The 127,262-nt window shown below is 43.0% G+C and overlaps 3 protein-coding genes, 1 long non-coding RNA gene and 3 pseudogenes across 9 annotated transcripts; 5 read left to right on the top strand and 2 right to left on the bottom strand.

Moving 5' to 3' along the window:
* Positions 1 to 11,915: 11,915 nt before the first annotated feature.
* Positions 11,916 to 27,429, bottom strand: LOC132646314 (uncharacterized). The gene is made up of 2 exons (XR_009584470.1): positions 27,300 to 27,429; positions 11,916 to 12,322 (listed from the first exon to the last, which is right to left on the bottom strand). It is a non-coding gene; the product is annotated as an uncharacterized LOC132646314 (long non-coding RNA).
* Positions 27,223 to 42,972, top strand: Mgat1 (alpha-1,3-mannosyl-glycoprotein 2-beta-N-acetylglucosaminyltransferase). 4 transcript variants are annotated; one of them, XM_021641354.2, is made up of 3 exons: positions 27,223 to 27,375; positions 28,406 to 28,829; positions 40,430 to 42,972. In XM_021641354.2, the coding sequence occupies exon 3, from the start codon at positions 40,554 to 40,556 to the stop codon at positions 41,895 to 41,897; it is 1,344 nt and encodes a 447-aa protein (XP_021497029.1). In that variant the 5' UTR covers positions 27,223 to 27,375; positions 28,406 to 28,829; positions 40,430 to 40,553; the 3' UTR covers positions 41,898 to 42,972. The 4 variants fall into 4 exon arrangements, with proteins under 4 accessions (XP_021497029.1, XP_021497027.1, XP_021497028.1 ...); XM_021641352.2 differs by lacking the exon at positions 27,223 to 27,375 and adding an exon at positions 27,440 to 27,575; XM_021641353.2 differs by lacking the exons at positions 27,223 to 27,375; positions 28,406 to 28,829 and adding an exon at positions 33,872 to 34,024.
* A 5,310-nt stretch (positions 42,973 to 48,282) lies between these two features.
* On the top strand, positions 48,283 to 87,714 carry LOC110551045 (olfactory receptor 2Y1B-like). 3 transcript variants are annotated; one of them, XR_009584469.1, is made up of 3 exons: positions 48,283 to 49,056; positions 50,345 to 50,515; positions 51,399 to 52,580. XR_009584469.1 is itself a non-coding variant. In XM_060363791.1 (2 exons), the coding sequence occupies exon 2, from the start codon at positions 85,727 to 85,729 to the stop codon at positions 86,660 to 86,662; it is 936 nt and encodes a 311-aa protein (XP_060219774.1). In that variant the 5' UTR covers positions 48,283 to 49,056; positions 84,981 to 85,726; the 3' UTR covers positions 86,663 to 87,714. The 3 variants fall into 3 exon arrangements, 1 of the variants encoding a protein (XP_060219774.1); XR_009584468.1 differs by lacking the exon at positions 50,345 to 50,515; XM_060363791.1 differs by lacking the exons at positions 50,345 to 50,515; positions 51,399 to 52,580 and adding an exon at positions 84,981 to 87,714.
* On the top strand, positions 72,370 to 74,605 carry LOC110551044 (olfactory receptor 2Y1B). The gene has a single exon (XM_021641378.2). The coding sequence runs from the start codon at positions 72,751 to 72,753 to the stop codon at positions 73,690 to 73,692; it is 942 nt and encodes a 313-aa protein (XP_021497053.2). The 5' UTR covers positions 72,370 to 72,750; the 3' UTR covers positions 73,693 to 74,605.
* Positions 87,715 to 100,415: 12,701 nt separating the features above from the next.
* On the top strand, positions 100,416 to 101,361 carry LOC110551048 (olfactory receptor 2Y1B-like; annotated as a pseudogene).
* Positions 101,362 to 105,324: 3,963 nt separating this feature from the next.
* On the top strand, positions 105,325 to 106,365 carry LOC110551026 (eukaryotic translation initiation factor 3 subunit I-like; annotated as a pseudogene).
* A 7,008-nt stretch (positions 106,366 to 113,373) lies between these two features.
* LOC110551025 (U2 small nuclear ribonucleoprotein A'-like) lies at positions 113,374 to 114,134 on the bottom strand (annotated as a pseudogene).
* Between the last annotated feature and the right edge of the window lie 13,128 nt (positions 114,135 to 127,262).

The following is a 127,262-nucleotide window of genomic DNA, read 5'->3' as shown; positions in this document are numbered from 1 at the left end:
GAGAGATAGTTCAGCATTAGGCCAGGCATGGGGCAGAGATGACCGATGGGAACATTTCAGGGAGATAATTCAACCTTAATCCTGGAGAACAAAGGCTATATACCTTTTGGGGAGGGAGGCCTCCTAGGATATGTGTGCATAATTGGTTAGAGCTAGGCTCTTCAAGGATGCTTAATCTGCATTAAAAAGCATGCTCCTGTGATGAACAGCATAGTACCTAATTACCCTCTAGGCTCAGGAAGGAGAGAGCTAGCAGGGAACTGTCAAAGGCCATATATCAAGATGTGGTTAGAGGCACCTATGCCTAAAGACACTCCAGATGAGGTCAGGCAGAGAGTAGGAGGCCCTTCTGGGGAGAGGGAGTCCTCCATCTAGCTCAGAATGGCTATCTGGACTGGGAGGACTGCAACCTCAAACAGCAGGGTTCTTCCAACAATCTCTGAGAAGAAGCCTCCTCAGCAGAGGCGAAGCAGCCCTGGGGAGGATATCCCTGAGCTGTAGTGCTACAGTATAACAGTTCTGTTTTCCTCTTCAGTGCTGTAGTTTCCAGGGAAGGGTGTCCCCACCTGAGCCAAGCTCAGGATCCTCAGCCCTGGTCCACGTGTTCACTTTCTTACCTTCTTCCAATGAGAGAGTCATACCAGGCAGCAAATCTCATAAAAGATTTATTGGAAGGGATGAATCCAGGGGTGGCTGCCTGATTTTTTATTTTATTTTTTAGGAGGTGGAGCTCTCCAGGACGGGGCTTCCCAGGGTGAGGATTTGTGGGTTTTCCTGTCAGGAGTTGATGGAGTTTTTCTTGTAGGATGGGGTCTGGGCACTCCCCTGCCTCAGGGCTGGGAGTGAGTTAACAGTAGAAAATGACAGGGAACCAGGACCTGGTCAATTTCTTGCCTTGAGGGTTTAAAAAGGGAATTCACAGTAGGCGCTTGAGTAGGTATGAACAGCCAACAGGCTGTTTAAGTTATCAGTCACCATATAGGAACAGAATTTAATACCAAATATTTGTGCCCAGCAGCAAAGACAAGGTATCTGAACAGTAAAAGATTCTTCCAAGTTGAGCTCCACCCATAGCATTGTGATAGGATTCCTATCTCAATAAGTAATTCCCATGTCTCCCTCTGGGAGTACTAGAGAGTACTGTGTCTCTGTCTCCAAATTCCTACAAGTAGGTTTGACTGGGGCGGGGGGGATGACGGACAGACAAAGGGAAACCATTCTTGGAACTCATTGTGCAGTCTAATGCCCACACTTGAGACACTGGCGAATTTGACCCTTATCCACGGATTTAGTTTACTCAGCAAATACTGGAGAATTTGCTAGGTACAACCAACTGTCCTAGGCACTAAGAGAAAGGTGGGAGCAGGAATTTAGACTGAACAAAAGCATTCTAACACGCACACAAGCTAAGTGTTCAGAGAACATTGATCATAGCCAACCAGGAAGACAGATATGAATATTGGGTTTTTCTGGGGTGTGCGAAATAGAACATCCTGAATAAAGACAGAACACGTGTCCATTGTCCAGGAATCCTCCAAGTGTCTATTTTATGATGGGCAAAGAGACCACAGACAATCCATTTCTAGTAGCCATTGAAGAAAGGAGTTGCATTTGCTAAAGAAAAGCCCACTTGTGGCATATTAGACACTCCTGTTACTTGAGGTTTTCATGTGCCTTAGGGACAAAGCAGCTGGTATACCTGTGGCTTGACTCATTCTTCTCACACTCCTGTGAAACTGGTTCCAAGACACTACCTAGTTTCAGGGATGATACAGGTTAAGTGAAAATGTTGAGGCTGGCTGCCTTTTAGAAAAGATTGTTAAGTTTTTTGGTGCTGTGGATCAAATTTATGCATACTATGCAAGTTCTACCAGTGAGGTAACATCTCTGGCTCTGCAGCCACTTATTACAAGTTTTAATATTTACTATGTGTATATATGGGGATATGTGCTTGTGGGTGCTTGTGTCTGAGGAAGCTGGAAGCATCAGATTGCACATTACCTAATGTGGATACTGGGGACTGAATTTGGGTCCACTGTGAGAGCAGTACAAATTTGTGACTACCAAGCCATCTCCCTAGCATCCCGACAACCCCAGTGTACTGAAGGCTAAGGACAACTACTGCAGCCCTCATGTATTCAGAGACAGAACATAAATAGGCTAGTGGCTTCTTGTGGCCTTACGTGTTTTTTTAATTTATTTTTTATAATTTATTCACTTTACATCCTGATTGTAGGCCCCTCCCTTGTTTCCTCCAAGTCCCACCCTCTCTCCCTAGTCCACCTATTCCCTACCCCTATTTCTTAGAAACAGGGAGCCCGCCTCCCTATCATCTGACCCCAGCCTATCAAGTCTCATTAGGACTGCTTGCATTCTCCTCCTCTGTGGCCTGACAATACCCCTGCCCCAACACACACACATACACACACCAGAGGGAAGTGATCAAAGAGCAGGCATCAGAGTCCATCTTAGTGACAGCCCCTGATCCCCTTATTAGGGAATCCACGTGAAGACTGAGCTACCTATCGGCTACACCTGAGCAGAGGATTTATGTCCTCTTCATGCATGGTCCTTGGTTGGTGTGGTCTTGAGTATTATATCTAGGACTAGACAAATGATACTCAGCTGAACTCAGAGGTGTGTGGGTTTCCTGGTTTCTAATTGTCCCACAGGGATACCATGCTGCATATTCAATGAGTTTATTGTAGCTAAGCCTGCTTGGACCAGTCTCTGGATATGAGACTGGTGATCATCCTTGCCTTTTCTAGTAAATGATACTCAAGAAGAAAACAAAAAGTGAAAATGTTAACTTGCAAGGGAGTCAAAATACATTTTTAAAGTTAGCAAGGTTAAAAAAGAATTGGTATGGTGAAAAGTAAATTGGAGACTGGAAGATCTGAGATCTAAAGTGCTTTTATCTAGGAACAGGGTCAAGATGTTTAACTCTAGGTTTTAGTCAAGTGTGCATGGAAGATACCATAGACAAGTGTTAACAGGATAAGGTTTAAAAATCAGGGATGAAAAACCTCAATGTAATAAACTAACACATTCTGTTTCTGGTAAAGGTCAGCTAAGATATTTGGGTCAATTTCCCACTAAAAATGAAAAATAATGTATTTTTAAGGCACATAATATCCTGTCTTTAGTATATTTGGCTGTTATAACAAATTGTAAATTTAATAGTTTTTTTTAAAAAACTTTATTTCTCATAATTCTGGAGGCTGACAAGTGTAATAATGGGGCACCCTCAGGTGGCATGTATGGTTAGAATCCAACATGTATGTGCATGATCGTGCATGCATGTGTGTGCACACATTATAATATAGATCCTTTTAAAAATGGGATCCTCAAAAGTAAGGTAAAATAAAAATGCACTCTGTCGTAGACTGCTGATGCTCTCTGGCTAAGAGAAATTCAGAGCCAGTCCACTGTTGTGATGAATGGGAGACCTTTGAAAAGTTGGATTTTCAAACTGCTTATGGCAAAACAATAGGCAGAGTGGTAGATGAAAGAGTGAAAATATCCCTGTTTTACTCCGGTCTAGGTAACAGCAGCCTGAGATGCATGGCAGGCACAAATATGAGAGACCTAGCTTGATGTAATCTCAGGTAACACATGAACCACACACCCCCTTCTTTTCTTTTTTCCTTTTGTGGCAAAGCTACTTTATCCCAGGTTAGCCTCAAAATTACAATCCTGATTCTGCCTTCCAAAGTTCAGAGGTATGTGCCTCTGCACCCGGCCCTCATAAATAATTTTTATGGGCAGTACTCTGCAAGCAAAGACAATCAGATATATTGGGAAAAGACGATAAAAGTGAAACCCAACAGAAGGAAACCTACTTCATAGGCTTGCTATACTGAATGTGGTGTATGTATAAAAGTACTTAAAGATGACTATATTACTTAAAGACGACCCTGGCAACAGAACAGATCGCATGAGAGAACAGCTATTCAACGGAAAGATGTGTGAAGAAGTTTCCTGGAATGTAGCTTAAGAATGAGGGAAGTTGCACTCAGATTTGTTTTTCAGTGAAGGTAGACATTTTTAACATTTATCATAGTACAGCAGGAGGAAGATGGAGAAGTGAAGGGAAATGAGCTTGGGATTTTCTGGAATTCATGAAGTCTACAGATACAAAGTCCCAAAGAATGTAAAGCGGGGTAAATTTTTTAAATTGCATCTAGCCACACTGAGGAGGTGGAAGCACATGGAAGTGAATGAAAAGAAATAAGCTTCAGGTGGGCGATACAACTGACCCCCAGTAGCTTCTGGGACTACACTAGGGTAGGAATTCTAGAAAGTGAGCTCACCTTCCTAGAGGTGGCTGGTCCTCTATCTAGCCAGGCCGCTGCCACCGTCCCCACTGGATTAACCGCTAAGAGAAGAGCACGTCTCTACCTCACAGATTCCACCCTTTACGTGCCCACAGAGAAACTTCCCATTTCAATTCAACATTTCTTTTCAAGCCTTGACCAGTGAGTGTTTGAGTCCAGCCCGGTCTACAAACTAAGTTCTAGGACATCTAGGACTACACAGAGAAACTCTGTCTCAAAAAAACAAACAAGCAAGCAAACGAACATACATAAATAAAAATAAACAAAGGACTTTTACTTAGTACCAGATGGCATGGCCCAGACCAATGGCTAAGCCACTTACATTATTGTCCTGTCTTGTCAGGATAATAGTGAGCTCAAAGGTTGTAATGAGATTTAAAAAGTCAGTATAATTGCTGACCCAGGAAGAGTGCCTGAAGTGAGACTAATGTAAACGAGGATGTATCAAGTAAGGTTGGCCAAGTAGTGGTTCTTATCCAAGCACTGTGGAACTCCAAGAAGCTGAGGCAATAAAAGACAATTCTTAACTGAAACTCAAAGAAAAAAAAAAATCCCCCAAGGTCCATGCCATATATAGATAAAATGAGAAAAGATGTAAGAAAACCAAGCTCCTGGATCTGTTTCCTCAGTGGTAGTCTTGCTCTAAATAAGCAATTGATTGTTCTGAGCAAACATGCTTTGAGGCAGGCAGCCTTAGGCAACCTAGACACCTAGGCTTCTCCTGCCCCCACCACCTCTCCCATGCTCCCTTCTAGTTTTTGTTGTAGTTACCTGTGGTGTTTTTTTTTTTGTTTGTTTTTTTACTTGCTTATTCTCAGATAGGGTAGAGATTATACAAAAATAGTCAGTGAGTGCTAACCCCCTGCTATCTTAACTACAGCTGCTCTTAAGGTGCCCATTAAGATCTAAAAAGATAAGGGGAGATCCTGAGGCTGAAGGCTCTGAAGAGGGCAGGCAACGTTCCTCTAGTCTCAGATATAAACTTAGGGCCAATATTCCAGTCAATGCAATGATTATGGATTTGTTTCCTGTCCTGTCTGCAGTTTTCTCATCCGTAAAATGGGGATGGAGGACCCACTAACACGGTTCTTAAAAAAAAAATAATAATAATGAAAAGGGGGCAGCAAAATTGTTCAGTGAGTACAGTTTTGTCTTTTGACTCCACCCCCTTACACACACACATGCACACAACAAATGTGGATGCCCTTAATTTGGACTCAGGTCATCAGGCTTGGTGGCAAGCACTTTTACACACTGACCTAGCTCAGTCTCTTGTTTTATTTTTGTTCTTTAGAAACAGCTCTCACTATGTATGTTTGGCTGTTTTGGAACATACTCTTTAGATGAGATGTTATAACTTGCAATCCTGCCTCTGCTTTCTAAGTGCTGGGGGATTTTAGGTAGCTATCACCACTCCCAATGAAGCCTACCTTTACTGTTAAAAATACCATACAGACAGCTGCTTCCAGGGTTTCTGTTACACAGAACTACCTGCTCACTCCCCTGAGCTCTAAGTCAACAACTCTTGTTTTCTCTCTCCCTCTCATTACTATTATTATTATTATTATTATTATTGACACTGGTCAAAGCCCAAGCATGCTCCCCAACTTCTGCCATGGAGCTAGCTGCCTTTTGACATCCATTACTAAACTTGCCTGCTTTTTTGGACTCAAAAGGCATGACTAGCCCTCTTCCTCTGCTCTTATCTCCCAGCCCTTTCAGCTGCCAAGACTTTTAGCTTGCCTTTGCTGTTGTTTTTCCTTTTTAACTAATAATACTGCCTTGGAACTTCAAAAAACCTACTAAATAGACACTACTGTTAAATTGTCTAATGTTCTGTCTTATTTCCAAAAGCTGAAAGCTATGAAGAGGAAAGTAAGCATTAATGGAAAAGAAAACAACATAATAGAGATCAACAAAGTTAAAGCTGGTACTGCAAGTGTAGGAAAATTGATACTTTTGGTGTGACTGAACAAGGAAAACCAGAAAATCACAAATAATCTAAGTTAGAAATTAAAAGGAGAGATTATAGTGGATATCCCATAAGGGGGTAGGAGTTTATTTTTATAGTCCCTAACATATGGGTGTCCTAGTTATTTCATTGTGTTAAAAAAACATGCTCTGTATTTGTTGTCCTTAAAAATGTGCTGAGACTTGATTTAGGCCCAGCATGTACTGGCTTTAATGAAGTTTACATCACTGGAAAAGAACGTGTCCTGCGGATGCTAGGTGTGGTCATGAAGTCATTAGGTTAACTTTGTAATATACCACACAAATTCACGGTTACTAATGAGTGGTAGTTTGCTGAGCTATCACTTTACTGTGGATTTGGCTTTACTGTGGCTACATGGACATAGAACTGGGTCAATGAAACTTTATGAAGGGAAACTTGATTCTAATGATGCTTTCTGCTTATTTTGTCTCTTTTCTCTGACGGTAATAGTGCAGCTTCTTTCTGATTATTGCTGTGTGGCTTATCTCTTTCCATCCTTTTACTTACAATGTTTTTTGTGAATTTTTACATGTTGGATGTGCCACTTGGAAATAGTATGTTGTTGTTTTTAAAAAAATAAAAATACCAGCAGTTCTATTTTACCAATAAAGACCCAGGAGCCAGATGCTGGGGTGAAAACCTGCTAGCTCAGAGAGGCAGAGAAAGTACTCAACTGACCTTCCTTGTCAGCTCAGGTCCGGATGGAAAAAACCCAAAGGGCTCACTAGCTCAACTGACAGCCTAGGAGGAAAAGGCCAAATAAACCCAAGGCGGAAGGATTGCTAATTCGAAAGCCCCAAAAGCCAGGGAACTGAGGATCTGAAACCAAAGCTAACGCCAAAGCGTAAGCTAAAAGCTTCTTTCTTATTTTCCACTCTGTTTTAAATACCCCTCAACTCAAAGTCCCTTCTACTCTTAAATCCTGTCAGCTGGTTTCTGGCTCTGCCTCCTGACCTAGGGTTAACTTTATTAAATCCTGTGTACAGAAAGTTTCTGGATTAAAGGTGTGTGCTAGGGCTGAGCAAACCACATCATAATCACCTATTTACAAGAAAAAGTTGTTGGATTAAAGGTGTGTGATAGGGCTCAACCACACTAAACAAAAAACAAGAGTTTTACACTTCACAATTTTGGGGTTCACAATGGGGTCAAATATCCTGCAACAGTATGTAGTATTGTTTAATTCAGTCTAACAATTCATTTTAACAGGAATACTTTTAATGCATAATTGCTTTAGATTTAACATGTTTTTATCTGATTTCAGTTATTTCCTGTCTTGTCTTCTGCTTATATAAAAATTATTCTATTAAAATTCCATTAGAATTCTATCTTCCATCTAATTTGAAAATTATATTCTTTGACTGCATTAAAATCTGTATTTTGAACTTGTTTTTTGCTACATAGATTAGATTAGCTTCTAACTTGCTGTTTTCCTGCCTCAGCCTTTTAGCTGCTGAGATTACAAGTATTTGCCAACACATCAAAGGTCAAAGATATTTTTGTTAATAATACATTTCTTGGATGAGTCCCATATTTTTTTCTCACAACAAACCACCTGTTCACATATTTGTTTAATGTATTTTTAAAGGCTTCCTTTAAGGTTTGTTTCTCTCTCTTTGGTTTACCTGAGTTTTATTACAACGTATCTTATTGTGAACAGTTTTAGTAATCCTATCTGGTTTCTTTGAGCTCCTGCGGTTGTGGCTTTACTTCTTAGTAAACGAGTGCTGAGATATCAGATCTTAATCCTTCTCTTCCAAAATTTAAATAAAGGTATATTTGACCACATCACTGTATTTCCTGTGTCTTCTTGGCCTTTTATTCCCATCTAACAGTCCCCCACCTTGCCCCAAGTTTTATTCTGGATCTGATTTGTCTTCCAGGCCATTATTTTATCTTCAGCTATGTATATATACATATATGTGTGTACATATATCTATCTATATCTATCTATATATATATATATATATATATACAGAGAGAGAGAGAGAGAGAGAACATTCTATTATGAATTTTATGTTTCAGTTGCAGACTTTTAACTTGCTTCCTTTTTATAGTAAACAAAGTCTCACACACTTTTTTTTCTTGAAAGCTGTATGTCTTTTCCCCTGTAATTTTTCTTTTTGTTGTTGTTTGTTTTAGGAGGATGGCAATCTTGGGTATCATCCTTAGATGTTGTCCATCTTTGACTGAGACAACTAGCTTGGAACAAACTAAATAAGTTAGGTTAGTTGGTCAGCAAGTACTAGAGATCTGCCATGCCTTTGCTTGCTCAGAATTGAGACTGCAGCGCCCACCAACATTGTCTGTCTTGTTTTTGTTTATTTTTAATGTGGAAATCAAACCCAGGTTCTCCTGCCTGCAAGGCAGTTTACCCTGAGACATCTTCCGGGCCCCTAACATTTGTTACTTTATTTTCTCTGATGCTGATTTCTGGGTACTCACTGATGCAGGTCATTAGATTTCCTCTGTCCAAATACTTGAATGGCTCTCCCCTCCCCTTTGTTGACACTCTGGAAGTTTGTGACCTTTAGCCTTCCTACAGAATTCTTTCACAGCTCACAGCTCTTCTTGATACATTGTTATTTTCCAGGAATAAGGGAGTTGGCTCAAGACCTAAGTTTTGTTCTAAAATCAAGATTCTAAAATGAATTCAACTGGACAGAAATTACCTTTCTAAAAGTCTGCTGTCACTGCCATTCTCCCCATTCTGTTTCTGTTTGTCCTCTTACACCGCAATTTTACTTCCACTTTTTACAAAATAATATGTGGGATAGAAGAAATTTACTATCTATTAACTATCTATAGTTGTGGCATCTTAAGGTCATTTAAATTGTGACACATGCTTTTAATCCCAGCACTCAGGAGGCAGAAGCAGGTAGTCTCTATGAGTTTAAGTCCTGCCTGGTCTACACAGTCAGTTCCAAGATAGCCAGGGCTATAAAGTGAGACCCTGCATCAAGGAAATAATAATAATAATAATAATAATAATAATAATATCAGTGTCTTTCATTTCTATTTTCTAAGTTACTTGAATAATTTACTGAGAAGTTTTTTTCCTAGGCTATTTTCTGAATATGCCAAACAGACAGCTAAAACCCAACCAACTAACCAGCCACAGCACCCCCAAGGCATGAAATGTCCTGCATTCCTGCTTTATCAGGAGGCTGCTTCTTTTAAATCAAAAATAAGGCCAAGCCTGTTATTACAACAAAAGTACTGTAACAGCAACACTATTTTTTTTTCTTTCTTCCTATAATTTTACCATTTCCCTTACACTAACGAGAACTTTAAAACTACTCTTATGGGAAAAGTTGCATCGTGACTGAGCTCTGTCTTCACATCCTCCCACATCTAGAACCCGGAAAGCTATCTAGTCTGTCTGTTTTTTCCTGGGAACTAGCTGTTATGACTTGGATATAATTTAAGAGCCCCCCCCAACCTCCATTCCCAGTGTGGTGGTGCTGAGGTGATGGAAACTTGGGAGAGATAGGGTCTAGTAAAAACCAGTTAAGTTGCAACAGCCATCACCCCTGCAAAAGGCCCAATGCTGCTCTCCTCAAGCTTGTGAGCTCTTAAAACATTAGGTTGTTAGAAAGTCAGTGCCCACCTCAATTCCTAAAACACTTTATTCCTTCTACACATGGCTGATTTCCTCTCAGGTTCTCTGCTGTGCTGTAATGCAGCCAAATAATCCTCAGTAGGACCCAGGCATCATGCTGTCTAGAAACCTTCAGCTCTAAAATTATGAGCCAAATAATTTGCATTATAATGTATACAACATCCTGTACCTTGTTGTAGCAACAGAAAACAGACTAATACATTGTGTCCTGAGTCTTTCTTGTCCCACAGATCTTCAACTTAACCTGAAGCTGACTGACTCATCATGACTGGTGCAGATAGAAGAAACTAGGATGTGCACTGGAGTTCACTGCTAATTCCAGGCTCTGTTGTGTCTCATCAGTCAGGAGCACAGGACAGTGGACAAATATGTCTGAACTTTTTCACAGCGCAAGGTCTCAATGATGAAGCAGCCTCATGCCACTTACTATGGGCCTCCATGGAGATCCTTAGCTCACTGCTCTCACCCTCCTGACACTATTCCTTCAGACAGTCCCATAACTATTGTAGCATAGGGAGCTTGGGGATGGGAGGGAAGGGACCACATGCTGATTATATGGTTAGGCCAAGATCTTTGTTGATTGGCCAGGGATTGAATGGGTTAACAAAAGGAAGATGGTCACTATGGTAGAGAAGAAACAAGATTCAGCCCACCATAGTGAAGCTCTGCTCTGTGGCCTGAGATCCCTAAGAGGGTAGGAGCCAACCAGAGCTGGAACATTTCCTTTCTTTCTTGTTAGAATACAACCATTTTAAGCTCAAGTATTGTGTAAATTTTGGAAGCAGCTAAATTAATAATCTTCCCATTTATACTTCTAGGAATTTGTTCAAACAACAACCTCTCTTAGTTCCTGAAACAGCCATTGCATCACTAGGGCAACATGTGGGGGAAGTCAAAGCAGTGGCCTGGCACTGTTCTTAACTGCACCACGCCTCCAAATGGACACTTTCTTCTCCAAACATATGGTTTTTATTTTCTCACAAAAGGAATCTTAGCATACATGACATTACCACATTTGCATTTATATAGTGACTCACTTTCTTGTGAAAACACACATCTTTTTGCATTCTAAGGGCTTCCTAGTAACTAACTCATTGTCAGTTACAGTGCAGCTGATTTAACCAGCCTTCTCATTGGGTCCTTCAATACTTAATGTGTAGGAAATTAGTGGTTGCACTAGCCCCTACTAACTGCTTCTGGAAATAACAGTCTACATGTTTACATCTTATTTTTGCTTCACTATCCTGTCCTTCGCAACACTGAAACCTTTCCAAGGTAGCCTGGCCCTTAGCTCAGTTTATAGTCTCATGAAAAGAAACAGGTCTGTTCACACAGAATTTCATTACTAATTCTAGTTGGTAATTTCAAGAAATTGCCACAGGTCTGTGACCTAAAATATCATAAATTTAGTATTGTAGAGTTCTGGAGATCAGAAATTGAAAATGGGTATCACTAAATTGTGGATGCCGTAGACTGCTGAGGAAAAACCAACATTGGTGTTCAGATAACCTCATGAGACACTTCAACTGTTGCTCTGGACCACCCACTTGCTCACCCATGAACTGTTACCTGAAGGAGAACAAGATGAAGGCCTCTCATGTTGAAGCCAGTGAACTGACCCGTAAAATCATGTCCCCTTTTCAGTTTTCTTTTCCGGTTTCTAACAACCCAGTAGATTATAATGAAAATGAGTTGGATAGAAGACAAACACCATATTATCTTTTGCAAGAGCAAGAAATAAACATTTGGGTACATTTAAGTCGCTGAAGTTTGGGAATTATTTGTTACCCACACTTGTATATCCCACCTCGGCTTATAAAACATCTCTGACTTCCGTACAAGTCAGAAGAGAATAGGTTGCCACAACAAAGAGCAACACAATGAACTAAAGGTAGAGTGATCAACAAATTTACAATACACGTTGCTCCAGTGTGATTATTTTAAAGTGCCTCTGGCTATGTAATATATTATATAGATGTTTATTTAAAGAGAAAACTACTTTTTATCATCCCTGTGTCATGGTTCAGGCATGCCTGGCATGCCTCTGCTTAAGTCATTTAAATAATTGCTCTGCTATGTCAGCACACTGTTGTCATGTGGATGGTCGAAGTTGTTACACTCTAAGTTATCACTAATGACATTTTTTATCTTTTATTTTTTAGTCTTATGGCTTAATTCTAGGCCATAAGCATGGAACCAAGGACTTAAGCTTTTGTTTTCACTTAAGCTTATATAGATTCACATACAGGTAGATGTGAGACTACATTTCACACGAGATGAGAGATCCTGTGGACCTTTCACCTATTTCTCTTCGGCAACATCTTGTAAAGTCACAGGATACCAGGATCCAGTCCCAGGTGATGTCAGGACCTGAAGAAAGGTGGATACAAGAGCAGTGAAGGAGAAATGAGTCAGGCACAGATATCGGGAGTTTTACATCCTGACTGATTGGCAGTCTGAGTGCTTCTTTATACAGAACCAAGTAGGCAGAGATAGATGCACGTTGTTCCAAAACATAGATCATATCATTTTTGTCCCCAGATTCGTGTTTTAACTTCTGCTTGGTCATAAGTTTAGTCATCGTTGACAAAGCATGACAGAACAAAGTTATCTTTTACAATCATTTTCCTTCATCAACTCCACAACCCAACTTTTAACAATATTTCAGTTTCTTCTTTTTAATTTTAATTTTTTCTTCACAATTTATTCATTATATATCCTGATTGAAGCCCCCTCCCTCAACTTCCCCAGTCCCACCCTACCTCCCTCTTTCCCTCATCCCCTTTCCTTAGTCCAGTGAAAGGGGGAGTTCTCCTCTGCCATCTGCCCATAGCTTGTTAAGTCTCATCAGGACTGCTTGGATCCTCTTCCTCTGTGGCCTGGCAAGGCTGCATCATCAGGGGCCAGTGTTCAGAGAGCAGTCAACTGAGCTCATGATTGAGGCAGGCCTTGCTCCCCTCACTCAGAGATCCACATGGAGACTGAGCTGCCAGTTGGCCACATCTGAGCAGGGGGACAAAGATGCCAAAACCATACAATGGAAAAAAGATAGCATCTTCAACAAATGGTGCTGTTCTAATTGGATGTCTACATGTAGAAAAATGCAAACAGCCATATCTATCACCCTACACAAAATTAAAGTCCATGTGGTTCAAAGAGCTCAACATAAAACCAGACACACTAAATCTGCTGGAAGAAAAAGTGGGGAAGAGCCTCGAACTCATTGGCACAGGAGACAACTTCCTGAACAGAACACCAACAGATCAAGCTCTAAGATCAACAATTAATAAATGGGACCTCGTGAAACTGAAAAGCTTCTGTAAAGCAAAGGACACTGTCAGCAGAGCAAAACAATAGCCCACAGACTGGGAAAAGATCTTTACCAACCCTATATCCGATAGAGGATTAATATCCAGAATAAAAAAAGAACTCAAGAAATTAGACACCAACAAACCAAATAATCCAATTAAAAAATGGGGTACAAAGCTAAACAGAGAATTCTTAACAGAGGACTATAGAATGGCAGAGAAACACTTAAAGTGTTCAACATCCTTAGTCATCGGGGTAATGCAAATCAAAACAACTCTGAGATTCCATCTTAGCCTATCAGATTAGCTAAGATAAAAAACTCAACTGACAACACATGCTAGAGAGGATGTGGAGAAAGGGGAACCCTCCTCCATTGCTGGTGGGAGTGCAAACTTGTACAACTACTTTGGAAATCAATCTGGCGCTTCCTCAGAAAATTGGGAATAGCGCTACCTCAAGATCCAGCTATATTTCCTGGGCATAAACCCAAAAAATGCCCCCCCCCTTCAATAAGGACATTTGCTCAACTATATTCATAGCAGCTTTATTTGTAATGTCCAGAATCTGGAAACAACCTATATGTCCCTCAACAGAGGATACAGAAATTGTGATACATCTACACAGTGTAATAAATACTACTCCACTACTAAAAACAAGGAAATCATAAAATTTGCACGCAAATGGATGGAACTAGAAGAGATAATCCTGAGTGAGGTAACCCAGAAACAGAAAGACAGGCATGGTATACACTCACTTATAAGTGGATACTAGCCGTATAATATAGGACAGCCATCTATAGACCTAAAGAAGCCAAACACTAAGGAGGACCCTAAGGAGAATGCTTAAATCTCATTCAGAATGGTGAACAGGATAGACACCAGAAGAAGCGGAAGAGAGGAAACAGGTTGGGAGTCTACTATAGAGGGTCCTCTGAAAGGATTCACCCAACAGTTGATCGAAGCAGATGCTGAGACTCGGGGCCAAACTTTGGGCAGAGTGCAGGGAGTCTTATGGAGGAAGAGAGGGGTGGAAACAGAGGGACATGGAGGGGACAGGAGCCCCACAAGGAGGCCAACAAAACTAAAATATCTGAGCCCGGGGGGTCCTGCAGAGAATGATGTACCAACGGAGGACCATGCATGGAAAGGACCTAACAATACTGCAATTTCAAGTGCACATTTTGCCAAAGCATGACAGCCTGTTCTCAGGCTGATAGCGCTTTTGGTTTTAAACAAGCCAGCCTGTATATTATCAACTTTTAATATTCAAAGTGAAAATTGTCATTAGTCCTGGGGAAAGTCCTCAGGCCAAAGCTTTTACAGTTATTTACTTTCTGTCATACTATAATGTTTACATTTTGTATATTTTTATAATTTATTTATATGTCTAATCTTTTTTTTTTTTGTTCCTTGGTCATACTACACCATAGTTGCCCTGTATGATTTCACTTTTTTCTAAGAAAGGGAGGTTTTAATACTTCATTATTTTATCATTTTATCATTTATCATACCATTCTTTGTCCATCAGTATTATGAAGAGGCTTTTAATTTGATCTGCTGCCAACTTCTCTTGCCTAACAAATACTGTTTACCTTTTACAGTTTACTTTGTTCTGGTTACCTTGTTCCTGAGTAAGTTCAGGGGCAGATGTGCCAAGAGTATCTTTTGAGTCATAGCCCCATAAGGAGGTGTCTGGCATATTTACTTGAGTCAACTTTTGATATTAAAAGTGCGAACTGTCATTAGACCAAAGCTCCAAGACATGAGAAAGACCTTCAAGTAGGGGCAGATAAGGATATCTCCCCAAATGCAGGGAGGAGTAGGACCTTCCTGGGGAAGCTTAGAAGCAGTACTCCTGGGAGAACATAAATGATTGATGAGAACATTTCCATCAATATAATATCCCGAAGTTGTACAAATAATAACCCCCCCAAGCATGTGACATGTAGAGATCAAGGCCAAAAGAATGGGAGACTGCACCACAGCAATTGCATCACAAGGCTCAGCTTTGCTGGATCTTTGTCAAACAGCTGGGCTGGCTTTACGACTTTTGCTGTTCCCATTAGACATGGCTAGGAAGTAAAAATTGTTATAGCCCAAAGTTCTTGTACATTGTCTGTCTAGTTTTCTTTGCATTACTATAGATTTCATTCTATACAACTTTTAAAGTTCTACATAATTTATTCATATCAATATTTGTGTGTTATTCAAGATAGAAAATATCCAAGTATGGTTTTGCCTATTGTTACTTCTCTAAGGCCAAGCATGACTCATGGTACAAAGAAGATTCCAAGTGAACAGTTGCTGAATCAATAAACCATATATTGATGATGATTCTAAGGCACTGTTAACTGAAATGCAAAACTCTAGTGGTATGAATAAGAGGTAGAGTTTGCAGGATAGCAGCACCATCAGAATCTGTAGCTCTACCACTGTCTCCGTCTGGTATGTAGGGGAAAGGCAGGTCGTAGACCAGCAAGGGCAGGAGGTGGTAAATCAGATTTCAAATTCTCTTAGCCAGAATACACCAAGCTCAAGAGAAGCTAAGGTATATTTTCCTGTAGTTCTGTTTCCTTGCCCTTTGTAAGATTCACAAAGATGGAGAATATTCCCTCATCTCAGTGATGCTGGGCTCTGGCCAATGGAATGTGAGCAGAGGTGTGTCAGGTTTGAGCTGAGACCTAGAGGTGATCCAAGGATTTTGTTTCTACTTGCCAATGGCACTGCTACCATCCTTTATGAGTGCAGTATCAATTGGGTAGCCATCAGTGAAGAGAATCACAAGTAAATGACACAACTCTAAATTGCTCTATAGCCTGAATTAAGTGCTGCCTCTGCTAATGTGGGAAAACTAAGCGTCTATTTTCTTTATAAGCCACTAAGATTTGGGGGCTGCTTGCCATGAGCTCAGCCTTTGATTACAAAGTTACTTTTAGCATACATGGGAAGAATGAACATTTGTGAACTATAAACACTTTACAGACATGAGAGGACAAAACAGAAACAGCTCTACTTGGAGAACAGCCTTTAGGAGTTCAGAGCATAGGTAGCCAGATTGGTAACGTAACTGTAATGTAAACACGTTTTCCATGTGTAACTGGGAAAGGGTACAGATTGGTCAGTCAAATATCCAGTGACACAGCAGGAGCATATTTGCCTAGAGGAATCTTAAGGATCAAAGCCAGGTAAATGATGGAAAACTAGGTCAAAACAAAACATTTATAAACTAGGTTGGGGAAGTTTTCACATTGAGTAAAAACGTAGTGGTAACATCAGAAGCCTGAAATAAGCTCATTTAAAAATATTACTTAATCCATGTCTGTCACTAAGAGGCCTGTACCATCAATTGAAACTTACTTCTAAAAGATAATTTCAATAAAGAGATTCACTGCCTCCAACTTCTGCCAACAGAATGCACCTTCTTATGGGAAGCAACTCTCTGAATCACTTGATTATTCTGCCAACAAGAATTTGGACATGTAGAAATGACGCTTTTCCCCCTACCTGGCTAACTGCTAGAGACAGGAAAAGTAAAAGGCTCTTGAGAGCATAGCAATATTTGGGTGTGAATACCCACTTTGAGGTGCATAAATTAGTCTCTGATCATATACTGGCTGCTAATATGAAACTGGCTGAAGAAAATAAGATAACTAACATATTTCTTCAAACAGGGATATATTCTAACTTTGACCCAGTTTCCCCTTGGCATTTGTCTTCTTTTTGGTATGAAAAGTTTTAAGCACTTAAGTGTAAACAGACTGGAACTATAAATGCCTTCAACTTACATTAAATAGTGCCAATATTTTACAAAATTTGAATTTTTTTTCCACAAACACGTGGATATACATATTTCTTGAAAATATATTGTAGTGGGACATGGTGGTGCATGCCTGCAATCCCAGCACTCGAGGAGGCACAGGAAAGTAGACCTCTGTGAGTTTGAAGCCAGCCTGGTCTACAAAGCAAGTCCAGGATAGCCAAGGCTACACAGAGAAACCCTGCCTCAAAAAAATAAAATAAACAAAAGAAAATATCTACTAAACACAACACAATGATTGCTAAAACCTTTCAGTATGACCCACCTAATAAAGATTTTTTTTTGTAGAATTATATACCACTATCACATCAAAGAAAGTTAGCAATTATTCTATTAGTAGCCAAGTTAATATACAAGTCATTAAAAACTACACTTATGTGCCTATGTGCATGGCACTTATGCCATGGCGCATGTGAGGATGTTAAAGGACAGCCTAAGGAAGTCAGTTCTTTCTTCACACTATGTAGGTTTCAGGAATCCAACTAAGGTTCTCAGGCATGGTGACAATCTCCACTACCTTCTGAGCCATCTCAACATCTCAAGTAATTTTTTAAAATGTCTAATTGTTTTCTAAAGATTTTTATGGAAATGTCATCTATGATGCAGCCCAAGTCTAAGGATTCCATTGGAAGTTAACCTGGAAAATGGCTTTGACATATGGTACAGACTTGAAGAATTTGGGTGACTACCTTAAGCAAGGCTGCATATTCCTAGTTTATTTATTGCTTTCCAGTGTTATGTTTAAGTAGTATCATCCTTCAAATGAAGTCTAAAGATTTGACTAGATTTGGGTTTAACAGTTCATTTGACACCATGCAAGAAAGCCAATAATTTGGAATCTTCCATGAGGGATGTGTAATGATTTAGTTGGCAAAGTAACTCCTATGTTTCCATGGAAAAGTGCCTTTGCCTAGAAACAGAGACTGAACAAACTAGTTTATATGCTAATAACATTGTTAGTGGCACAATCTTATGAAAGGAAGTAAGGAGAAGGAAAAGGGGGGGGGCAGGTTAAAAAAGGGGGAAAATACAACAAAGTCCCCTGCAAAGCTCTCCATTGCTTCATAGACAGCGTGGCTTAAGAATAGAAATATTCAAATCCTACGTAGCAGTCTCATCATGGATAAGCCTTTCCACGTAACACATGTTAACACACCGGGACATCTGAACTATGTTACTGTTTCTGGCAAACCCCCAGAGAAGCCAGGACAGCTATGCTTCCTATGACATTGATCTGCTACTGCAGATTCCACTCTGGTAGAGGTGTAATGATAACCTTGCCAAAGGCCTATCATCTCAAGAGGTAAGATGGAAGCTGGTAATGACCATCATGTTTATCCAGGAGTCCGGAGCATTCATTTCTCTGGGCTCTTCCTGCTGGCCCTCTTCCCTGCACTTTGTAACTCAGTCCTCCTGCCACTACAACTGTTCTAGTCTGCTTCTTATTGCTGTGATAAACACCATGACCGAAAGAACCGTGTAAAGAGTTTATTTCAGCTTACAGTGGTAGTCCATCATGAAAGGAGACTACAGACGGGAACTGCAACAGAAGCCACGGAGAAACACTACTTACTGACTTGCTCAGCCTGCTTTCTAATACAGCCCAGAAGCACCTGCTCAGGGGTGGCACCACCCTAGTGGACTGGGTCCTCCCACATCAATCACTGTAATCAAGAAAATGTCCACAGGCTTGTCTACAGACAAACGTGATGGGGGCATTATCTCAACTGAGGTCTCTTTTTCCCAGACGCCCCTAGGTTGTGTTTGACAAACAAACAAACTAAAAACCCTCATCAAAAGAGTTGCCATGCAACAAATTTGAGAAAACTAATACAAGGAATGATTATGTATGTTTTTTTGTTTGCTTTTTTCCAGGGAAGAATGTAGTTAACTTTTTTTTTTTAAACCCAGTTATGTTTTGTGAATTTTATTTTTTTTAAATCCCAAGTGTGGGATATGGGCTGCTTCAGTTTGTCCATAACCATTAACCATGATTGTCTTGTGCTCTAGTAGGGATGTGATTTGTGCCAGCTGCAGACAGTTTAATTCTGACAACTTGTGAGAAGGTATAAATGCCAGAACCTCAGGCGAGCCTGTGGCGGTTGGTACGTCCTGCTGCTCCATTTGCTTTTGCTGTTTGCTGGACTGTTGAATATCCTGACTAGGAAGATTAGACTTGCCTTAAGGAACTACATCCCTAAACAGGAGAAAGTAGTCTAAAGAAATAAATGCTGCCCCTTCCCCTCTAACATTCTTTCTCTCTTACCTAGTGTTGGGGGAGGGGGTTGGAAGGGAGGTAGAGTTACTAGAACCCCAATAAAATAGATAAAAAAAATAAATGCCTACAAGTCGTAGGACTTGGATAATGGAAAATCTGGTTTCTAAGGTATGGATATACTGGTTCAGGGTGTCAACAAAAGGTTTACTGCGGCTGCTGGTGCTGGGTTCTCTCCTCCTTTGCTCCCAGGGGAGATTTTCTGTTTTTTGCTTCATCGTCTTCCTGCATTCCATTTCAAAACAGGTTAGGAAAATGGCTGAAAAAATGGAAAAGTTGCATGTGGATATAGAGGGGTTTGAGAAACAAACAAAAAAGGATGAAATAGGAAAATCAGGATCTTCCTATTCTCAATTCTCTCATTTTTGAAAGGAGTGCAGAGCTGGCTGTGCAACTAGAGAGTTTGTTGGAGATGGAAGCGCTTGGGAATAAAATAGCACTGCTGGGAAAAGGAGAACAAAAGGGTTCGGACCTGGGAACTGAGAGCCGGAGTTTACCCGAAATTCCATCCATGCCCTGCTCCACAAACTTTCAGTGTCAAGTTTCCACAGCCCATGGGTGGGCTAGGGAACCAGGAGGGACAGAAGACCTTACAGGGTAAAAGGGTTAAAGAGAAACAGCCCTTTTTGAGAGAAAGGGTTAATCTTGAGCAAACTGACCTGCCATAAGAGTAGCCTCAGGTTATGAGATTACCACTATTTGCTTTGCCAAGTAGCCACCAAAAGCCTTAGATATCAAAGTACTTCGTGCTTCAATTGCAGTAAATTCGGTTATTTGAAAAGAAATTGTGACCAAGCCTCAGATTTCAAAACAGCCAGTGTATTACCTCTGAGAAATACAGTAGTTTCTATCAGATAAGTAAACTAGCCATTTCTGGCAGCAAGGAGTTCTCCAAAAGAATGCCTAAGCTTTATGGGGTTTGTAAATGCTGTGGTAAAAGGGTTTGTAGATGCTGTCATTGATGCAGGTCCAAGGTAACAGGGACATTCAAGGTAACCTCTTGCCAATAGGAAGCAACTTTGGGGCCTTAGCCAGGCTCAGCAGCAAAAAGTACAAGCTATTCCAGACAAGAGCAGCCAAAGTTAGCAGGTTATAGAAGAATGCAAATAAACAAAAACCCTAAACAAAAACAATTAAAAACCAACCCACTGATTTGAAAAGCGTTTGGTTCATTGATAATCTCCTTTTAAGAAAGCAACAAGTCTCACTCATTTTTTTTCTCGGACTACATGCAGTCTTTAAAAACTCAGTTGTGTTATGTAAACATGTTTTTGTTTTAATACCAGTTGTGGAATATAGGGCTGCTTCAGATTGTCCACAGCAGCAGACTATTTGGGCTCTGAGAAGGCATCTTTGGCAGCTGCAGATAGTTTAATTTTGAGGACTCTGGGGAGAGAATGTTGGGATCAGTAAGCAGGCACCTCTACGGCCAGCCCCAAAGGACCTGACAAACCCGTTATCAGGCATTTGTGAAGATGCCTTGCTGACCACCTGGAACTACCTGCGCATGCCCTGGGTCACCCTATAAGAGAACTCCTGGAGCACTCTCTCTCTTTCTTTCTCTATTTCTCTTTCTCTTTCACCTCGTCTCTCTGCAACCCCCCTTCCCCTAATAAACCTCCCACGTGGAACGGATCTCATGGTGTGATTTGTGAACCCGCCATGTAATCTTCACAGGCACACGTTTCCTAACAGAGAATAAATGCCAGATCCCAGAGAGGGACAGGGGGCCTAAGGAAGGATGCTGCTCCCTCCTGCCACTCCTGTTGCTATTGTAGTTTGATGCAAAGAACTTGGAGATATCCTGAAACGAAGACTGGACTTGCCCCAAGGAACCAACCTGCAGGAAGTTGCCAAAAAAGCTAAGACCCCTCTCCTCACTAACCTTCTTTCTCTCCTACCTGGAGTTGGGGTGTTGGAATGGATTGGGGTGAAGGGAGGTAGAGACATAAGAAACCCAAACAAAATGGATTTAAACACACACATATAAACACATACTCCAACAGAAGATTTCTGACTCCACAGGCTATGGCTAGGGTAGAATTTCATAAATTTGGTCCTAAAATTTTGTTCTTTCAAATAAATGACTAACTAGAGCTTTCATTTTGTATAACACATTATCATTCCTGGCAACTCCTGTCATTTTCATAGAATTATGCACTGGCTACTTCCCTACTTGCCAAGTGGGGAAACCTGGGCACAGAGAGGGGTAAGAGTCTGCCCATGGATACAAAGCTTTGTACTGTGGCAGAATTTGATTCAAGTAAGACTGCTGGGGCTAGAATGTTCTCTTCTCTGTTACAGCTCCTCCTGTACAGGATAGTCTCTTGTTCTATTTCCTTCTAAATGGGAGGACAAAGTATAATGTTTTGTTCTTGGAATACTTATTTCCTGTTTTCCATTAATTCACAAATTTGGCCCTCTTGTTCAGGTTTCTACGATGTACAACCAATTTTCCAACTGTTTTTTTTTTTTTTTTTTTTGCCTGCATTCTATTCTCTAGTAAATGTTTTTTTTTTTTTTTTTCCTTTTTTACTGGAGGCAGTAAAACTCATTTTAGCCTCAAGTGCTGTTTTCTCTTTCTTAGTTTGGATTCCATAGTCTCTTCCTGGGAAGATTTCTACACAGTGAATCTCTAGAACCCACTTTCTTCCATGAGTGTTCCAGTCTTCTATGTACCCAGGGCTCCTCACTTCTCAAAGTCTTCGTTAGGTATTACTGTGGGTATTGTGGATCTTAGAAATGCAGACAGGGATAAGACCAGGGACTGCTTTTCAGAGTGAATTTCAATACAGGCCAAACAACAATAAAAAAGTATCAACCATACAGTGAAGTTTCAAAGAAAATGGCATTTATGTTGGTAATAGAGTCTGATAACTTCAGGAAATGAAGGAGAGACAGCATCAAAGGCTGAAAGTAGCTGGGCCTAAAGTCTTTGAGTGCCTCAAGCCAACAGTCTCTTTTCTGAGATGAAGCTATGTTTAGGCATGTTATTGTGTACTATGTAAAGATTCCTGTCTCAATGTTGTATAAACACTGCTCTCCAACTGTCCCCTGATATGCCAATAAAGCAGATTATAGCCAGTCACTGAGCAGAAGAAAGAACAGGGCTGGACTTTCTGCCAGCCAGGGGAGGAGAAGGAGATAGAAAGAAGGAGGAGGGGATTCAGCCATGGGCAGAGATACAGGAGACATAAGGAGAGAGCATCTGAGCAGAGAAAGCCATAAAATGCAAGCATTGCAGAGATTTTGGCAAAGAGGAAGCCAGACTAGCATAGAGAGTTAAGAATAGATGAATACTGCTCAATTCTTGTGCTGTTCAACTTATTAAACAAATATAATTCAGTCTCAATTATTTAGGAGCTAGTCTGGATAAGAGAGAAACACACACAATTCTGAAACAGCCACAAAGAGCTATGTAGTTCCCAGTATTAACAAATTTAAGAAAAGGTAAGCCATATCCCCCAGCCTCCAGGAATATTCCCCTCCTGTTATAGCTGAGAAGTCTGACCCATTTTATCTGTTATCCAATTCTCTACTGAAATCCCAAATGTTTTCTAACCACTCAAAAGGCATGTCAGAATGCAAGCAAGCAAGAAAGCTTAAGAAGGCCAATCATGACCTCAAATGGTTTGACTTTTTTTTTTCTTCTTTTTTTTTCTTTTTAAAGTAGGGTCAATCACCTGAAAAAAATCATCTCTTTAAGAGTTTCTAGGAATAAATCAGTGGTCACACACACTGACTGTCACACATCAGCACAACCTCTGTGAGGTGGCATGCACTGTGGTAGATTAGACTGTTATGAAGCCTGTGTTCTCCCTACCCCACAAACTGGACTACTGAGCCACTTTTACCTTATGTTTTCCCATTGTTCTGAGGAGCTTAGTGTTGTTCTGGGAGGGGCGATATGATTAACAACATTTTTGTCTCAGAGTAGAGATAGAAAACAATGTATCAGACACCTAGTAAAGATCAGAGACTGTCCTGGGGAGGATTAACAGAAATATTTCTTTATATGCTTAACAAACACTAACTTAAAACAATAACCACTTAAATACTTTCAGCAATCAAAAATGGTTATTCTGGCTTTAAAAAAGACTTCAAAATAGATGAAGGAATTACAAGGTTATAAGTTGCTATTGTTTTCTCCACATTTCGGATGTTTTAGATAGGCAGAGAGAGGTGATTTAGTCAGGGCATATGACACACTGGTCACTGGAATTAGGATCAGAACCAAGCTCTTGAATTGAAGACTCAGAACCAGTTTAGAATTTAAGACAACTATCCCCAAATCTGAATTTGGTTGTATTTGAAGTAAAGGGTATATTTCTCTACAACCTGAGATATTTTCCTTCAAGACTTTGTTGATGAATATTAGCATTTAATACTCATTTGTATTATTAGCAAAGCTTAACTATTCCTGTATCAACAAATTTCCCTAGATAACTACACAGAAAGACTATGGCTTATTCAAAAGCTGAACAGAGCTGAGTACAATGTAATCTACTACCCTATTGCTAATGTATCTTCCACCTACCCAAAGTCCCCAGCACTTGCAGTTATTATTATCTGGAATATGTTATTTTCCTCCCTCCTGCATCTCTCCTTCCCTTCTCCTCACTCAAGCCTGTGAACCTCTGCTCCACCCCTTCTCTCCTGCTCAGCCAGTGTCAGCACTTTGTTGGCCAGTCAGGGATAATTTTGGAAGTAGGGTCACACAACTGTCATTTTGGTTATGTAAGGGATTGCTTGTAGAACAAATAAGTTGGGGGAGGGGAGGGCAAGCAATGAAAATCTGAAGAGTGGTTCTAAATCAACAACCACATTTGTTGGTGACGAACCCTACCCCAAAAGATAGTCCTCTACACACTTCTTCACATTAGCTCTTTTTTCATTTTTATGGTGTTCCTTGATTGGTCAGTTCTTTCTCCTACCTTCTCCCATGCAAGTGGAAACTTAGTATTGGATAAGTCAGTCTCCTAACTCAAGGCTTACTGTGTATCACCATATCACTAGGGCAACTGTTTGGGCTAGTCTAAGGAAACAAAGAAATGAACAAATACAAAATTCACACTTAAAACAGGCATGGAAATAGCCAGAACTTATATGGGTAAAAAAATGTGTTTAAGAAATGTTTGGCTTTCTCTATTGTATCAGTCATTTTAAGAACTCCAAGAAAAGAGGCCATGTCATAGACAATAGGGAGTGGATACTCAAGCCTCTCTTTGCAAGTCTCCCCTGTTTGCAAGTGGAAAAGCATTGCAAATCCTTCCCAGGAAACCTCAGTATACACAGTACCTTCGCACTTCTGATTACTGTCTGTGAACTCCCAAGTACTAAAGATATTTATAAGTTCCAGTTTTAAATGGGTCTCAACACTCATGTTCCATCTGTTCCTTATGAAAACCTCTGGCAAGGTAAGGGATAGGTTTCTGTATTGTAGCTTGGTGAAGGGGAAAGTGAATCTCTGGAGTCCACATAAAAGGATGACAGCATCTGAGCCTGCCAGTAAAATATTCATCACATTGAACAAATACATAGACAAGGGTTTCAAGGTGTATAGGATGTCTACTCTTAAGAAGTACACAATTTATCTAGGAAGAAATGTCCAAACTAGAATAAATTAAAATCACAATTCAAGGATTAAATAAGTCAGGGCAAAACACACAAAAGTGTAAACACACCTTTCATGATGAAATGAGAGAAGAAAGTGCTTATCCACATTCTAAGTGCATTTACATCGTCTTAATCCTATCAAGGCAGTAAAATTCCCAAAATGTTGCTTAATATTCTGATTTTACTCAGATTTTTCATAGCATCTAAAAAGTCTCTAGCTTTACACCTTAACTCTTGTGATGACTAGGTTTGTCACATCTGTTGTTTTACATCTGAAGTGCAAATGTTAGCGAAATTAACATTTTTTTAAAAAAAGCTACATAGACCATAAAGGAAGGAAAGGAGGAAATTTAGTCTTTCGTATTCTGGAAAATTCTATCCTCACCACCTGGAAGTGCTGAAGGGAACTGATTTTAGAAAATGGTGCAGTGACTAATGAACTGCACACTCTGAGGGAGATTAGGGAAAAGTGAGTCTCAGGAAGAAAGGATGACCAAGGAAAAGGAGGCTGTAAATAAAAAGTCAAAACATGCTATTTGTAAGACTGTTTCCTTCTGAAACACAGTCTAATAATTATGCTCACTGGTTCGACAGTGAGATGAAGGCTATGGGGTTAACCAACCACTTCTGACTGGATTTGAGTATACTTAGTTATAGTCATCTGCTCAAGATCAGGGCAAGATCAGCAAATATTCCAGCACTAATTGATCTCAGAACCTTAAGTTACAATTAAATAAACAGACAATGGAGGTAGGAGGATGTGTTAAAGGGTGCCCAAAAAGCATAAAAGAATTGGGGTAGATATGATCAAGATATGTTGTATACATGTATGAAATTATCTAAGAATAAAAGATATTCTAAAAGCAGCCAAATTATTTCATGCAGGCCAGGCATGATGGCACACACCTTTAGCCCCAGTAGAGGCAGGAGGATCTCTGTGAGTTTTGAGGACAGCCTGGTTTACATAGTGAGCTCCAGGACAGCCAGGAACTACACAGAGAGACCCTATCTCAAAAAAACAAAACAAAATTACGGCATGGAAAGGTTTGTGAACAAACCATAAGAATGGTTCCAGATATTATGAGCCCTTAGTACAGGAACTGGGGAATTCTAAGCATGTATCATACATTAATTCATTTAATGTTCACACTAATTAAATAAGGTAAGGAATTTTCATTATTCCAAGTGTAGTTATGAGAAAATGAGGTTCAGGCAGTTCTAGCAACCTTTCAGTTCGTTGCTGGCAGAACTGGAATAAAATTAAAATCAGAATCCTTAAACAGTATTATGCATCCAGGAAACCAACAGTGCAATTTGAAACCTTTAAGTCCAGTGCTTCAAAGACTATGTTTTTGTTTTTAAAAGATTTTTTTTTTATTTTATGTGAGTGAACATTTTGGCTGAATGCATATTAGTGTACTGCATGTATGCACGCCTGTTGGCCTAAAGGCCAGAAGACGGTACAAGATCTTCAGAAACTGGAGTCACGGATGGTTTTAAGGTGCTGTGTGGACTCAGATAACCGAATTCAGGTCCTCCGTAAGAGTATCAAGTATTCTTAACCGCTGGGCCCTCTCTCCAGCCTCAAGAGTAGGTTCTCTCAAGACAAGTGGCAACTGATGGACGCAAGACCACGTAACCAAGTGTCACCTATCTGGTCAGTTACCCTGACTGCACTAGTCCAGCCAGCTCTAACATCTCTGCAGTCTCCGTTAAACCCGTCACTCCCGGAGGCCGTATCTGGGGTTCTGACCTGTGGAAATTCAGTTATTATAAAGAGCCCAGCACGGTGCGTGGACACCGAACAGTAACCGGACACTCTCCATCCTTTCAGGAAGGTCCTACCTCACCCACTGGAAAATAGGGATGCATGAAATATAACTTTTTTCTGGCACTGCTACTGAGGAAGCTCAGCTCAGTAACAGGTCTGTTACAACAGGCCTTGCCGATTATTGGGCTGTTCTCATAAAGTGTGCGTAAAAGGCCTAAAAGGGTCCGTGGCCTCAGAAGCCACCTCAACCGGGCCGTTGCTAGGCGACCTTCCGCTGACGGGCTAGAGGCAGGGCAGGCAGCCTGCGCAGGTTCCTCCCTCCTCCGGCAGCAGGAGCATCAAAGCGCGCGACCGGGCGAAGACGGGCGGCGCATGCGCGCTACTTCCCGCGCTGCTCAGAATGACGCACGCTCCCGCTCTAGGCCTCGGTCTCCGCCCCGCCCCCCCAGTGCACCGCTCCCGCCCTGAGGCCCCGGCTACGTCTTCACGGGGGGGCTTCCGCAACGCCTCTTCCTCCATCTCGCGAACACTGTAGAACTGGCTCAAGCGCGCAGACCCACCTCCCGTGCTCCCGTGGCGGCGGTGGTGATGGGCGGGCGAGGACCAGGCGAAGGGGTGGAATGTGGGGAGCCAGCGGTAACCCGGGACCTACTTCCGGAGGACGGGCGGAAGTGGCTGCGGTGCCTGGTGGGAGGGGGGAAAGGAGCGCGAGGGGAGGGCCGGGCCGCAGGGGGTCGAGGGGGTGGGGCCTGCGTGCGGCTGGGACCCGGCCCCGGCCTGGATCTGGAGCCGGGAAGGCCGAGGCTCCCAGCCGGGATCGGATGGGCGGGGTCCAGGTGAGGAACCCTTGCCGTGTGGAACTGAGTCCTAGGCGCGGCAGAAGGGAGGTTCTGAGTACAGGGAGGATCTCAGTGTCACTGTACCGTGAGAACGCTGAGCGCTGAGCGTGGGGTTCGCAAGGGAAGGGTGGGAGGAGTTAAGTTCTTGCTGGTGGTGGTGGGGTGTCCTGTGTCCGCCACGCCCCTACAGGAAGAGTGATGCGTGTGTATGTGTGTGTGTGTGTGTGTGTGTGTGTGTGTCTGTGTGTCCTCACCGGAGGATGGGGCAACGGGGACGGTTCCCAAACTGAGAAACTGGGGCTACTGCAAGCAGGACTCAGGCCTCAGATATTCCAGGAGAGTGCTTTCGGGAGTGGCCTTTCTAAGGAGTTTGAGAGAAATTGGGGATTAGATCCTTGGCATAGTTTTGGTAACCGTGGGGGAGGTGAGGGTTGCAGGGGATGTCCGTGGAAGGTGCCAGTGTCTATTTCTGGTAGGATGTAGTCCAGTTGACAGGAGGTAGGAGATTAAAGCGTTGAACCCCCAGAGAAGCATGAGAGATAGGATTAGTAAGTGGTGATTTTAGAGAGCGGTGGACCTTGTTTTCTATATTTGTTTTGTTTTTGTTTTAGAAGTGACAGTACTTTTGGTAACATTTCTGTACTGAAAATAGGTATGACATAAACACATACACAGGCATGTACTTTTTTATACAAATTGTGTGGAGTAATTAAGGGAGAGAGTTTGTTTTTTGAACATGGTAAAGGGCTGCAGGAAATATGGAAATCTTAGAAATCCATTTGGGCATGTATTAGATTATAGCGTCATAATGTTTACATGTTCCACAGGTTCACAGAGAAATCAGCCTCCCTGGCCATGTCGGTGTTAAGGCCTGTCTCATCTCCTGAGCCCCAGCAGAACACAAGTGGACTAGTGGATGATTTCTCTTGCCTGAGCGAGAGACAGCGTAATAGCTGGAATCTGGCTACCCCTCCTAGCCTCTGAGCTTTAGAAGCCAGCTGGATGAAGGGATGTAACAGACGCCTGGGAGGGACACTGAAGTCAGCAGTGGGGGGGGGAGGGGCTTGGACACACCCCTTCCCCCCCAGACTCCTCCCCGTCAGGATCCACTCGGCCATGGACTTTGGACCTGGATAAGTGGAGAGAAGCTGTACTTTGGTGGATCTGATTCTCAGTTTTGGAAATGGAGTATTAGTTGGGGGGCGGGAGGTTGATTCTCTCCAAGGGAGCAACTGAGAGAAGAAAAGAAAGGTAAGGCTTCTATTACTTCCTCGCTTAGTTGCCTTGCTGTTGCTGTGTAGGAAATGTGAATGGGAACAGTCTGGGAATGCTGCCATCGCGGAAGCCCTGGCACCTCCTGTGTCCTGATGAGAAAGAACCCTTATCCTGATGGTGCACAGGAAGGGTAACCTCTGTTTCACTCTTTCAAGGGGCAGAGTTGCTCCTATCCCGCTCAGTGAATAGCTGGTAAAGGTTTGTAAGTTCTTGCAATTGTGAGATTAGGTACGTGCAGTTAGGTCAAGGAGAGCCTGCGAGGAAATCAGGCTTCTGAAGGGCTGTTGGATTAGTTACCTTTAAAGGCCTTTTCCTCCAGAGCTAATAGGATTTCAAATCAGTCTGGGCTAAGGCTGAAATGGATTGCTCTGGCAGGAGCAGACTGCTCTGTTTTGGGAATCTATTAACAGAATAAGGCTTCAAGGGCGGGGAAGGGGGAGGAGAGCTGGGGAGTATAGGAAATGGTTAGATAACTTCCTAAATTGTCTCTCTTCCTTCTTCCCCATTAAGGAAGCTTAGGTCATGAAAGCTTGTGTAAAGAACAGAAACAGAGCTTGGAAAGAATAGCAACAGCTTGAGTTTTGTGGTCTAGCTAAGACTCTTCTGGTCAGTGTGCAACCTGAGATATGTACATCATCTCTGTCCTGTTCTCTTCACACTAGAAGATAATTCCATCAGGTTGCTATTAGGAACCAATGGAATAATTTTGCATTTTGAAAGTACCCGGGGCCTTGAACATATCAAACATTGACTTTAGTTGATTTTTTTGTTGATTGTAACACATAGAAAAGCTCTGGAGAAAGTTCTGCTCTTCTATTGAGTGAACATACTGGCTAGAGCCTTAGCAGACATTAATCAAAGGCCTGCTTGGCATTTGCTTCATCGTGTTTTATAAAAGGTGGATAGTTTTAGGAAAACTTAAATCAAGGGTTTCAATCAGATACTGAATTGACTTTAATGGCTCTCCACATTGAGCTTTGGGGATGGAGGGAAGTTTACTACTCTAGTGAGAGGCCAGAAATCTATTTATTGGAGTGAGTGCTGGGCCTTTTCTCCTCTGTCATATCCTAGTCTGTACTTTCAGGTGTCCAGTGTTTCCAAACTGACATCTCTTGGGCTTTTAGTTTTCTTTAGGTTGTTCATAACTAAAGCAAGTTTGTCTTCGTACGTGCCTGCTCCTGCCTTGAAAGTTTTTTTTTTTTTTCAAGTTCCATTTACACCAGGGTGCCTGCTTTTCCTAGTGATGATAAAGATTAAAAAGCAAGGGATGCACAGTGTATGAATTTGAGGGAGCATGTGGCTGGGGTCTAGCTAGAGTCATTAAGCCTGTAAGTCAATTACAGAGGGACATCACATTCTCGGAAGACAATGACTGTTCTTCCCTGTCATAGGAGTCACTGTCTTTCCTCAGTGGCCTGAAGGCTGAGCAGTCTGGCCTGAGTACTCTTCTGGCCCTGAGCCCTTTCTCATCTCTGAAGCTTGTCTGGGCCTCTCAGAGGCCAGGCTGCTACATATGAATGGAAGTGTGGATGTGTCCCCTGCCCTTAACCCACTCAACAAATGCCTGGTTGCCATTCTCTGCTTATGCATGGGTATCATGACTTCCTATGGCAGTGCCTCCCAAGCCACCTGTATGACATGTGCTCTGAAGACTCTCCTCATCCCACCGAGGAGTCTCCACTGGCCTGTGAATGCCCATGGCATCTAATGTGCTGAGGAGTTGTGTTGCCTTGACAGTGCTCATGTCATTCAAAGTGTTCAGTCTATTACCTGCTTTCTCTCACTCTGTAAAGAAGAGTAGTCATTGTTTTTCTATTTGGAGGAGGAGCTACGGAAGCCCAGAGCAGGAAGAGCTCACTTAAGCAGTGTGGCATACATTGAAAGCACTTGTGCAGTTGAGTCCTGAGTTGCCTTTAGCATCAGACCCAACAGGGACTGCCAGGGTCCTGCTGCAAAGGGAGAAATACTCGGCACCCTGACAGCCTCCTTGCTAAGTTATTTCCTCTTCAATTCGAGCTAGACTCTTTGACCTGCCAGAGCACTAGCTCTCCCATCTCCTGTTGACTCTTCTGACAGATGTTTCTCTCAGTCCTTCCCACAGGCTCAGCAGATTGCTAGGTTTCCAGTGTGTCAGGCCATTAACCAGGACTAGTGATAAATTTAATCACACATTGTGTGGGGATTTTGAACTGAATTTATTTAGACCTTTCTTTATTCTAAAAGGAAGTGCAGGTGGCTAATGAAGGATTGCAAAGGCCTTGCTCAGAGGGCCGTAGTTAATAAGCTTGAGCTTCTTTATGTGTCGCTATGTGGTTTGGGACAGACATGTCAGGAGGAGTGATAAAGGAAACTAAAACATGAGTTTAACACTTTGGTTTTGCTTCCCTTTATGGTTTCAAGCCAAGATCTGACACAAATTCAGAGCATGAATTCTTAACAAACTGCAAACATTTTCAGGTATTTAGGATGTAGTTCATAAGGGGGAGTTTCCTGGAAGTTTTTACTTTGTTCTCTTTCTGTTTTGTTTTGGTTTTGTTGTTGCTGTTGTTCTTTTTTGGTGATAGAGTAGGCAGGCAAGCGTATTACCTCTTTTAATTCTCTGTTATCCTGCAACTAGATCTTCCTGTTTTTCCATTTGCACATAATCTGATGCCAGGCTCATCCCCAGAGTCTAGACACTCAGCTCCAGTTTCTTCCTTTCTTTCCCAGTGTAACCTCTGTAGAACCCGAGGCCTCAGTACTGATATGTTTCTGCTGCTTAGACCAAATGCTGACTACTATTCCTTTTTAAAAACTCATCCCATCCCAATTCTGAGATGTCCCCCTTTTTTTTCCGGGGACAGGGGTGGCTAGCCTTCTTTCATCGGGGGATCATCTTGTGAACCTTGGAATTTAAAGGACTGCAGAGATGGACAAGGGGGTGGAGGAGTAGTTACTGTGTTCTCTTGGCCTGTTTCCTGTCTAACTGCCTTAAGAAGGAAAATCTATCTGATGTGGCCTGGGCCAGGCAGTCTTCACCATCCTCAGTACCTGTTATGTTATGTGTTTTACCCAGGATGGGGATTTGAGCTCCTTATATTTTGGCTATCTGTGGACCAGTTTCTCAACTTTTTACACTTCTCTGGAACTTGGTCATTTTTCTTCACACTGTGGAACTTAGTGTGAGGGCTATAAGACCTTTAATTCCTTTTTTTTACGGGAAGTAAAAAGGGGACAACGCTGTAGAAACAATGGCATTCTCTCGGCACATGCACGGGCTTGAGTTTCCTGTCACAGTCTGTGCAGTCAGCTAAACTGGAAATGGTGGGCATAAACATACCACGCCCACACTCGGTCCACTTTGCTGATGTGTCAGCCTTTTCCTCTACTTCAGGGTGGGGTTCCAACTGCTGCTATCTAGATTTCTCTGCTGCCCCACTGTGTTCCTGTCACGTGGGCACAAAGCCATCTCAGCAGTAGTTCTCAAGGGCATGTGGGTGCCAGGTTTGGAAGCTGGAATGCTAAAATGTGGCTGTGATTTAACAGCTTACATTTACCCAAAGCCTCGGACTTCTCTGTAAAATGGGGTGATGGTGTACTGTGCAGAGATGCTGGCAGAGTATACAGAGAGGTTCAGTGTACAGAAGGGATCAGGCTTTGAGGGAGGGTTGAGTCTATGCCCAATGACTCCTTCCAATTTTGTTTTAACTCCTCACCTGCCCACAGGACCGTTAAGACACTCCCTATTTTCTACATAATTCCGATGTCATGTAGGAACAAGTTAGTGACCAAAATCACTCAGTAAACACATATCCAAGAGTCCTGAGCTTGGGCTCAGAAACACTGAAGCCGGGTAGGTAGGAGGGTCTGAGGTTAGAGTATTAGATGGCATCAGATGGCAGTGTCCTCTGAAAAGTCACTCACTGAGCAGCCTGTAGTTTTCTGCTCCTCAGTCTTAGGTGAAAGGTCTGGGTGGTGGGAGCCAAGACACAGGGATGGGTCAGGCACAGCAGGATGGGGAGGGAGTGAGGCTGCAGTGCAGAGGTGAGTGGACAGTAGGGATTCCCTGACATCTTTCGGATTCCAAAATGGCCCAGCCAGTGAGATCTGGCTTGCTCTGAGTAGCCTATTATGTGGGGCTCAGATCTCAGAAATAGTCTGCTCTGGGGCCACTGCTGACACCAAGTCAGGACTGAAGCTTTCCTGGCCCTCTCAGACTGCTGGAGGCCCTGATGGAAGTATACCTTGCTGAGCACGCCATGCTTGTTCTCTTAGGTCCTGATGAGTTGGCCCTGGCTCTGTCCCCTCCCAGCACCCTCCAGGTTTCCTATGCTTTAAAACACAAAGGAATACATTAACATGCCTTGCTCCCCATTCACTTTTAGGGTAACTATAAAAGCCTGTGGTTGGTTCTTTGCTTCCTTAGGGCTTAGGTTCTATCCCGTGCATAGGCCTTACTCTGGTTTTCCCAATCATAAAGGAAAAAAAAAATCAAGAAAGAGTTGAAACAGGTGGCTGTCACCCGCCTTGGGCAGCAGGTGTTTCCTCCCTTGCTTCCCTTTTGGCACCTCGATCTTGTTGCTTGTATACCCTCGCTCCTCCCTCGGCTTTCTCCAACTCATACTCTGCAACTTCCTGATTCAGGTGTAAGAATGGTTCTCAGGTTCTCAGTGTTGGGTTTGGTGGCTATTCTACTTGCTGAGGGAGCGCTTCAAACACCAAGTCCCGCACCCCTCGAGGTCGGTGAAGTTCTAGACTCTCTGGGCTGGACAAGGGACACTCTTGGGGAAAGTTTGGACTGGACGAGGCTGAGGGTATGAGTGGAACTGACATCTACATTGGGAGTTGTGACTGGGATAGGGAAAGGGCCCCAGACATCTCTGCTATCACCCCTTTTCGGAAGTTGGGGGATCTGGGAAAACTCGCTGTTTAGATCTTGACCAGTAATCGGGAAGTCAGCAGTAGAGGAAGGCCCCCGGAAGGAGGGGCCAGCGCGGACTCGCCCGTGGTAGGGCGGGGACCGACAGAGGGGCCTGGGGGCTGGGGAGCGCCGCCCCGCCCTCCCGGGGAAGGGCCACATTGCCGGCTGGCTGGGCCGGGCAGGAAGGCCGGCGGGACGGGACGAGGCCGCGCTAGCCTCTCGCTGGCCCCGGGCCAGCCTGGTTCCAGTCTGGGAGAGTCAAGAGGTTGTGGTGAGCTGGGCCGGGGGGCGCCGGCGTCCTGAGTCCTGCGGCTTGTCCCGGGAAGGCAGGGAGGCCGCACATCCGGGGGGAGTCGAGTCCGGAGCCTGCCCGAAAGCTGGGGCTGTTGGGGCGGCGAGAGTGGCGGGCCCACCCGGGGCCGCGCAGCGCGCAGTCTCCCCCGCGCGGGGAAGTGGGAACTTCGCGCTCAGCCGCAGGCTTCCCGGCCTTCAGCTGCTGGAGGGAGGGCGGCTTCTCGGGAGGGGCTGTTGTGAAACTCGGCTGGAGGGCTCGGCGGGTGCGGGCGGGGCAGCGGTGGGGTCGCCCTGAGGGAGTGGGGGACTGGAGTGGAAGTGGACTTTCTCCAAGCCTCACTCAGTGTCCAGGCTTCATAAGTTACTAGGGCTTTTTTTTTTTTTTTTTTTTCCTCAGCCACAGGGAAAATTTGACTCAATGTTGAAATAGTAAATTGGCAAGAAAACTTTTTTTTCTAGCCTCTTTGCTAATGTGTTTGGAAGAGGGGCCCTCCAAGAGGTGAAGAGTTCCATTCCACAAAATGTGGTGCAGAGGGACTGTGGCCCACCCGGTCCACGTCTCCATGGAAGAGTGGCCTCAGGCTGAAGCTTCATTCTTGTTAACCTTTGAAACTGTAAAGCCTTTCCTGCTTGAGAACGTTGTCGATCAACTTTGTTGTCTGTCATTTTTAATACTGCTTAGACTAGAGCGTTCTTGATTCTGGCGTCTGTCCAGGTCCAGTCACTACTACTTGATCTTTTAGTATGAAGATTACCAGTAATGGCGATATTGCATCCCTTCTTTCGTTTCTCAGAGGGCTCGACCACAGTATTTTCAAACTCCATGGCATGTGCAACAGGTGAAACTCATTCTCTGCTTAGGGCGTTAGCGGAGTTGTTGTTTGAGATGACCAAAGTCAACTTGTCTGTTTACAGAAAAGCATGGTTCATCAAGTAAGTGCTTCAGGGGTTTACATGGCTTACTGTTGCCAGGCTGACCTAGCTTATTGTTGTGCATGGACTGGGGAGTAGGGGATCTTCATGCTTCTTTCTGTACCGGCATTGTGTTTCTCTTTGGCCTTTTCCCCCAGGGTGGATAACCTGTATCCCTCCTAGGTCTTATTCTCTACACCCTTGAATTATTTAGCATATCTCTTCTGACCCCTTTTCAGTTCTTCCTTCCCTCTGAAATTCTGGAGTCTGGTACATCATACAGAGTATAACAAGAAGAAAGTAATTCTCTTAGCCATTATCTGTGATGTGTCGTATGTGGTCTGGATTTTTAAAGCTGTGCTTTTTATCAGAGTGGACAAGGCAGAAACAGGAGGGACAGTTCATTAACTTCCTTCTATCTTGTAACATTTGCTTTCCTGCTCCTGGTTGGAAGTTGACTATTTGCTGTTTACATGTTTCTTCAGAAACACCTTTGGTAGAGCGAGGGGCAAGAATCAAGAGTTGGAAGCTAGATGTGATAGTGCAGGCTTGTAATACCAGAACTCCTCGGTGAGTCATCAGTTACGGCAAGCCTGCGCTACTTAGGCCCTGTTTAAAAACAGAACGGAATCTGCTCTTAGGCGGGCCATCAGATGAAAGATGTATGCCCATAGGGATTGACAAGACTTGCCCAGAGCCAACTGGCATCTGATTGAACCTCCAGTGTGCTGAGACTCAGTTCTCACCCCACCATAGTGCAAATGTCGTACTTGGTGGTGCGGGTTCATGTGCTAACCTCCCCAAAGGAGTCCTAAAAACACTAGAAAAATGAAAGCCAGTTTTGAGTGTCTGCCTTACAGGCATATCTCATAAACGATATTAAGAGCTGAGGTCAGGGTTGATGGATATTCTATTTTTAAAAGGAAAATATGGCAGACTATTTTCTCAAATGGCCTTGAACATAAATACCTTGTTCCACATGTGTTACAATTTATCTTTGTCCTCTTCCCACTCTCTGGTGGGGTTTTCCATTTTCATCTCTTTTTAAGAAAAACTTATGTGCATACATGTTTTGCCTGAATGTATGCTTATGCACCATTTGTGTCTGGTGCTTTAAGAAAAGGCCTGAAGAGGGTGTCAGGCACTGGAATTGGAACTGCTTTAGAGTTGTGAGCTGCCATCTGGGCTCTGGGAATTGAACCTGGTCGTAAAGAAGAGCAACTCTTTAACACTGAGCCAGCTCTCCAGCCTCATTTTTTTTTTTTTTTTAATCTCTTGACTATGGTAGGGACCAGTAGTTTCCTTAAGAATTGAGTAAAGAAAAAGTGATCCAAAGCGCCATGAAAAAAAGGCTTCAATTGGCCTGTTCCCCTTCTTGGAGCACTTCCTTTCCTTTGGAGCCCAGCCACTGAGTCCATAGGAAGGCCACAGTGTCAGACTACAGATGTGTTAGGGAAACAAGCGTCTACAGGAGTCTAGCCTCAGCTTCTGCGTTTTCCTGCCCGAAGTCCTGACATAAAGCAGAGGCAGGTCCTACCCCCTGTGCCCATTTTCTAAATTCTTCATCTGTTGATACTGGGTGAGAGAATAAATGATTGTTGCAGTTTTAAGCCGGTGCATTTTGAAGTAGTTTGTTATTTGCCCAAAACTACTGACAAGTGGCTGTGAGTAGAGCAGTCGTCAAAGTCGAGTGTGGCAGGTTGGGAGGAGCACTAGCCTTGCTTATTGGATATTCCATTCCACTTTCGCATAATTTCAAGTACCGACTGTTGAAATGAATCATCCCAAGCGTAGTGGGCTTTCCTGTTGCAGTCCTGTGTCTGGTCCCTTTTCATACGTAGTGGTTGATTCGGGCAGTCAGCTAGAACGTTAGTTGAGCCTGCCAGCCGGAATACCTTTCACGTCCTGTCTTGTCACGTGGCCCAGATTAGTCCTGAGTGTCCAGCATGTCTCCTGCCCGTGCCTCCTGAGTGCTGAGATTACAGGTGTGCTCTGTCATACTCAGCCGCTTTGTCTTTGAGGAATCACACAAGCCCACGCTCTCGATTCTTCTGGAGTCAGTGTCTCCTCAGCATCACCTGGAGGGAATGTGGACACCCCCCCCACACACACTTGGAGGAAAGAATAGCCATCATCTTGAATAAAGAGGGTAGAGGAGGGGAGATGTGGCAGTCATGTGGGGGCAAGTCTTCACTCTCGCTGGGTTAGTTACTGCTCCAGGTGGCCCTTCATGTAGCCTCTCAGGCTTTACACCTGCAGCAGCTCTGTAGCAGGTGGAGAGAACGTAGAGTCTCTTTTCCTAAGGAGGGAGGTAAGAGCTGAGGAAGGCATGGTCTCAGATTCTCCCCAAACATGGAGAGAATGCAGTGGAAGAGTAGTCATGGCAGGACTTGGTTGTATCTAGGACGTTACAGGCTTAAAGGATGGGAATGTTTTTAGGTGGTGTAGGCTAACATTTCAGGAGCAAAGACACCACAGTGTACAAAAGTAGTTACCAGGGAAATAAGTAGCCCCTGAGGCTATTGTATGGGATCCATGTCATTCATGATTGGAAATGAGATTGCAGAAGGATGAAAATCAGTTGTTATGAAGCCCATTTCTATCAAACTAAAAATTTCTATATTTTTTTTCCCTGTGGGTAGTGGCAGCCTCAGATGGCTTTTGTTAATAATGTGTCCAAGATTCTTTTGCTACTGGAAGGTTGTTTTGAGAGAAGCTACTGGTAGATCATGTCAGCTGGGGAACTACATCAGGGTTCCAGCTTAACACAACATTCATAATACAGAAAATTCAGGGTGAAAGGTCTGAGGGTGTGAAATGAGAACTGGCAGTGAATGGGTAACTGTTTCAGCCCCTGGCATAACTCTGAAGCTTATAGAGCTGGATATGTTTCTGAAGTTAGAATCTAAGAGGGAGTTCATGAGCCCCCCACCCCCAGCTGAGGAACTGTGGATAGCTGCTGGCTTCGGGAGGAGAAAGAATGCATTTTCTTTAAAGATGTGGCTCCTGGTACGTTGGCCATTTACCAGAGGGAGGCTTCACACCCGGGAGTATATGGACAGCACAAATTGTAGTGCAAAACAGGAGGACAGTGAAGTTGTGGGTGGATTTGGACTGTGTGTGTGGTGTGTGCACACGCACACGTGTGTATTTATCAGAATACCTTTATCAAAGGAAATCTAGTGCACTTACTCTCATAAAATCAGAACAGTGAACCATGATCCACTGTGTTTATTTCTGTAGCAAAATATGAGTAGACACCAAAGTGGGGTGGAGATGATAAATAGCCTCACATTAAATTGGATCAGGTGCCACCAAATGATTTTATTATCAAGTAAAATTTGAGATCTTATTATCAAATGGCTTTAGAAAACAATCAGTGCCTTTCGGGTTGGAAATGGCAATGGAGGGACTGTGGTGGTATCCACACAGAAGAAACTTGTTAGGTTTCAGGCACATCTAAATGTTGGAATTTATAGCTTGGCAGAGCATGGAGCTGGTCCCATTCTTGTGTTGTCTTTTGCTGGTCTCACTGGGGTGAATGGTGATAGGGAGGTAGACTGTTATAATCTGAAGACATCAAAGAAGATTATATTGGCATTTATTTTGTTATATAGCTGGCACGGTTCCAAATATACCATGGGTTATTTCATCCAGTCCTTCAAACAACTTGTTGCTTGTTGAGGTAACCAAGTATGGTTTCCATCTTAGAGGCGAGAAAATTGAGTCTTAGAGATGTAGAAGAATACAAGGATTGCTTCTTTGGTGTCTGGCTTTGCTTTAATTTGCTGTGTCCTTCTTATGGTGCCTGAAAGGACTCTGAGCAATGCTCCCTGGAGGAGCTTGTCCATCCTGCCAGCCAAGGCCTCAGTTGGGACATACCTCTGGACGTGGCAGATGCTGTAGAGAGCATCACTCACGGTCAGCACACGTTCACACACTGCTAACATCCAGACATGGCTGAATATCCTGCCCTGGAGAAGATGCAGGAAAATGACACAGGGAATCTTGATGAGTTCGTGTGGAGAGGCAGATAGGGCCTCAGCAGGGGCGTTGTGCACTCTCATGGGAAAAGAATCAAGTGCTGTTTGAGAGTTCACAGAGAAGGGCTGGGGAGGAGGAAGAGACCAAGAGCTTGAAACAGGTTTTCCTGTGAGCCATCCAGCCACTCTCACTGTTTTGTAGACTTAAAATCCTGCTGACAGGCCATCCAGGCTTGCTTTGATCTGCATGCTGGTAGGTGCATGCGTCTGGTTCAACGTCTAGAGAAAATGAAAAATCATTTGGAGGGAAAGTCAATTGAAGGGTAGGCACGCGATTTCTTGAGGATTTGCCACCAGTCTCAGAACTTGCAGGTAGGTCTGAAGTGGCTCATTGACAAGTCAGGGACAATCCACTTCCCTAATCCAGAAGACCGCATTCAAGTTAATGAAGTTCTGCCTCTTTGTCTTTCTCCCATCCTTTTGTTTTAAAGACTTTTTCCTACCTAGTCACCTATTTAGAAAGCAGGAAGTTGGGGGATACCCTGGAATCCTGGCCATTAGAATCCAGGGTAAGTTTCAGCATTGACCCCGTTCTGAAGGGGGGAGTAAAGGAGAACTGACAATTGATACGTCTGTCAACTCTCCCAAGAAAGTTGTGTAATGAAGTAGGGTTGTAATGCCACAGCTGAGTGGAAATGGCCCACGGTTTCTGCTAATAGGGCATTCTGGAATTGTGGCAGTAGTTGCTTTCTAGGAATAAGACCAATGGTTGGGGCAGGCAGAGGCTTGGGAAGAAGGGACCCAGATCACAGTGCTGCAGAGAGTATGATCCCAGCCTCAGGGGTTTAGCTAGGATAGAGAACAAGATGCAAATGCAGAGGAGGGTCAGTGAGAACATGGCTTATCTGTGTCCTGGCCCCTTCCAAGGGCCTGGCAGGAGCAGGTATGTGATTGAGGGGGTTCCAGGTAAACCCGGTCATCGTTCCTTTACTGGATGTGTCCAGCTGGGCAATGCATATGGATGATGTTACTCAGATGTAGTCCACATTGCCTTATTTTCTTTTTTTAAGAAGCTTTATTTGGAAATAGTACAGAAGAGTTTCAGGAGTAAAAAATGGTCCTTCAGAATGTCATACAGATACTCAAGGTCACCTGTTGTTAATGTTTCACTTCCTTCAGCTTGTGCAGCTGTGGTATTTTCTGTTCTGAACTACTTGAAGGCATCTTTCCTATACCTTTACCTCTACATATTTCAGTGTGTATTCTGTGAGACTTGCGCACCCTTCGTTGCCTGCTCGTCAAAGTTGCATTGTCTTCCTGAGGACTAAACTCCTTTTGAAGTGGTGAGGCATGTCAGCCTAACCCTGTAGTCAACCGCCCTTCTTCCCTCCTTCCTCAGTTTCTCACCTGTGCCCATCCTCTCCCCTGTGGCATGTCGAATTATATGTACTTGAGATAACAGCTGGCTTTCTCTCACCTCTCTTTAGGTACATGGCTTCTTCCTACTCTCACCTTAGAAGAATAAACCCTTAGACTGTGGGGAATTGAGCCAGGCACGCCAAAGGCAGCCTTGAGGCCTCCCCTTGCCTGCCCTCCCCTGTGGGGGCCAGGATGCTGAAGAAGCAGTCTGCAGGGCTTGTGCTTTGGGGTGCTATCATCTTTGTGGGCTGGAATGCCCTGCTGCTTCTCTTCTTCTGGACACGCCCAGCACCTGGCCGGCCACCCTCAGACGGAGCTCTTGATGACGACCCCGCCAGCCTCACCCGTGAGGTAATCCGCCTGGCCGAGGACGCGGAGGTGGAGTTGGAGCGGCAGCGGGGACTGTTGCAACAAATCCGGGAGCACCATGCGTTGTGGAACCAGAAGTGGAGAGTGCCCACCGTGGCCCCTCCAGCCTGGCCCCGTGTGCCTGTGACCCCCTCACCAGCCGTGATCCCCATTCTGGTCATTGCCTGTGACCGCAGCACTGTCCGACGCTGCTTGGATAAATTGTTGCACTATCGGCCCTCAGCCGAGCATTTCCCCATCATCGTCAGCCAGGACTGTGGACACGAAGAGACGGCACAGGTCATCGCTTCCTACGGCAGCACAGTCACACACATCCGGCAGCCAGACCTGAGTAACATCGCTGTGCAGCCAGATCACCGCAAGTTCCAGGGTTACTACAAGATCGCCAGGCACTACCGCTGGGCGCTGGGCCAGGTGTTCAACAAGTTCAAGTTCCCGGCCGCCGTGGTGGTGGAGGATGACCTGGAGGTGGCGCCAGACTTCTTTGAGTACTTCCAGGCCACCTACCCGCTGCTGCGGGCAGACCCCTCCCTGTGGTGCGTGTCCGCGTGGAACGACAACGGCAAGGAGCAGATGGTGGACCCGAGCAAGCCTGAGCTGCTCTACCGGACAGACTTCTTCCCTGGCCTCGGGTGGCTGCTGTTGGCTGATCTGTGGGCCGAGCTGGAGCCCAAATGGCCCAAGGCCTTCTGGGACGACTGGATGCGCAGACCTGAGCAGCGGAAGGGGCGGGCCTGTATTCGTCCAGAAATCTCGAGAACGATGACCTTTGGCCGAAAGGGGGTGAGCCATGGGCAGTTCTTTGACCAGCATCTTAAATTCATCAAGCTGAACCAGCAGTTCGTGCCCTTCACCCAGTTGGACTTGTCGTACCTGCAGCGGGAGGCCTATGACCGGGATTTCCTTGCCCGAGTCTACGGTGCCCCCCAGCTACAGGTGGAAAAAGTGAGGACCAATGAGCGAAAGGACCTGGGGGAGGTGCGGGTCCAGTATACGAGCAGAGACAGCTTCAAGGCCTTTGCCAAGGCCCTGGGTGTCATGGACGACCTCAAGTCTGGTGTCCCCAGGGCTGGCTACCGTGGCATTGTCACTTTCCAGTTCCGGGGCCGACGTGTCCATCTGGCACCCCCAGAGACCTGGGATGGCTATGACCCTAGCTGGAATTAGCGCCTGCCTTTCTCTGCGGGGTCTCCCTGCCATATCGTGAGCTGAGACAGGCCTGCAGCTTCCGGGCTACACCATCCTGTCCATGTGTCCCTTTTGGGTCTCTCTATCTTCATTTTCCTTCCCCCCACCCCTGTGGCATTCTAGTGCACAGATCATAATCTGAGGGTGATACTCCTGTTGTCAAGGGAGTCAGATCAGGGGAAGTATTATGTGGTCTGTTTCGGGGGTATTGAACAAGAAACCACTGTGTGGTTTGGGAAGGGTTGGGCTTGTTGGAGCCAGGCTTACAGTGTCCTGGGTTCTCTCTAAGGGCATCTGCAGAGAGCTTGGCATCTCCAGCTCTCCTGACCAGGCCTGCTGACCCTGTCAGTACATGAGCCCACCTTATGTACCCATCCCCCCTTTTTCCACCTTCCCCTAGTTGGGGCTGGATTATGGAAGAAGGAATGGATTTGTGGCCAAATGAGACTAACCAAAGGGATTTCACTGTCAGGGTCAGATTGGAGTGTTGGGTGGCCAGGGACCACTGCCTCCTGGCTTCTCTTACTGCTGACTTTCCCAGTGCTCTTCTTTTCCTGCAGCATAGCAGTTTGTGGTTGTGAGGTGGAAAGTGGAAAAGGAAAAGTAAGACTTCTGTGTTGGAGCCAGTTGTCAGGGAAGATGTAGGAGGAAGCCTGTACTTGGGCACCCCCTCTTGCCCGTGCCCCCCTCCACCTTTCTGAAAGTCCATTGCCTCCACATTCTTTAGGAGGATTCAGTGCCAGCCTGGTGAAAGACAGTGAACTCCGTGCCTCTTTTCCCCTGGGGTTTGGTGTAGAGGCTCCTCCCTGAGGGCTTGCTCCTGGTGGCCGTCTCAAAGCAAAGACACGAGTAGCTGAGACCAGGACATCTCTGGCCCTGAGCCAGCTACTGTCCTCTGCCTTCCTAAGCATTCCCACATCTTCCCAGGCTAAGATGCAGGTTGGAGAGAAATAAAGTGTGTTTTTGTTTGTTGCCTGACCTTAGTTTCATGGAAGAAAATGGAATCTACAGAATTATTTTCAAAAATAAAGTAAAGGCTGAATTGTCTGAAAAATACATTTGTGTGTGTTCTAGGGAAGGGGGTAAAAGGTGGCAGGGTTGGGGGTGGCAAAAGGACAGAGTAAAGTCTACAGGAAAGAGCTAGACAGGTGAGAGAGCAAGGAGACACCTTGAGGAAAGAAAATGATGAGAATAATAAGATGGGTGGGGCTGGGGAGACGACAAGGGGCAGTTAAGGATGGGGCCAGGTAGGATAGCAAGGGTAGCGTGTACCTTCTGTTAATCTCCTGAACTGGCCATAGGCTCTTTGGTTGGCAAGAGGATCTGGGGGTGGTCTGTGAAAAAAGCAAAAGAACTGCCATCTAAACCCTCCGATTTGCTGCTGTGTGCCAAACACCCTTTGCTCAGGCAGCATCCACTGGGCACCTCGGCAAGCGGCCCGTGCATCCAGGGTTTGCAGTGGCTACGGGGCAGGCTGTGACCTCAGCGAGAAGACTGTTTATACTGACCACAGAGCATGTCTGTCCCACCCTCAGGGTGTCCTGAAACTTCACCCTTATCACAGGCAACACGTTCAGAGAAGTTTTATTCCTTGCTAATTAATTGTGCCTGTGTGTGCACACATGTGCCTTTTTATGGAGTCCAGAGGTCAACCTCCTGTCATTCCTCAGAATGCTGTTCATGTTACTGAGACAGGGTCTCCCACTGGGCAGAGAACTTACTCATCATGCTAGGCTGCCTACCGCAGTGATCCACCAGCCTGTCTCCCTAGTGCTGCCACAGCTGTTTTTTTGTTTTTGTTTTTGTTTTTTTTAACATGGCTTCCAGGGGTTGAACTTGGGTTCTCTTGCTTGCATTCCAGGGACTATTAGCTGAGTTAACCACCTAGCCCAAATTTTTTGAGAAATTAATTCTTGAAAACCGAGGCTCTGACTTAAGTCAGAATTGATTCTGGATCTTGCCAATAGCAGTGGAGATCACTTGGTAAGCTCTGTCCAGAAGGGAAGAATTGGGAGTTAGAGGCCTTGGTTTGGGTCTTAGGAATGCAGACGGATTTCGTCTCACTCATCCCGAACTTTGACACTGTGGCTTTGGTTGTGTCTCCCCTTGTTGCTCTTCCCTGGATTATTTCGCATTAATTTTGATTTTAAAAGGAGATAGTCCATTGTAGCTATGGACACGGGGCTTGGAGAGCACACATCATCCCCAACCAGGGGGGGCGGTGGAGGGTGGGGGAGGAGAGAAGTTGTCTGACTTCATGTTCTTTGCACTGAACATATTTAGCAGTCACTGGCTAAATACTTTGTTCTGAGCGCTGCCAGTATAGTGTTGCGGCTGTCTCAACAGTGGAGAAGCAGGCACAATAGAGATGAACTTGATCAGGCTCCTAGGGATGGTTGGGGCAGACCCAGGGTTTGAAAGAAATGTATTCTGTAAATAGCTCAGATACTCTACTGTTCTATCCTTTAGCGCCTTCCTCAACACCCCTCCCCAGCCTCATTTGGCCCCAAGTAGCAGGTGATAATAAACTTCCGGACTGCGCAGCTGGTGCCCTGCTGCCCTGGATGGTGGGTGGGTGAGATTGAGCCCAGGAAATACAAAGCAACAAGAGGAGGAAGGGTGTGACATGAGGCCCACTAAAGCCATACAGATACTTAAAGCAGCCTGGCTTCTCCAGTTTTCTTTGAAACGGAGAGCATCTTTTTGAGGTGCCTTCGTAGGCTGTTTGCTTCTGAAGTCTGCCCCCAAAGAGTCTGCTTGCTGCTTAGGAAGGCAGCCTTGAGGTTCACGTGTGCAGAGCTGACTAGGAACCCCAGAGCTCTTGTGGAAACAAGTGGGTGGGCCAGCTGGAGAACACCATGCTGTTAAATGTGTAGCGTTCTGCTGCCTTTCAGTTTAGAGGCTCCACAGTCACCCTGAGGTCACCTCAGCCTCAGTGCTTAGCTGTTCTGCTCTTGTCCCAGATCAGCACCCTGTGGTCCACTCCTCCTTACGCCCATTCACTCATGACTCTGAGGGCTTCAGGATCACGCTATCTGCCTTCCGTATGCCCTTGCCCTCTTATCTAGGTCCTATTGACATCTCGTTTGTGGAGTGAGTCACCCAGTGTAGACAAATATATTGGCTATGGCTCTGTGGCAAGGCTTCTGAGTCTTCAATAGATTCCCCCCCCCCAACTCCCCATGTGATCCTTGTCTGGGGGGCGGGTTTCCGGGAGAATGGAAGCTCTTAGGGAAGAACAGAGAGTGGGAGTTTGAGGGCAGTTACCATGCTTGGTTGAAAACTCTTAAGGAATGTCTTCTCCCCTTCATTACATATTTATTTTATGACGTCAAAACATTGGAATAATATCCATACTTCCTTACCAAATTCATACTGTGGTGCAGAATCCTACCAGACTTCTTTCTCACACAAACTATTTATTTATCAACAGAATCATAAAGTTCTATAAATAGCCCTTTCAGGCAAGGGATCAAGTGCCATGTTCTCCTGTCCCTGAGGCTCATAGACCAAGCCTGGTGGGCCTGGTTTCTCTGCCCTGGGCCCACTGTCTGTCTGTCCCACTCTGGACCACATCTTGGTCCTGCCAGAACTTTGTCCTATGGGGTCAGGACAGTAGTATCTTCTGGAAGGTTTTGGAGATGAATTGATACATGGAAGCAATGTGAAGAGGGTCCTGTGGAAATCAGTCTTTGTTGCATTCCTTTTCCCAGCATTAGCCTTGGTTCCCCGGCTTCTAGGCTCTCCCACCTTCCTTCACAAGTCTGAAGGAAGCTGAGTGGCAGTCGTAGAGGCTGTGTGGATGAGACCACACGCTACTGAGGTGGGTGTGCTTTGGCCCTCTGCCTCCCTGTGCTCATTTGAAGTCTGGCTCTTTGTACTAAAACTGAGTAACTCAGGACTAGATCTGTCTGCATACAACATGAAATTTTTATCTAAAGAGATGAGAGATAGGGGCTGGAGAGATGGCCAATCAGTTAAGAGAACGAACGCACGTGCAGAGGACCCAAATTCAGTTCCTATCGCCTACATCAAGCAGCTTACAACCACCTGCTGTTCCCATTCCAAGGGATCTGACCTCTTATGCTTCCTGGGGCACCTGCATGCATGTTCTACACACACACACACACACACACACACACACACCACTAAAATAAAATTGGAAAGAAAAACAAAAGAGGCAGGTGATGCCGGGTTGTTGGCGTGGTGGCTTCTGATGTCATCAGGGCCTCAGATAACTCTACTTGTTGGTCTCACCCTCCTTAGCCCGAGGCTTCCATTCTAGGTGTCGCTCTGTGGCTGCAAGCATCTTAGGCTGGAAGAAAGGAAGATAGGCCGGTCTTTTCTGGGAGCCTGCAGTCAGTGCCTGGTTGCAGGTCCATGGCTGCTAGCAGAACACACAGGCGTGCTATCAGTAAAGGAGATGGTGAAAGTAATCCGCCGGCTATGCTGATTTTTTTAGTTAACTAGGATTCCTATTACTCAGGGAAAAGGGAGTAAGGTGTGGGAAGTCACCTATGCTGTGACATCTGCAAGACCAGACCAGGGGCAGAGGGGCTTGGAGAAGGACCGCTAATGGCTCTGTAAATTGAAGTGCATTAAAATCCTGCCTGACCTGAAAAAGGCAAAACTAAACTTCCTGTAACGCTTACTGGCTTCTGTGAGAACTGACCCTTTCCCAGGGTCACACAGAGCATTAGTCTTAAAGGCCACACACATCTACAGAAGTGCCCATTGATAGGCACCAAGATGGACCAAGGAATCCTCTTCAACATCTGGCTCTCGGCTTACCATCCAAGATGGATCTAGGCATCAGGAAAAAGGGATGCAGAAGGGGGACAGCAGCTCTTCAGAGATTGACACCAGCATCCACATTACCCTCCTTGACACAGACGCACACATTCCACTCCAGAACTCAGCCTGGCTCCCACAGTGGCAGGTAAAGTGGGAAGTGGAGTCTCAGCTTGACATGGTGTGTTCAGCTAAAACTCTTAGTACGTACATAGACGGGGAAGGATATGTTAATGGGAAAGTAGTAGTTGTGAGCATGGAGATTTGGCCATACATCTCTTGGGAATGTAATTATATATAAAAGTTGCTATGAAAAAAGAAAGAAAAGAGGAGGAGGGGGAGGAGGAGGAGGAAGAAGAAGAACTCAGCCCCTGAGGTGAGTGGTGAGAGTTCACCAACTCCATGTCTCCCCAGAGGAAAACAACAATCAGCACGCACGTTGGAAACAGCTGCCTCCGTCTTACGCAGAGAGGCAACAGAAGTCAGGCTGTGTAGAAACGCAAAGTTAGGTTCCTGAAGGTGCACTCATCCCTTTATGTCACCATAATAAAATAGTATGAAACAGAGGTTTATTTTGGCTCACGGTCTGGAAGGTTCAAGTCTAAGATGGGCCACCCTGCTGGGCCGGTTGGCAGGATTCACGGCAGGGTGAGTGTTCTCCAGCTAGGAAGCAGACAGATGAGATAGGTCAGGGTCCTACAGCTCGCTTGGGGGAGCACGCCTCCGAGTGACTGTAGCTCTTCCTAAAGCTGCAGCCCTTTCCTCACGGTGTGGGGACTGCCAACCTAGCATAGCTAATTTTGCCACTGTCATGATTTGCCATGTAAAATATCTGATACGTGAGGTATCTGATACGTGACCACCATAGGAGTTGTGACCCACCGGTTAAGAACCGCTGGCTCAGAACCTTGGGGTGAAAGCTCTGCTGTGAGAAATCTAACCGCCCTGGGACCACCTCACCGGAGAGGCCAGACGGGATGGCTGGTGGACAGCATGGTCCGCTGCTTGAGGGAGTGAGCCGTCGTCAATCTCCAGTCTTGCGGAGCCTTTAGACCCCAGGCCTGGACCAGCATCTAACTACAACCTGCTGTGAATCAATCAGTCCGCCAAGCTCTTCTTCAGCTTTGAACTCAGGAGCAGCAAAAATCAACGGTTATTTTTAGCTGCCGAGTTGGAAAGTATTTGCTAAATTAAAATAGTACCTGGTTGGAGTTCTTGGCTTTTGTGTTCTGCCCTTGAAATGGAGAAGTCTCTGCAGCCAGAATGGAACCCTTAAGCAAATATTTGGAGGATAAGACTTTCCAAACATTTACGCATTAATTAGTGCCCAAGGGCTAGTATGCTGTTTGTTCTATTGTTAAGGCAGACATTACCCTTGAATTAATGCATGTGAATATTATTTTATACACCCCCAACTTTCTCCAATTTTATATTTGAAGTATTTTCAAGTTAAAACTTAAACCCGTGGGGAAGTTGAAAGAATAGTGACCCCCGTCTCTTCCGCTGAGATTAACACAAGAATCAATACTCTGTCTCACGTGCCGTCCACACTCTTTATACACGTGTCCCATCAAATAGGAGGCCATAGGACAAGTCTTTCAGTAATGACTTTTAAAATCAGTTGTTGAGGTTAAAAACGGGGTCGTGGTTTTCTCTGCGGCGTTTCGCACGTTTGCCATCATACTCGGTTCTTAACTTTCTAGACCCTTCCCCCCCTTAACTCGCGCACCCTTCTGCCCTCTTCCATTCTGCTTTCTCGTCCCCTTATTCCAGCAGTTCTCAACTTCGGGGTCACGGCCCCTGTCGGGGGTCCAATGGCCCTCTCACAGGGGTCACATATCAGATATCCTGGATATCAGATACTTACGTCATGATTCATAACAGCAGCAAAATTATAATTATGAAGCAACATTGGGAGTCATGACATGAGGAACTGCATTCAAGGGTCCCAGCGTTAGGAAGCCTGAGAACCACTGTTTTACTCCTTAGTCCTCGCTTTCCCTCCCCACAAGTTCTCTTCCTCTTTTTCTCGGGTCACGGTCCCCCTGCTACTCCCACCACGCGCATGCGCACACTTAAACCAACGTTCCACGTGAGAGGAAACACGGTGTTTGTCTTTCTGGGTTTGGCTCATTTTGTGTAGCCTAACTATCTCCAGCTGTGTTTCACTCACCCTGGGCGTCATGATTTATTTATTTATTTTTCCTTACAGCTAAATGGAATTCCGTTGTATGTGCCCGCCACGTTTTCTGTATGTGCCCGTTTGTTTGATGGGCATCTAGGCTGCTCCGTTTCCTGGCTAATGTAGATCTTGAAGCAACAATGTGGATGTAGAAGCATCTCTGAGGTATGTAGACATGGAATCTTTCAGCGATACATCCGGGAGTAACGCAGCTGGCTCACCTTGTAATTCCAGTATTTGGAGGAGCCTCGCTCTTGACACCCTGAATGGCTTGTGCGAGCACTGTATGAGGGGACCTCGTCTCCCGCTCCCTCCCCTCCCCCAGCATTTGTTTTCCTGGTGATGGCCCTTTTGACTGGGGTGAGATAGGATATCAAAGCAGTTTTACTTTTCATTTCTAGCTGGCTAAGGATGGTGAAATTTTGAAGCCTTTGCTGGTCATTTGAGTCTTCTTTGGAGTAGGTGATGGGGTGATTGGATGATGATGGGGTGCTAATTTTCACCAGTTCTTTATTTATAACTATTTTAGTAACCATACAAGTAACGCGTTAATTGTGATACCACTGCGAAATGTAGAAAATTAGAAAGAAACGAAACTCATTCTAATTTCACTTCCTAGATTAAAATGTAATTTAGGTATGCGAGTGTGAGCTCAGACTTTGGCCTTCATTAGGCGGGAGTGCCCTCTCGTGGTTTCTGGGCAAATTGCGCTGAACGGGAATTCTTTGCAAGCTCGCTGAGGTTTCATTGAATTGATTGGACTTTCTGAATTGATCAGAGTTTCTGAAACCGCTGAAGGTCCTGGCATCTCACACCCAGGAAGGGCTTCCATCCACTATAATGGCTGCCTGTTTCTTCTTCTGGTCCAGCAGCTCTACACTACAGTCAGCCGACCCACGCGTTGAAGTCGGTACCGCTCTTCCCCAGCTGAGCAGATGTCTGTTTTTTCCTAGGTTCTTTTCCTTCTCCCTCACTTCGTCCTTCTTGCCGCTTCCTCCAGTTATATCTTGTCTTCTGTGCACGTCATACCTTTTAGGACTTCTGATACAATGAACTCTCGATATTTTTCGATCGATCAGCTTTGGCCCCATTGCAAATTAGCACATGAATATAGCATCACATCTATATAAGTCTATATAATTATATAAGTATACTTAATACTCTAAAATACTTTAAAAATGCTTTTTCTCACAATAATAATAATAAAAAAGACCTTAGTCCTATCACTTGGAAGCCATTGTTTGTGGAGATCCAGACAGAAAGCTACACGATCTCTATGAGCAGAATTCTCAGTGCCTTCCCAGGCAGTTCAAAGAGCAACAAATGTCACACGCATTGAGTCGACTTGTCATATACGTGAATAAAGTTACTGTAGCTGGGGACTTTCGAGACTTACTGTGACAAACCTGCCAGAAAGAAGTAAGAGGGAACCATTTGTCTCTGTGCGTTTCAGCCTGTGGGGAGCCCGGATGAAGAGGAGAATGGGCCTTCAGACGTTTAGAAAAGCGCAAGTGTCAGTCCAGTGTCGAGGCAAAGCTGGGTGGGTCCCAGGGTTTGGGATCAGCAGCCGTGCTCTTGGCCTTCTCTCGGACAGCTGCTTCTCTAGAGCCTCGTGCTGTGACAGGTGAAATGTTTTCAAGCCCTTTTCTCACTTGGCACTCCCAGAGAACAGAGATGTAACTGACATTTGAAGGGAGATCACTTCTAACTAAACCCTAACGGTGGCAGCTGACAGTTTTCCTCGAGGGAGGCTGGGATGGTGTGTGGTGCTGAACAGAAATGCACTGGTGCATTTGATGAAGTATTGTGGAAATTTTATCTGTGAGATGGGGGCAGATGCTTATCAACCATATTTATTTATAATTTGCTCACTTGTAGGTGTATGGTAAGTGGGTTGATGCTATGAAGCCATGTTTTCTCCAAACACATAGCAGATATGTAGAACTAAAAATGGAGACAGACATATCTTTGGTGTAGTATTTTCAAAAAGTATCTGGAATAACACACGGGAAATAGCACCTGGGACTTGAGCCTCACCTCCAGGAGAAAGCATCTTCAAAAGGCTCCGAAAATTAGTCAACTTTCCTAAATGTTGTATTTGGTCAAAAACTTACGTATTAGTGAAGATTAAACGCACCAAGCTGTTTTCACATGAATAAAATCCAAGGGACTTTAGTCCCATAGAGTCTCAATAAGAGAAACAGTAAAGATTAAAATCAGCATGACTATATAAAGTATGTATAATCCTAACACATTTTCTTAGCCAGTTCATGTGAAACTCCCAGTTATTTGTTTAATGTGGTGAATGAGGCTAACATTTCCAGCTGGGAAACAGTTACTTGGGTAAATATTGAGCGCTAAAGTCCTACAGGGATGATAGTAGTAACGATAATGGTTAGAATATGTTGGGCATCTCTAATCTGAAACAGTGGTTTGAAAGCTTGTGGTTGCAAGCATTTTGGATAATACTAAGCGCTGCTTCACCTGGATTCCCGTGGCTTTTTCAGAGCCAGCTGTAGATGGCCTCTCAGAAGTTCATTGAGCCAAGGTTCTGCAGGAAAGGAAGACGACACTGTGTCAGATTGCTTGCAGGAGAGCCAGCTGGGAAAGGCTGGCATCCTGGTGGCGAGGCTTAAAGGACAACTCGGGACTTTTCCCTGAAGATGTCCTGACCTTTATCTGCGGTCCTACCAAGATGACCGTACCCTGCCCTGCCTCCATGCTGACCCCGCTGTGGACTCCAGTCTGATTTGCTTCTCTGGCCTCTTCAGCCCTTCATAGCCACACATGTCCTGGCTGCTTCTTTATAGCTGTGCAGAGAGACAGCAAGTGAAGGGTTCTGAAAACGGAAACCCATCTGTTTAAGAGGGCCCCAGGTGCCCTGGCTTTGGGGCTTATGGATCCTTATGGACCCACAAGTCTTTGTACTTATGGTTGATGGCTGTCAGTGTTGCTGAAGAGATGGTTTGGTCTCTAGTGGAAATGGCACCATCTGCTGTTACCTTTAAGAGGGCCACCTACGTTTCTAGTCTCAGTTTGCCTCAGGGAGAGTTCCAATATCCACCTGTTTCCCTTCACTAGTTTATCCTATCCTTTATATTCACTCTTCCCTAAATCCTGCTGTCAGCTCAGGAACGGGATTTCCCAGGGAAGGAAATCATGTCTCTGTTGTTGGAAGCATAGGCTGCCCCACTGTGGGACAGGGGTCAACGTACCTGCTGAATTTGCCTGGAAACAACTTCTGCCTTCAACCCTCCATCACTCCGTAGTGTACAAGTTGATCAGAGAGGAGGCTGAAAACTGTATTGATGGACTCCTATCATTCAGGTGGCTTGTGGGCTCCCCTTAGGAGGGCAAGAAATGCAGGCAACTTAAGATAAGGCAACGTTAACCTTTGACCAGACTTGTGGAGTCCCTGGAAGATTTATTTTATTATCAGGCTTATGCTAAATCCTAGAGGTCCAGCTACCCAGCAGCTCCCCTTTCCCCCGGGGTATCAGGAGGTTTTAGTACCTTCAAAGTCTAAGCAGGAGCACCCTGATCCCACCACCACCACCTTTTTCTCATAATAATGAAACATATGCATATTAGAAACAATTTCGTAAAGAATTTTAAAAGGTCACTCATACTCCCAGCACCTTAATCGCTGTTAACATTTTTACCATTCACTACTTCTCCGCAAAAATCGACAGACCAGCTTCTGGCTATTACAAATAAAGCTGCTACAAACATGGTTGAGCAAATGTCCTTTTTGTGTACTTGAGCCTCTTTTGGATATATGCCTAGGAGTGGCATAGCTGGATCTTGAGGAAGTGCTATTCCTAGTTGTTTGAGAAAGTGCCAGATTGCTTTCCAGAGCGGTTGTACAAGTTTACATTCCCACCAGCAGTGGAGAAGGGTTCCCCTTTCTCCACAACCTCTCCAGCATGTGTTGTCACTTGAGTTTTTGATCTTGGCCATTCTGATGGGTGTAAGGTGAAATCTCAGGGTCCTTTTGATTTGCATTTTCCTGATGGCTAATGACATTGAGCATTTCTTTAAGTGTTTCTCTGCCATTCAGTATTCCTCTACAGAGAATTCTCTGTTTAGCTCTGTTCCCCATTTTTTAATTGGATTACTTGATTTGCTGCTTTTCAACTTCTTTAGTTCTTTATATATACTGGATATTAGCCCTCTGTCAGATAGAGGGTTGGTGAAGATTCTTTCCCAATCTGTAGACATTTGTTTTGTTTTGATGACAGTGTCCTTTGCTTTACAGAAGCTTTTCAGTTTCATGAGGTCCCATTTATTGCCCAGATGCCCCTCAACTGAATAATGGATACAGAAATTGTGGTACATCTACACAATGGAATATTACTCAGCAATAAAAAACAAGGAAATCATGAAATTTGCAGGTAAATGGTGGGATCTGGAAAAGATCATCCTGAGTGAGCCATCCCAGAAGCAGAAAGACACACACGGTATATACTCACTCATATAGACATATAATATAGGATAAACCTACTAAAATCTGTACATCTAAAGAAACTAATCAAGAGGGAGGACTCTTGCTAAAATGCTCAATTCCTATCCAGAAAGGCAAAGAGGCTGGACATCAGAAGAAGGATAAAACAGGGAACAAGTTAGGAGCCTGCCACAGAGGACCTCTGAAAGGCTCTGCCCTGCAGACTATCAAAGCAGATGCTGAGACTTATGGCCAACTGTTGGGCAGAGTGCATGGAATCTTATAAAAGAAGAGGGAAATAGTAAGATCTGGAGAGGACAGGAGCTCCACAAGGAGAGCAACAGAACCAAAAATCTGAGCACAATCCCAATCCCACTCTCTCCCCCTTCTGCACCTATACCCTTCCCCCAGTCCACTGATAGGGGAGGGCTTCCTCCCCCTCCTTCTGATCCTAGTCTATTAGGTCTCATCAGAGTGGCTGCATTGTCTTCCTCTGTGGCCTGGTAAGGCTGCTCCATGCTCAGGGAGAGGTGATCAAAGAGCAGGATGATCAGTTTGTGTCAGAGACAGTCCCTGTTCCCCTTACTAGGATACACACTTGGAGACTGAGCTGCCATGGGCTACATCTGCGCAGGGTTTCTAGGTTATCTCCATCAATGGTCCTTGGTTGGAGTATTAGTCTCAGAAAAGACCCCTGTGCCCAGATTTTTTGGTTCTGTTGCTCTCCTTGTGGAGTTCCTGTCCTTTCCAGGTCTTACTATTTCCCACTTCTTTCATAAGATTCCCTGCACTCTGCCCAAAGTTTGGCTGAGTCTCAGCATCTGCCTTGATACCGGCAGGTGGAGCCTTTCAGAGGCCCTCTGTGGTAGGCTCCTGTCCTGTTCCCTGTTTTTCTCCCTCTTCTCATGTCCATCCTCTTTTCCTTTCTGAATGGGGATTAAGGATCTTAGCCAGAATCCTCCTTTTTGATTGTTTTCTTTAGGTGTACAGATATTGGTGTGTTTATCCTATATTATATGTCTAATATCCACTTATGAGTGAGTATATAGTGTGTGTGTCTTTCTGCTTCTGGGATACCTTTAATCCTAGCCATCAGGGAGGCAGAGGCAGGCAGATCAGGACCAGCCTGTTTTACAGAGCGAGTTCCAGGATAGCTAGGGCTACACAGGGAAAACATGTCTCAAAAAACAAACAAATTAATTAATTAACACAAATAAATATATGTATAAATATATTCATATATGAACACCCATATTTACTCTGTTCTCCTCCCCACCCCCTCTCCACAAGGAATAAATCAGACAAAAGAAAAGTTCATTTCCGAAGAGTATTCAATTTACTGTGGGTTTATGAGAGGGGCCTCATGTGGGCTTGGATTCAAGGAGGCTGACTCAGTGCTGATGAGTTAGTATGGGAACACTTAGGGACATAGGCATGAATATGAAGAAGAAAACACAGCTCAGTTCCATCCCAGCATTGAGGAGGCAGGAGGAGACACGGGGAGGCAGGAGGAGGCAAGAGGAGGCAGAAGATGTCTGTGAGTTTGAAGGCAGCCTGATCTATGTAGCAAGGTCCAGGCCACCCAGGGCTACCTAGTGTTTTAAAAACAACAACAACAATTCCTTAACTCGTGTAATTTATGTACAAGGGCCCGAGGGGCTACAAGCACATTTAGACTGCTCACTAAATCCTTAGCAAACTTCTCACTTGCAGAAGCAAAGCCACGTCAAGCTGTCAGACAGAGGAAAGCAGACTTTTGACCCAGCATACTCTGGGTCAGTCCCACGCGCCCGTTGCAAGCAAGTTGGCAGGAATGGGCAGCTTGGTGGATGAGCTTTTTGTGTCCCTGGATTTCCCATCACCGGGGTTGCAGCCAGCTACTCTTCCCCGGGGGCCTCAAACTGCCAGTTGACTGACGTGTGTTTAATTTACTGCTCTCCTCCAGCTGACTTGTCTGCCTGCTAGTGGCTTCCAACTAGGAATTCTGGGAAAAGAGAAATGGGATCCTCCTTTTTGCTAATGGCTGCCCACCTTATCTGAGGCCTCCCCTTAAGACGTTCGAGGCTCAAAAATAGTCTCATTGGAATTCAGCTCACCTCCAAATTGCTCATACCAGCCTTTCCAAGGAATCTATTTGTGCATTACTTGTTAGCCTGGTCAAGGGTTTAAGCATGTCCTGGGATATCTTATCCTTATTTAAACATTTGATCCTTCTATGAGAAGGAATTTTGTTGTTGTTGTTGTTGTTATTTTGTTTTAACATATAAAACTGTTTTGTATGGTGCCATATGAGAAAACTGTAAGAATCAAGACTTGACAACATTAAAATAAAAATGGGAATAAGGAGGCTGGAGAGATGGCTTAGTGGTTAGGAACTGGCTCTTCCTTAGACTCAGGTTCGATTCCCAGCACCCACGAATGAGTTTTAAAACAATGTGAATTAAATTTTTTTTTAACCTGGAAATTTCCCCTTTTCTTCTGCTTAAAACTATAGCAAATTGTTGGAGCCCAGCCTGGTCTATAGAGGGAGTTCCAGGGCTGCTGGGGCTAAACTGAGAAACTGTATTCTAAAAAAACCAAACAACAACAACAAACAAAAACCACCACCAACAAAAACAAAACAAAGATGCCTGCCAACTCCCCTTAGAGCATACCTTTGACATTATCAATAGGACAAAATGGCAGCCTACAGAATGGGGAAAGATCTTCACCAACTCCACATCTGACAGGTTGCTAATTTCCAAAATATATAAAGAATTCAAGAAACTAGATATCAACAAACCATATCACCCAATTAAAAATGGGGTACATATCTAAACAGAGTAATTGCTAATGGCTGAGAAGCATTTAAAGAAATGTTCAACAACATTAGCTATCAGTTACTAGCTATTAGCTAGTAACATTAGCAAATCAAAATATCTCGGAGAATACATCTTACACCCATCAGAATAGCTAAGATCAAAAACTCAAATGACAGCTCATGCTGGGGAGGATGTGGAGCAAGGGGAAACATTCCTCCATTGCTGATGGGAGCGCAAACTTGTACAACCACTGTGGAAATCAATTTGGCGGTTTCTCAGAAAATTGGGAATAGATCTACCTCAGGACCCAGCTATATACCACTCCTAGTCATATATCCACCATCCCATAAAGACACTTGCTCAACTATGTTCATAGCAGCTTTATTTGTAATAGCCAGAAACTAGAAACAACCTAGATGTTTCTCAACCTAAGAAAGGATAAAGACAATGTGGTACATTTACACATGCAGGAAACCTTATGGAAGAAGAGGGAGAAAAACCTAGAGGGGACAGGAACTGCACAAGGAAACCAACAGAGCTAAAAAATCTGGACTGGAGGGTGGGGAGAACTGCTGAGACAGATACTCCAACCAAGGACCATGCATGGGGAGGACGTAGACCCCCTGCTCAGTTTCCAAGTGGGTTCCCTAGTAAGGGGGTCAGGGCTGTCTCTGACATGAACTCAGTTGCAGGCTCTTTGATCACCTTCCCCTGGGGGGGGTGCAGCCTTACCAGGCCGCAGAAGAAAGATGATGCAGCCACCCTTGATGAGACCTGATAGACTAGGGTCAGATAGAAGGGGAGGAGATCCTCCCCTATCAGGGGACTAGGAAAAGGGCATAGGGGGAAAAGAGGGAGAGTGGATGGGACTGGGAGGAGATGGAGGGGGCTACAGCCAGGATACAAAGTGAATAAATTGTAATAAATAAAAAAATAAAACCATTTAAAAAAAGGCACCATGCATATTGCAGACAAGTGGATGGAACTAGGAAAGATCATCCTGAGTGAGGTAACCCAGAACCAGAAGGACACACATCACTTCTAAGTGGATAGTAGCCATAAAGTAAATGATAACCATACTATGATCTGCAGACCCAAAGAAGTTAAGTGACAAGGAGGGTTCAAGGAGGGACACTTGAATCTCACTGAGAAGGGAAAATAGAAAAGGCCTTGTGGGTGGATGGAGGGAAAGGACTGGATGGAAGCTGGGGTGGAAATAGGAACAGGAGAGACCAGGTGGAGGAAGGACCGAGGGAGAGCACTGGGAGAGATGCCTGGAATGGTGGTGGGGGGCCATCTCTGGGATGAGCTAGAATCCTAGGGGAATATGAATGCCCGGGAATCTGTGAGGGTGACCCTAGCTAAGAGTCCTAGCAATGGAGGATAGGAGCCTGAACCGGTCATCTCCTATAATCAGGAAGGACTTCCAGTGAAGGAGTTGGGGCACAAACTCAGCCACACACCATTTGACCTACAGTTTGTCCTGTCTATGGGATATGCAGGGGTAAAAGATGGAGCAGAAATTGAGAGAATGGCCAATCAATGACTGGGTCAGCTTGAGCCCCATGCCATGAGAGGGAGCCCATCCCTGACACATTGATGATGTTCTGCTATCCTTGTAGACAGGAGCCTAGCATAACTGTCATCAGAGAGGCTTCATCCAGCAACTGATGGGAGCAGATGCAGAGACCCACAGCCAGACATTAGGTGGAGCTTTGGGATTCCTGCAGAAAAGGAGGAAGAAGGATTGTAGGAGCCAGAGGGGTCAAAGACACCACAAGAAAACCTACAGAATCAACTAACCTGGGCCCACAGGAGCTCACAGGGACTAAGCCACCAACCAGAGAGCATGCGTAGGACTGACATAGATGCTCTACACATATGTAACAGCTGTGTAGCTTGGTCTTCAGGTGGGAGTCCTAACAGTGGGAGTAGAGGGTGTCTCTGACTCTATTGACTGACTGCCTTTGGGGCTCTTATCCTTAACTGGGCTGCCTTGTCTAGCTCAATAGAAGATGCACCTAGTCTTACTGCAACTTGATATGCCAAGGCTGGTTGATATCCATAGGAGGCCACCCTTTTTCTGAAGAGAAAGGGAGACGTGGAGGGAATGCAAGAAAGGTGGGAAGAGGGGAGGACTGGGAGGAGAGGAGGAAGAGGAAGCTGTGGTCAGGAGGTAAAGTAAGTAAATAGATTAACAACCCACAACCTATAGCAAGTCCTTCTATTGTAGTGCTATTTAATATGTAAGTTGTATTACTACACATGTATATTGTTTTGTATTTTTTGAAAAAGCACAGTGTGTTTAATTTCCTCTTTACTTTCTGGTAGTTCATAATAAGACAATTTACCATACACTACCATTTTTATCTAATTCTTTTTTTTTTTATCTAATTCTTAATCACTAATTGCCTTTTTAGAAAAACCTGTGGCAAATATTAGGTCCTGGAATTGGTTTTCGTCAGAATCCTTTAGCTTATTCTGCACATACACAGGATTTATTTACTTACTGATTTATTCTTGGGCTTGACCTCAGACTTTGCACATGTTGGCAAGCACTCTATAACTGTAGAGTACCTTTACCTGTATACACAATTTATCATAAGCTTGAACAAAAAAATCTGAGGCTTGAAAACCTACATACAGTAAACACGAAACTTTCCCACAGGCAATTTCAGCTTTTCATACATTTTGCAATAACCCTAACTGAAAAAAATACCCTGTCTCTAGAAATCCATGTTGCCTTCCCATTTTCAGGAACACACTGATTGGACTCCTTTGTAATAAGTTCACCTCTTAGAATGTGCCCTGGCAAGTCTATAAACGTGTTTCTAGCCTGTCTATAAATGTTTTCAGTGAGGCCTTCCCTCCCTGTGGGCAGGCTGAGATTTGGGACTGCCATAGTGGCCGTAAGGCTGTACCTGTTGTCTTGCCTCTGTGCAGGTGACATTAAGTGGCAGAACTTATGAGGATATGAGCGAAGACACGTCAGCGTAGCACAAACTGACTTTCTTTCACACTTGGTAAGCACCTTGGAGGCATGAACTCTCATCTGACTGATCCAGTGATCGCTGAAGCACACTATGAAGTGCATGTACTTTGGACAGTTATTACCCAGCACCCACGCAGACCTTTTGCTGGCACTGTGATGGTACTGGTTTTGAGTAGGGTAGGGTTACCTAGACTAAGAACTCATCAGGGCAGGAATCACCTCTCTCCCCTGCAGCTGCTTAATGCCTTGTACTTCTCCTACTCTCTAGGCCAGCGGCTCTCAATCCATGGGGACAACCCCTTTGGGGGTGTAATGGCTCTTTTGCAGGGGTCACCTAAGGCCATGGAAAAACACAAGTAGCCACATTACAATTTATGCCAGTAGCAACATTACAGTTATGAAGTAACAACTGAAATAACTTTATAGGTGGGGGTCACCACAAGTTGAGGAAGCGTACTAAAGGGTCTCAGCATTAGGAAGGTTGGGAGCAGCTGCAGTCCAGGCTCTTTCCTGTCCCTAGAGACCTGACACGATAGATAGCCACACCACTCTGAGAGCTTTCCCAGGCTCCATGCTGGTAGGTGCTCTGGCTGAGTCGGACAGTGAAGTATTAGCCTTCCTGGAGGTTGGGATGAGAACAAGGTGGTGGAGACATAAGAGCTGTCCTGTCCCGATGCCTCGCCTGTTTTCCTGTCTGGGCGTAGCACAGGGGAAGTGACGCGTGCTCTTGAGGTTGACGGAGTTGAGTTGTGAATACTGCCTTGGGCAAGTCATCCGTTCAGAACCTCGTCTTTTATCATCCACAGACAAAAGAATTTTTTGCTGGGTCGTTGGGAAGATTAAGTTATGTCTCTGGGCTTGCAGGCATATTTCATGGCAATGAGTATGTGCTCAGTGTGAGCTGCCTAAATTCTGTTGCTGTGACAGTTGATCACCTTGATCCTGGTGAGTGGGGATGGGAAGGGAGAACAAATGATAACTGACTGACATGAGCGGCAGCCACAGGCCATCTGGCTGAAGGCAGGCAAAGAGTATTTTACCAGTAGGTTTGACTTACATTAGGGCTGAACTAGACAGGAAGTTTCAGGATTCGGACCTGGGTTACCAAGGAATAGCGCCATCAAAGCAGTCTGCAGCCAGCAGGGGAGTGAGCTGTTCCAGGATGCCGAAGAGGTCACAGCTCCGGATGGACAGAGGCTTGGATGTGGAAGCAAAGAGTGATCCAGACCCAGCTTGACCTTGTCAAACTGTTGATAAGCTAATTGCAAAGTAGGGACTCTACTGCGCTCCTTGATGATAGTGAGAAGAGTAAGAAGCTCTTTTTCACTGTGTTGAAGACATGCATGCCAGATTGAATAACCTGGGAAATTGTTCCTTTTCTCTAACTTCGGTGGCAGATGGCATGAGCAATGAGACACAATTAAACACACCTTTGTTCCTTTTCTGTATCTGCTCTCTGTAAGCAATTTGCTAAACAGAAACCAGCTAATACAGAGGAAACAGCTAGAGGGGAAAAAGAGTAATCAGCATATTAGTTTTCGTTCTGCTACAAGTTTCTTAAGATGGTTTATTTTAAAAATATTATTCATTGCTGGGCGGTGGTGGGGTTCGTCTTTATTCCCAGCAGTTGGGAAACAGAGGCAGGCAGATCTTTGAATTCGAGGCCAGCCCGGGAGCATGTCCCAGGACACCTAGGGCTACATAGAGAAACCTTATCTTCAAAAACAAAACAAAACAAAAAACTTATTTATCTTATTAAATTTATTTATTTGTTGGATGGGGACATGTGCATGTCACCTCATACCCGTGAAAGTCAGAGGACAACTTATGAGAGTCAGTTCTCTCTGGTCATTAGGTTTGGTGGCAAATGCCTCTATCCCTGAGCCATCTCCCCAGCTCTTGTTTATTCTTTTTTTAAAAATTTAAAAAATTTTGAGGGAGGGGCAAGATGGCGGCGCCGGGAGGACTCTCATTCTGAGCAGCAGCACAGCAGGATCAGCACAGTGAACAGCAATCAGAACTCTCGGCCATAAAACACAGTCATTGTGTTTCCCAGGTGAGAGGATACCCCACGGTGGGGGATTCAATCAGCTTTTAACTCACCCGGCTAAACCGCGGAAGAGATCCCGGTTCCGCCAGACGCTTGGCTGCCGGCCGCCAGCCCCAGCCCCAGCCCAGAGCCACAAGCCAGTGTCTCTGGTCACGGTCCCAGACTGAACCTTGGGCACCACACTATCAGAGACTGGAATTTTCAGTCGAGAGATAACCCCAGGGTACAGGAAACGATTGGGACCGGCCTTAGGTCACCCAGACATCCCCTGGAAAAGACTCGGGCGGGTTCCACGGGCACCCCAGGAGCCAGCCCGGAGCCAGAGCCGGGGACCCAGGTTCCGGCACAGAGCCCTGCCTGCCTGCGCGCCTGATTCGCCGCCAGAGATAGAAACGGCTGGTCTGATCTCAGAGCACTCAGCTCACCCCCAACCTGAAAAGGTCCCCGGAAAATTACCCACCTTAGGGAGCCACTCAGACTCCCAAAAGCCACAAAGGCAGACACAGGCAGTTTCTGTGCACCAGACAGCTGGCAGAGACTGAGCGGCCATCACACAGCTGTGCTCCAGGCACAGGCAAATTTCTGTGGCCAGCCAGCTGGCGGACACTGAGCAGTGTGCGCCAGGGCAAAAAAAGACACTAGGAGTCCGTGTCTCCAGAGAATCCACGGGGAAGGAAGGAAACTGTACTGATCTAAATCACCCAATCCTTCCCTAGGAAAAGTCTAGCAGTCTAGTGGGGCCGAGGCGCCAGCACTCAGCTGTGCTCCAGACACAAGCACAAACAGTTGAGGCACGCCTGATGTCCAACTGGGTCACAGCAGCTGATCATTAAATTTGCAACAAGAAACCCAGAAACAGGGCAGCTGCCCTCAGGACTTCCCTGGGTGAGAGGAGAACCCTCTCGACTAACAAAGACCACAGTTACCACTCAGGTCTATATCCCTGAGGTGAGTAACTCCTGAAAAAACACCAGCCATCCAGGGACTATACCCAAAAAGCTGAGAAGACATCCTTCAGGAAAATCCAGCTTTCTGCAAAGGGGATTCTCTCCCCCACAGGATCCCCAGGAACCACCAGAAAATAACCCCAAACTCCTAAGATAACACAATGGGTAGAGGCCAGCGTAAAAGCTCAAGCAACAAAAGACAGAGCAATATGGCATCTCCAGAACCCAGTTACCCAGGGGCAAGTAGCCCTGGACACCCCACCATAACTGAAATCCAAGAAGATGACCTAACAAGTATGCTCATGAAGATGATAACAGAGGAAACAAATAAGATTCGTAAAGACATAGAGGAAGATAAACTCAAACAGAATATTGCCATCCGTAAAGAAATAGAGGAAGCTGCAGCCAAACAGTTTATGGCCTTTAGAAAGGAAATGCTTAAAACACTGAATGAAATGAAAGAAACAGAGTTGAAGGAACTAAAAGAAAAACAGGAAAGTACAATCAGACAGGTGAAGGAAGTAAACAAAACAACTCAAGACCTGAAGATAGAATTGGAAAAATTAAAGAAAACACAAATGGAAGAAATAATGGAAAGGAAGAATCTAGGGAAGAAAACAGGAACTACAGAGGTAAGCATAACCAACAGACTACAAGAGATGGAAGAAAGAATCTCAGGTGTAGAAGATACAATGGAAGAAATCGATGTAACTGTCAAAGAAAATGTTAAATCTGAAAAATTCCTGACACAGACCGTCCAAGAAATGCAAGACAATATGAAAAGACAAAACCTAAGAATAATAGGTATAGAGGAAAAAGAAGACTCCCTTCTCCAAGGCCCAGAAAATATTTTCAACAAAATCATTGAAGAAAATTTCCCCAAGCTAAAGGAGAGGCCAATTAGAATACATGAGGCCTACAGAACACCCAGCAAATTTGACCAGAAAAGAAAATCCTCCCGCCACATAATAATCAAAACAGTAAGTATACAGAACAAAGAAAGAATACTAAAAGCTGCAAGGGAAAAAGGCCAAGTAACATATAATGGCAAACCCATTAGAATCACACCTGACTTTTCAACAGAGACTATGAAAGCCAGAAGGGCCTGGACAGATATCATGCAGACCCTAAGAGAACACAGATGTCAGCCCAGGCTACTATACCCAGCAAAACTCTCAGTCCTCATAGATGGAGAAAACAAGATATTCAATGACAAAAACAAATTTCAACAATACCTACAAACAAATCCAGCATTACAGAAGACACTGGAAGGGAAAATACAACCCAAGAAAGCTAGCTACATTCAAGAAAACACAGGAAATAAATAACCTCACTTCAGTAAAACAAAAAGCAACCAAGCACACAACCTGATGACCACAGCCAACATCAAAATCAAGAGATCTAACAGCCACTGGTCATTAATCTCTCTCAACATCAATGGACTCAACTCTCCAATAAAAAGACACAGATTAACAGAATGGATACGTAAACAAAACCCAGCAATCTGTTGCATACAAGAAACACACCTAAGACGCAAAGATAGACATTACCTGAGGGTAAAGGGTTGGAAGACGACTTTCCAAGCAAACGGACCCAAGAAGCAAGCAGGAGTAGCCATTCTAATATCTGATAAAATAGACTTTCAACCAAAATTAATCAAAAGAGATGGGGAAGGACACTTCATACTCATCAAGGGAAAATTCCACCAGGAAGACATCACAATCCTGAACATCTATGCCCCAAATACAAGGGCACCCACATTTGTGAAAGAAACATTGATAAAATTTAAAGCACATATAGATCCACACACATTAATAGTGGGAGACTTCAACACCCCACTCTCAACAAAGGACAGGTCAACCAAACAGAAATTAAACAAAGAAACAATGTCTCTGACAGAGGTCATGAATCAAATGGACCTAACAGACATTTACAGAACTTTACACCCAAACAAAAAAGAATTTACCTTCTTCTCAGCACCTCATGGAACCTTCTCCAAAATAGACCACATAGTGGGTCACAAAGCAAGCCTCAACAAATACAAGAAGATTGAAATAATCCCATGTATCTTGTCTGATCACCATGGAATAAAGCTGGACCTCAACAATAACAGAAATAACAAAAAGCCTACACACACATGGAAACTGAACAACTTGTTACTAAATGACAGCTGGGTCAGGGAAGAAATAAAGAAAGAAATTAAAGTCTTTCTAGAAATCAATGAAAATGAAGACACAACATACCCGAACTTATGGGACACAATGAAAGCAGTGCTAAGAGGAAAGTTCATAGCACTAAGTGCCTTCAAAAAGAAATTCGAGACAGCTCATTCAAGCACCCTAATGGCTCACTTAAAAACCCTAGAAAAAGAAGAAGCAGACACACCAAGAAGGAGTAGATGGCTGGAAATAATCAAACTCAGGGCTGAAATCAATCAATTGGAAACAAATAAAACAATTCAAAGAATCAATGAAACCAAGAGCTGGTTCTTTGAGAAAATCAACAATATCGACAAACCCTTAGCCAGGCTAACTAAAAGGCAGAGACACCACCCAAATCAACAAAATCAGAAATGAAAAGGGGGATATAACTACAGACACTGAGGAAATCCAAACAATCATTAGGACTTACTTCAAAAGTCTATATGCCACAAAATTTGAAAATCTAAATGAAATGGACAATTTTCTTGATCGATTTGACTTACCAAAGCTGAACCAGGATCAGGTAAATCAACTAAATAGACCTATATCCCCCAAAGAAATAGAAGCGGTCATCAAAAGTCTCCCATCCAAAAAAAGCCCAGGACCAGATGGCTTCAGCGCAGAATTCTACCAGACCTTCAAAGAAGAGCTAACACCAATTCTCTTCAAACTATTCCACAAAATAGAAACAGAAGGAATATTACCAAATTCATTCTATGAAGCCACAGTCACCTTGGTACCTAAACCTCACAAAGACTCAACAAAGAAAGAGAACTTCCGGCCAATCTCCCTTATGAACATTGATGCAAAAATACTTAATAAAATACTTGCAAACCGAATCCAAGAACACATCAAAGATATTATCCACTATGACCAAGTAGGCTTCATCCCAGGTATGCAGGGGTGGTTCAATATACGGAAATCCATCAATGTGATCCACCATATTAACAAACTGAAAGAAAAAAACCACATGATAATCTCCCTAGATGCTGAAAAAGCCTTTGACAAAATCCAACATCCATTCATGTTCAAAGTATTGGAGAGATCAGGGATACAAGGCACATATCTAAACATAGTAAAGGCGATATACAGCAAGCCTATAGCCAACATCAAACTGAATGGAGAGAAACTTAAAGCAATCCCACTGAAATCAGGGACAAGACAAGGCTGCCCACTCTCTCCATATCTCTTCAACATAGTGCTGGAAGTCCTTGCTAGAGCAATAAGACAGTTGAAGGCGATCAAGGGGATACAAATTGGAAAGGAAGAAGTCAAATTATCACTATTTGCAGATGATATGATAGTATACGTGAGTGACCCCAAAAACTCTACCAGGGAACTCCTACAGCTGATAAACACCTTCAGCAAAGTGGCAGGATACAAAATTAACTCAAAAAAATCAGTAGCCCTCCTGTATACAAAAGACAAAAGGGCTGAGAAAGAAATTAAGGAAACAACACCCTTCACAATAGCCACAAATGACATAAGGTACCTCGGAGTAACCCTAACCAAGGAAGTCAAAGACTTGTATGAAAAAAATTTCAAATCTCTGAAGAAAGAATTAGAAGAAGATATGAGAAGATGGAAAGATCTCCCATGCTCATGGCTTGGTAGGATTAACATAGTAAAAATGGCCATCTTACCAAAAGCAATCTACAGATTCAATGCAATTCCCATCAAATTACCAACACAATTCTTTACAGACCTGGAAAGGAAAATTCTCAACTTCATATGGAATAACAAGAAACCCAGAATTGCTAAAACAATCCTCTACAATAAAAGATCTTCTGGAGGTATCTCCATCCCTGATCTTAAGTTGTACTATAGAGCAACAGTTTTAAAAACTGCATGGTACTGGCATAGAAACAGAATGGTGGATCAATGGAACCGAACAGAGGACCCAGAAATAAACCCACACACTTATGGACACCTGATCTTTGACAAAGACGCCAAAACCATACAATGGAAAAAAGATAGCATCTTCAACAAATGGTGCTGGTCTAACTGGATGTCTACATGTAGAAAAATGAAAATAGATCCATACTTGTCACCCTGCACAAAACTGAAGTCCAAGTGGATCAAAGACCTCAACATAAAACCAGACACATTAAATCGGCTTGAAAAAAAAGTGGGAAATACCCTAGAACTCATTGGTACAGGGGGAAACTTCCTGAACAGAACACCAACAGCACAGACTCTAAGAGCAACAACCAATAAATGGGACCTCATGAAACTGAAAAGCTTCTGTAAAGCAAAGGACACCGTCATCAAAACAAAGCGACCACCTACAGATTGGGAAAGAATCTTCACCAACCCTTTATCTGACAGAGGACTCATATCCAGTATATATAAAGAACTAAAGAAGCTGAAAAGCAGCAAACCAAGTAATCCACTTAAAAAATGGGGAACAGAGCTAAACAGAGAATTCTCTGTAGAGGAATACCGAATGGCAGAGAAGCACTTAAAGAAATGCTCAACCTCATTAGCCATTAGGGAAATGCAAATCAAAACAACCCTGAGATTTCACCTTACACCCATGAGAATGGCCAAGATCAAAAACTCAAGTGACAACACATGCTGGAGAGGTTGTGGAGAAAGGGGAACCCTTCTCCACTGCTGGTGGGAATGTAAACTTGTACAACCACTCTGGAAATCAATCTGGCGCTTTCTCAGACAACTAGGAATAGCGCTTCCTCAAGATCCAGCCATACCACTACTGGGCATATATCCAAAAGAGGCTCAAGTACACAAAAAGGACATTTGCTCAACCATGTTTGTAGCAGCTTTATTTGTAATAGCCAGAAGCTGGAAACAACCCAGATGCCCCTCAACTGAAGAATGGATGCAGAAATTGTGGTACATCTACACAATGGAATATTACTCAGCAATGAAAAATAAGGAAATCATGAAATTTGCAGGTAAATGGTGGGATCTGGAAAGGATCATCCTGAGTGAGTTGTCTCAGAAGCAAAAAGACACACATGGTATATACTCACTCATATAGACATACAACATAGGACAAACCCACTAAAACCTGTGCATCTAAAGAAACTAAGCAAGAGAGAGGACCCTAACTAAAACGTCCAATCCCCATCCAGAAAGGCAAAGAGGATGGACATCAGAAGAAGAAGAAAACAGGAAACAACCTAGGAACCTACCACAGAGGGCCTCTGAAAGCCTCTGCCCTTCAGACTATCAAAGCAGATGCTGAGCCAGATGGGCAACTGTTGGGCAGAGTGAACGGAATTTTAGGTAAGAACTGGGAAATAGTAAGAGCTGGAGAGGACAGGGTCTCCACAAGGAGAGCAACAGAACAAGAAAATTTGAACATAGGGAACTTCCCAGTGACTCATACTCCAACCAAGGACTATTCATGGAGATAACCTAGAACCCCTGCACAGATGTAGCCCAGGGCAGTTCAGAGTCCAATTGGGTTACATAGTAATGTGAAGAGGGACTGCCTCTGACATAATCTGATTGGCCTGCTCTTTGATCACCTCCCTCTGGGGGGGGGGGGGTGCAGCCTTACCAGGCCACAGTAGAGGACAATACAGCCACTTTTGATGTGAACTGACAGACTAAGATCAGAAAGGAGAGGAGAACCTCCCCTATTAGTGGACTTGGGGAGTGGCATGCAAGCAAAGGGAGGAGGGAGGGTGGGATTGGGATGGGAGGAGGGAGGGGCTTATAGGGGGATGCAGAATGAATAAAGTGTAATTGATGAAAAATTTAAGAAAAAAAGGGAAAAAAATAATTTAAGAACCTTAAATGACTTTCAAAATTGGAGGAAAACATGGAGTTAGTCAATTGGCATGGAGCACGTCTCGCCCCTGGGGGCAATGGTCTCCTGAACCTACTCAGACCTTGGACACCACCACTGCTAGTTCTAGAACTGACGCAGGATGCTCCAACGAGGGGTTAAGGCTTCTCATAATATTTCCTATAAGCCCACACCTGTTTGTCTATATCCCCCATTTTTATTCATTATTAGCCAGATAGAGCCAAGTAATTGTGGTAATGATACTCGCTTTTTTTTAAACCCCAATGCTAGTAAAGTTAGGTATGCCCTGGTTACTCGCATGCCTCACTGGGTGCCTATGCCCACTGATGCCCCTCACGCTATGACTCTCTTCAGACAGAAAAGGGATCTTGGAACTACAGCCACCATTGTTACTACCATCTCATTGACGGCTGTTGGAGCTACCACCAGGGCATTAGCCATGAGTCATACTGGGCAGACTGCTCAGACCCTGAATAATCATTTAGCCAATGTAGCTCATGCCTTAGTTGTACATAAAGGAATTAATGCTCAACTAAAAGGAAGCTTGATGGTGTTCAATCAGAGGATTGACCTCTTGCAGGAGCAAATTGATACCCTATGGCAAATCGCTCAACCTGGCTGTCAATGAAAGTATGCTGGACTTTGTGTCACTAGCATACAACATGAGAATTTTTCCTATGCTGCAAATCTGTCTAAACAATTGTCGAGCTATATTTTAGGTAATTGGACTGGAGAATTCGATACTACGATGGAGCAGCTGAGAGTGGCCATTGTCACAGTAAATTCTACCGGAGTGGACGCAGGACTAGCCACAGGATTATCAACATGGATTGCTGCAGCCATGAATCATCTGAAGGAATGGGCGGGCATGGGAGTGTTAGCAGGCCTTCTGGTGTTGGTCTCCTTGGTTTGCCTGTGGTATATATGCAAGATTAGAGTCTCACAACAGTGTGATGCAGCCATGATCATTCAGGCCTTTACAGCCATTGAAGCAAGACATTCTCCCCAAGCATGGTTGGATACCATAAAAAGCTAAAATGATACGCTCGGGATGCGAGGCTAAGCACTGCACTCAGGGTCAGCCGCTTTGGACCCAGAGAAGAGCATGTCTGATTGCATGCGGGTTGATGCCCCAGGTCCCGCCTCTGAGAAAAAGGTATCGGACGGGTCCGATGCTCTTTGGGTGGATGACACCTAAATGAACATCTGTACAAAGTCCCAATTTATTTCTAATATCAGAGATCAGACCTCTACTCTTGCCTGATGCGTCTAAAACAAAAAGGGGGAACTGTAGAGAGCTGCAGAATGCTATGCCTTAAAGATGGAGCTGGTTTCCGCCTTCCACCTTCCCGATGGTGAGTGCTCTCTGTCAGGAACAACTCCACATTTGGCTAAGGCCGAGGATCTGGCTTGCTTCCATGTATGTGGACCTATCTGCATTGCCCCCGTGGCATGCCTGGGTTGGCTACCCAGAGGCTATTTAAGCTGTGGGCTGGCTTTCCCCGGGGTCCGAGGATTGTTCAATGTTCCTGAATAAACTGCATTGGAAAAAAAAAATTTAAAAAATTTTATTTTTATTTATTTTATTTTTATTTTATTTAAAAAATTTTTATTTTTATATTAATCACAGGTTATTTACTTTGCATCCCAACTGTAGCCCCCTCCCTCTTGTTTATTCTCTTTAAGTTAAATTTGCTAACATTTCACAAAAGATATGTTCAAACCATGAATGTGGTTTTTTTTTATGTGTGTGTGTCTGTGTCTCTTTGTTTAGGTCTATGTGAATCTCTCTCTCTCTCTCTCTCTCTATGTCTGTCTATCTTTCTGTCTATGACGCAGGTGATCTTATTTTTAGGGAAGATGGAATGAACAGACTTTATTTTGCTCCAACTATAGGTTGCAGACAGAAAACAAATTTTTTATTTGAGTACCTGTAAATTAATAGGCAGATGGTGGGGGAGACAAAATTTAAGACCAAGAAACTAGCAGTGATTTTATCACGTCTCTTCTTTTGTATCTACTTGCCTCGGTACAATATGGTTTGAAGCCTAGAAGTGGACACTGGGCACACATAGATGGGTCCAGGAGAAACTTGTAGTTCTGCCCCAAGGATGAAAAGGGAATTCTGTATACTCTGGGAGAGTAGGGGTGACCCCATTTTTATGTCCCAGAGCTCCAAATAAAGTGTTTAATAAAAACAATGTTAAAGGGTAAATTAAACAATTCCAAAAGGAGACTGAGAAAGAAAATCACTTACCATACAACAAAAAGAAAATACTCGGAAATTAATTTAACCAAGGAATTAAAGGACCAGTAGGTGAAAATCTATAAAATGGTAGTGAAAGAAATTAAAGCAAATGTAGATCCCATGATATTGGATTGGAAGGCTAAATAATGTTAAGATGGCCGCATTATTCCAAAGCACTTTACAGTTTTAACTCAGTTTCCATAAAAATGGCAAGAAATATTTATTTGCCAGAAAGAAAGACACCTACTGTAAAATTCATATGGAATTTAAAGAGCTCCTGAAAGGTCAAACTTTTCCTCAAAGGAGTAAAAGCTTAGTTGGCATGCGTAATTGAGAACATGAACATTTGGCTAGAATTCTATAGAACTAAAACACCTGGGTTGCGGGGAACATGGTAGGCTTATATGAGACACAGGAGATGACCTAATTTGGGGGACAGCAGGACCTGGGTCCAAGTTGGGGATATATAAGGAATCGCACAATATAGAGTTGTGTGAGCCAAATGAAATGGTGTGCTCTAAGGACCCTGGATGGATCAATTTAGGCTGGGCAGTGCACTGGGAATAGAAGGAGCTGAGGAGAGCAAAATCAGCCTGGAGAGCCAGACAGTGGGTTATAATTGCCATATTGGGGCCCAGAGGTCTCAAAGGCCACAGTTGATAAATAATTTTGTTGCCACCACTATTAAAGAGGTAACGGGTAATTTCCAGAGGGGAAAGGGTGGATTAATAATCTTCCTGGTCTTTGTTACGGTAAGTGAGCCAGCGTGCTGTGGAGGACACTTCTGTCTTCTTGGCTATGAGCCTGGGCTGGGGAAGCTGTTGGGGAAGAGGATCACACATATCAGCAAGACTTATCTGTGATCACAGCTGGGCTTCAAGCCCTCCACATCACAGATGAAGTAAAGACCAAAGAAGAACAGGCCTCATGGCATCTACCAGGTCAGTTGAGGGAGGTAAACACCTCCCCCCGCCCCCAAGAACTCAAGTGTGTACAGGGTTGATAAGCACTGCGGGTTTTTCCAGTCCCCTCCAAAACTCAATTTCTGAGATGCCTAGTATCTAAAATGCAAAGCAAATTGAAGGCATCAGATATAGGAGAGCAGAAGCAACACCAAAACTGTTGAAGTTAAATGAAGAACAATTTCTCAGAAGGGCATAGGATGGACGAAGATTCTTCTTAATTTGAGGCAAAATACTGTGTGGGAATCAGGGTTTAGAAAGAAATGTATTCACTCAGACTCTGAATTTCAATGGAGCAGACTGCTCCCCCCCCCCGCCCTTTCGGTTTATCAAGACAGGTTTCTCTGTGTAGCCCTGGGTATCCTGGAACTTGCTTTGTAGACCAGGCCGGCTTCGAAGTCAGAGACCTACCTCCCAAGTGCTGAGGTTAAAGGCACGTGGCACCACCACCCAGCTTTATTTATTTCTTTATTTTGGTCTTATACTACAAAATGTTGGTGAGTCATCATTATACATTTCATAAAGGAGTCTTGAAGATCACTATAAATGTTTACAGGAAAGAATAAATGGGGTGTGCTTTCTCTATAATGGGTGTTAGTGTTGGCGCAGCAGCCTGACTGGGTGTGCGGAAGCACAGGTTGATGTAGAACAAGGTCAAGGATGATTTAGTGTCCACTCAACTTTGGTTGAGAGTTTAGTTCTCCAGAGACCGATGATATCCCACATCCCAAAGACTGGTGAGTGTCTACCTTCATCTCTCTGTGTGTCTGTGAGGGCCCCTGTATACGAATGGCCCCCGTAAATGATGAAGTATGTTTGTGGTTCTAATAATAAAACCAGGGCTTTCCGAATACTAGACAGTTTCTGTGCCACCAGTCTGTCTCCAAGCCAGTGATACAGTTATGGGATAAGGGGAGAGATACTGCATTCTTCGTGCGGGTGTAGCCAGTTAACGATGTAGCCTTACATTAAAGAAGATGCATTTGAGCCTGATAGCTTACTGCTGTTTCTGAGAAAGGGGGAGGGGGTCCTGTGGAAAGTTGGTGAGGTCTAAACACCAGTCCTCACTTGTGTGGTATGTGCCTTTTCCACACCCCCCTTTGCACTGCTTTTAAAGCAAGTGCCGGAGTGCTGGGGTAAGTCCAAATCTCACTGTAATGAGAACAAGAAACATCAGATCTACAGGACTGAGAGGCCTGGCTAAAGTCAAGGAACAAACAGGTGGCAGAGATATGGATCAAAGATGATGTCATCCCTAATCCAGAGATGTTCTGCCTAAAATAGAAAAGAGCAAAACAGAAGGCTGGATGGAAGTGAACTGAAAACCAGAACAGATAAGCAACTCATGGTTTAGGGGTACTTAAAGAATTCTGTAAACAATATGAACCCTTATTCTTCATAGGATGTGCTGAATCACCTCTTGGTACCTGTACATGGCAAAGGCTATGGGAGGCTTCAACACCAGTTTGGGAGGAAGCTTCATTTTGGTGGGCTTCTCAGACTGGCCTCAACTAGAACTCATCTTCTTTATTTATATTTTGGTTTTCTACTCTCTAACTATCATTGGCAACACCACCATCATTGCTCTCTCTCGAATGGACCTGCGATTACAGACTCCCATGTACTTCTTCCTCTCCCACCTCTCCTTCCTGGACCTCTGCTACACCACTAGCACTGTGCCCCAGCTCCTGATCAACCTTCAAGGGCATGACAGGACCATCAGCTATGGTGGGTGTGTGGCCCAGCTCTTCATATTTCTTGCCCTGGGCTCTACAGAGAGTGTGCTTCTGTTGGTGATGGCCTTTGACCGCTACGCTGCTGTGTGCCGTCCACTGCACTACACGACCATCATGCACCCCATTCTCTGCCAGGCACTGGCTATCAGCTCCTGGATGGGAGGCCTCATGAACTCTCTGATCCAGACAGGCCTCATGATGGCCATGCCTCTCTGTGGCCATCGGCTGAATCACTTCTTCTGTGAGATGCCTGTGTTCCTCAAGTTGGCCTGTGAGGACACAGAGGGAACAGAGGCCAAGATGTTTGTGGCCAGAGTGGTGATCGTTGCAGTTCCAGCCATGCTCATTCTAGGCTCCTATGCACAGATTGCCAGGGCAGTGCTGAAGGTCAAGTCAGTGGCTGCACGAAGAAAGGCCACTGGGACATGTGGGTCCCACCTCCTGGTGGTTTCTCTGTTTTATGGCTCAGCCATTTACACATACTTACAACCCAAGGGTAGTTACTCTGAGAGCAAGGGGAAGTTTGTTGCTCTTTTTTATACTATTGTCACCCCCATGCTCAACCCTCTGATCTATACCCTGAGGAACAAGGACGTGAAGGGGGCTCTGTGGAAGGTGCTAGGGAGAGCCACAGACTAGGGGCGGGAAGGGAAAGCTGTATTCTGTGAGCGAAGTGGGTTTCAGTGGGAGAGGGGAATTGGGTGTCAAAACAACTGCAATTAATTATGTACATGCATGACACTGTTAAAGTGTACAAAAATAGCAAAACAAAACCAAAATACAGTCCTGGGATGGCAAAATGGCTCAGCAGGTAAAGGCACTTCCTGGCAAGCCTGAGGATCTGAGTTTGATGCCTGGATTCCACATGGAGGAAGGAGAGAGTCAAGTCCTCTGACTTCCAAGCACAAGCGTGTGTATGTTTGTAACAAATAAATGATCAATATTAAAACAAGACAAAACTTTCCCCAGCAGGCACCCTGCAAGTGTATGGGTGTGGAGCGTCAGCTCTGAGTGGGCCCTTGCTATCACCCTGCTTTCCCAATGTCTCATGACCCTGTCTGACTTGTGTCACTGCTCACAGCCTGTTTTTAAGGCCTCTCCTATTAGTGCTTTCCATCCTTTGCTTCGAATAAACAAGCTGATCACCAGCGGAGCTGCTTCACGTAACATGTGAATTTCAGACATAGTTTTCCCTGATGGAGAACAAGGCAAAATCATTCCCGCTGCAGTAAAGAAAGGTAACAAAGATCTCCTAGCAGAACTGTGAGTATCTGTTTTGCCAACTGGTGAGATTCTTTCCCTGTCAGAGACGAGAATGAGGGAAATGATGATCCAAAATTCCAAGAACTCAGAAATTAAAATGTAACCAGATGCAAAATTATTAGCCTAGAAGAAAAAATTCAAAGAACTCTAAAATTTGTATGTGTCCAGATGCAAAGCTTTATATATATATATAAAAATCTATATTTATATTTGTAAGAAAATCAACAATTAAATAAAAGCAAAGGAAGAGTTTGCTATTTATCACTTGACCGGATATGTGAAGATTCACTTGGGGGCTCCATTTCACTTCTCTTCATCTCTGTTTCATTTGCCTGACAGAATTCCATCACTGTCATTTACTTCCATGTGTTTTAAATGGTGGTATTAAGTTTAAAAGTGCAGGTGTCTTTGTTAATGAACTTTTGTAAATGTAATGCTTTTTATGTTGACTGGATCACCTTTTATCATAATGAGTTTGCCCCAAGTGTGCTTATGTTTGGAACTTATTTTGTACACCTTATCATTAATGTGTTCTCAGCCTCACCAATTTTGTCATATTTATATTTTAAGTAATTCCTTCATCAATGAAAAAAATACAGTTCTCATCTCAAAAAGTGTTTTGTGACTTTTTCCCGGGCAGATGTGAAAAAAGCATCTATTAACCTATGATAGAGCAAGTCAAAGAGGTTATTTCACCCAACTCTACCATAGTAAACCAGGGATTTTCTTTGGGCTCACTAACGGGAGTGGGACTGACGCAAAGGCAGCTCCATGGCCAAAAGCTCACCCGGGAGCGGGGCTGACTCAGAAAGGCTGCAGCCTTGGGCCCTTCTGTACAGCTTGCAGCATCTCAGCCAGCCAGAGTTTCTTCTCCAAAGCAGGTGTTTCTGCTCGCGTAAATCTGGGGAAGACCCTTGTGAATCTTGTCCATTTTAGGAACTTCTTTAGACTTAGGAGTTTCTGAGCTTTAAGGAACCCCTTTCTACCCTCAGAGACAGAATGTTTCCATGCAGAGGAGGTAACTACCAAAGGCTACCTCTTTAGTCGGTGCTTGCATTTTTGCTGTACCCTCTACTCCAATGGTCCCTGAACACTTGAAGGGGGTGATGTGGCTGTTTGATGGTTTTCTCCATTTGTGACTTAGGATTGGGGCACCATGTCACTTGGTTTCAGAAGCTTGGGCATTTATGAATCTGCTTTGTATTCCTTGTTGCAAAAGAAAGTCTCCCTCCACGAACAACTGAAGCCAACAGAAGCAATGGACTATAGGTGAGAACACACACACATGCACATACGCAGACACAAACACACACTCATAAACATACACACTTTTGGAAGATAATATGATCATCACATTCTATTCATTTGAGAAAGTAATTGCCGCAGCTTCTCCACTAGAGCCTCTGAGCCCCTCTTTCTGGCTATTAGCACCGTTTGCGGTCCCTGCCGTGGAGTGACCTCAAATTCAACTGAGAAGCTGTTTACTCACAACAGTGTGTCACTATCACACCAGTGGGCACAGCTTGCCTGGTGTTTTGGAAACACAGCACAAGCAGTTCATTCCTGAGTGGAACTGTTGCTGACAGTTCTCCTCCAGGAGCCAATGTGATGCCTTCTAGCATCAAAAAAAGGCAATTAACAGGGAAGGAAGTACCAGTTTAGTCCTAGCTTATTTCCCATGTCTCACACTAAAGCCTTTAATGTCTTCAGTAATAAAGAATTACCATCTGGTTCTAGCATCTATAAACACCATCAACAATAGTATCATAGTGTATGAGGCCTCAAGGGCCTTCCCTGGCCCACAACTCTCAGAGAAGGAGCCCATTCCTCTTATTGAAATTTGTGCCCAGCAATCTCAAGGCTTGTGAGAGTCCATTCCCTCCTCCAACCCCAGAACAGGGCTTCTCTGTGTAGCTCTGGCTATAGGCTAACACTGTGGCTCTTGAATTCCATTGGCTGCTGAAAGGCCCTAGGCTGGGCAAATGATCTGTGACCTTTGTTAAGTTTATGCTACATGCTCTTGGCATATCTGTCCAGCTTAGGACAAGCTTAGCATTTCTCCTGTGAACTGTCATCAGGATTTAAACTCTTCTAGAAGCTCACTAATACAGTGCTGGACTTTGACAACATCTCACCTAGGCATTCTGGTTGACATACAGTGATTTAAAAAATAATACCATTAATTTTTACCTTTGCTGTGAACAAATCCAGGGTATAAAATAAGGGTTACTCTTGGAGAGAACAGGAGCTCCCCAAGGACCAAATATATCAGGGCACAGGGGTCTTCCATGAGACTGTTTCTCCAACCAAGGACCATGTATAGATATAACTTAGAACCCCTGCTCAGATATAGCCCATGGTAGCTCAGTATCCAAGTGGGTTCTCTAGTAAGGGGAACAGGGAGTATTTCTGAAATGAACTCAATGGCTAGTTCTTCGGCTCTCCCCCACCCCCGAGGGAGGAGCAACCTTGCTAGGCCACAGAAGAGGACAATGCAGCCAGTCCTGAGGAGACCTGATAAGCTAGAGTCAGATGGAAGGGGAGGAGGTCCTCCTCTATCAGTGGACTTGGAAAGGGACATGGAGGAGATGAGGGAGAGAGGGTGGGACTGGGAGGGACTGAGGGAGGAGGCTACAGCTAAGATACAAAGTAAATAACCTGTGATTAATATAAAAAATTAAAAAATTAAAAATAATAAGGGCTACTAATATATGAAGTAGAATTTGTTTGAGAGAAATACAAAACATCAAATTTGTAACCAAGAAAATGTTTAGTTGGATAAGCAATCCATTTGCGTGAGAACAAACTTAGATGAAAAGTCCATGGAAAGAAGACGTCTGGAGTATCGTGAACTTGGTTGTGTTTTGGGAGACGTGGAATATGGTCTCATTGAAAGGCTGATCGTCTTTGGGTTAAAGTTTGGGAAGTATGAGCAACATAGTAATATAGATTTGTACAAGCCATGTAAAAATCTGTGTTCTAAGGACCTGAATGGGTCATTCTGTATTGGGCATCGTATGTGGGACAGAAAGAGCTGAGGGTAGCAGATAGAGAACCATTCAGTTAATTATCATTGGCTCAGGGGACCCCAGAGGTCTCCAAGGCCACACTTGAGTAAACAGTCATGTTTCCACTCCTATTAAGGAGGCCCAGGCAAGGCCCCAAGGGTGGGCATGGTACAGTCTGCCTTAGGGTCAGGTTGGATGATATGCCAACTTCTGTCTAGGGAGAGTTGGTTATGGTGGTGAATGAGAGAACAGAACAGGATATTTCCTTCCCCTCAGTTATGGGCCTCTGCAGGTGAGCCTGCCGGGGAAGTTGAGCTCAGGTGAGCATGATTTCTCTAGGATCATCGCTGTGATCCAGCCCTCTCACCACAGGTGCAGCTAGGGCCAAAGAGAAATAGGTCTTCTCCATGACTTCTAGATGACACCAGTGTGGAATGGGTTTCATATCATCTAGAAGCCATCGGGGTTGAGGAAAATGAACACATGTGCTTTCTTTCCTCGGATGGTGGTGAGTACAAACTGTGTGGGGTATTTTGGATTCATGGTCCCTTTTAAAATTCAATTTCTTTGATGCCTAAGACATAAGATGCAAAGCAAATCATATACACCAGGACAAGGCGACAGAGACCAGAACCAGTGAGAGAACTGATGAGACTAAATGCAAAACCATGGATTACAGTGGCTGAGGATGGGAGAGGATTCTTCTCTGGAGGCAGTGTTCTGTGTGGGGAGTCAGACTCTAAAATGAAATTCATTCCTTCAGACTTTGAATTGTAATTAAGGTGACGAGGCTCATTTTCTTCTCTGGTCTTATACTACAAAATGTTGATGTTATTGTTAAATATTTCATAAAGCAGCCTTGACTATCACCCTAAGTGCTTAGGGCATGGAGGGAATGTGGTGTGATTTGTCTAGAGAGGGTGATGGTGTAGGTAAGAGAGAATGATTGAGTGTGTGGAAGCAGACTGAGGCAGAATGTGTAGAAGATCTAGTGCCTACTCAACTTTGATTGAGAGCTCAGTTCTCTAAGGACTGATGAGAAGTTTACATAGTTAGGTGTAGAGAGAAAGAGAACTGAGTTCAAACTGAAGGATGGTTGCTTTAGTAATGAGGGTGATTAGGAAGGGATCTGCTGAATCTCCTCCTAGCCTGAGACATTGGATTTAAGGGTGGGGGCATTGTTGGATTGTTTTTTTGTTTGTTTGTTTTGTTTTGTTTGTTCTATTTTTGTTTGGTTTTTGCTCAAAAGTAGTTCCACTGCAGCCAGACAATATTATTAACTTGGTGTATTGGTTGAAGGATGGATTTTTATCATTTCTGATATGAAGTACTTTATTACTGACAGTGTAGGTCAGTGTTAGAAAGCTTGCAGAGCATGTGGATTGATTCCCAGCACTGCAAACTAGTTTACTATTTATGGAAGCCATGAGCAGACACAGCTTCACACATCCTGCCACATGCACTGGGAGATGAGCACAGGCTCGTGAGTTCTGACATCACAGGTGATCTCACTCAAGTCCACCAGCAGTATCAAACATGCAACTGTCAAGTTTCTTAAAGAGATAAACAATAGAGTTTCCATTTTAAAAAATAATTTAGGAGTAGAAAAATACTTTCAGACTGCTTTTTTTTTTAATTTCTCAAGTTTTCTTGATATTTGGCCACTGTTTGATCTTTGTTACATTTCAGGCTTTGGTCCTCATTCTGCCCTGTGGAGAATAACAAAGAAAGGTCCCCTTCTTCTTTTTTTTTTTTATGAGCGATATTTAAGCTTGTATATAAACCATCACACCTATTTTTATGCACCCTGGTTTTTAATCTCAAATGTGCAGTGAAAGCACCCATTTCTCATGCAGGATGCTTTTAGATGACCGGTTGGTATCACAGTCCTTTGATCAGCACAGAAGCATCAGACAGTATACTTTCTTAAATATCTGAAAATACAGAGGGATCCTCTGCAAGTCTTACATGGCTGCTCCAGGACAGTTATATCAGCTTGACATAATTTTCTCCTTTTGCTGGAATGAGATTTGGGGAATTCTTAAGGAAATGGTCACTTTGAGACTTGCACCTTCACTGGAGGTCCAAGGATCCAGTAAAGTTCACAAAGCACAGTAGTTTCTGTCAGTGTATGGAGGCCTGTCGTGTGGAAGGGGCCTTGTCATGATTGTGTGATCCCGTCATGAGAACATTCTCACCCTTCATATTCTGCACTAGAGCTGCTTACATGAAGCCTAACACTGCCTGTTTGCTCTCTCATTTTGTCTAAAGTGGAGCCTCCTAGCTTGTGAGAGGTAGGATTACTGTGTGGAGTTGACCAGAAGCCCAATGTTGAGGGCACAGGAGGAGCAATGTGCAACTTCTCCAGAGAGGAGAGAGAATCCGAGGGAATTGGTGAGGCTGAGGTCTTCCTTTGAGGTCAGTAGAAGTGGATGTGAGCATTCCCATCTAGGAGCCCAGGGAGGGACGGGGAAACACTGTGAGGCATTAGTGAGATGTTATAAATGCAGCAGGAGTGTGTCCAAGGCAGGCAGGGTGAGATGCCTGAGGCAAACAGGGTGTCCTTGACATCAGCTTTAGGAGAGATTGAAGAATATCTTGGATATTTCTTCTGAAAATCATTCCACTCTATCAGGGTCCTGGGGACTAGAAAATAGGAGAAATACACACACACACACACACACACACACACACACACACACACAAAAGCATTCTAATTAGTTGTCTAACACCAAATGTTCATCCCTTTTGATGGCCATTTGATCACAGAAAACAGATATATGAGTCACATTATACAGAGCAAGCAAGTTGTATTTAGGAACATACATGTATATAAATATACATATATGTTTACTTACATATATATGTATACATATATACACAAATATACATATATACATGCAACAACAATTAATGAAGAATGAGGCCATGAATTTGAAAGAGAGCAAGGATGGGTGTATGGGAGGGTTTGGAGGGAGAAAATGGAAGACAGTAATGATGTGATTATGTTTTAATCTCAAAAATAATAAAAGTAAAGGCTCACAAGTGGGCAGGCAAGCGTCAAGGTTTTGATTAGACAGTAGGAGGGAAATCAACAGAATGTGGAAGTTGGAAACCTTTTCCTAGAGAGCATGGTACAGTGTCTTCCTTCTCACCACCGTACTCCTGTCCACATGGCTGAGGAAGAGGGCTTCCTCCACATCGCACTTTCTAAATACGGCTGAAATGAATTCTCAGGACAGTCCTTCTCTACAAACCTCTGAAAGCTGGTGCAGGTGAAAGGCTGCAGACTGGAGGACCTTTCCGGTGCTTTCCTCCTTCTGCATCTTAACATTATAACTGCTTATATGCTACTCACAGCAACGCTCTCTGGAAGCTCTAGAATGGTGGTGCAGGTAAATAATCAAATTGCACAAAAAGTTCAATGAGACAGGTTGTGTGTGGAGGTACAGTGTTTGGGAGGCTCTTACAGCAAGTGGTTGTCTCAGATGAGAGAATCAAAGCCTGTCTCTAAAGAAGTGTTTCTCGGCACAGTTGATACTCAAACCCACATCATTCTTGTGTGTGTCATGGTGTTGATACAGTTATGTGTGTGGTGCAGGCCACACTGCAACACTCTTTAGCCCTATAAACTAGCTGTCAACTGCATCAGCCCCAACTGTCTGCAGCGTCACCATAGTCCACTGAGGAACCATTCACTGCTGGTGGAGAACTGCTGTCTGATAGGAGGTGACATGTAAACTGTGACTGAACCATGTTGGAGCCCAGTTAGATACTGTTAGGTCAACTGTGTAGCTGTTGCTCTCTTTGAAACACGCTCATGAGAGCAGAAGTGATTTTGTACAGGATTATGATTGTGTAAATTAGCACATACGGTGTTTTGCATTAATTCTCTCTTTCTCTCTTGAATTTATGGCAGGAATAAGTAGACTGTTTCTGTCCCTTTAGTAAGATTTGTGGAAATTGTACAGTTTTATACCTGTTTTTTTGCACTGTTAGGCATCTAAACACTTTTAAAATCTTAAGTATCCTTGCACTTCGTAGCCTCCCATTGTCACCCGAGCTGTGTTTTCAGCAGCCGTTATTTTATTCTCTTACATTCATCATATTTTTTTTACCTTGTGTGTATAGTGCGGTTATGCAAGTTTTGTCTCCAGTTCTGGCTGCATATTTCTCTTGCACAATTTTCTTTCTATAACTGAGCTCATTAAACAATCCAGGGACTCTCGGAGTATTTGTCTAAGAGCAAAGTACTGTCTCTAACGGGCCTCCATGGTGTGTTGCAAATGGTGCTATCTGCTTTTATAATTGTTGAGTTCAGTTTAATGATGGGTGTTAGATAGTTGCTGTCTTTGCTTATGGAAATATGTTTCTACCAGCATTATGTATGTGAGAGAATACTCTATATTCTTGTGTCTCCCCAGTGTCATTAGGAATAGCAATTGTGTGTGTTTTATTGTTTTTAATTACTGTTGCTTTGTAATGTACTTGGAGGTATGACACACTCAACTTTTTCTTTCTTAATATTTCTTTGGCTATATGGGGTTATCATCTACATTCTGTGACCTAGTTAAAGTTCTTGCAACTTCATATCCTCCATTATACAATTTTCCAGCTATAACCAAGATCATAAAACAATCCAGCTGACTCTGTGTGTATTTGTCCAAGAGCAAGGTACTGTCAATGTCAAAATAAGCCTTTACTGTAAGTATACTTAAAAAACTATTCTTTTTTTTGTAAATGTCTATTAATATATTTATATCATTTCCATCTCTCCTTCTCCTCCAACTTCTTCCATGCCCCCAATCCCTCCCAAATTCATGGCCTCTAATTATTATTGTTTTAAAACACACACACACACACACACACACACACACACACACACACACACACATTCTACTGTGTTTATTTAGTTTTCCTTGTATATATGTGGTGAACAGACCTTTCCACGTTTATTTTGGTTTTAAATAAGCGAGATGTTGGATGCTGAGAAAATTTGCATCCTTGATAGAGATCCTGGGTCCTAGCTTCCTGGAGCTCCTGGAGCAGAGGACATCCAGTCGTGCTGCCTCTCGGGGCCAGCCAGTCAGGCTTCCCACCGGGCAGCTCGCTGTTTTAAACACCCGACGGATGCTTTGAGGAAGCTGTGCCGCCACTCCTGTTGCCTAGTCCAACTACATCTCTTTTTAGAGTTTAGATTTTCATCATCACATTCCTTGGGGAAAAAAAAATCTAGCAATCACTTTCACTCAGGGCAGAAGAGAAGAACTTCCCTTGGCTGCCCAGAAGAAGGCTAGCTGCTACCTGCTGCTGATTTCTGCTCCCCAATGCAGCCTGCTTCTGTCTACTGCCCTGTGTGGCAGCCTGCTGCTACCTGCAGTGGCTGCTCACTAATGCCAGAAGCTAAGGATTACACAGGCATGAGGGACACTGGCGGGTAAACCAGTGCACTAAGCTTCCAGTCACAGAGTCTATAGCCATAGGTTGGATTCTCCCCCCCCCATTTTCATTGAAAATAGAGTTTTTTCTTCACATATTAGATCCTGATTATCATTTTCCTTCCCTCTGGTCCTCCCAGCTCCCCCACTCCCTCCCTTCCACCCGGATCCACCTGCATTCTGTCTCTCATCAGAAAACAAAGAGGCTTCTCTGAAATAATAATAGAACAGAACAGAGTAAGATAAAGCAAAAACTGACACATCAGAATAGGACAAAACAAATAAGCAGAAGGAAAAGAGCCCAAGAAACGGCACAAGAAATAGATACGGACACAGATATCCACTCGTTCTCACACTCTGGAATTCCCTAAAAACCCTAAGCTGGAAGCCATAATATATATGCAAAAGAGCTGTAGGGTAAGAAGATAGTCATAAAAATATAGCCATAAAATATAAGATTAAAAAATGCTCTAGCAAGACATCATGAGGCAAAGAACCTCCAAATAAGCCATTGAGTTAGTTTTCTGTTGGCCATCTGCTGCTGGATGAATCCTACCCTCCAGAGTGGTTTGTTTCCCCAGAGAGACTCTTTGAGAAAACTAAATTTTCATTTGCGGCTGGTTATCAATTGAGGGTGGCTTCTGGGTTGCCCCCAGTCCTAACCTGGCAACTCTAAAGTTGGCTTCTAAATCTGGGCGTCTCTAGGTTTCAGGTTCGAGAGCTAGATGCCTCCGGGTCTTCCAGTCTAGCCCTGGCTCCTTGAGGGTATCAAGTCCTGGGTAGAGCATCTAGCTGACTCGCTGCAAGGGTTGAAAATTAACATTTTGAAGCCCCTGCTTCAAATTTATCCAGACTTTAAAAAATGATCATCACTGATTGAGGCTCTGAGTCTTATCATATTGAAATGTCTTGGATCATTGTTCATTTGTTAGTCGTATTAAAATTGTAGCACTAAGTTTTGCTGATTGAAAATGTATTCACTGGGGACTGAAAAGATGGTTCAGTGGTTAGAGGACCTGGGTTTAATTCCCAACATCCACCTGGTGGGTCTCAATCACTTGTAATTCTGGTCCTATGGGGTCTGATGCTCTCTTCAGTGGACTCTGTGGGCACCAGGAACACATAGGTACACAGATATAGATGCAAACAAAACATCCATACACACAAACCTGAAAAATAAAAATACAAGAAAATATATTATTCATTTCTATATGCCATGATAGATAACCTTTGTTAGAAGTACATAAGTAGGATAGAAAAAACAAACAAACAAACAAACAAACCCTATGCTAAGTGGGGAACAGTGCAGATGTCCTGAGACATTCATGTACACCAGACATGGGGCCAGGGTTAAAAATGCATTGATTTACTCGTTCATTCATTCATTCATTCAGTAAGTCAGTCAGTCAGTCAGTCAATAGTATTGTTTAATAGTTACTTTCCAGCCACTGCAGTGAGAGCTGTACATGCAATGCTGAGTGAATTATGCAGCCTCATTTGCATGAGTTAACTGTTAGTTATGAAGGCAGAACAGTGTTAATAATAAGAACAAACCAATTTCTGTAATACACACGGCCCATTATTTCATGTAATCACAACCAAACTTGTTTGCAGCAAGTTATTTATTTATTTATTGTTATTTTACAGGTAACTAAATCGAGACTCACAGAAGCTTATATTTCAGAGTAGGAGGCACAGCTGGTCTGTGATAGAGTTGATCTTTGGCTACATGATACAAACCTAAAAGCTTGAGTTTATCAATGACCCAATGATGACAATATTCTACTTTGGTAAACTTGACAAAAAAAAAAAAAAAAAGCAGTTAAGTTTCTAATCATAGGCTAGACTTTGAAATCACATTTCTGTTTTTCTCTCTCTTTGGCATGTTTTTGTGTAATCTTATTTATATTTTTATAAGAGGCATCCAGCTTTCGAGGAGAGTGATAGTTTATGCCTATCATGATTCCATTGTCTACCAGTGGGCTAGCAGTTACTCTGCAGGCTTATGGGACATTAATTTTCATGAGATCTAAAAGGGTAAAGGCTCATGTTTAACTGAAAAAAGTTTATTCATTAGCCAAAGTGTATCTTTAATGAAAGTAGCATTCATTTGTCGCCCTCAGTGCCATAAAAGCAGGTGAAAATGTTTCTTCGTTATTTATTATTTTGTGATAAGCACCAATACTTAATTTTTTATTTGGTCTGTCCTCTATTACAGAAGAACTCCTGGTGGGGCAAAGACATGTAGCATGGACATCGTCAAATGAACAGGAGGAGCTACAAGGAAATAGTTTAAAGAGGATTGGGATAGAGCGGTGAAAACAGCTTTTTCTGTGGAGTTGAATGATGGGCATTTTTAGTTGAAGAAGCAGGGTTGGGGGAGGGCATTCTTATTCATCACAAGGAACACACTTCTTGCTATTTTTTTCCCTCAAAGGAAAGAAACTGCTTCTCAGTCTTCTGTGATAGATGGCAGATACCTCGAGGGAGCCTCTAGGATGGGGCACTGACAACATCCATAGTGCAGAAGGAGGCAGATGAGGACCCAGGGGTCAAAATTGTGATCCATCTGGATAAGCCTGGATTCAAATCTGAAACAAGCTAACACACAGACCAAAGGAAGGAACAAAAAAGTTTTCTAATAATATAGAACATTTATGGTGTGTATGTAGACCCTAGATTTTCAAAGCACTTCTTTACTGTTCAACAAGAAAGGTCAGATCCACAAGACTAAAGGGCCAGACCAACGTCTTGAAACAAACAGCTGAGCTATAGTTGAAAGAAAGATGACATCATTTCTAATCCAGAGACGTTCAGTTTATGGAAGAGAAAAATAAGAATGAAAGACTGGAGAAAATAGAATTGAATAATAAAATAGTTGATTTATGATTACTTGAAGGATGCTGTGAATATCCATCATCAGATGCCCTGAATTGTCTCCTGCTACTGTGCAGGTCAAAGGCTATGGGAAGCTTCAACACCAGTTTGGATAAAGGTTTCGTTTTGGTGGGATTCTCAGACTGGCCTCAGCTAGAACTCATTCTTTTTATCTACATTTTGATTTTCTACTCCTTAACACTCTTTGGCAACACCACCATCATTGCTCTGTCACAACTGGACCTTCGATTACACACACCCATGTACTTTTTCCTCTCCCATCTCTCCTTCCTGGACCTCTGCTACACCACCAGCACTGTGCCCCAGCTTCTAATCAATATTGAGGGGCATGACCATACCATCACGTATGGAAGGTGTGTGGCCCAGCTCTTCAGTGTCCTTGCCCTGGGCTCCACGGAGAGTATGCTTCTAGTGGTGATGGCCTTTGACCGCTACGCTGCTGTGTGTCGTCCACTCCTCTACACCACCATCATGCATCCCATTCTGTGTCAGGCGTTGGCCATGTCATCATGGGCAGCAGGCCTCGTCAACTCTCTGATCCAGACAGGCCTCATGATGGCCATGCCTCTCTGTGGCCATCGGCTGAATCACTTCTTCTGTGAGATGCCTGTGTTCCTCAAGTTGGCTTGCAAGGACACGGCTGGAACAGAGGCCAAGATGTTTGTGGCGAGAGCCATAATCTTGGTTTTCCCTGCGACATTGATTCTAGGATCCTATGCACACATTGCCAGGGCTGTGTTGAAGGTCAAGTCAATATCTGGCCGCAGAAAAGCTTTTGGGACTTGTGGGTCACACCTCCTTGTGGTTTCCATGTTTTACGGCTCAACCATCTACACGTACTTGCAACCAAATGACAGTTATTCTGAGAATGAGGGAAAGTTTGTTGCTCTTTTTTATACTATCGTCACCCCCATGCTCAACCCTCTGATCTATACCCTGAGGAACAAGGATGTGAAGGGGGCTCTGTGGAAGGTGCTAGGGAGAGGCACAGACTCAAGGTAGTAAATAAATAAATAAATAAATAAATAAATAAATAAATAATTTCTTTCTGCCATGGCTCCAGGATACCTGAGCCCTTTGGTCAGTCTAGAAAACAATCCTTATTGACTTGTGGAGAAGAAAAGTTTTGTTGAAAAAGAGAGGGAGATGAAAAAAGATAACGTTAAAGATAATTTTGATAAAATGATCAAAGTTCAATATATATATTTATGAAGCTGCCAAAAATAATAAATCTGCCCTCAGTAGACACCAGGCTTGGTGTTTTCTTTGGAAGAAGCTGAAAGTGAGGTGTTCCTATGGTGCATGTTAGGTAAATGTCTGGTCATTGCTCAGCATTGTAACACGGCTTCCCACTCACCCCCCCCACACACACACAAACTGTAGTTTGGAAGAGTGCGCTGTGAGGGGCTGTGGAGGGGGTGTCTGAGAGTGAGAGAATTAACTCTGAATGGCTCTCTGCAAAGTCATGCTGCTGCATAGTTGGCAGTATGACCCAAGGCAGAGGACATGAGTTTACTGGTTTTTTCTTTTGTTTTTGTTTTTAATTTTTTGATGATCCTGTCAGATTCTTGCTGTAGGAGAGTCCACTTCAAAGGTTTCTTACACTGTTTATTATTTCGTGATACTTGGAGAAAGTGATCAGATCATAAACAGAGCTGCTTTATAGAATTTGTGACTTTCAGACACGAGTTCATTTACTTAAATGCAGAAATCTCAAAGCCTGCCTCTAGTGACACACCTCCTCCCATAAAGCCACACCTCCTGATTCTTCCCTAAAAGTTTTATCAAATGCAGACCATGTATGCAGATCCATGTACCTATGAGGGCTATTCTCATTCAGAGCACCACAGCTTCCCATTGATGCCCTTGGTATATTTGCTAAAAAGCCAAGGACTTTGCTATCATCTATGCTTGAGTTTACACCTTCCTGGAACTCCAAGGGGTCAAAGCATCTACATAACCTAAGCCTCAGTTTCCTTTCCTGTAATGAGCATGATATCGATGACCTTATCAGCCTTTATGTGTAATGTGTATCAAATAAATGTTAATTCTCATCTCCTGTTCTGCTTGTTAAATACAAAATAAAGTAGCCTAGAATGTCTTTTCTCAAACACACACACACACACACACACACACACAGACACACACACACACCACTATGATCAGATTGCATTATATACTTGTTTGGAATTGTCAATGATTAAATTTAATAAACAAGCTCCATCAATATATCTTGGTCTTAAAGACTTCCACCTCCTCTGTCGTAGGATTTGGCTATGAAAAAATAGAGAAACTCTTTCGCATAAGCACTGGAGCTGTGTACAGACGTGTTTCCTGGCACATTGTCTAAAAAGGAATAATATAAAAGATGATTCAGTGACTTATTTCTCTAAGCATACTGGTTAAACTGTAGATTTTGATGCCATGAAACCTTATATAGCAATTAAGAAGCAAACCGTCTCAGGAGACAGCCACTTTTGCTTACTGTTCATTTCTTCTACTTTATCTGCATTGGTGTATATTTTTAGGAGTGAGTGGGAAAGATTTTTATGCTCAGAACAGAAGGTTTCTCATTTTAATCATGGCTTGCCCTACTTACTAATTTCTTGGTCACAGACAACTTAGAGCATGAGCCTATGCTTAAGAATCTAAAGTATTTAGAATCTAAAGTATTAGTAGAATTTCCACTCTTTCTTTTTTTCTTTCTTTTTTTCTTTCTCTCTCTCTCTCTCTCTCTCTCTCTCTCTCTCTCTTTCTTTCTGTCTTTATTTTTTCCTTTCTCTATGTAGGGGCTCAGATCCTTCTGCCTCTGCCTCTCAAATGCTGAGTTCTGCTCTGATAGGAATTTCTATTGTGTAGTTTGCTCATCTTTGGCAAGGAAAAGGTTAGCAGATATAACACAGGAAGAGAAGTTGATTTAACACAATCATTAATGATTACAGTCTATGAGCATTTTTTAGTTGTTTTCTTACCCTTTAATGGCTGAGCCATCTCTCTAGCCCAATCTGTGAGCATCTTTTATTTAAAAATTTTACACAATATATTTTGATCATATTCTTTCCCATCCCCACCCACTTTCTCCCACTTTCTTACTTGCCTGTTTTTTCTCTCTCTAAACGAAGTAAAATAAAACCCCCAAATCAAATCAATAACCAACCAAAACAAAACAAAACAAAACAAAACCCTAGTTAAGACAAAAATACTAAAATAAAACAAAACAGAAAGTGTGTGCACACAGCACATCCACACCAAAACACCCCATGGAGTCTCTTTTATATTGGCAAACTACTCCTGGGCATAGAGCCTGCCTTGGAGTCTGGGTGATATACCCAGTGACACCCCATTGGAGCAAACTGATGGCTTCTTTCTCAGGGGGCATCAATTGCAAATAGCATCTTGGTTAAGGGTAGGGCTTCAGATGGACACACAAAAGAGCTCACATCGACTGTTGCAGCCTGCACAGGACCTACACAGGCTGAAACCAGCCAAACTCCCAACGCTGAGAAGAGGAGGTAGACTCAGAGTCCCGCCTCCAAACAAGAAGCTATGAGCACCTTGCGATCAATGCCCTTCCCACTTGTTTTCAATCCAAATAGGAAAATAATGAAAGATAATACATTATTTTTTTTTTCCTGGAGAAGGCAAAGGAAGTATACTGTTACTCAGTAGTAATGGTTCACAGGTAAGAATGCATCTCACAGTACTAAACTGTACCTTAAGACCTCAGCCAGCTTCCCAGACAGAGTGCCTTGCTTCAATTTACCTGTGAAAGAGCATGTCTCGAAATGCAGAGTCAATTTCCCTCAGGTGACCTGAGAGACTTCCAGAATACTCCTGAGAAGGGTGCAGCCAGACAGATGTTTCTCTGGAGAACGATGCAGATGGGACTTCTTACTTTAGCGCCCTCCACAGACAGTTCTTGAAGGCTGTCTAGGTAACTGTGAGGACGTTAGAAAAGAAAAATGGGTGTGGGTTGACAGGCTGTGCTGGAGCTGGGGCTGTCAACTGCTCGAGTCCCAGCAAGCAGTTTATGGTCAATGGATTTTTACTCTGTTCCTGTTGGTCAGTGCACAGCCCTGAACAAAACAACCTCGCTGTACTCAGTTCAGGGAGCAATGGCCAGCTACTTATTTGTCTCTGCGTTACATGTGGAAAATTCATTGACTGTAAACTGCACTGACAGAGACTGCTGCTTTCCACCCCAAGGAGGCGGTTACAAAATCATTTTCCTCATGAGGCAACTTTATGACACCCCCTTTGCTTTTATGGATCTCTCACACAGTTTTTTTAATTTTTTATTTTATTCTTTTATTGAAAATATATATTTTTTTCTCACATGGTATATCCTAATCAGTCCCCTCTCCTTCTACTCCTCCTAGTTCCCCCTCCCCTGCCCTCCCATCTGGATCCACCCCTTTCTGTCTTCTGTTAGAGAACAAACAGACATTTCTGTGGGATAATAATAATATATAATATGATAAAACGAAACCTAACACATCAGAACTGGACAAAACAAACAAACGGAAGAAAGAGAGCCCAAGAGAAGGCGCGTGAAGCAGAGACCCACTCATTCACACGCTTGGGATGCCATAAGAACACTAAACTGAAAGCCATAATAAATATGCAAAGGGCCTGTGGTTTTAAAAAGAGAGAAGAAAAATGTACGGACACACACACACACACACACACACACACACACACACACACACACACATATATATACCGTAAAGCTAAAAAAATGAAGCACCCTGATGCTACATTAGGAGCCAAGGAACCTCCAAAGATGTCATTGAGTTCATTTTCTGTTGGCCATCTACTTCCTGGCATATAGCCTACCCTTAGAGTAGTTTATTTCCCCAGTGAGACTCCCTTAAAGGAAACTTAATTTTTCTTTGCAAATGGTCATCAACTGGAGACAGCTTCTGGGTTAGGAATGGGGGCATGTGTCTACTCCTTTCGGCTCCAAGACCCCAACTGGAGCAGACCCGTGCAGGCCTGTGGTGGCCCTGGGTGTGCTGCCTCTGTGGACTCGTGTATGTGATCATGTTGACACGGAGGGCCTTGTTTCCTGGTGTACTCCATTCCCTCCAGCGCTTACACGTTTTCTGCTTCCTCTTCTTCAGGGTTGAGTGCCGGGTTGCATGCAAGTTGAAGCATATGTACTAGCTCTAGAAAGAAGAAACGTGACATTGTTCATCCTGCTTCTGCGCTCAGTCTGGCTGCGAGTACATAGGATTCTGTCCCTGACTAGTGAACTTTTCTTATGGATGCAGCAAGCTTCAGAGCGCACCTTTTTCAACTCACCTTCTTACTGGTCATCATCTTTGTTGAACAATTGTGACGTACTTCATCCCAGCACTGTTGGTGTGATACTTTTTCATGACAAGCACTTTATTCCTTACAGAGTCCTAGCCCAAAGGACATGAGCTTTGTCTTCAAAACATAATGTGAAACAAACTAAAAACCTACTAAGAACAAGACTAAGGCTTTATCTAGTGTTTCAGGAAAATGCTTACATGAACATAATCCCCCTTTGGTATCATTGTGTTGGCTGTGGCTCTCTTGCACCTTGGAATGTTGCATTATCACAATAACAACTTTCTCGGTGAAACAGTGCAAGGTGTTAAGACGCTTCCAAAGTGTTTGTGAAGGGAACATAGCTATGTGTTCTTGTGAAGAAAAAAAAATCATCATGAAAATCTTCATCTACTCCTTGGGCTTTTGCACAATGACAGGCTGTTTCTTGCACTTCTCACCCTCTTAGATTAGCTTAACTTTCGTCTCAGTGGTTGGCCTAGGAACCATTTGGAAGGATCACCGTGTATCTGACATAGGCAGGCTGTGATGCCTACTGCTGGTGAAGACTGCAAACGTTGGAGAAATCACACCAGAAACACAGTCAGGCAGTCACAGCGGCTGGAGGTGCTCAGCAGGCAAAGGCCGTATGAGCCAACCTAGAACAATGGTCCGGTTGACTTCAATAACTGTGGAGGGTAAACTAGCAAGGGTAATATGGAGTATCTCAGGATTTTAGTTGCTAAGGTTAGGAGTGGACAGGAAGGAGGGTGGCCAAGGATACAAACTAGCATTAGACTAATTTAGTAAAATACACCAAGGTAGGAAAGTATCTGGAAAGGGAAAGTTAGAATACTGCTACTATCATAGGACTTAGAGGTTGTGAAAGCTATGGAAAGTTATGGTTGTAAACTATAAAAAGGAGAAGATAAGAAAGATAGAAAAAGGAAGAGGTTGGGATGAGAGGGAAAGTATATTATGCATGAGAAGAACGGTAATGAGTACCCATTGACATAGTGGAGAAACATACAGACCAGTCCTAAAACACACATGAGAAATTCACAAACAAAGGCAAACAGTTACGATATATGTAATTAGATATGTGAGATTAAAGTAGGCAATAAAAGGTAAAAAATGTTAAAAGTGGTAAAATTAAATATAACATGTAAAAACAACAAAAAAGTGAGACAAAAAAGTACATTATATTAAAAATATCTCAGCCGGGTGCAGTGATGAACGCCTGTGATCCCAGCACTCAGGAGACAGAGGCAGGTGGATCTCTGTGAGTTCGAGGCCAGTCTGGTCGACAAAGTGAATCCAGGATAGCCAAGGCTACACAAAGAAACCCTGTCTCGAAAAACCAAAATCAAACGAAACAAATGAAAAATCTTATCGGTCACTATTTCTTCCTGTTGGAACTTTTAGTTCTTTAACCTACAATTAAAACTTAAGCTCACAGGGCTCGTACACTAAAATATGTACATTATTTTTTATACATAAGTTAAAACATTTTACACAACATGAAGTTGAGTTTTTAAGAACAACACGAGCTCAATATTTGGGAAGCTGCTATGTATGTGGCAGATGAGTTTTCTTGTGGTACTTGAAGGTGAACATGTTTGTAGAAGAGTTGAAATCTACATTGAGGGCATGGCTCCCCTTCCTGAGATGTGAAACCAGGCTGCAGGCAACATTTGTATACAGATTCAGAGAAGTTTTGTGAGTTGGACAAGGACTTCAAATTTGCTTCCAAGTCTGAGATGTTGTCTGTGATTCTCCAGTCTTCCTCTTCTGTCCTCTTGTTAAGAATCTAGGATAAATGTGTTTGCTTCCCAACCTGACGTGAGTTCAATTCCTGGGACCTACATGTGAAGAGTTTAAGTTAGCCTGAGTGTAACTCCATTTTGAAATAAAGATGTTGACTGGGAACTGAATCCAGGTACCAGGAAATATCACAGAATGTACACCTGGCAGAAAACAAAGTTAACTCTCCTAGCAACAGCCTCCAGGAAATATAACAGAATAAATGCTTCATAGAAAATAGAGACAAACTCCCTGGCAATAATCAATGAGAATTGGTTGGGAATTGGGTGGGAAAATTCTCCCCAATGTTTAGATATAGTTTAGAAAAATAGCCACTGTGATTATATGCTTTACCCATTGTGATTGTATGCCTTAGCTATTGTGATTGTGTGCCTCAGAAAAGGTCACCCCGCCCTGCTAAACTTCACCCAATTATGTAACACCAAGGCTTGTGCCCCCCTGCTTGCTGCCATGGAAACCCCCTGCTCACAGACTTTCTCTTTAAAAATCCTCTTCACTCAGAGCTCAGGTCCCACTTCTCTACTGCTGCGTCAGTGAGACTTGGATCCTGAGTTTGATAGCTCTCGTAATAAAGCTCTCTTGCAATTGCATCGAGTCTTCTCCTGGTGGTCTCTGAGGGGCCCGTGAACCTGACATTACGCATGCTAGGAGAGAGCCTATTCCTGCCACTTGTCCTTTGACCTCCATACCCGCACACAAACACAAACACACACTGCCCCCCCCAATATATACACACCAAAGAAAGAAAGAAATGTAGTAAAGGATAGGAAATCAGAAGGCCTGCAGGGTGGAGGTTGAGGTGTCTGAAAGGAGACGTGGCTCAGTGGACACACAGCATGCTCTTTCTAGGGCGTGGCAGCAGCTGTTCAGCCCCAATGATTTCAGCGACACAATCTGGGGCTAGACTTTCCTGATCTTTGGGATCTGTGTATTGAGGATACTGAATAATAGAGTTATTTTTGAGCAGTATGTGGGGAGTAGGGAAAACTGAGGCCTGTGATTCAGATCCTAGGGAACCCACTGGTTAATTTTAATTGCCTCATTGGGGCCTACAGTCCTCTAGGGACTTAGCTCATAAAAAAAAAAATTGCTCCATTTTGTGAATTTTAAAGGAGACATTGCCCTCAGGACAGAATCGAAGGGTTCAGTTTTAGGGACAATAGCTGATGTGATGGTAAAACAGCTTCCTGGTCTAACTTAGGCTGTGCGAGGAGGTGCTGAGGTGGCAGTTCCTCCTCCTGAGTTGTGAATTTGAGAAAGCCCCACTGCTGAAGGAGGGAACCACTTATCACCACAACCTCTGCTGGACAGCAGCTCTCACTCAAGCTCTTCACCTTATAGGTGAGGGAAGGTCCCAAGTAGCAAGCGACTTTCCCTGGCAGCTAGATAGTAATGGTGTCATGTGGGCTCACCTCACCTCTGATGCAAATAGAACCAAGAAAGGTAAGTGCAGTAGTCTTCTTTTGTGGAGTTGTGGGTGAGTAATGACTCAGAGGCATTTCAGCCCCCACAGACAAAACCAGAAAATAATAGGCAGTGCATTAGGCAGTATGCAAGGTTCTGATGTGTCCCTGGTTTGAGTGTAGAAACGTGGAACTCGGGCAAGGAGGTATGTTAGCACTAATCGAGTCTTTCTTTCTCGGTCCTCCCACTAAGTATACACAGCAGGTTGCACAATTTTTTTTTTTTAACCAACTTTCCAGTTACATAAAGTTAAGGAGCATACTACACATCTTGGTTTTCTCATTAAGTGTGAAGATTACATCTTGCAATCTTTAGCCTCTGTGATAACAAGGCAGTAACTTGCAAAATAGGGTGCATACATCATAACTAGGAGAAAAAGAATAGAGGCAAAGTCAGAGCTGTTGATACATCAAGGAACAGGGACATGAGAACAGACCAAGACCAAGGTCTACACGAGGAGTAAGTGTAAAGACAGAATGAGGATTTGTCCCTTCATCTTTTGGATGTCAAGTGAGCTGACAAAATTCTAGAAAACACTGGTTGTTTCTGCTAAGATTGTGATAGGATCCTGAAACTCATGTAATGAGAAAGGTGTGGGGTGTATTGAGAGACTGGGTGATTTTAGCATGAGAAGGGCTGAGAAAGCAACAATTACATAAGTGGAGGAGCAGGCCATGGTGGAGTGTGGGTAAAAGGCTGCATTGGTGTCTAATGAAGGTTCGATGGTGAGCTGAGTCTTCTGAAAACTAATAACAGATTACAAACTCAGATAATAGATAGAGAAATACATATCTACAGACACCATGATAATAATCAGAGAAGAAGTCATCAAGCTGAGAATGGGGAAGACATGAAATGAGTTGGAGGGAGAGGACTTGGGAGGGACTGGAGGGAGGAAAAGAATGGGTGAAGGCAATGCAATTATATTTTAATTTAAAATATATGAAAAGCACATCATGAAAAACCACTTATGTAAGGATATAAAAGGCAAGAACCCATACTACGAAACACTGATTTATTTTAGCATGACCACCAACAAAGAAAAGTGGGAATGAGTTAGTAGAACCTTCTTTTCTAGGTTAGACTATTATTATTTCTGGCTTGAACATGGCTCCATTTATTAAAATCAATGATGTATTGGAATGGCATTGAAAAAAAGTTTAAATGTGACTTTTTAAATTAAATTTAATTTTTTATTATTAGTTACATTTTATTAACTCTGTCTCCCAGCTGTATCCCACTCCCTAATTCCCTCCCAATCCTTACCCTCCCTCCCTCATCTCCTCCCTGCCCCTTTCCAAGTCCATTGATTAGGGAGCACCTCCTCCCCTTTCACCTGACCCTGTTTTATCAGGTATCTTGAGGACTGGCTGCAAAGTCCTCCTCTGTGACCTAGCAGGACTGCTCCTCCCTTGGGGGGGGGGAGGTCAAAGAGCCTGCCATTGAGTTCCTGTCAGAAATAGTCCCTGTTCTCCTTACTATGGGAAACCAATTGGTTACTGAGCTACCATGGGCTTCATCCGAGCAAAGGTTCTAGGTTATATCCGTACATGGTCCTTGGTGGAGTGCCAGTCTCAGAAAAGACCCCTGTGTCCAGATATATTTGGTCTTTGTGGTGCTCCTATTCTTTCCACGTCATACTAACTCCCCTTCTTTCATATGATTCCCTGCACTCTGCCAAAGGTTTGGTTATGGGTCTTAGTATCTGTTTTGAAACACTGCTAGGTAGAGTCTTTCAGATGACTTCTGTGGTAGACTCCTGTCATACGTCCAATGAACATCCCATTTGTCTTTCTAAGTGAGGGTTGATCATCTTACCCCATGTCCGCAGGGTAAATGTGACTCTTGCTTGCAAGAATTTTATTATTTGCGAAGATCATAAAGAGCCCTACACATATAGACAGATACGGACACAGTCAATGGTCTTTCTGCTGCTAAAAAACTGTGTAAAGTATGTAAATATAAAACCAGTTTAGTCAAGGAGATTAGGAGCAAGTGTTAAGGGAGAAAATATGGAATGTCACATCTGGTGTAATGCTACCGAAATTTACAGAGCAAATGCTAGAACATTTTACAACACAATGGAAATTAAAGTTGCAGGCTGTGGAAGAACAGCCAGTGTTCTTAACCACCGAAGCATCTCTCCAGTCCTCAGGCTCTGAGGGCAGAAAGATCTCAAGTGACCAGACTCTGGTTTCCAGTCGGTTTATATTGAGACTGTTTACCTTTCTCTCAAGTTTTTTAATATTATGATTTACCCTTGAAAGGCTACGTTTTGGCTTTGGAGGAGAACAGAGGGAAGTTACTGTCCTTTTCATAGCACAGGCTTTTAAATGTGGATGGAAGCCATCAAGTATATGCATATGTATGTGGTTTTATAATCTAAAAACACAATTTAAAACATCTATTTCTCACCAAGACTGTTTTAATGATCTTGTTCTAGGAACAAGACAGACATGGCTTCATTCCTTATAAACCCTAGTATGATTAATCTAAAGGTCATAAATCAATGCCAAGATGATAAGTTATACGTGAGAAGATGGAGTGCCCATATGACCATACAGAAAGGAGCTTTCAATTCATACAAAAGTAGAAAGGAATTCTCCCAAGAGGTGTGATTGCTAAGTTTTCACTACTGACATTTGGGACTGGATAATTCAAGTGTATGTGGTAGTGATGGTGGGCTATGTGCGTTAGAAAAGAACAACATAACAGAAATGTTTGTGGACACGGGAGAATCTTCCTGAAAGGATGGCTTCACCTCTGATTGAGGAATGCTATTGCACATGAAGTGGTGTGTAGGGTGTGCTCAAAGAAAGTGTCAGTGTAGAGGCTGATAACTAATTTTTTGGTCAAATGACCAGCGTAGCTGACATGTACTTCCCTCAGATGAGGCGCACAGGAGATGCAGTTTTATAACAGGAAAGGACCAGTTTCATGTTGGTTATTTATGCTGAAGTCCAGGGGGCTGCCAAGTGAAGAAGACTGGCAAGATGATGTCAGCTAACCCAGAGGCTTGGCCATCATTAAAGGTAAAGGGGGACGCTTGTTAAGGAGATGACTGGAATTTTATAGTCTCTCATTACTCAGAGTTCTCAAAAGGAGGAGGCATGGTGCACATGGACCCACAGAGTGAAGAGGATAGAACGCGAAGTGCGGTTGGATAGAAAGAAGGGACGTTGAGAGAAAATGAGGACAAAGCCACAGACCAGGAGACACTGTACAAAGCTTAGATACTGTGGGTTTGCATATTTTCAGCATGTTTTATGACATAGCTACTTTTCTGGTCTTGTGTTAGAGAGGGTTGTGTCAGACCCCAGCAAAGGAGCTACAAGGAATGTTGACCCTAGACTGTTTTCATGTTTCTTATAAGAAAGCTCCTTGTTCCATGTGGGAATTTCTGTACCTAAAAGGTGAAGTCCCTTTACACTCAATCAGTTCCCAAAGTATCAAAACATCAGAAATACATAACATTACATACAATAAAAAGATGGAAATAGATTAACCCTGGAAGTCTGAAGTGCAAACAATAGACAGGGAGAGACATATTCAGGTGTTATCAAGACAGTGAGTGTGACTCAACCCCTGAGACAAATAGCATTTTCCAGGAAGAGGTAATAGCATGGGAAGAGAAGGGGGTCAGAGATGCTCAGGTGGAGAAGACTGACAGGGACGGCAGGGAAGGAAGATGACACCCAGGAAGGGAGCGGGAAAGACTGAGCAGAAGAGGACAGCTACTCGACGTGTCAAACGCTAGAAGGATGAGAACGAGGAGAGGGTGACAACGGAAACTGGAATGAGGGAGAAAGGAAATTTGTAAAATTATGCAGCCTGATAACAGGCAATTTCTGTAGACAACTAGCCAGACGGAAAGGAGAGGTAAGACATACATTAGCAAGAATATGAATTTTTAATAGTATTGCTTCAGGCACTTGAATTATTTTTTTTCACACAGAATGTATTAGGCTATAAAATATTACATTCTTCCAGAATTGGGTACATCCAACTTTGATAGGTTTAAGAATAGTAACAAGAAAATGATTGAAACGATGGGCCAAGGAATACTGGATATGTCAGTAGCTGTAGGGAACTCAGAGCCACAGAGGAACAAGAGGCTACAGGGAGACAAGGGAGACAGGCAGCCGCCACTTAAGCACTAGCTTAAGAGTCCGTGACAGAGAGTCAAGGAAGAGATGATACAAGCACCTGAAGAAATGACTTTTGGGTTTCCCTCCAAGTGTGGAAGGAGGGACTTATTAGATTTTTGTCTAGTCTTGATGAGATTCAGCAGTCAGTGGGCACTGATCGCCTGTGCTGAGTCCTCAGCGGGTAAATTTACAGGCTGTCTACTTTTCTAATACATGGACTTCAGAGTTTCAAGTTGAGTCTTATCTGTCTTATGCTTCAAGATTTGAAGCTAAGTTCATTGCTTTTACTGTTTGATGTTACCTTAAATCATTACTTTATTAAGGCTTATAAGCTTTGATTTATTTATGAACATATTAATATTAAGCACAGCTACATTCACCAACAGCATCATTGATAAAATACAGAACAGGAATGGTTTAAACATCAAAACTTTATTCCATTAAGTTAGAAATAGTAAGTGTTTATTTCCTTTGTGTCACACTGGAAACAAACATTTTTTTTTTTTTTTGGCATTTATGTGGTCTCATGGAGGAGAAGGCATTCATTAATTCACTTAACAATATTTGTTGTACCTTCTCTAGACACTGAGTTTGGGAATAGGCCTGTAACAGTTAATGAAACAGACCCTTCTGCATGTCAAGATCAGTGGTGTAGACAGACAAAGGCTACAAGACCCACAAAGATGAGAGCTTCATGTGCTCTCTCACGTGGAAGGTAAAGATACCAAACTAAACGTAGAACGCTGGTCACTAGACTCTGGAAAGGTGGGTGTATGGCATGGCTAAGGGGAGGCTGGGTTCCGTGAGCATACCTTCTGTGCATGTGTTGAATTATCTCACAGGCCCCAGTTATATGTGCAATTTATATGTTTCAGTAAAAATGAAGTAATTGAAAATATATAATAAAATATTTCAAAAACTTCATGTAGCATCTTCTTAATAGATTGAAGAATATATGATATCATTCCATCTTTTTTTTTCATTCCATGTTTTTAAAAGTCTTGTTTTAATATGTTTCATGATAGCTAAACTGAGACTCACAGAAGTGAATGAAGTGAACTTGTCCGAACAGGTGGCTCAGCTGGCCAGGGGTAGAGTTGATTCCCAGGAACCTGGTAAGGGCTCTAAATAAGCCATACCATTCTAAGATGATGGCCATGCAAAGACCAGTTTTGTCATTATATACCTGCAAAATAAAATAAAATAAAATAAAATAAAATAAAATAAAATAAAATAAAATAAAACAAAAAAAACATAGCAATGACACCTTTGGTATCATCACAAAGATCTAATAAATGTGTTTGTTATGTTAAGAAATAGCGTTGATGTATTAATTTATCTACATGTGGATTAATACTTTATCATTCACACCTCTCTATCTTTTTCACAACAGTATCACGCATGGTGTCTAAATGGCTTCCTGGTATCATTGACTCATTAGTCTTCTAGTTCAGCAGACTTAACAAGAGAAGGACTTGACAGCTGATAAGGAGCAGGGCTTCTGGGATTGTGCTGCTGGTCACAGCCACTGAGGAAACGGGACAACGGGGCCAGAACTGTGATCTCATCCTGGTTAGTCCTGGGTCCTAATCTACACAAAACACTTTGCCAACTGGACCAAAGAGTAGCCAAAGAGATTGATAGGGACTAATAATGCCACATTTGACTATATTTTTCAAAGAAACTCTGATATTACCTGTTTCTGGATTAGATTTTGACATCAGTGTGGGAAGGTAGGACAGACACTATATCTGCATCAGAAGGATTGTGGGAACTGGATGAAGTTCAGGACACAGAGGAAGCAGAGTAATAGGCCAAGCAAAAGACAACATTGCTGATCCCACGATTTCCAGTCTGAAGAGGAAAAGAGTGAGATTTGAAGACTGAACAAAACTAAAACAGCAAAGTAGAGAAGAAAAAGTTTGATTTTGGAGTATTCCAAAAATATCTGGACCAATGCTCTAATCTGTGTTCTTCATAGCAGACATTGAACTGTTTTCTGTTATTTAAGCACATGAAAGGATATGGGAAGTGTCAACACCAGTTTTAGACAGGGCTTCATCTTGGTGGGTTTCTCTGATTTCCCTCAGCTGGAACTCATCCTTTCTGTCTTCATCTCCATTTTCTACTCCCTCACTCTCTTTGGCAACTCTACCATCATTATTCTTTCACAACTAGACTCTCGACTTCAGACACCAATGTATTTCTTCCTCTGCCACCTCTCATTCCTGGACCTCTGTTACACCACCAGCATTGTTCCCCAGCTTCTGATTAATCTCCAGGGACATGACAGAACCATCAGCTATGGAGGGTGTGTGGCCCAGCTCTTCCTTTTCCTTGCTTTGGCCTCCACAGAGAGTGTGCTCCTGGTGGTGATGGCCTTTGACCGCTACGCTGCCGTGTGCCGTCCACTGCACTACACGACCATCATGCACCCCCTTCTCTGCCTTTCACTCGCTATTGCTTCCTGGGTAGGAGGATTCATGAACTCTCTGATTCAAACAAGCCTCATGATGGTGATGCCTCTTTGTGGACGCCAACTGAACCACTTCTTCTGCGAGCTGCCTGTTCTCCTGAAGTTGGCCTGTGAGGACACAGGAGGTACAGAAACCAAAATGTTTGTAGCCCGAGTTGTAATTTTGATATTTCCTGTAACACTAATTCTGGGCTCTTATGCAAACATAGCTCAGGCAGTGCTGAAGACAAAGTCAATGGCAGGGTGCAAAAAGGCTCTGGGGACTTGCGGGTCCCACCTTGTGGTAGTTTCTGGTAGTTTCTATGTTTTATGGTGCAGCCATCTACACATACTTACAACCCAAGGGTAGTTACTCTGAGAGCAAGGGGAAGTTTGTTGCCCTTTTTTATACTATCGTCACCCCCATGCTCAACCCTCTGATCTATACCCTGAGAAACAAGGACGTGAAGGGGGCTCTGTGGAAGGTGCTAGGGAGAGCCACAGACTCGGGGTAGAAAAGAAAAGGACCAGTACAATTTGGATTAACAGTTCTTGGGTTACAGACTCAGACACCACAGGGAGCAAGAACAGATTTGTATGTACCATGATGCTTGGAAAATGGACATTGTCTCCTCTTGCAGAAAGTGGAAGTAGTTTCAAGGCAAGCCTGGGGGACAGAGAAGCATTATTCTGATAGCAATGCCTTGCAGATTCCTAGCATGGTACCAAGCAGAATGCTGTATGACCCAAGGTCCAGACTTGCATCGATGCCTATGTCTCTAAATCCTTCTACCTTGGCTACATTCCTTCACATCTCAGGACCTCTCTTTAAAAATCTACTGACATGGATATTCTTTCATGATATTTGGAGAACATAAGAAAATAATGATTAATGGTACATCATGAAAAAGCTAGAGGACAGATATGAATATTGCTTTTCTACTTGAGGTAGCATGCAAAGAAGTATTAAGGAGGCAGTCTGTAAGGGAGGGGGCATCACTGTTTTCTCAGCTGCACAATACCCCTCAGAAATGCTGCTTAGTGTTGGAAGATGATAATGAAAGAGATGAGACTAGAGTAACTGGAGAGGAAATTAAACATCAGCTTAATCAGTGTACATTACTGCTTTGTCTGACTGATTATTTCCAAAGTTCTAGATTCTTCTGAATTACTTACTTCAAAGGTTAAAAGGTGTGCCTTTACAGAGTTATCTAGTCTATGATAACTGTTCTCATTTCTGGAACTTTTCCTATAACTCGAACCCTGTGCTTATAGAACATTCTGTGTTGTTAAATTTAATTATCACAACGGTGGAATATAGGCAAATTTCTCCCTCATATTAGTTATACCTATCAAGAGACCAAATGCCAGATAATTATTTTGTGCTGTTATTTTCAGGTTGCCTGGATACTAAATAGAAATTCATCATTTTAATATGCTTATTTTGCTCTAAATCTTATCCAGCTAGCTGCTATCCAAGATTCAATATTTTGTATTTACTAGCTCAGGGAACTAACCAATATTGTACACAAATAAATGTGTTTTTCTCTGTATCTTGTTTATCAAGGCCTAAATAATTCAAGCATCTGTACAACCTAATAGAAAAAAAAGTATTTATTTGGACATGGAATAGAATTTAATAAAATTGCTTCGTGGTTATTATGTTTTATTATTTAGCTTGCAGAGAACATAGCAGTTCAATTGTATTAGGGGAAACATGTTTCATATTCAAGAAATCTGAAGACGCCACTTATGTATTTGGTCACACAGTCATCCATGACTTTCCAATAAATCTTGTCTTGTGGGAAGGAAATTGCATTTCCATGGAAACCTACAACCCTCAAGGATTGTCTCATCCAGGACAGTAGCTAATTGGTCATCAGAGAGCATGGATCCCCAAGTCACTTCAGAATCAGTTAGTGATTCCCAAGTCTCTCTCCTGTAATAGAAGCAGTTAGAGGTGATGTTCTTGCCCTCAATAGAATAGTAACATACCCTTTGCCGTTTTTTGGTTTTATTTTATACATAGCTTTTCAAATAAAGTGGATGGCATGTATTGGAGGTTCATGAAAGGATGTTATGGGTTCCGTAGAGAAAAATATCTAACGCAGATCAACTTATCTGTCATCTTACAAGATGCTAGCATCTAGACTGTATAAAGAACTAAAAAAATAAAACAAAACAACAACAAAAAACCCCTGAGCTTCAAGAAAACAGATAGCCCAACTGAAAATGGAGTTTGGAACTGAACAGGGAGTTGTCTGTAGCAGGTCCTCTGCAGATACGTCATGGCTGTTAGCTTGGTGCTCTGTGCACTGCCTCTCAGTGGGAGTAGGGGGTCTCTGACTTTTGCCTCCCATTGGAATCCCTTTGCTCCGACTGGGTTGCCTTGCTCCGCTGTAATATGAGGGTTTGTGCCTAGTCATGTTGTAACTTGCTCTGCCATCTGTGGCTGATACCCCCGGAAGACCTGCTCTGTTCTGAAGGGAAACGGAGGAGGAGGAGATCTGGAGGAGAGGGAAGAGGGAAGAGGTGATTAGGAAGAATGGAGGAGGGGGAAACTGTGGTTGGAATATATTGTGTGAGAAAAAAACATTAAAAAAAGATAAAATGCAAATAGCTGAGAAAAACTTAAAGAAATGTTCAACATCGTTAGCCACCAGGGAGATGCAAAATGAAGCTACTTTTAGATTTCACCTTATCCGAAAAGCTCTAGAAAGTCCCTGAAATTGTCCAGAGACATGAGGCTAAAATTGTGTACCAAATGCCTTCTGGCTAACATCAGGAAAATGACAAGGATGTGTACTGTTTTAATTATTTCACACATTGCTAGGACAGAATACCTTACAAAAGCAACTTAATGAAAGAAAGACTCTTTTGTCTCAGAGGCTGAGGGTACAGGCCATTAGATGCGGAAGTGGCAGGAGCTGGAAGGGGCTGGTCTTCTGTGTCAGCAGTCAGGAAGCGGCAAACGAATGCCAGTTTCAGGCCGCTATCTCCTTTATATTCAATCTGACAATCAGGGTAGCTTTTGTACTCCAGTTTATCTAATCTAGAACGTTCCTCACAGACAATTTCAGAGGTTAACCTAATCTGAGAATTCCTCCAAGGCTTTCATAGAGACTTTTCTCCAATGCGATTCTAGATCCTGTAAGGTTGGCAATAAGTGTTAGCTATCACATCAATTTTTTTTTACTTTTCTTCAAAATCCATAAATTATATATAATTAAATATGAAATATATGCTTTTATAGAGTATAGATAAAGAAGACTCTTCCAATTATTCATAGATAATGTGATTTTCTATGTAGAATATCCAAAGGAATCGGACAGAGAAGAGGTAAGTTAGTAACACCCCAAGAAACTGCATCGATAAACAAACACAAAATTTTTATTTCTACAGATTCACAGTGTAAAAGCAAAAGCAGGAGAAAAGAACAATGCTATGAATTGTATTTTAAAAGAGAACCATCACTGTATAAAACAAAGTCTGTTATATACATACAAAATAAAAATCTGTTTGATAATGCTACAAAATATCCATGGAATAGTCAAAGACTTAAATATATAGAGTAGAGGGTAGCGTTTTGTTCACTGATCAAAAGATCCAGTGTGACAAAGATGCAAATTCTCTAAAAGTTAATCACTTCACTGGTTATAATGCTAATCAATACCCTAGAGTTTTTATTTAGATATAGAAAGAATGAATCAAATTTACATGGGAAGGAAAAGCATTTGTAATAGTTAAAGACACTCCTGAAGAAGAAGGCAATGGGAGGGATACACATTGGCTTTAAGACTTACAATAGAGCAACAGTTAAAAAACCAAGTGATATTAGGAAGTAATGGAAGCAAGGGTTGACAGAAAAAAAAAAAGATTCCAGAAATAGAGCCATACCAATGGATAACTGATTTTTTAACAAACAAAACTGAAAAAGCATCCAATGGAGAAGGGATTGTCTTTTTAAAAAGTAGGGTCAAAAAATACTATTATGGTGCCATAATAAACCCAGATTAACCATAGTCTGTAGGTCAGGTTATGTCTACCTGCATTAGTTTAGCTAATACTTCCCTTAGAACATCCTTTATATGTTAGAACCACGTTGATCTGGAGCTGGCTCAGGCTCACAACCACCTGTAGCTGCATTTCCAGGACATCGGACCCCCTCTGCTGGCCTCTGTGGACACCAGTAACACACTTGGTGTACAGACGTACCTGGAGACAAACGTTCACACACATAACATAAAAATAAACAAATATTTAAAAAAAGACTGATCTATACATTTTGTTTCTAATATCCTTGGTTTATTTTTCGCTGAGCTTACAAAAACTCAGAGCAGTATATTCAGTTAACTTTCTTTGCTCTCTAAGTTAATTAGAGTAGGATAGCTATACTTGTTTGATGAAGTTTTAATAAAGTCGCTCCGTTAGTTCAGTAGGGGTTGGTCGTTAGAATAAGAGGTGTCCAATTACCAGACATGTTTAGATTGGTTTTGTATTTTATTGTGGAGAGAGATTCTGGGGCACGAGACACTGACTGTGAATGGACTTTGGACGCACCACACTATGAGACTAAGCTGCTCACAGCGCAGCAAGCATTGCACGACTCCACCTCCAGGGAGGAGGTGCTTAGAGCCATGGAATTCGTAGAGCCTGAGACTGGTAGTGTACTCTGCAAACGTGAGGGGAGGCAAAGAACTGGAATTTAGTGCACTCAGTCTTGAAAAGAGGCAAACCTTCTAAAGAGCTATAGTAGCACGATAATTTGACTATAATTAAAGTCATCATGACGTAGACTGAAAAATATTTAAGTTGGTAAATTTATTGTATGTGCCTTGTCATCTCTGGGATCATGAAACATGGAAACAGCTGGCTCTACTCAAGACCAACTCAGCCATCCGGCCTTGTGGCTTTGACTTTGTGGGCCACTTCATCATGTTCACCATAGCCAAGCAGAAGGGATACCAGCATTTGGTAAGCTTCTTTGACCTACGATATCCAAGCCAGATCAACAACAATGATACCTACATGAAGATCCCCGGCAGTAAGTCCACGATCACCAAAGCTGTGTTGGGACGCCCCAGGGGAGTGAATCATTGCCGGCCACGAGAGTGGCAATTTCAACCAGTATAGTGTCAAGTCTGGAGAGGTGTTGGTGAATGTTAAAGAACACTCTGCAAACCAATGACATCCAGTTGTCTAGACACATGACCATGTTTGTCAATGCATCCGAAGACAACACATCTAAGCTCTTTGACTCCATGAGTTTTGAACATCAGGAGACTTTCTGAACAGAACGTCCTGTCATTTCAGCTGCCCCATCTCCCAATTGTGTTGGGAGGTGGTCAGGAATCCATGGATGTAACCACAGCTTATATCAAGATTGGCAAGTTTTTGAGACTAGGTTCTTCCATTCGTCTGTTGAAGAAGAAGAGTTTGGAAGGAGAAAGCATGTAAGATCCAGAGGGGATGGAGGACACCAAAGAGACAAGGCCTTCTTCATCAATAGACATATGTAATAAATCTCAGAGACTGAGGCAACATGCCCAGGGCTTGCAAGGGTCTACACCAGGTGGGGAACCAGAGCTGAAAGGAGAAGTGGACACATGCTCTCACCCCTAAACCAGAAGTTGTTTCCACCAGTGAATGAAAATTCAGTTTTCTCCAAGGGAGTCTGACTGGGAAAACAGTAGATGGCAAAGAGTAAACAGACTCAACAGCATCTTTGGAGATTCCTTGTCTCATAATGTCATGTCAAAGCTTCTCCCCAACACACACGCTTTATTTCCTATTTATTTGTTATATTTTACTTTATATATTTTTTTCTCTTAAAGCTCCTTTGAGTAATATTTTATCTAGTTTAGTGTTTTTAGAGATTTCAGAGTGTGCAAATGAGTGGGTCTCTACTTCCGTATCTGTTTCTTGTGCCTTTGCTTGGGCTCTTTTCTTTTTATTTGTTTTGTCCTATTCTGATGCATTAGTTTTTGCTTTATATTACTTTATCCTATTATTACCCCTTAGAAGCTTGCTTGTTTTCTAATGACAGACAGAAAGGGAGTGAGTGGAAGGGGAGGTGGGGAGAAACTGGGAGCGTTAGAGGCTCCAATTATGGAGAAACCATAATTGGAATATAGTATATGACAAAAAATGTTTTTAACAAAATGAAAATAAATAAATGAGTAAATTAAATAATTAGTTAGTATATTAGAAATGCAGTACAGCAAGATAGAGAAAACTTTTCCATAAGCCCAAAATGTTATTTGAACAGTTGGGTTGGTGGTATGCTAAGTAAATAGATGTCAAAGGTTTTCCTCTATTAGTCAAAGAATGTTAGTTCTGACGCAAAGGTGAGCAAGGAATGGCTGTTTCAGAGGGCTAGAACTATCCCAGTTCTAGAGGTTTTTATCTCAGTACTTGAAATTGCATAAGAAATTATATTCAATTATCTTTGTGATTTCAGTGATAAGAATAAATACAGTTACACTGAAGCTCTTAGGAGATTTAATTTAGCTAAATATAAATAGACAACTTGCAAAAGAAGGTCAAAAAGTGTAGTGACTGCCTTCTGGGTAGCGAGTCCCACTTTCCTCAGAACTTAAACAGGAGATGCCTGGCAGTATTTGAGTATGATTTAGAAAGTTCTCAATCAAATAAGGACATCTAAATATGATACATTGTCCTGGATTTCTCAGTCTTCCCACCTGTCCTATTGCTAAGAATTCAGAGTTGCTAATTAGGACATGGAATTATGTTCCAAAAGCAGGATGGTGCAGTGGAAACCATGTTCCTCCCAGATGGGCGTACCAATCTCATGTGAGTAAATTTGGGTCTAGAGCTTCCAGATAATTTGAATTCTTGGTCATTCAAGGGATTTCTGGACCATGGTCCTGTCTCTATCTGTCTGTCATCTAAGCACAAACTAAATGTTTTTGTTCCTCTATCCATTTCTCACTGTGGTATGCTACCCTGTCAGTTGCCAAAGGAATAGGTGCACTCCAAAACCGTGAGCCAAAACAAACATTTCTCCTGAAGTATTACCTCAGGCTTTTGTTACATTAAGTAAAGTAGGCTAAACAATTCGTAAGTAGACACAGAATCATGACAAAGATGAATGGAGGCGACATATGGAGACGTCCACTAATATTGCTGCACAAATAGTGCGCTCTACACAGATTTAGCTGCTGACTTTCATGGATCGGCTCATTGAAGAGATTTCCCGTCCTTCCAGAAAGTAAGACTGTCTTTCATAATTGCACCTAGTACTCTGTAGTGTTTACATTAACTGTATGTGAAGCAAGGCCCAGTAAGACAATAACTTTCAGTACGTTGTCTTCCTTAGTCATCTTCAACTCTTGGAATAAAAAAAAAAAAAAATGAAAAAGAAAAGAAAACCTCTGTACTTAGCATTTTGGTTGTAGCTTAGACTCTTAGATTTGGACTCTTTTGGAATCACAGACTGTGTTTTCACATTTATTCTATACTAAAGAAGACACCGGACTAATGTTTGCTTTAGAATAATCCTACTGAATGAACATCTATCACACGGCAGACAGCTCACATACAGTAGTACAAGTTATATGGAGGCAGAAGTATTAACACCTTCCTGATGGAGAAACTGCCGGTATATATTCTCAGGACAATGAAAGTAGTGATGACACAGTTATTTTTCCCTATGTTGTATTACAATTTCCCAAGTGGATGATTTAAAAATTTTGCCTTTTCTTTTTCCATGACATATAAGTCATTGTTTATTGCTCAATAAATAAGTTTTAATAAATTGATAAACTCATGCATGTTGTTCTTAAATTACTTGTCTATTAAACTGGTGTAAAAATAAGTAATATTTACTAATTAAACCTTATGTATGAGGGATATAGGAAATAAATGTTTACTTGTATCAATGATTCACATGAACAGGAATAAAGGAATGTTATATGGAGTGGTAGAAATTTTAAGTCAAAACGGCAATACCTTTCACAGTCACTTCTTCGCACTATGGTGCCCTGTCGATTTTACACTACTGTACCCAAAGGCAAAGCATGTGAGTTCATCTCTGTTTACTTAGCTGTGACCCTACCCATGTCTCCTCATATCTTAGGTCTAAGTCTTATTTCTTGTACATTGATTTCTTGTCACCGATATTTAAATCAAAGACATCACGAACAAACGCACTTACCAGAGCAGGCAGAGTTTCAGATAAGATCTAGTTGCCCACATAAGTCATACGGTTAAGGCAGAGCTGAGTGAAAGGTGAAAACTCTACACCTCATCAGCTGCACAGAGGGGCTGGTTGTGCGGCTTTGTGTGATAGAAAAAAAAAAAGAGAGAGAATACTTTTCACTCAAGGAAAAAGAGAATAGAGAAAAATGAGAATAAACCTAACAAGCCAGAGGAAGAGATGGGGGGAAAAAGAATGAAATAAAGGAGAGAGAGAGAGAGAATTCTGTGTTAGGGGATGATGTAAGGATCTAAAACCATTGTGCTCACATGTGAAGGTAGGGTTACTTGAATTCTACTTAAATCATACCATGCACTTAAACAATGATGTCATGTCAAAGCACAGATATCTTTGTCAACCTTATTTTATTTGATTGAACTTTTTATCGATTCTTTGTGAATTTCATATCATGTACCCCAGTCTCTCACGTCCCTTCTTACCTGCTCTCCACCCTTACAACCTCCCCATCAAAAGTGGAAAAATCTTGTTGTGGAAGCTGTAGTATGTCACAGCATGGTCCACAGTATAGATGTCCACACATCTTTACTGGCAAATGGTCATTGCAATGAGTCTTTGGTCTGGTTCGAGGAATCTAGCTTTGCTATACCTAGAACCTATAGGTTGCTATACCATCAACACTAGAACCTCACTGCACTCTTCTCAGATATCCTGTTGTTGCCCTGTGTCATGGAGATCCTGCAGCTTTGGATCTGTAAGACTGGTGGCTCTTTCACTGGCTCCAGCTGATCACAGATGGGGTAGAGGTTGGGGTGGATCAACGCATAGCCCCGGATCTGGGCCTGAGTGGTAGCCGAGCTGGTCAACCTCCCAGCTATCCCACACTTATACCACCAGGGTGAGCTCTCCAGCACTGCCCTGGCTAACTCACCCAATGCCACAGCCAGCAAGGGGCAGAGTCAGCTTCCTTATTCTCATGCCCTCAGCCCCACTCACCAGCAAACCTTCCATTTCCCACCAGCTCTACTGAGATTCGTGGGTGAAAGAAAGGGCCCTCTCTCCCAAATGCTGCAGGTGGTGAGGGGCAGGGCCAGCTCTCTTGCTCTCATGCCTTCTGAGCCAGCTCTCCCATGATGCCCAGGGGAAGGGTGGGGCCAGCTCTGCACTGCCTTCAGGCATCAACATGGCCTAGGCAGCAGCCCAGACCAGGGACATCCACGTGGCCTTTGCAGGGCAATGGACCCAGACATGGTCCTAGGCAGCAGGATGGGCCAGGATCTCTTCACAGCCTTAGGAGGCATCGCCAGCTACTCACATCAGGGTGTTCCTCGTTTTCAGTCTCCAGTTTCACCTCTCTTCATTGTGCACACATCCTTCTGTTTCTCTTTCTCTTCCATTTCTCCAATATTTACTCGCTCATCTTAGTGGCACAGTAGTCCCTTAATGTCTGGGGTTGTCTCAGACATGATATGCCTATCTGAGCCACATGGCACGATGCTGGAGGTCATCTCTGGCATGGCCTGCCCACTTGGGACATGTGGCGCTGAGCTGGGGATTGTCTCAGGATTGTTCTGCCTGCCAGGGCAGTGTTTCATTTCAGGCTTTCCACATCAGTCTTTTAAAGGCTCCCTAACTTGCCAGATGAATAAATAATTTTTTAGTCTTATATTCATTTAACATTTTAATTTATCTTGCATTAGTAATTTGCACTTTGACAGACAGCTTGTTTATATTCCCTGTTTACCTATTATGGCAGATACTATGTGATGTTGATATCTTGGTTTCTGTGATCTCAACAACCCACAGTAAATTACAATAATAAGAAGTATAAGTATTACTTTCTTCACTTTGTTTTAATTATCAGTAGACTGAGATTTAGATAATATTTTTTCTGTAATTTGCCTCAAATGTGGAAGTTCAAGATATGAACCTAGTCAGATTTATTTTAAGTCTAAACAACCAAGTCATTATCTAAGGGACCATATTTCATATTTAGTAGCTACAGAGCTAACTTAACAATCTGCACAGAACAAAAGTTCATTCTCATGTCTGTTGTTTCACTTGGTAAAGAAGACTGTGACCTAAAATTATATTAAATGGAGCCCATACATACAACAATAGAGCAATTGTAAGAGGTCATTTGTGGATTTGCACAGATGTAGCTGTTGTCTTCTGCAAGCAAGAATTTGAAGGAAGCAGATGCTGTTTTCTGAGGGAAATTTGGGACTCCTTGGATCTTTTTTTAATCATAGGCCATTAATTTATTCTGGAGATTGTGGGTCCCCAGAGTGAATGAACTATTCACAGAGTTGACTGTCTTTTGTGGAACAAAATATTAACATCTTGCTACCTGTCTTCTTCATCTCTGATGGTCCAGATGACTGCCTTTGTTGTTGTTGTTGTAGTTGAACAGTCTAGAAGTTTTACACTAGACACAATGGTACATGGGGAACTTGGATTTGATTGCTATCTACGGAAAAGAGAAGGAAACTTTGGGTGAAAGACACTGTAGAGGATTGCCTCTCAAAAGAAAAACTGTTTAATGCCTATGCATGAGTGCCTCCATGTATGCATGAGCACTAAGCGCATTCAGAGAGCATCAGACTCTCTGGAACTGGAGTTATAGGCAATTGTGAATCACCATACAGGTGCTGGGAACCGAATCCTGGTCCTCTGCAAGAGCTGCAAGTGCTCTTAACCACTGAACCATGTCTCCAGACCATCAGAAGAAAAAAAAAAAACAGCGATGACTTGACAGAGAAAAATATAACTTGAAGATTTTACAGTTAATGCCAGGGACAGTTATTACTACAGGTTGGATGACATTCCTGGGCTTCATAACAAATTTATTATGCAAATTTCACTGGTTTTGCCAAAGTCACTTGTAATTGCTACCAAAAGTATAAGGTCAAAAATAAGACAAGGGGCAGGCTCTCTGATCAATCCCCCTGGGGGCTGCAGCCTTGCCAGGCCACAGAGGAAGACATGCAGCCAGTCCTGATAAGACCTGATAGGCTAGGGTCAGAGGGAAGGGGAGGAAGACCTCTTCTATCAGTGGACTAGGGAAAGGGCATAGGAAGAGAAGAGGGAGAGAGGATGAGATGCGGTGGAGATGAGGCAGGGGGCCACAGCTTGGATACAAATGAATAAATTGTAATAAATGATAATAATAATTATTATTATAAGAAAAGAATAAGACAAGGGGTCTAGGTCCTCTCCATGCATGGTCCTTGGTTGGCGTATCAGTCTCTGCAGGGGACTCTGTTCCCAGATTTTTTGACTCTGTTGGCCTCCTTCTGGAGCTCCTCTCCCCTCCACGTCTTTCTATCTTCCCCTTCTTCCATAAGATTCCCTGCACTCTGCCCAAAGTTTGACTATGAGTCTCAGCATCTGCTTTGATACCCTGCTAGATCTCCTGCTCAGGTGTAGCCCATAGGCAGCTCAGTCTCCATATAGGTTCCCTACTAAGGGGAGTAAGGACTGTCTCTGACATGGACTCAGTGGCTGGCTCTTTGATCACGTCTGGGGGAGGGCAACCTTGTCAGGCCACAGAGGAAGAGGATGCAGCCAGTCCTGATGAGACCCAATAGGCTAGGGTCAGATAGTAGGGGAGGAGGGCCTCCCCTATCAGTGGACTAGGGAAAGGGGCATAGGGGGAGAAGAGGGAAGAAAGGTGGGACAGGGAGGAGATGAAGGAGGGGGCTACAGCCAGGACACAAAGTGAATAAATTGTAGTAAATAATAAATCAATTAAAAAGAATAAGACAAGGATGGCCACACTTGTTACATCTATCACATAGTACTGGAATCCTAGCCAGGGCTGTGAGGCAAGAGAAAGAAACAAAAAAGATAAGAAATCTGAATTGACTCTATTGGCAGATGTTCTAGAATATATTTGTGTAAAGGTACATTTAACTATTGATGTTAATCTGTTTTGTTGTTGTTTTGAGACAAGGGATCATTGTAGGAGAATTTTGTTCTATCTTTTTTTTCTTGACTCAGAATGGTAACTAAAGCAGACCATTCCATTTTCTTAAAGTCCAGGATCTTCTGATGTATGGGACCAGGGCAATGGCCTTGAGCTGGCCTGAGTCCCAGGGAAGCAATGACCCTTACAATAAAAATGTGACCTATGGATTTAATACCTGTCACGTTTTTGTTGTTGTTGTTTGTTTTTGACAGCACAGTAAGTGACTTTTATTATACCAATTGTATAAAACTGGCATTTCTATTTAAAGGTTCAGGTTAAAAAAATTATCACCAGTGGTTCTGAGCATTCAGCAATGCTGACAGATTCCTTGTTGCTGATACAAGCAACAGACAAAAACAAGACTTATCCCAAGAGAGCTTATCAGACCATCTGCCACAGGGCTCGGGACCCATTTGTGACTGTTTCTTCTTCCAGCTCTTCTTCACCGTCATCACTTGGCCCTGACTGTGCTCTCTGCCAGGTATCTGGCCAGACTGCAGCAAGCCCTTCAGTCTCAACTTCCGCCAGTGTTGATGCATTCACTGTGGCGCTCTTGATTGCCTGCAGATGACCCACCCTTCTTTTTGTCAGTTGGCAAACCAGCACCTGGATTAAAAGTTTTGCTTCTCCTGGTGATATCCTTTGCAATTTGTGCGCCTCGTTTGCCCTTGAACATTTTCTCTGCTTCCTGACGCTCCATCAGTTTCGCTTTCTGAAAGTCCAGCACTCTGACTTGTGGAACTTTAGAAATCGCACAAAGTCGGTTATGCTTCTCGTTTGTTACAAGATTTCTTAGGATGCTTAGATATGACAGTGACTGGAGATGCCAACGGGTCCAGATCACCCAGTTTCACTAGACTGTTGGTGAGTTCTGTCAGGCAAGGAAGAGCCTGATCAAGTCCCTCACCTGTACGGCAAATTCTGTTGTTGTTCACTAACGTTTTCAGTCTTCTCAACCACGGAAAACCATCCAGGTTCCTGATGTCATTGTCAGAAAAATCAATAGCATCAACCTGGTCTAAGGGAGCACCTAGATTTTCAATGGCTGGAATTTTCTATCCCCAGAGGTCCAGCTCACCGTCTGGCACGGCACTGATGTACTGCGCCGCCTGGGGGATCAGCTCTGCCATTAGTTTCACCATTCTGTGGCCTTCCGAGTTGTCTATGGGAATATTGTCTCAAGGAACCCAAAGATGACCTTAAAATGTACGTTGAGAAGGTTAGCGGGTTGCAAACACATTTTTCCACCCAAACAATTTAGAAACAGTACAGAAAATAGATAGAAGGTGACGTAAATGTTACATGCCTTGAAAAAATGTTGAAATGTCGTATTCAGTACACTTTGGGGAGGCAAAAATGAAAGCAAACAGTCTCCAGCGATTTTGTTTTCGCTAGAGCAACTACACTGATTCTCCTGTTGTTACTACATATGTATAGGTGCTGTTAAAACTGACAGAACGGTGGTGCAGGCCTGTAGATTTTTAGAGTATTCCTGCGACTCAGGCATTTGCCTTGGTACGGTACCTCAGAGCAGCTCGGTTTGAAAGGCTTGTCCTAAATGCCATAGCTCCCCCTAGTGGTTGGGGGTCTCTGGGCGGCAGTGCTGTCTAAGTGGATGCCCAACCTACCAGGATCCACGTGACCTTATCCTGAAGCAGATGTCAACCAGGAGCATTCAGAGCCTCTGAAATTCCCAACCATCCTTTGGCAGCGTGGCACTCATTTCACAAGATTATTTTTTATTACAATAAAATATATGCTTAAAACATTTTTACAGTTTTTAGATTTGTTTTAGTATTTTGTTGCGTGCGTGTTTTACCCTGCACGTATGTACACCACAGGCATTCCTGGGTCCCAGGAGGTTGAGAGGATCAGTGTTAGTGCTGGGTCCTCTGCAAGGAAACGAGTGCTCTTCTACCACTGGGCAACTCCCCAGCCCTAAAATATTTTTGGTTGCATTAATTACATTCACCTTGTGCAACCATTTCAAAAACCTCTTTTTAATTTTTTAAATATTTATTTTAAACTTCATTGTTTAAAAAAAAGACATCACAAATAAAACAGCATCACACAACAAAATTAATCAGACCTAAAGACTATACAACTCGGTTATCTTCCATACAGTTAGAACAGTCATTCAGCTCGGAAACTGTGAGCGCCACGTTGGATTTATACTTTCACATCAGACATTTTTATGCATTCATCCACCACCAAAACAAAACAAAAAAATCTATGGCTGTTAGAACTAGAAAAACAATCAATTAGCTTCGTATTCTCTTTCATTACCTTTTCTTCAATCCAAACTGAAACTCTGTTCCATTGAAAACATTGCCCGTCCCACCACTGATAACCACCATTTTACTTCCTGTTCCTGTGAGTTTCCACCTTCTAGATACTTACTATGGGTGGAGTTTTATGGCATTTGTCCTTTTGTGTTTTTGTTTCACTTTGTTTTATTTGCTTGTGTCCTTTTGCTTCACTTAGTATCTGATATTCAAGGTTCGTTCATCCCATGGCATGCACCAGGATTCATTTCTTTTTATGGCTGAATAGCATGACATTCTATTGTGCATGCGTTACCTCAACGTTCCATTCTTATGCTGAAGGGGAGGCGTCTACAACTGGCTGCTAGCGACACTGGTGTATAAATGCTGCTCCAATCCGTTTACTTAGCGTCCTTGGTTCCAGCCAGAGCTGGAACTACCCAGTGATGCGGTGTCATCGTTTCCCTCCTGCTGCTGCAGTAAAACACCACAACCAAAAGTAACTCGGGGAGGGAAGCATCATTGGCTTACACTTCCACATCCCAGGTCATGACTAGAGAAATTAAGGCAGGGACTGAAGGAGAGAACACAAAGGAATGCTACTTACCACTTTTAGCAGCCATCTTTCTTATACAGTCAAGGACCAACTGCCAAGGGACGGTATCACCCACTGTGGACTGGAACCTCCCTTATCAATCAGCAGTCGATAAAAGATGCCCCACAGACACACCCACAGACCAGTCTGATGGAGGCAACTCCACAACTGAGAGTCCTTCTTTCCTATGACTCTAGTTTCTATCATGTTGGCAAAACTAACCAGCATACAAATTCAGGGTTTTGTTTTGTTTTGTTCTGGAAAGTGTCACATAGTTTTCTGTACTTGCCCTATTATTTTTTACATCTCTACCAAAAAATGCACAAGGGTTTCCACTTCTCTACATCCTCTCTTTGGTTTCTCTACCTGTGACTTTCAGATGTTGTGTTTGGTTGGTTGGTTTTAGTTAACCATCCAAGTAAAGTGGCATTTCACCTCAATTCCTAATGTTTAGTGGTACTCAGCATCTTTCCATGTGCTCACAGGAAAAAACTCTGTATCTTCTTCGAAGAAATGTGTAGTCAAAGTTGTCAGATAATTTTTTTTTTATCGAGTAGTTTGTTTTGTTTTCCTTTTGGGGAGAGGTGAACACAGTCCCCACTACCACAAATGACACAGCTGAGTTTCCTGAATTTGGCAAAATCGCAGAGGTCCACACATCTGAATTCAATGGACAAACCATGCCCTGGGAAAACCACCTTTGTGATCACAGTATGTCCTGTTGTTTGTTTATTTGTTTGTTTTGTGGAGTTGTACGAATTTATTCTGCATGCTGTCTTGGGGCTGTAGCCCAGTGGCAGAGCACTCGATCAGCACGCATAAGGTACATTTATGTGCCATCTTATATTTATTGACTTGTGTGTGTTGAACCAACCTTGCCTCCCTGGGATGAAACCAACTTGGTCTTGATGTGCGATACTCAATTTGCAGAGTTTTTGTCTTTTTCATTAAAGAACACTTATATCTGTGTTCATCAGAGAAATTGGCCTATAGTTTGGGTTTTTGTTAAAACCTTGTCCAGTTTTTGTATAAGGTAATGCTGGCATTATAGAATGAGTTTGGCAATATTTTTCCCTTTATATTTTGCAGAATAACATAAGAATTGTTAACGTTAGCTGTTTCCTGAAATTTTGATAGGATGGAGAGATGGCTCAGTAAGTGAAGTGCCCGCTGTACAAGCATGAGGATGTGAGTTCAGATCCCCAGAACCGATAACACCAGGAACTACAGCGTGCATCTGTAACCCTGGAACTGAGAGAACAGAGGCAGAGAGATCTCTGGAGCCAAACATCCTAGCCGATTGGTGAGCTCCAAGTTGAGTGAGAGGCCCTGTCTTAAAATGGCAGAGGAAGACACCTGACATTGACGGGCCTAGGGACTCCCCTGTAGTAGAAGTTTTGGTTGTGTTGTGTGGACATATATATTGTAGTCTCAAATGTGGGATACGGGAATGCTTTGTCCATGTCCATAGCTGACAGCAGCCTCTGAGGGGTGTGTGATCTTTGTCAGCTGATAAACAGCCTCATAAGAGGATGTGTGATCCTTGTCAACAGGAAACTGTCTCATGGAGGGGGACATGGTTTTGGCCAGGTAAAAAACATCGTGTGTGGACTTTAGAAAGATATAAATAGGAATCCGGAGACAGAAAGAGAATTCTACACTTCACTTTTCATCACCTTGCTTCTCTTTACTCTGAGACACTACTAGAGAGAAATGCTTCAAAGAACACTTTCAGGTTGCTGTGGCTGTTTCTGTTGCCTTTGACTTTGCAGCTCTGCTGCTGGTTCTGCCCCTGTTGCAGCAGAAGGATGCTGCTGCTGCTGCTGCTGCTGCTGCTGCTGCTGCTGCTGCTGCTGCTGCTGCTGCTGCTGCTGCTGCTGCTGCTGTTTGCTGTTTTGCTCTTTGCTGTTGGTTGCTGTTTTCTGTTTGACTGGATTGCTGGTATCCTGATGACAAAGGGTGGAACCGTGCCAAGGAACTACACCTAAATAAGTCCAAATCTCCTGTCCCTTTTAGCCTTTTTATCTCTCCTACCTAATGTCAGTGGGTTGGAAGGGAGGTAGCGGTATATAGGAACCCAGTGACCCTAACCAGCAGAAAGTAGCTAGGGAACTATAGCCCCTCTCCCCACTAACCTTCTTTCTCTCCTACCTGGTGTTAGGGTGTTGGAAGGGATTGTGGTGGAGAAGGGAGAAAGAGACATAAGGAACCCCAAATAAATTAGGTTTAAAAAAATTAAAGCTTACACTCCCCTGAGCTTCTCTTTGTAACTTAATTACTGTTTCAATATAATTGGTTGTTGGGGACCTATTTAAGTTACTTATATCTTCATGGCTTAATTTGTCGGGCTGTAGATACTGGGAATTTATTCGTTTCTTCAGATTTTCAAGCTTTGTGGAATACAACTTTGAAAGTATTTCTTCTGGGCTTCCCTGGAGTCTGAAGTCAATTCCCCTTCTCTCTCTAATTTTGTTAATTTGGGTTTCTTCTCTACTCCTTGTATTACTTTGGTTTAGGAGTTTTTCAGTCTTGTTTATCATCTCAAAGAAACATTTTGTTATTTTCTCAGGACAGTGTCTCATTACATAGCTCTGGCTATCCTGAAACTCATCATGTAGACCAGGCTGGCCCTGAAAGCACTGAGATCCCAACGACTCTTTTTCCCAGGATTACAGGCATGCACCACTGACTGCAGAAACAACTAATTAATCAATTGTTATTTATTTTACAACTTGACCACAGTTTCTCCTCCCTCCTCTCTTCCCAGTCCCTTCTCCCACTTCCCCTCCTCCCTCCACTCCTCCTCCACCAAAACAATTTTTTATTGATTCTAAGTGTCATTCTTTTAGTCTCTAGCTCATTAATTTCTTCCCTATTTTCTACTACCTTCGATGTCTACAGAATGTCACTTAGCTTCTTTTTTTTCTGGAGCATCAGTTGTTTATTTGTCTGAGGTATCTGTGATTTTTTTCAGCATAAGCATTTATTACTGTAAACATTCCTCTACAATTCAGCACATTCTTAGCTGTACCCAGAGGTTCTAGTGAGTTGTATTATTTTTTTATTTGATTCTAGGAAATTCAAAATTTTCCCCATGACTTCTTCAGTGAGCCACTGATCCTACAATTGTATATCGTTTGATCTCTATGGCTATTTGCATAGTTTTAATTGTTGTTTTCTAATTTTATTCTACTGTGATATGATAAATATAAGGAATTATTTTAAGCCTTCTGTATTTGTTCAGGCTTGCTTTGTGGTCTATAATGCCATCTATAATGCCATTTATTTGTTTGTGTGTTTAATTTTATGTGTATGGGTGACTGTGTACCATGTATCTACAGGGTTAGGCTTAGGGTTAGAGGGCAGTACATCACATATCCTTGGGAACTGGAGTTACAGGAGGTTGTAAGCTACTATATGGGTGCTGGGAATTAAGTTTGGTAGCACTCACGGTGCTCCTAACTACTGAGCCATCTGTACAACCTCTGTTTGGGATCTGTTTTAGAGGCAATTCTTTAACCACTGAGAAAAGTGTGAATTATGCATCTGTTGGACATAGTGTCCTGTATACCCAATTGAGCCAAGTCATAGTTTATCTCTGAAGTTTCTTCGTCGATTTTTAGTGTGAAGATCTATTGAAAAAGGAGGGTGGTGCTTTGGAGTCTTCCACTTTTGCTTCATCTGGTTCAATCTGATCTCTAAAGTCTTTAGCATTTGATTAATGAAACTGGACACTCTGACATTCAGTACATAAATATTTAACAACTGTCTTCCCCTCCAGAATAATTGTTCTCTTTATTACTACATAGTGATCATCTTTATGCTTATGCATAGTTTTAAAACTGTATTATCATATCTAAGCATAGATATGTTTGGTGGCCATTCTTTGACTTAGCATGTTGTTGCCAGTAAGCTCTATTTTTAGAGATAACAGAACTCTCTGACCATTGCATCCACTTTTCTATGTTAATGTCTCAAATGGCTTTTCTTACTTCGTTCATAGGCATATTTGGATGCTTTATGGAGGCACTGATTCTTTTATAAAGTTAGACTCTGAAATGTTTTGCTGAAATTTCAGCTACCTCATTACTGCCACTGAAGCTTTGTGAGCTCCTGGGTGTGTTGTAATGGCTTTTCATCTCATATCTTTTGTGTTTCTTTGTTGTTTGGTTATCTGTTGGGATAAACTATCTCCCTATTTATTCTACTTCTTCCCACCATTTGTGTTTGTTTTGTTTTAAATATGTCCTGCTGAGTTATCTTCACTCGGCTTTATGTTCCCCACTACCACTTAGGGGGAAGCTGACTGCAGTAACAGATACAATGATTTGACAACAATGTTGGCTTGCACTGGAAAACAGCGTGTATTTCACTTGTGTTCCTGAACACTTTCAGAAACAATACCACAGGGTGCTGTGTTTCAGGATATGTGTTTTTAAGCATCACTACTTAGATAATAAGAGGAAAGAAAGGGAGGGAGTAAGCATGAATAAGTAAAGAATAGGTTGGCGATATGAGAAATAACAGAGAAAGCATTGTATAGTAAATTCAGAGGAAGACGGGGCAACCAGAAAAGCTAGTCAGGTGAGATGCAGAGTAAAATATAATGAACAATAAAAACACAGAAATATATATAAAAACATAAAAAAGAAAAGTGTATTAGTCATTTTCCCTGGTTTTGTGGTAAAAGTACCCTGACAAATTTGACTTAAAGGAGGAAGGTTTTATTTTGGGCTATATTTGAGGGTGTAATCCATCATGGTGGCAGGAGCATGAGGTGATTGGTAACATTGCATCCACAGTCAAGGGCCAGGGACCAGCAAGCAGTCAGCTCCCTTCAGTTGCTCAGCACTTAAGGCCACTGATAAGACTGAATTGTTTTGTGATGGGGTCTGACGCACCATATGAGGTTCAGGGGCTACTTTTCTTTCATAAATCAGTAAAAACAACAAAAAGTCCTTTCCTGGATCTGCCTGGCTCACCTGGAATACAGCCAGGAGACCCAGCTGAGGTGAGTTGTATGTGGACTCTTGACTCCATTGTCTGCTATCATGAGGAGGCCTATGGAGGTCCCAAGCAACATTCAGCTTAGAGCCTTCTCTACCTACTCTCAAACTGCCTGACCATCAGGGACCACCAGGGCTGCTAATACCAGAGTCAACCAGGTAGCTAGAGAGCAGCATAAGAAAACAAGCAACAAAACCCTGGGTGTATGACACACTGGAAACCAACTATTCTACCATGGCAAGCCCAAGAGATACTATCACACCTAAAGTGCAAGGAAACAATCTTAAGTCTGAAGTTATGAAAATAATAGAGACCTTAAAAGAGGAAGACAAATCTCTCAAAGAAATACAGCAAAATATAATCAAATGGGTGAAGGAATTGAATAAATCCCAAAGACAAATAGGGAAATACATTCAAACAGAAGAAAATGAATAAAACTGTTTAAGACCTAAAAATGGAAATAAAAACAATAAGGAAAACACAATCTTAAGCAATCCTGGAGGTGGAAAACCTAGGGAAAAGAACAAGAACTACAGACACAAGCATCACCAACAGAATACAAGAGATGGAAGAGAGAAAATCAGGGGTAGACTGAAGAAAATGTAGTCAAAGAAAATGTTAAAACTAAAAAACTGACACAGAACATCCAAGAAATCTGGGACGCTGTGAAAATATCAAACCTAAGAATAGTCAGAATAGAAGGAGACTCCAAGCTCTAAGGCCCAGATAATATTTTCAACAAAATCGTTGAAGAAAACTTCCCCAACCTAAAGAAAGAGATGCCTATAAACACACAAGAAGCCAAATATATTGGGCCAGAGAAGAAAATCCTCCTGCCACAAAATAACCAAAACACTAAATGTACAGAACAAAGAAAGAATATTAAAAGCTGCAAAGGGAGAAGGTCAAGTCACATTGTAAAGCAATACCTATTAAAATCACACCTGACTTCTCACCAGAAACTCTAAAAGTCAGAAGGACCTGAGCAGCTAGCTATCTTACGGACACTAAGACACCCCAGATGTCAGCCCAACTACTATACCCAGCAAACCTTTTAAACACCATAGAGGGAGAAAACAAGATATTCCACGACAAAAACAAATTTAAACAGTATCTAACCACAAATCCATCCCTACAGAAGACATTAGAAGAAAAACGCCAATCTACTGACACCAAGGAAATGGACCCAAGAAGCAAACTGAAGTAAACATCCTAGTATCCAATAAAATAAACTTTCAACCAAAATTAATCAAAAGAAATGGGGAAGGACACAGCACACTCGTGAAAAGAAAAATAAATCCATCAAGATGAAGTCTCCATTCTGAACATCTGTGCCTCAAGCACAATGGCACCCATATTTGTGAAAGAACCATTACTAAAACTTAAAACACACATCGAACCCCTCATATTCATGGCAGAATACTTCAACACCCCACTGTAACCAATGGACAGAGCATCATGACAGAAACTAAATGGAGAAATAATGAGACAGATGTCATGAATCAAATGGACCTAACACATGTAAGGAATATTTCACCCAAACACAGAAGAATATACATTTTTCTCAGCACTTCATGGAAACTTCTCCAAAATTGACCACATACTCGGTCACAAAGCAAGCCTCAACAGATACAAGAAGACTGAGATAACGCTTGTATCTTACCACACCACCATGAATTAAAGCTGGAACTCAGAGCAACAGAAACAACAGAAAGCCTACTAATTCATGGAAACTGAATAACTCCCTACTCAACTACCACTGAGTCAGGAAAGAGAGAAAGGATTTTAAAACTTTCTAGAATTCAACAAAAATGAAGACACACATACCAAAACTTATGGGACACAATTAAAGCAGTGCTAAGGGAAGTTCATAGCACTAGGTGCCTTCATTGAGAAATTGGTGGCTTCTCATATTAGCAATTTACAAGCACACCAAAAAGCTCTAGAACAAAAAGAAGTAAACACACCCAAGAAAAGTAGATGTCAGGAAACAATCAAATCTCAGGGCTGAAATCAATAACTTAGATTTAAAGAGAACAATTCAAAGAGTCAATGAAACCAAGATCTGGTTCTTTGAGAAAATCAACAAGATAGACATACCCCTAGCCAAACTAACCGAAAGGCAGCCAGACAGTATCCAAATTAACAAAATCAGAAATGAAAAGGAGGAGATGACAATAGATCCTGTGGAAATCCAAAGAATCATTAGGCCTTACTTCAAAAGTCTCTATTCCACAAAATTGGAAAACCTAAAGGAAATTAACAGTTTTCTTGATAGATTTCATTTACCAAAGCTAAAACATGACCAAATAAACTGTTGAAATAGTCCTATGGCCCCTAATGAAATAGAAGCAGTCATCAAATGTCTCCCAACCAAAAAAAGCCCAGGGACAGATGATTTTAGCACAGAATTCTACCAGACTTTCAAAGAAGAGCTAATACCAATACTCTTCCAATTATTCCACAAAATAGAAAAAAAAAGGAACATTTCCAAATTTACTCTATGAATGATACCTAAACCACACAAAGATTGAAAAAAGAAAGAGAATTTCAGACCAATCTCCTCATGAACATTGATGCAAAAAATACTCAATACTAGCGAACTGAATCCAAGAACACATCAAATACATCATCCATAATGATTAAATAGGCTTCATCCCAGGGATGTGGGGATCGTTCATTATTCAAAAATTCATCAGTGTAATCCACCATACAAACTGGAAGAAAAAAAACACATGATCAGTCTGCAACAAAATCCAACATCTCTTCACGATAAAAGTCTTGGAGAGATAAGGGATACAAGGCCCATACCTAAACATAATAAAAGCAATATACAGCAAGCCAGTAGCCAACGCCAAATTAAATGTAGATAAACTCAAAGTAATTCCATTAAATTCAGGGACAAGATAAGACTGCCCCCATCTCCATATCTCTTCAGCATAGTGCTTGATGTCCTAGCTAGAGCAAAAAAACAAGTAAAGGAGATCAAGGGGCTATAAAATTGAAAGGGAGAAGTCAAAGTATCAATATTTGTGGATGATATGATGGTATACATAAATGACCCCCAAAATTCTACCAGGGAACTCCTACAGCTGATAAACATCTTCAAAAAAGTGTCTGGATACAAAATTAACTCAAAAAAGTCAGTAGTCCTCTTATATACAAATGATAAACAGGCTGAGAAAGGAATTAGGGAAAAAATACCCGTCACAAAAAAAAAAAAGCATAAAATAATCAAGCAAGTGAAAGACCTGCATGATAAGAACTTCAAGTCTCTGAAGAAAAAAATTGAAAAAGATATCAGAAAATGGAAAGGTCTCCCAGGCTCATGGATTGGTTGGATTAACATAGCAAAAATGGCCACCTTACCAGAAGCAATCTACAGATTTAATGCAATTCCCAATTAAATACCAACACAATTCTTTACAGACCTTGAAGGAACAATTCTCAACTTCCTAAACAGAACACCAATAGCCCAGGCTCTAAGATCAGCAATTAATAAATGGAACCTCATAACTGAAAACCTGTAACGCAAAAGGCACTGTCAATAGAACAAAATGAAAGCCTACAGACTGGGAAAAGATCTTCACCAACCCTAAAGCCAACAGAAGGCTAATATCAAAAAATAAAAAATAAAAACACTCAAGAAATTAAACACCAGCAAAACAAATAATCCAATTTTTAAAATGGGGTACAGAGCTGAACAGAGAGTTCTCCTGTCTGACTGTATTTTCCTTCAATTCCTTCACCTGTTTATTTGAACATTCCTTTGTTTCTTTTATTTCTTTCAGTGATTTAATCATTTCCTCTCTGAAAGCCACAAACTGGCTGCATCTTCCTGTGTTTCTTTCCAGATGGCCATAATCTGTTTGATTTTATCTTCCCCTAATTCTTTACGCATTTTATTTGCTTCCTCCATTAACCTCTTCATAAGCATAGATGTAAGGTCATCTTCTTGAATTTCACTTATGTTAGGGTGTCCGGGGCTACTTGCCCCTGGATACCTGGGTTCTGGGGATGCCATACTGCTTTGCCTTTTGTTGGTTGTGCTTTTACACTGGCCTCTACCCATCTGTCCATCTCAGGTGCTGTCTGTTAGTTTCTGGTGCCTGCTGAAGTCCTTGGGTGGGAGAATCCCTTTGGTGGGGTTCTGAAGGAGATCTCCTTAGCTTTTTGAGTATGGTCAACTGAATGGTGGTGCTTCTCAGGAATTGTCACAGTTCACCTCAGATATATGGACCTGTATGGTTACTGTGGTGTTCAGGAAGGCTCTCCTCTCATCAAGAGAAGTCCTGGAGACAGCTGTCCTGCTGCTGGGTTTCTTGCTCTGAATTTAGTGAGCTGCTGCTGTTAAGCTGTACTTGCTGGGCACAGCCCTCGTGAAGTTTAGCTAGAGATAACTGGTCGCACCTTGAAGCAGTATCTGAGGGCTGCTCCAGTGGCTCTCAGGCTTTTGTAGGTCTGAGGTTGGAGCGGTGTGCCCCAGGACCCTAGCCGTAATCAGTGGCAGGTGAGCACAACCCTCGTGTGTGCGGTAGAAGGCCAGAGCTTAGGGCCTGTGGGAATCCAGAAACTTTTCTGAAGCTGGGTGTCCTGAGGGTTGGAACCGATGTTTTCCCCAAGTCTGGTGTTTGGGGGTCTGTAGTCCTTCTGGGACAGCAAGTAGAGCAAGCAGGCACAGGTGCGTGGCTCCGCCTTGCTGGTGCCTGGGTGCCTGGGTGCCTGGGTGCCTGGGCTCCTGGACACTTGCAGCAACATGGGGACTTTTCCTGAGAACATTTTTGGGGGGGCGGGGGCGGTGTTGGCTGAGTGCGCTGAGGTCAGACCTGCTCTTCCCCTCACTGTGGGCTTCCACCGGACACAGAAACTCAGTTTCTGGTGCCCTGGGGCCCTCAGCTCTGTCTGGGATGGTGAGTCGGGTGCGCAGGCAGGACTGGTGCTGGTGGCTAAGCACCCCACTTTGGGCTGGTGCCTGGGTGCCCGCCAGACCTAGGTCTTTCTCCAGGCATTGTCTGGGTGACCTAAGGTCAGTCTCGATCACTTCGTGCACCATGGGGTTTTCTCTCGACTGGAAATCCCATCTCTGGTGTTGTGGGGCCCGCAGTTCAGCCTGAGACAGTGATCAGAGCACGCTGGGAGTGTGGCTCTGGGCTGGCGACCGAGTGTCTGGCAGGACCTAGGAACTGTGTTACGATTTAGCTGGGTGATCTGAAGCTGAATGAACCCCACACTGTGGGGTATCCTATCACCTGGGAAACAATTGCCGGTGTTTTAGAGCACACTGCTGCTCACTGTGCAGATCCTGCTGTGCTGCTGGTCAGAAAGAGTGTCCTCCCGGGGCCGCCATCTTGGATTCTCCCTATTCTTACAATATTAATATATGAACAGAGAGAGAGTTCTCAACAAAGGAATATAGAATGACTGAGAAGCACTGAAAGAAATGATCAATGTAATTAGTCATCAGGGCAATGCAAATCAAAAGAACTCTGAAATTCTGTCTTACACTATCAGAGTGGTTAACAAGTGACAACACATGCTGGAGAGGATGTGGAGAAAGGGGAACCCTCCTCCACTGCTGGTGGGAATGTAAACTTGTACAACCACTAAGGAAATCAATCTGGTGCTTTTTCAGAAAATTGGGAACAGCTCTACCTCTAGACCCAGCTATACCACTCCTGGGCATATACCTAAAAGATGCTCCACCATACAGCAAGGGCATTTGCTCATCTATGTTCATAGCACCTTTATTAATAATAGCCAGAAACTGGAAACAACCCAGATATCCCTCAACTGAAGAATGGATAAAGAAACTGTGGTACATCTACACGATGGAATACTACTCAACTAGTAAAAATAAGGATATCATGAAATTTGTAGGAAAATGGGTGGATCTGGAAAAGAGCAACCTGAGTGATGTAACCCAGACACAGAAAGACAAGCATGGTATATACTCACTTATAAACAGATATTAGCCACATAATATGGAATACCATACTACAATACACAGACCTAAAGAAGCTAAGTAACAAGGAGGACCATAGGGAGGATGCTTAATTCTCCTTCAGAAGAGCAAGTAGAATAGATATCTGAAGTGGTTGAAGAGAGGGAACAGGGCAAAAGCCTACCATAAATGTCCTCTGAAAGGCTCCAGGGGATCAAAGCAGATGCTGAATCTCACAGCCAAACTTTGGGCAGAACGCAGAGAGTGGGAGGGCAGAAGGACCTGAGGGGGACAGTAGCTTCACAAGAAAACCAACAGAGCCAACAAATCTGGGCCCAGGGCAGTCCTACAGAAACTGATGCACCAACCAAGGACCATGCATAAAGAGGAGCTAGGCCCCCTGTTCAGATGTAGTCCATAGGCAGCTCAGTCTCCATGTGGGTTTCCTAGTAAGGGAAGCAGG

Source organism: Meriones unguiculatus, chromosome 11 (genome assembly GCF_030254825.1).
Source record: "Meriones unguiculatus strain TT.TT164.6M chromosome 11, Bangor_MerUng_6.1, whole genome shotgun sequence".
Classification (NCBI taxonomy): domain Eukaryota; kingdom Metazoa; phylum Chordata; class Mammalia; order Rodentia; family Muridae; genus Meriones; species Meriones unguiculatus.
The sequence above is the reverse complement of the archived record's forward strand: the minus strand, read 5'-3'. Positions and strand labels throughout refer to the sequence as shown.

Coding starts and splice junctions, on each gene's coding strand:
- Mgat1 (XM_021641354.2), top strand. CDS start 40,554: ATGCTGAAGAAGCAGTCTGCAGGGCTTGTGCTTTGGGGTGCTATCATC.
- LOC110551044 (XM_021641378.2), top strand. CDS start 72,751: ATGGCAAAGGCTATGGGAGGCTTCAACACCAGTTTGGGAGGAAGCTTC.
- LOC110551045 (XM_060363791.1), top strand. CDS start 85,727: ATGGGAAGCTTCAACACCAGTTTGGATAAAGGTTTCGTTTTGGTGGGA.